This window comes from Condylostylus longicornis, unplaced genomic scaffold (genome assembly GCF_029603195.1).
Source record: "Condylostylus longicornis isolate FDR11 unplaced genomic scaffold, ASM2960319v2 ptg000030l, whole genome shotgun sequence".
Taxonomy (NCBI): Eukaryota; Metazoa; Arthropoda; class Insecta; order Diptera; family Dolichopodidae; genus Condylostylus; species Condylostylus longicornis.
The window spans coordinates 4796949-4904753 of record NW_026577999.1 but is presented as its reverse complement, the minus strand read 5'-3'; the positions used below and the strand labels follow the sequence as shown (position 1 = coordinate 4904753).

Sequence of the window (107805 nt, the reverse complement as noted above, 5' to 3'; positions counted from 1 at the left end):
AAAAAGGTAATTACAATATAATGTTGAGACATGGTGCAAATGAGGACCTAAGATAATCTAGAAATTTAAATATTTATTTCAAGATGAAAAACCGCCATTTCGCTCCACTTCAATTGACGAACTATGATTTTATAGTCTAAAATTTCAATGGTTTGTGAGCAGGAGGCATCATAATATGAAAATTTTCGAAAATTCAGTTGTAATTTAAATTTCAATACAAATATAAATCGAACATGTTCGATAAACCTTTACTACAAAAAAAGCATGTTCGAATATAGTAGCAAGTCTGACAAAGTTTGAAAAGGTAAGTTTCTGTAGATTAGAAATTTAAGTGCAGAGTTAAGAAAGATATTAAATATTAAAGATACGAGTAACATTTTAAGAAATTTCGAAAATTTACGATCTTGAAAATTTTCTCATTTCGAATTTTATTTACCGAACATTTTTATTTTTCAGATATAAAAAATTATCATTTTACAAAAAAATATTCAAGGATAAGAGAAAAATAATAATTAGAATCAGAAAAATAAAAAAAAAAATAAATGTTTATAAACTCTTTTACGTCATATGCCTTGAAAATTTTATGTCACTTTTTCTAAATCGATGGTTCGAATTAATTATTTTTGCGGTATTTTATTAATTAAATAGACAATCGAATATTTTGACCAGTTTTTTTTTTTTTTTGAATTATAATGTAATTATATTAGATATTTTTTAAGATTTAAGTTATGTACAGGTTTTTAATTTTTGAAGTCATGTTATTATAAAATTTTAATAAATATTATCATAAAATAATAATTTGCATGACTGTAAATTTTTATATATGTATACAATATTTCTATAAACAATACATTGTCTTTGATATAAAAATTAGCATAATATGAATAGTAATGTGCGTATGTATGTTCATTTGTAACAGAGGCTCTCAAAGTTTTTTTGTTCCGAACAGCTTTAAAATTATACTGATATTGTATAATTCATTATGTGACTTGTGCAGAAAAGTATGAAATAAAATTTTAATTGCAAATAAATAAAAACGAAGAAGTTTGTAACTATACGAAACAATATTCAAATTAGTTAAATCCTAAGCTTACTTGCTTATAGGATTATTAGATTATGAGCAATTGATTACCATTTTCAATTCAAAATATTCTAGCAAAAAAGATTTATTTCATATTATCTTCGAAATCTCGTGTTATTGGAGTTTTCCATTAACGCGCTATGTTGTGAAATGTTGCTAACCTAATTTGTTTATAAACATTGCTAACTTTTAGGAACATAACAAAATTAGTATGAGTAGCACACATAAATCATATGAATTGTTTTGATTTGAGATAGAATTGTTAAAAATATTGTATTGCATTGTCATAAATTTATGCTTTTGCAGTATTGCGTTTCGTAGTTATTGCTTTACAGTATTGCGTTTATAAATCTCTATTGTAATTCAAGGTTTAGTTTCCATCACATATAGCTCGTCATTGTTAGCATGTTAATTAAATACTTAAATAAATTAAACACAAAATTTCAATAAACAAAATTTTGAAAATCACAGATTTAAAGAAGAAATAAATAGTATTATATGTATAACAAAAATTATTGGAAAATCCGAGAATTTATTTTTAAAATAAAATTATAAATTCTTTTTATTTTTGTTAAATTTTTGTTCAAAGAAAGAAAATATGTATATATAAATAAAAAATACCCGTAATGTAGTTTAATTTATTATAATTTTAAAACTTTAAAATAATTAATTAATGTATGTTAAAATATATATATGTGCATTAATAAATATACAAACACAGGTAGAAATACTTTTTTTTTAATTATAGAATTTTAGGAATAAATTTTTTCAAACCACAGCCAGAATACCTTAATCAGTAAAACTTGTATTGTTTTAAAATGAATTTACATAAACCAGAGAAATACTAGAATATTATACACATATAATTAAATTAAAATATACATATATCTCAATTTATTTGTATTTGTTTAAAATCATATTAGTGAGTGTTTCTAATTACTCGTACATTGCATACATATATGTCATATTTATAGTACAAAAGTTATAGTACTTTTATGGTTGTATATTGACGTCATAAAATTCATTGATGAATACTCGTATGTAAATGATTTGGAATTTTAAAGGTAATTTAAGTGATTTTTTTCAGTTAAATCACTAAAAAATATTTTTTTTATAAAAAATAAATAAAATCAATTTTTATTATTCTTTATAGTACTGATTCGATTATACAGTCTGACATATAACAATTTAATACTTTATAAATTTGACAAGATTTTAATAATGCATATTCGAAATACACTATACTTGTATGTCAAATATAATATATAAATATAATTAGTGCATATACATATACCTATAATTTAAAATATGTACTTATACATATATAAAATATTTTTTTCATCTTACAATAATAAATTAATATTGTCATAATCAATATATACATTGTCTATTTTTATATTTTCTTTTTAATTTGATTTTTAATTAATTTTAATCTGAATTGCGGTTTTTACTGTTATATTATAAAAAATATATATATGTAATTTGTTTTTGTAATAAATTATAATTTATAAATATAGTAATTTAATATGGAATTGGCGGAGGAAATTCGTTTCGTAAATGATTACAGATAACTTTAGGATGTTTATTTTAAAAATAAATAAAAAAAAAATATGTATTTCATTTAGGAAGGAGAATTTAACACTTGGACTTTATAACACTTTAAATTGTACCGCTTTATAGAAAGAATTATTTTAGAAAAATATATAGATATACCAGAGGCCTACCACGTAAAAAAAATAAAAGTATTCTCAACTCTTCAAGAAAGGTACTCTTAAAATTTACAAGAAAAGTACTCTTAACTATTCTGGAATAGTTTGAACTGTTTTATTTCTATATAAAATTAATTTAACAGTTAAATTAATAATAAAAAATATGCTAAATTTATTATTTTAATCTATAATAGTGCAACAGTAAATTTGCTATTAAAAATGGAGAGTCTTTTTTAGCATAATTTTTCGATATTATTTTAAAAGAAAAAAAATCTTATCAGCACGTGTCTGTATCTTAATATGTATATATGTATAAGTGTAAAAATATTATGTGCATCTGACTACCAAATTAAAGCGTTACAATTTTTTTTTGCTTCAGAACATAAAATTCTAAATTTAACAAGAAAAATTTAATTAAACAAAATTTTCCGATTAATGTTATCACACACAGTCACCAATTCCTAAAATTATAGATGGTGCTATAGAGACATACATAATAAAAAGTTATTATTTAATTGTTAATAACAATTTATTTAATTTAAATAAGACATTTTTGGAATATAAAATTTCCAGTCGTGATTTAGAAAAAATTTCATTTAAATTTGAGAATCATACTTAAGGAATGTTTTTTATATTGCACCTTAATTGGTTTTTTTTTTATGTTTTTAATTAAATTACACATTTTCTTTAATTTTCTAACAGCGTCTCATCAGGTGCTAAAATACTATTCGATTCTAATATGCCGAACGTGTAAAATATCAGATTTATAGGAGTTGATATATAATAGTAGAATACCTACAACTAAAAACAAATTAAAGTTCCAATGAAAAATGTTTGCACACCCTCAAAGATTTTACTGGAAAAGATTGACTAATTTAATTGCTGAACCTACTTAATTTAAATCTACATACAATCATATAGAATTCAATTTTTAGGTTGTCCTCAAGTTTTAAAAACATTTTACTTGTATACACGAGAATGATTCATTAATTTTTATGTTTTTCCAAATCGTGAGCCTGTGCTTTATTTTCAAGCATTTTAAGAAAAATAAAATCTTATTTACGTACGAATTAATTATAACTTACGTATACGTGCTTTCATCTTAAAATTGCGTCTTATGTTCAAAATCAAATTTTCCAAAAACTTCTTTTAAGAAAAATGCAAATAAATAGATAGTACCTTTTACCTACATACATATCTATATTCGTTATGTATATGATTAATAAAAATTGACGTAACACAAATTACGTTAAACGAACATCTTATGTACGTCTAGAACTAATACGTCCAAATTTAAAAAACAAAATTTAAAATTTTATTTTTGTGCATTCTTAGAAATATTTAGTATTTGGAAAGTGTCATATACGTAAGAATTTTTAAATTTCATATATTGTGTGTATATAGTTACGCACAAACATACTTATACACATTCTATTGAAAAAAATTGATGATGAAATGAAGCTCATAATTTCCTTTTATTAAAAACATCCCTTTGTAATTGGAATTAAATTAAATTTATACTATATTACTATGTAAATAGCTCGCGTATTTATATTTGCGTATAAATTTTTATACGTGCACGGTGTAAAGACGTCAATTTCCAGCTTGACGAATATTCAAATACATAGTTGAGTTCACTTTTTGTTTAAACGTAGTATGTATGCGTATACCGAAATATCATACGTATAATTTTTGAGAGTAAAAGCCTGAGATTTTGTTTTTTTCTAACGAAAATATTGAGCAAAACCTTTTTTAATTCGAATAATATATGTAAAAAATATAAAATAATCAAAATGTAATTTGATATATACATAAATAAATGATATTTACGCAACAATAATCACGTAAACAATAAATTATTAAAGTATTCCAAACAATCAAAATAATTTAGATTTGTCATCAAGATGTAAATTTTGGCATACTTCAAACACACTTAATTCTCTTTGATTTATACGGATTTAATAATTTCAATTTTCACTCAAATATATTGTTATATTACACATTTTTTATAAGTTGAAATTCAACATTCAAAATTTTTTCTAAACTCTTTTTAAAAAAGAATTTATAACTAGAAAAAAATTAAACAAAAACTCGTATCCTCTACTAGTTTCAACGACATGCCAAAAGATGGATGATCAAGCTAACGAATAAATTGCGCTTTATGCGTGTGATCGTAAAAATTGTTTTATTATCGTATTTTTTTTGAAAAAGTGTGGCAGTATTGTTTTAAAGAAAATTATTTTGAACTGGCAACAAAGCAATTAAACGTCACTTTTTTGCAAGAAAATTAAGATACACAAATTTTTTGCTCCAAAAAATTTTATTTTTAAAATATGGTAAAACATTAAAATAATTTAATAAAAATATCGTAAAATGGCTACACAAAAGCCCGGTGAATGGGCGAATTCCATATTGATACGTTTCGAGGAAACGGTGAGTTGAAAAATGCATTTGAAAATTTTCAATTTTTGTGAAAAATTTTGGGTGTCAAAAATTTTCGGATCAATAAAATTGTGGAAGAGAGAAAGATATAAAATGTGTGAGTGAAAGAGGAAATGTTTATTTTGATATTTTTATTTTTATGAATGAATTTGTAAATTTGTAAAATATTTATACAGCTGATATTTGACAGCTAGAATTTATTTTTGCCGGTGTTATTAATGATTTATAAAAAAAGGAGTACATAACACTTATGAATGAGTTTGGATTATGAATGAAAAGAAAAATGAGAAAAGAAAAGGGAAATACTTATGTAGGTAAAGTTGTAATAAAAAAAATATTTTTTGTTATTGTATTGTTTTTATTCAGCGGATATGAATGGAATTTAGAATTTTAATCAAATACCCATGTTCGTATATGTATGTACAGTGTACACAGTGAAATAAATAGAACAATTGATATTTATATTATAAAAATACACAGGTACATATATATAGTTAACGTGAATTTTACAGTTGTTATTATGTGTGTGAAATTTAGTTAAGAAATAAGTACATATCTAACTTTAAGAAGATTTTATTTTTAAATTACAAAAATATTTTTTTTTCTATTTTAGTTACCAAACAAAATTGGATTAATAGGATCACAAAGGATAAATCAAGAGCAATTAGTAAATTGTTTAATTCAAATATCTAGATATAGGTTTTCCTTAGTAATTTCGGGTTTAACAAAAATGCTACAAAGGGTCAATGAATCTGTAAGTTTTATTATGGAATGGTTTTTATAGATTTTGCTAAAATATTAATATTTTTAGGCACTTATATATCGAGGACATGAACCTGAAAAATATTATTATGATTCCATAATGATTATATTAACTACTCTAGAAAAATGTCTTTCAAACCAATCAAAAGATACTGCAAGGTTCGAAGAAGCAATGAATGTGAAACTATTACTCCGTGAAATATCTCAATTTATTGGTAAATTATGTGATAATAACTTGTGGGATGATTTATTAAAAATATAACTATGTTGGATTTTAGATATACCGACCGATAACAGCACTCATGCAACACAACTGAAAAATCTTGCATCAAAAGTCCTGTTTGCGTTGTCGCAAAATCATTTCTCAGCAGTATTTAATCGAATCTCAGCTAGAATACAAGAATTAGCTTCTTGCTCGGAGGAAAATCCTGATTATAGTGATATTGAACTTATTCAACACATTGATATGGATATGGCTAAATTGACTAAATTACTTCAAGGTAAACCAATTTGAGATGAAAATAATATAAAATAACTAAAATTTAAAATAGAGCTTTTTATATTTTTGATACTACTTTAAAATATTACAGAAACTATTCAGAAATTCAGATCAAAAAAAGCCCCACCGTTAATATTATTGAATTCTCTTGAAAAGGCTATATGGAACTGGATTGAAGTACATCCTCAAGAGTTTCAAGACTTACAAAGGGGTCTTAACCGTGATATAACTACGTATGTAACTTTTTGACCAAAAAATCAATAACCGATAAATAAATATTATTAAATTCTTTACTTCTAGCTGCTGGGAGCCCCTTTTAGATTTTGTAGAGGCCTATAAGACCGAAAATAAGAAAAACAAAACATATGTTTGGCCATTACAAATGCTGCTATTAATTTTAAATCCTGTAAGCAAAGATTGTTTTAACTTTCTTTATGGTTCTAATCTTTAAGTATAATTTTAGCCTGCTTTAGAATCAACTGTCAATGAGCTTCAACATATGGACAAAGAAAAAGATAAGGAGCGTGATAGAGACAAAGATAAAACACAGGGAAAAGATAAAATGACAACAACCAGAGATAAAGATTCGTCAGCAAAACAGTTTATTGAAACAGTGAAAAAAAGTCTAGGTCCGCATGCCCCTTCAAAACAAGTAACTGAATCTGCTGCTATAGCCTGTGTTAAATTATGCAAAGCATCAACTTATATAAATACGGCTGATTCAAATCATGTTATATTTAAATTAGTTCAATACATAATGAATGATTTAAAAGCTTTACTTTTCAATCCTGCTAAACCGTTTTCCAGAGGTTCGCAAGGCTGCAGTCAAGCAGATATTGATTTAATGATTGATTGTTGGGTATCTTGCTTTCGTATTAGTCCGCATAACGTCGATACTTTAAAAGTTTGCCTAAATTTGTCGTCTCCTCCTGTGTATCATTTAGTTATTGTTCATTCATTACTAAGAATTGTACGGCAACAAAGATTACCATGGTGGCCTCAAACAGATGTTGTTCATTATAGATCATCTGAACTGAGAGCGCTTTTTACTGATACTTTAAATAAAGCAACGCAAGGTTATATTGCTCACACCCCTTTAAGAATGATAACATCTTTGACCCTAAAATCAAAAGATACTCAAAATAGATTAGCAAGGCCCGATGAAGGTCCTGGACATAAGCAACTTCTTTTGTTAATGGTGCGACTCATTCATGCTGATCCCACGCTATTATTAAATGTAAATGTCTTATTTAAAATTTAAGTTTAAAATTAAATTCATGAAAATGTTTTTTGTAGACTCAAGGAAAAGTAGCTCACGAAGTTCAAAGTTCAACGCTAGAATTAATAAATGGTTTAGTTAGTTTGGTTCATCAACCAACAATGCATGACGTGGCACAAGAAGCGATGGAGGCATTGTTGGCCTTACATGCACCAGAAAAAATTGAAGTATGGAATCCCGAAGCGCCAATAAACACGTTTTGGGATGTTAGTTCCCAAGTATTGTTTTCAATATCCCAAAAACTGATACAACATCAGATAGCTAATTATACTGATGTTTTGAAATGGCTTAGAGAAATTTTAATATGCAGAAATACATTTTTACAACGACATAAAGATTACGCACATGTTGGAAGTCAAATTGCGATTTGTAAACAAGCACATATCAAACTGGAGGTTGTGTTTTTTATGTATTTGTGGTCTGTGGATTTAGATGCTGTGATAACCGCTTTATCTTGTTTTGGATTGCTTTGCGAAGAAGCTGAGATCCGATGTGGGGCTGATGAAATGACTGTTGGGTTTGTAATGCCCAATTATCATATATATCAAGAATTATCACAAATTTCTACAGGTAATTTGCTAAAATTTAAAAAAGTATTTCAAAAATAGTAACATTTATTATTATTATAGTAAATACTGAATCAAGGTTTGGGTTTTTCGAACATGCTCAAGGAAGAATGGCTTTACAGAAACGAATTATGTGTTTACTACGAAATATTGAACATTGCGTAAATGGAGTGCAGCCAGCATGGGAGGAAACTTTTAGGTAAATATAAATATTTTGTTTAATTTCATATTTCGCTAAGCTTTCAATAATTTTAGAAATTGGGAAGCTTCCAGCAAAATATTGCAATCTTATCCAAAGTGTAAAACAGAAGATGGACAAGCTGAACTTTTTCATCGTGGTATGGGAAAACGGAGGGCTAGTCATCAGAGCTCCGAACATGATCTTGAAGAACAAATTTTGGAATGGTCTAATATGACGTGGTTTCTATTAGCATTAGGTGGTGTTTGTCTTCAAAGGCCGCGGAACACTCGGCAACTACTTCAAAGTCAAAATAACTCATCGTTAGGATCACTTGCACAAAATTCGTTATATTCACTATCTAGTTCAGCTAGTTCTGGTCGCGGATCTCTACATCCAAGCACTATATCACTAGTCAGTTCAATCGGTGCCCCACCTCAAGAAATCCAATACTGTCCAGTTACACAGTAACAACATCTTATATTTGTAAAGTTGCATGAATTTATATTTAATTTTTACAGATTTATTGGACAGCTTTTAAGACTTCTAGTTTGCAGCAATGAAAAGATTGGCCTAAATATACAAAAACATGTTAAAGAATTAATCGGTGATGAAATGTCTTCTCAATTATATCCAATACTATTTGATCAGATACGAGCTATAGTGGAAAAATTTTTCGACCAACAAGGACAAGTTAATGTGACTGATATTAATACTCAATTCATTGAACATACAATTTACATAATGAAATCTATTTTGGACCCAAATAAGTGCAACGGAAAAGATCCACTTCCAACAGCTGAACATCTTGGGATTACAAGTATCGAAGGAATGATGCTTGGAATTGTACGATATGTTCGTCATTTAGACATGACAGTTTATGCCATTCGTATTAAAACAAAATTGTGTCAGTTGGTTGAAGTTATGATGAAAAGAAGAGATGATTTAGCTTTCAGACAAGAAATGAAATTTAGAAACAAACTTGTTGAATACTTAACAGATTGGGTAATGGGAACCTCGCATCAGATAGCTCCGCCAACTGCAGCTGATGCTACTATAATTACCAAGTAAATAGCAAACACCAAATAACAAATAATTTTTTTTTAAATTATAATTTTCAGTACCTCGCTGATTTTTCGTGATTTGGATCAAGCTTGTATGGAAGCTGTTGCAGCTTTATTAAAGGGATTACCACTACAACCTGAAGAATCTGACAGAGGAGATTTAATGGATGCAAAAAGTGCTTTGTTTTTGAAGTATATTTTTGTATGTTCAATTATTCAGTCACACTGTTTAATACTTTTGTTATTTTAGGTATTTCACTTTATTTATGAATCTTTTGAACGATTGCATTGACGACTCATCTGAAGCTGATGGAAGTGTACCTAGTAGTGCCCCATTACTACCCCCACGACCGAGAATGGCTGCAGGGAAGCTATCAGCTCTTCGGGATGCCACGATTCAAGCAATGTCAAATCTTTTAGGTGCCAACATTGATTCGGGCCTAATGCATTCTATAGATTTGGGTTACAATCCCGATTTACAAACACGTGCTGCGTTTATGGAAGTTTTACGAAAAATTTTGCAACAAGGAACTGAATTTGATACATTAGCTGAGACTGTTATGGCAGATCGTTACGAACAACTAGTTCAACTCGTAACAATGATTAGTGATAAAGGGGAGCTGCCGATAGCTATGGCATTAGCCAATGTGGTAACTACATCACAAATGGATGAACTAGCAAGAATTTTGGTTACACTTTTTGATTGCAAGCATTTGTTATCGCCTTTATTGTGGAATATGTTCTACCGTGAAGTTGAGGTATCTGACTGTATGCAAACTTTATTTCGTGGAAACTCTCTTGGAAGCAAGATAATGGCGTTTTGTTTTAAAATATATGGCTCCAATTATCTGCAACAGTTGCTTGAACCATTAATCAGACCATTATTAGATGATACAACTACGTGTTTTGAAGTTGATCCTGCAAGATTAGAACCTAATGATGATATTGAACAAAATCGTAAAAATTTGATTGCTTTGACTCAAAGAACCTTTGATGCGATTGTTAATTCTGCTGATAAATTTCCACCTCAGTTACGTTCCATGTGTCACTGTTTATATCAAGTTTTGAGTAAACGATTTCCCAATTTGTTACAAAATAATATTGGTGCTGTTGGCACTGTGATATTTTTAAGGTACATTAACCCTGCAATCGTCAGTCCACAGGAACTGGGTATAGTTGGAAAGCAAGTACCAAGTACTGTTAAACGCGGATTAATGTTAATGTCTAAAATCCTCCAGAATATTGCTAATCACGTAGAGTTCTCAAAAGAACAACATATGCTTTGTTTCAATGACTTTTTAAAAGCTCATTTTGAAGTCGGGCGAAGATTTTTTGTTACTATAGCTTCCGATTGTGAATCATTAGATCAGCAGATGGCGCAAAACATGAGCTATGTTTCAGAACCAAATGTATTAGCTTTACATAGATTGTTGTGGACACATCAGGAAAAAATTGGCGACTTTTTGTCAAGTAGTCGTGATCATAAAGCAGTTGGTAGAAGGCCTTTTGATAAAATGGTAACGCTATTGGCATATGTTGGCCCCCCAGAGCACAAACCCGTGGATTCCCAGTAATAATTCACCACTTTTTGTAATAACGTTTTTTACAAAATTTTTTATATTTTGAATTTTTTTAGTATAATGTTTTCTTCATATGCTCGGTGGAGCTCTATAGACATGTCGTCCACTAACTTCGAAGAGATAATGGTCAAACATCAAATGCATGAAAAAGAAGAGTTTAAGACTTTAAAATCAATGAATATATTTTACCAAGCTGGCACTAGTAAAGCAGGGTTTCCTGTATTTTACTACATTGCCCGGCGCTATAAGTAAGATCGCTTGACAAAAATTGGTTTTTCAAAATAAAAAAATTATATTTCGTTTCAGGATCGGTGAGACGAACGGAGATTTATTAATATATCATGTTATACTTAGTTTAAAATCATTTTGCCACTCTCAATATGAAATAGTGATAGATTTTACTCATACTTGTTCTGATAACCGTTTCAGAACAGAATTCTTACAAAAGTGGTTTTATGTTTTACCTGGAGTAGCTTATGAAAATGTCCATGCAGTGTATATATATAATTGCAACTCATGGGTCCGTGAATATACCAAATTCCATGATAGAATTTTAGCCCCGTTAAAGGGAAATAGAAAACTTGTGTTTTTAGATTCTCCAAATAAATTAAACGATTTCATCGAACCGGAGCAACAAAAACTACCAGGGGCTACTCTTTCTTTAGACGAAGATCTTAAAGTTTTTAATAATGCTCTTAAATTAAGTCATAAAGATACAAAAGTTGCCATTAAGGTTGGACCTACGGCCTTACAAATTACTTCTGCCGAGAAAACCAAAGTTTTGGCACATTCTGTTCTACTGAATGATATCTACTACGCATCTGAAATTGAAGAAGTTTGCTTAGTTGATGATAATCAATTCACTCTTTCGATTTCTAATGAAAGTGGACAACTTAGCTTCATACACAACGATTGTGATAATATTGTACAAGCTATTATTCACATACGAAATCGATGGGAACTAAGTCAGCCAGATTCAGTTACAGTTCATCAAAAGATTAGACCAAAAGATGTACCTGGAACATTACTCAATATGGCTCTTGTAAATTTAGGTTCCTCTTATCCGGATTTAAGATCAGCAGCTTATAATTTACTTTGCGCTTTAACAGCAACTTTTGATCTGAAAATTGAAGGGCAACTGTTAGAAACGAAAGGTTTATGTATTCCATCGAATAATACTATTTTTATTAAATCGATTAGTGAAAAATTAGCTGTAAACGAACCGCATTTAACGTTGGAATTTTTAGAAGAGTGCATTCAAGGATTTCAAAGGAGTACCATAGAATTAAAACATTTGTGCTTAGAATATATGACACCATGGTTAAAAAATCTCGTTAAATTTTGTAAATCCAATGACGATGCCAAAAAACTGAAAGTGTCGCAAATATTAGAGAAATTAATTAACCTAACTATCGAACAAAAAGAAATGTATCCTTCAATTCAAGCGAAAATTTGGGGTTCGATTGGTCAAATTCCAGATCTTATTGATATGGTATTAGATAATTTCTTGCATAAATCAATTACATTTGGACTCGGTTCTCCGCAAGTTGAAATTATGGCTGACACAGCAGTAGCTCTTGCTTCAGCAAATGTTCAAATGGTTTCGAAAAAAGTTATAACAAGAATGTGTCGTGTTATGGACAAAACTTGCACAAACCCAACACAATATTTAGAACAACATATGATGTGGGACGATATAGCTATACTTGGAAGATATCTGTTGATGTTGTCTTTCAATAATTGTTTGGATGTAGCGAATCATTTACCGTATCTATTTCACATTGTTACATTATTAGTTTGTTCGGGTTCGGCTTCTATGAGAGCTTCAACTCATGGTTTGGTTATTAACATTATTCATTCACTATGTACCTGTACCCAACCATCATTCTCGGAGGAAGCTCAAAGAGTTCTCCGTTTATCATTGGCAGAATTTTCATTTACAAAATTCAGATCTCTTTTTGGTATTAGTAAAGTAAAATCAGCTGCAGTCACAGCTTTTCGTTCTAGTTGTCGTCATCCGAACGACAAATGGTTGGGAAATGAAAGAGTGTCGCAGCCTTTACCTTCAGATCGTGAACGATTGCCATTAGTGTCTTTAGAGGTTTTAACGGATGCATTGCTGGAGGTAATGGAAGTGTGTATGCGTGATTATCCAAATTGTGACTGGCTTCAAGTATGGACTAATTTAGCAAGGAACTTTGCTTTTTGCTATAACCCAGCACTTCAGCCAAGAGCATTAATTGTATTTGGCTGCATCAGCAAAAGCATAATAGACGTTGAAGTGAAACAGTTGCTACGTATTTTAGTTAAAGCTGTAGAATCTTTTAACGATATAATTTTAATAGAAGGAATCGTAATGTGTTTAACAAGAATACAACCGCTATTGCGACCCGAATCACCAATTCATAAAGCTTTGTTTTGGGTTGCAATCTCAGTTTTGCAATTAGATGAAATTACATTGTATGCTGCTGGTTTAGCTTTATTAGAACAGAATCTTCATACATTAAATTCTCAACAAATATTTGAAAAAGCAAATTTATCTGACGTAATGATGGCAACAAGAGAACCATTAGAGTGGCATTTTAAACAGCTTGATCATGCTGTAGGGCTATCATTCAAAAGTAATTTCCATTTTGCTTTAGTTGGTCATTTGCTCAAGGTAAAATTTCTGTTATTTTTATATATTCAATTCATTTTCTAAAAATTTTTTTAGGGTTTCCGCCATCCAACTCCAACTACTGTAACACGTACAACTCGTGTATTATCAATGTTGTTGGGGATTGTTTCAAAACCATATAATCGCGAAAAGTACGAAGTAACACAGGATAGTGTTGCATATTTAACAGCACTTGTTGCAACGTCAGAAGAAGTTAGATCAAGATGTCACGTAAAGCATACTTTACCACGTTGGCCTACCGAAATTTCAAGTAATGAAGTTAGTGATACAACAAATCCTGCAAATCCCAGTGTTTCAGTAAGATAAAAAATTTTATTCACCCAAGAAAAAAATTATTTATATCAAATAATACATTTTAGATCGGATTACCATTATCAAGAAGACAAAAATCATGGGATATTCTTGATCAATCTGCAATTTCATATGCTAGACATAATAAAGTTCAACCACATCAGGTAAAAGTTTTTAGTTTTATTAAAGAAACTGTTGCTTCTTACCACACATTAAACTCTTTATTTTCATATTTGTGTTTTTAAATTTTATTCAAATTTGTTGAAAATGCAGCTATGATATTCTGCTTAGATCTATAATTCTTTTGTTAACTCTATTTTAATTGATTCTGTCAACTTATTTATTTTAAATTTGAAAAGCGGAAAAAGAATTCATGTAGTATTTTTTATAAACAATATAATATGCTTTACAATTAAATATTTTAAAGCAGCGTGTAGATTGTCACTTAAAACTTTTTAGTTTTAGGCAAATTATTTCGGGATTTTATATATCTATAAAATATTCAATAATGTTAAAAAGTTTTTTAATAATTTTTTTTTTTAAATAAAACTTTAAGTATATGATAAGGATTTTTAAAATTTTAACAACGTGGCGCTTTTATTTTAAATTTATTTTAAATTTATATCTGTATATAAATACATAAAAAATAATTCCTCTATTTAAGAAAAGGTAGATTAAAAAATTATATTTCCTAGGAAATAGAAAATTCTATTTAATTAATTTTAAGAAAATTGAAAATCCATAATAAGCATTTAAGTTGATCTTTAAGGTAAAAGTGTGTAAAGGCCCCAGACCTCTACGAAAGCGTTGTATAATGCGATGTACTGAAATTTTTATTAAAACAAATTGTTGTTTAACAGAATTTATGTTATAATTCGACTCAAATGGTTATTTCTTTTGCTTAATTTAAAATCGAATTCAAATTCTTATAGTTTTGTTTACATTCTAATTTAAATTCTTACTTAAATTTTAAATATCTTTTTTTAATTTTTTTCTTTCTTTTTTGTTTAAAATGCCTGCTGGTTGATTGATTGCCTTGTAATTGCTATCTCTGGATATAAACTAATATCTATATAAAAACACTTATAAAACTCATCATACATACTTGCTAAACTAAATATACAACATATTTGCTAAATTAAAAATAACAACAACTATCGATTGTATTTTATTGCTGCAAATTTTATCTTTTTTTTTTAATGAAATCTTAACTTTTATATCATATCCACTGTTTTATTTTATTTTTTTGCTTTTTTACTTCCTTAAATAATTTTGTGTAAAATTTTCCCCTGAAACTCAAAATTTTAACCTTTAATTTTTATTCATAATATCGTACCAAACATTAAAATTAATGTTATTTATTTGAAAACGCATGATTTAATTTTTTATTTTACCTCAAATAATAAAATATTCTATATTCGAAACCTAAATTGATGTCGTAAATTTGTGTATTTATTTTAATGCCAAAATTTATTTATTTTTTTAATTTCTACTATTATTATTTGTTTTTTCAACAATTTTATTTTTACGTTATTTTACCATCTTTATCAAAAAATATGTATTAATTAAAAAATAAACGAAAATTCCACATACAAAAATTTATCACTGCAAAAATAAACAATTGTTACCGGTTCAATATTGCAAATAAAATAAAAATGTTTGCGTTAAAAAAAAAACATTTGTACACAGAATGCTAGAGTTTTATTTAAAACTCAACGTTCATTTTCTGTGCCAACAACAAAAGATCCGAATAATTCATCTGGAGTCGATGAGCATCAGGTATTAATTTACATATTTTGAATTTTTAAAAATTTTAAGTCAATTTTACACAATAACATTTCTCATTTATTAGTTGTCTATTTGTCGTAATTTAAGAATAATATTTTAAACCATTAAAAATAAAATTGACCCACCCTGGTAACATATAATTATAATTACAAAAGATATTTCTAAAGTTTTAATAAAATTTTATTCAAAAATTGTGGGTTTATTAACAACATTGGAAAATTTTGAATATTTATTCTTAATTTATGGTTACGAACCTTCTTTATTGGCTTCTATTAAAAATATTTTGCTTTCTATATTAAATTTTTATAATATATGTACATGCTTATCTATATGTATATATATAATAATTTCTTTGTTTAAAAACGTTCGGGAGTTATAGTTTAACTAAACTCCTTTTCAGGACCTATATTATGATATAGAATTTAAAAAATAATTGGCGAAGTTAACAGAATGCAATAAGAAAATATAAAAAATCAAGTATTAACGCTTTTTTAACCCACCAATATATTTGATTAAAATTTTATTTGTACATAGAGGTAAAATGCTATAAAAATAAAATAAATTAAACGTGTGCATGATGTATCAGAATATAAAAATGTAATGTGTCAGTGTTTAAATATGTAATTGTCAATTTAAATAAAGTCTTCAAATTTAAAATTTATAATTATATTAAGATTTTTGAAAAAATATATATTTATATAACCAATTTTATATTATTATAGGAGCGTGGATCACGTTCATCTGTTTCAAATGAATCAAATGTTTTATTAGATCCAGATGTTTTATCAGATTTATCAATACAAGCTCTGGTATTAACGGTTTTAGCAACTCTTGTAAAATATTCAACAGATGAATCAGAAACTCGAGTCTTATATCAGTATTTAGCTGAAGGGAGTGTTGTTTTCCCTAAAGTTTTCCCTGTGATGTAATATTAAAAATTTGTTTTTTGGCTTTTATTTTGTTTTAATTATTTTAGTGGAAATATTTTAAAAATTTTAATTTTTTGTTTTTTTTTTTTGTTTAATTTTAGACATTCACTTCTTGATCAAAAAATAAATAATATACTGTCAATATCAAATGATCATCTCGTTTTGATGGCTGTGCAAAGTATCGTACAAAATATGTTAGCAAGTGAAGATCCATCACAACAACAATTACATTTCTTACAAAGTTGTGGTTTTGGAGGATTATGGCGTTTTGCTGGACCATTTACAAAGGTATATATGTTTCAATTATTATTATAATAGCATTTGAAACTTAAATTTTTATAATATTATAAAATTTGTTATAAAATATTTTATTTTAGTATAATATGATGGGAGAATCTTCAGAATTATTTGTAAATTGTTTAGAAGCAATGGTGGAAACATGTTTACCAGGTGACGAATCAACTCCTGTACCACCATCACCAAGACCCTATAATTTAAGTTCAAGTTTAAGCAGTTTAACACTTGGATCTCCGACTGACAAAGGTTTTTAAAAGCTTTTTATAACATTTTAATATTAAAAAAACGATATTGTTTTTTTTTTTAATTTATAATTTTAATTGTACAGATATAATTTGTTTTTAATTTTGTAAATACAATATCTATATAAGTATATTATATTTATATTTTATAAATTATATTAAATTTTTGCATTATATTTAAGAAATTTTTAGCATTTAAAAATTCATAGAACTTCATTTTTTATTTAGAAAATATTAAAAAAAAAAAAACTCTTTTAACACTACTTACATGGTTATTAAAATAAAAGAACAACTCATCGTTAAGTAAATGAATCATAATCATCAAACTCATTACTGTGCTTTTTTCAATGGTTTTCAGACTTCATTAATTTTTTATTTAATTCAAAAAAAAAAAAAAGATAAACGATAAAACAACAAAGACAAAAAAAAAAAAAGAAATTAATCCTTTTTATTTGAGTTTTATATGTATGTATATTTTTTTTTTGGTTTTTTTTTTTTCAAAACAAAAAAAAAATCCCTTTTTCAATATTTCTTCCCTATAATATAGCGTTTTCATCGGAATCATTAGATCATGATAATTTTGGCGGAAGCGTTAGCTCCTTACGACGTGCATCATGCAGCAAAGCACGACAAGTTAAACATCGAATTAATGATAGTCCATCCCATTGATTATTAATTAAAAATCGAAAAAAAATTAATTTGAAAAGACAAAACAGTATTTAAAAGAGGCAAACAAAAAACAGAGAAAACAAAATACAAAAAAAATTAGAATTACAATAAATGAGAAAATTGATTGATTGCTTTTTTAAAAAAAAAAAAAAACTAAAATTTTATTATAATTTTTTTTTTTTTTGAATTTAAATTGCGTTCAGTTTCAAGATTTTTTGGGCAGAAAACTTGTTAAAAATTATAACTATTATGCATACCATACCTACTTTTAAACAAATAAAAAAGCTTTACTAAGTTACGACTAATAAATATTTATTATTGAAAAATTAGAAGTTAGAGAAATTATGAAGCTTGCTGTTGTGCATGTAAGATTGATAATATTTTTTTTTTTTTTCAAAATTTAATTAATTTATATTTATTTAACATTTTTAAAACATTTCAAACTTTTATATTTAGCATATTTCCTTTATTAAATTTAAGTGAGTAAAAGATAATTAAAAAAATTTTATTTTGTATGAATCACAATTTTTCACAATTAATTTTTGCCTTTTTAAAAAAACCGGCTGCTTTTATAAAAAAAACAAAAACGATTTCAAAATTTTATTTAAATAAAAATGATAAATTTAAAAATTTTAAGAATTAATATTAATTTAAGTTTTAGACTAAAAATAATTTTTAATTATGGCGTTAATACAAATTTATAATTTTGTATTCTAAAATATTCGAAAACTATTAATATTAATAAATTTTCGAATATTTATTTAAATTTATTTTTATGATTTTAATTGAAGAACTAATTTATTTGCTTTAAATAAATGGAAATATGCTAAATTAATTATTATATGTAATAAAAAAATAACATTTAAAAAAATTACATTTTAAAACATTAATAAATCTAATTACATAAAATAAATAATTAATAAATACATAAATACTATTTAAGAATAAAATATTATATAGTAAATAAATTTTCAATTATTTTTTAAAAAGTATATAAATTTTTATTAGATTTTAGATTAACCATAAAATATACATAATTAAAATATTCTCATTTAATTACAATATTTAAAAAAACAAAGAATTTAAATACAAAGAATTATTTATATATTAATTTTTTTTTTGTTTTAGTTATGTAATATAAATGTAAAAATATATAAATATTATTATTTTATAAAATTTATTGTTGGCTTCTATATGCATAATTTATGTTATTCCATGTTTTTTTTTTTAATTGTTTTTCTTTTTTCAGCTGCATGAGTGTCTTCCCGTACAAATAATAGTCGTAATCGTATTGGTGTGCTCGAAAGAATCATAACGTTTCTTTTTAATTTACAACAACGTTTCTTTCAATGTTTTTAATAATAAAATAAAATAAAACAAAAATAAAACAAAAATATATTTAAACTCACATATTATAAAAAAATATTTTATGTACATGTATTGTAAATTTTGTATTTATATACATATTTCTTCTATAGTATATATGTGTGTTAAAACATTTATTTACAAAAATATTAATATATAAAACATATTTCACATTTATATAAAACTTAATGATATATTTATATTTACAAAATTTTATTTAAAACAAAAAAAAAGCAAAAAAAAAAAAATTGAAAAAAAAAAGAACAAAAGAAATTCTAAAAGGATTGGTTTGTCTTGAAAGTGATCCAAGTTTATTTTGAAATAAAATGAAATATTGCTATGTTTGAGTTTAAAGTAACCAAAAGCTCGATTATTAAACTGGTCATTTACTCTTAAGTATATTTATTTTTCTACTCAAACAACATAAGCTTCAATTTCAACAATTGACATAATCATTGCTTTGATAATTAAAAAAAGTTTTAAAATTGCAAGTGGACTTAGTTCACTTTTAAAATAAACCATATCCAAATATAAGTGGCAGTACAAGATTTTTTTTTTCCAATCTGATTTATAAGATCATTTTTGTTTTTTTAGTACTTACAAAAATATTTATCTATATATTATACACTTATTGTAAATATTGAAGCAAATTTAAATGATTTTAAAAAAAAAATTTTTTTATTATAATTCATAATGTTATTAAAATTTTAAATAAATTAAGAAAAAAGAGTAAATCAATAGTTCTGTATAAAAGTTTTTTTTTTTTTTTAATTTTTTAGATAGCACAACTAAATTATTGTTTTTAAGATCAAAATCTCAAAATTTATATATTTGTAATAACTCTACTTATTCTATATTTTCTATCTTTTATTTAAATTTAAAACAATATAAATTATGTAAAGTTATATAGGAAATAATCGCAAATATCAAATAGATAATTAAATTAGAGCTTTATGAAATGATTTTTTGCATTCTTATTTTTTATGATGAAAATAAGAAAAAAATGATTAAAATCAAATTAATAAGCGAAATAAGTTGCTCATATTTGTATATTCATTTATTAACTTTTATAAAATAAATTTAATTTCTTAATTATGTTCATATCTAATATAAATAATATTATAAAATTATATTGATATAAGTGTAATATAATTTTATAAATTCTTTTATGAAATATGTAAAAATAATTGTATTTTTAAAATATTCTGCAAATATTCTCTTTTTTTGGTTTTTTTTTTTTAAAAATCAATATTTGTACTTTATACACATTAATTTATTTATGGCACTACACAACTATTGAATATTTCATTTTTTAATTCTAATTAATTTTTTTAATTAATAAATTTAATATATTTATAATATATTATTTATATGATTTATTAATTAATTACATTTTAAATTTTAATCTAATATGAAATATCTCTACCTCTTTTACTTAAATAACAGCTATATTATTTTTTATTAGCTAGTTATATAATACATATGTTGTTTATATTTCGAATATATTAAATGTTTCTATTTTTATATTAGTATTTTTAAAATTTTAAATTTATTGCCATATTTACAAACAAAAGAACGAAAATCTTAAATAATTTAAATTTTTATAAAAATAATTATTTTTATAAAAATTAATTAATTATGGGCATCTACCAAAATGCAAATTTAATATTGCCGAATAAGTCAAATTGACGTTAGATTTACACTTTGGTAGACGACCTATTATTAATTTATTTTTCAAAAAAAAATTTTTTTTTCATTGTATCTGAATATTGTTTTTATACTTTCTTTTAACTTAATATTATTTTAATAAATCGAGATATTATAATTTTGTTTCTGAGTAAAACTCACTCATTATTTGTATTATAATTATTTAAAAGCATTTAATAGTAAATTTAAATTTTTCAAAATACTAAAATGAATATAATTTTATAGTTAAAACATATTGAGATTATAATATGAGTCTTAAATTTCATTCTATTTTTAAATTTTCAATAATCTTTTCCTTCAAATGTTTTAAATAATATGTATGCACTAAATGAAGTATGCAAATTATCATATATTTGATTTTTAAATATATATATATTAATAAGTTCATTTATAAATTTCTTTATACATTTATTAAAAAAAAATTAAGTATAATTTAATATTATGAAAAATATTAAGTTAAAAATTTTTTATTACTTGTTAATTTTAATTGAAATAAAATTACAACGAGTCTAAATAAAATATTAAAATTAAAATTTAAAACTAAAAATTGCTATAAAATGTCTATAAAATACTACTTACATAAACAAATTTAATTTATATTGAAATTTATGTGTAAATGTTAAAATAATAAAATATTAAATATGTATAAGGAATTAATGTTGTATGTAAAAAAAAATTTTAAAATCACGAATTAAAAAAAAAAAACTTTTTTAATTCAAATTCTTTTCTGGAAATTTCATATTTCAATAATATGTTTTTTAAATTTGATAATTTAAAAATTATATTATTGCACTTTGAAACTCATGAAATTTTACAAAGAAAATTTTAAATAAAACAACAAAATTTTTTTTTTATTGCTTCTAGTTCCTTAAAATATGCATAATAACATTCAATATAAAAGAAACATAAGAAATAGAAAGTAAAAATATAAAATTTTTCATATGTACACATTGGAAGAATTTCATTGTGCTTAAAAAAATCTTATTTTATTTGTTTGTTGATTATAATTAAAACGAAAATCTTCAATTTTAAATTTTTTTTTATTACTCGTAAAATTAATTTGAATATTAAAATTTAAATTTGAATATTTTATTTTCAAAAAATTTCAAAAAAATACAATTAAATTTTTATTTTATTTTAAAATTTGTAATTGTTTTTTGATCAGGGCCCTGTTGCATCAAAACAAATTTGCAAAAATTTCTGTTGCTAATGAAAAACTTCTGTTTTTCAACAAATAAGAGAAAAATTAAATGTAAATGGTGTTTGGTGTAATAGGGTCCAGTTATATTGTATGAGCCTTTTTTTCTACTATTTATAAATCTAACAATATCAACGCAATAGCAACCTATTACAGATTTAAACATATTTCCATATTCTAAAGTACTTGGCTTTTAAAAAAAAAAGACAATTTTTAATTAATTTTTATTTGAAAAATTATGTAAAATCTTAATTTTTACTTTAATACTTTTAAATTATTTATTTTGATATTCTTTTGAATTGTTTTTCAATTGTTTTGTTTATTTTGTCAAAATCTAACATTATGACTTCATTTTCAATTCATGCATTTTGGAACACAATTATTTTGCCAATACAAATACAATACTATTATTTAAAAAGAAAAAAAAAAACAAACATACTATTTAATTAAACGATTCAAAAGCTTTAATAATTTTTAGTAAAATGCAAAACAAAAAAATTAACAAAAAAAAACAAACACAAGAAAACTAAAACCAAAATGAAAAAAATTTTTAAACACACACACACACATATATATATATAAAATATATGAATTTTTTTTTAAATTAATGAAAACCCTTATGATAAAAATGCTGTTAAAATTATTGAAAATTTTTTATATGAAATTATAAAATATTGTATATTAAAATTTTATGAGAAAGGAAATTTTTTTTTTCTAGAATTAAGTGTACGTAAATCAAAAAATTCTTATTCATAAAAAATAAAAGAAAAAAAAAGTATTTTTGAGAATATACCCACAGTTTTTTATTTTTTGTTTTTTTTTGGAAGTAAGAACTGTAAAGCTTTATCAACTCTATATTTAAATTGTAAAATTTAGTTTTGAAATGTTTGAAATTCTTGCATTGAGAACTACATTTTATTTTTAATAAAATAAAGAACGCCAAAACTCAATTTTTTTTTTCTTTTAAAAAAATCTATGATTTTAAATTACTTTAAATAGCATTAAATGGCATAATTATATTTTATTTTAAAAAATTTTAAATGATTTATTTACAAAAATCACTTATATTCTATTTGATGCGTCATTACTTATAGTAAATAGAATATTTATTCACATTCTGTTAGTTGTTTCATTTGATGTGATGGGTTGTAATTGAAAAATTTTGTAATATTTTGAATAAAATCAATTTCGAAACTTGAATTTCTTCTATAATGAAAATCAAAATATTTTTCAATAAAATCCTATTACTTCAAATGAAACAACGAACAACATATGAGTGATTATTCAAAAAAATATTGAAATTTTCAGTGTAGAATTTCAATATAATAGAGTATTTTCGATAATTTAGTTTTAATTTCGAACTTAATATAAAACACGTTTGATAATTATCGAATATGTTCATAATTTACTATCATTTCAAGTGATGCATCTAAAAGGATATAGGTGTATATATATATATATATATATAATTTTTTGTGTTGTATACATATTAAGTTATATTAAATGTATAGATTAAGATTTGCCAAAAGTTGAGATTATAATTTTCAATTAAAAATAATATATTTAAATAATAGATTAAGATTAATATATAGTATATATTTCTTAAAATAATTCAACAAAAATATTAAATTTTTTTATAAAAAAAAAATATAAACTCAGCACAAAATAGATATTATTTATATTATAATTTTTTTTTTCTTTCATATTTTAAAAACAACCATTTGTTTTTTTTTGTATATTAATTTAAGAAATTTTATGAAAACGTTTAAAATAATAAAAGCAAAAAAAAAAAATAAATAATTATATATGAAAAAGTTATTAATTGCACTTTTAAGAAAATTTATTCATTTATAAATGATTTTAATGTTAAAAAATGTAAAAGAACAAAAAAACCAACAAATTATGAGACGAAAAATATAAAAAAAAAAATTTATCATAATTATATCGTGTTTGTGTATACTATGCACCTTCTCACAAATTGTAGATTGGTGCTAGTGCACAAATTATATATATATATATAAATATATAAAGAGATTTAAATTAAATTTGCATATTAATTGTGAATGTAAATGTGTTAAATAATTAAAAAACAAAAAAAAAAAAAAGAAAATTACGAAAAAAAAAAAAACCAAATAAATAAATAAATGGAAAATTTTATTTTTAAAATATTAAAAAAAAATTTTTTTATTTTTCTTTTAGAACCGCTTCCTTGAAAATCTTAAAGGATGAAAAAATATAACATGTATCTTGAAGGTTATGAATTTTAGCATTATTCTTATTCCTGTGCTTAATAATAAAGTCTTAATAATAATAAAATTTTAGCAATTGTGGATAATATTGCAAAATAGTTTTTCTTAAATTGGAAATAATGACTCGATTGAGACTATTACTAATCCGATATCAAATACAAAATATTTTAATTAAATTTTCTTTAGAGCTGATTTTGTTAACGCAAATATATAATTGGATATGATGCTAATAACGGTGGTCACAAAGTATAAAATAATTTGTTCTTTTTTATAAATTGTAAATATTGTAATTGTTTATTATGTATAAGAAATATGTATGTAAATTTATATATGTAATATGTATGTATGCATGCGTACATAATTAAGAAATTAAGTAAAAATGAGTATTTTTACTTAATTTCGTGCGCAATATACGCATTTTGTCCAAGCCGATTTTCTAATGTGAAGAAATTTAGAAATATTTTTAGAAAATTATCAATTGATTTTGTAAAATTCTTTAGAAATATGTATTAATAAGCCTGTTAGTCAGAAAAGATTTCTTAATTATAAATATTTGCTATATTCCGTTGATTTCAAGAAACAACAAAAGCAAAAATTCTATGAATTCTAAAATTCAAGAAATAGACAGATCTGTGTGGGCATGCATAGTGAAGGAAATTTAATTTTTTGCACTAGTTCATATTGTCGAACTTACAGTAAACATGTAATAGGAATATGCGTCCAATATTTTACTAAATCATTTTATATTGCATATTATTAGGCGTTAAAAGAAAATTTTATTTCCTTCTCCTGGATTTTAATTAAGAAAGAATAAAAAAATTGCCCCCCTTGTACAAATCTAAAATCTACAATGAAAAAATAAAAATAATTGGGCCACGTAATTATTTGTAAAGAGAATTTTGTTTGAAAAAAAAACCACCAACACTATATTCATTGATAATATTCAATTTCTGCACGGTAACCACTGTCGTAATTAATAAATGTAAAAAAAAAAACAATTTTTTTTGCATAAAAACAACAGTAACCAGTAAGCTTAATCCAATCATATTATATCAAATTTCTTATGTAACTCATACGATTGATTCATTCATAATGAATATTTTGGTTATTAATGAATTAAAAAGTATAAACAAGCAAATGTTTTTTTTTTGCGATTTTATGTGTAACTAAGATTCTAAATTTTTTTTTCATAACTTGCCATTTTTATTTTACTTTTTTTCTTCTTTCAAAATAATACCAATCTCTTCCTTATAACCACCTCTATCTATACCTTTTAAACATTTTTCCTTACAATTAGAACTCAATCCTTTAACAACACGTAAAGAAAAGAAGATTGCACAAAAAAATCAAATTAAAGGAGAACAATATGCATATAAGAAAAAACAGAAAGAAAACAATTATTGCCCCTTGAACAATATCTGTACGATATAAATATATCACATTGTCATCTAGAAAGAGGACCCATCATTTTTTCGCACAAAATCGTTCGTTTGTTGTGTTTTTGTTCTTGTAATCAGAAATCTAAAATTCAATTTAAAAAGTAAAAAATTATATGAAAAAAAAAAAATTTCTTTAAAATTTAAAAACAATCAAAAGACGGAACCAAATGAAATTTTTATCGTATCCATTTAGTAAAAGAGCACACTGAAACTGTATAAAACCAAAGCACAACACAAAACAACAAAAAAAAAACAACAACGACAATTCAACCCAAACCATATAAAACCAACTAAAGAGAAATGAGCGTAACAGCTGCAACTTATTTTTCATTTAACAACAAAAAAAAAATTATTTTAATAATAACAGCAGTAAAAAAAACAACAAAAAATGAAAAAAAAAACGCATTTGAGTGCGCAGGTGACTCTTTTCGATGTGGGAATTCCTTCAGAGAAGTTTCTCACGATCTGATCTGATGCCTATAATACTATACCACTTACATACATTACATTACTTTATTATGCTTGCGCACATACATAACTATACACTCCCTTTCTATATAAGGTCCTTTCCTTATATTTATTTATACAATTATAATTCTATATGTCACTAATATTATTGTAAGTATAATAAGAATTATAACAACAATTGCAACAAAAAAAAAAAATAAATAAAATATTAGCAACTTTATATAAGCAGCAGTCAGTCAGTCAGTCAGCCATCCAGTCAATTCAGTTATTGTATATGCATGAGTATTTACCATGAGGAAAATAAGAAACCAATTCATGATGAATTCCGCTATACTATGTAGATATAATAATAATAATTTCGTTTTCGTATTACTATACAACCGTTTTCCATTAAGAACATTCAAGTAAGCGCACACACAGTTCAAGAGCATAACGAACTATATAATATGTATAAAAAATAAAATAAATGTAAATTAAATACGGAAGACGATAATGTTACAATAGCAGTATTTACGATGATCATAAGCCATAATATAAAAAGAAAAAGAAAACAAAAACCAAAAGAAAACAAGAAAACTGAAAACAAACCCAAAGTAATGTTGAACTCTTAAGGTACGTTCTTTTTAAAGTAAAAATGAAGGGAATATATAAAGAGGGACGCGGTGTTGAAATTAAGAAAATTATATTAAGGGTAATATTTGTATAAAAATGTGTGTATGTATGTATGTATATAGGAAGATATGCACGAGCATGGAAACGGATCAAAAATGTTGATCGTCATTTCGGTATTATTTCGTTTTTTCTTATGTTATTCGTTTATTCGACTTGAAATGCATTCACAATGAGAATGAGAGAGGAAAACAAAATACACCAATACATTTAAATATCAAGTTTGAATGAATATGAGAGACTGCATAATTTACGTTCAGTATTGTTGTTATTTTTTTTTCTTCTGAATTAATTTTGTACTGAAATATTATTTTTGATGTCTGTCGTCTTATAAGAAGGAAATTGACTCTAACTCTCAAATCAATTGATCTTAATGCATGAAAGCATGCGTTTTTTTATATGTACATGTGTTGTTTACATCATTTTTTTCTCTTTTTATTTTTAGTATGCATTTTTCTATTCGTATATACATTACGGATAAATGAGGGTGCGCTCATTTAATATATTTATTTATATATTGGTAGCAAGTTTTATTCCCGTGATCGGTACGTGGAAAATTTACGTACATTTGAAAAAAAAAAATAAACATACCTTTTATTGAGAAAGAAATTTTTTTTTGTTTTTGTATTTTATATGTGTTGTTGAATTGTTACTACTCTAAGGTAGCTTAAGTATACAATATATATGAATATAGTGTACAATAATCGTGCCTAGGTCGTGCTCTCATTTCCTAATTTATAATTTTAGTATAGGTGAGCTATATGTAAATGAATATGCGAGCGAATAATATTGAATATGTTAGTAGATATGTGTATTGTTGTAAAAATTATAAAAAGAAAAAAAAATTTTAATTATGTAAAACTATGATTTCTTAAAGGAAATGACAAGAAAATAAAATAAAAATAAAGAATAAGAAAATAAGTTGTTTATTGCAGAACACGCGATTTTTTATTCTTGCTAGTAATTTAAAATGATATATATATGAAAAGGGAGTTAGTATATATATACTGATTTAAGTTAAGGTAAAGTGGGGGCATATTTTAATCAAAATTTTTTTGTTGATTAACAAGTATGATATCACAACCTTGTTCTAAGGGTGCTTCAATTTCAAAATTTATTCAACGTTCTAATGAGGCAAGGAACTATATAACAAATATTGCAACTATATATTGTAGTAATACCATTTATGATTATATAAAATTTATTGCGAATGATGTTAGAAATATTATTTTCTTTTTCAATTTGAAATTAATGATTGAATAAGAATTAAAGTCCCGGCTTCTATGTGATTTTAATTTCAGCCAGATGGAGAGGGGTTGATATCACATATTATGATTTTCTTCTAAATAAAGACACTTTGTTGTACTCTGGAATGAAGAGAAAAAAAATTGAGTGAAAAATAGAACTCTACTGAATTTTAAAAGACATTCATTATCAGAGTTGTTAATAACATGAAATAATTTTAATTTTTGGAATATTTAGATATATTCCAAAATTCATGAATTTTATGAAAATATTCCAAATGCGTAAATTTTTAATTTTGTGAGTCACATATAAGTCTGTTATAGTTCTACTGAAACCCCTACGAAAGTTTCAATAAAACGCTTTTCTTTAAAATAATTTGGCCTAGTAAGCAGTTATTATAATTTTGACAATGCAAAATTTTCTCATATTTACTAATAAATATTTTCATCAAAAAATTCTTCAAAAATATTTATTTTTTTTTTGTACATAATTAAAAAAATTCATCCTAATTTTACCCTATTTACCCTACAAATATTGATAACGTTCAATAACCGTTAATGTTGTAGAGTAAAAAAAAAACCTATAATAAATGTCCTTGTCATTTATATAAAACAAACCATTTTTCATCAAAGATCTCTCTATCCAGTTTATTAATATAAACATGTTTTCAACATAAGGAATGAGCCAACTACACGATCATTTTATACTCTTAAGAAAATTATATTGTAAATGCATAAATAAAGAATAAGAAGAAAAAAATTAATTCTCTTTGATTTTCATTGTGCATAATATCCAAAGTAAAATCATTGATCATAACAGTATATCAAAGCAACAGCAGTAAAAAAAGAGAAGAGCGTAAGTAGCGTAAACTAGAATTGAGAGTAGCACACGAAAGGTTGTTTTCTATGTGTTAGTGATTTTCATTATTACAAGGTATAAAAATAATATAAGTGAGTGCTCGGGCTCACACAATCAAAAATGTACCTGTGCACTGTATATATACCATAGTATTAATAAAGTAAAAATCTTCATTTCATTCCTATACATGAAATACAATTACATATTTATTATTTTAATTTAATATACATACAGGTTTGTATGAATGTATGATGTGAGTGTGTAAATATAGTAAGTACACTTTACACTATTGGGGGATGATTTATACTTTCTTGATCTCTCATCATAATATTGTGCATTAATTTTTTAATACAAAAAGGGTCGTCTTACATTTAAAGAAATCATTTTCATTTTAAAATTACGTGCGTGAACATCATTTAAAAAAATAAGAACACTAAAATTAATACGATAAATTGAAAACCAATTACATTAAATTAATAAAAATAATTATTTTTTTTAATATTTTAATAAATTGAAATAAAAATTTGATTATAAAATGCGTAATACGGTAATTGAAAATCATAATGGGCAATTAATGTCTAAAACTCAACATTATCGTAAAGTAACAAAACCATTATTAGAACGTAAACGTCGTGCTCGCATGAATCACTATTTAGATGAATTAAAAAATTTAATTGTTGAAACAATGGAAGCACAAGGTGAACATATTACTAAATTAGAAAAAGCTGATATATTAGAAATGACAGTCACCTATTTAAAAAGTAAAAGTCAATTTAATTCATCACAAAATAATATTAATTCAATTATAAATCAAAATAATTCAATAAATCCAGAAAAATTTCGTGCCGGTTATACACAAGCTGCATATGAAGTATCAAAAGTATTTGCTTCAGTACCTGGTTTAGATGTTGATTTTGGTACAAAATTAATGAAACATTTAGGTTATAAATTAAAAGATTTACAACCACCACAATCTATATTAAATACATCATCATCTACACCACCATTATCACAACAAGAAAATTTATCATCAACAAATATTACAAATCAAATATCATTAAATCATCATCATCATTCACAACAAATTAATAGATCATCATCTCCAATATTAAATAATAATATAAATCGATTTGAATTAATTGATAAATCAAAAATAAATTTAATGGAACAAGAAAGAAATGAAAATTTTAATAATATTAAAAATAATAATAGTAATAGTAATAACATTGTTATAGCAATAACAACACCACCACAATCACCAAATTCAATTATAAATAATAATTGTCGTCCCACTGTTTTATTTTCTAATATTAAAAATGATAATCAAATGAAAAATATTTCAAAAACTGATAAACAATTTGATGTAGAAGAAAATCAACAAAATTCTGGAGATGTTTGGCGTCCTTGGTAAATTTTCCATAATTTTAATATTTTATATATATTTACTATAGCTTTTCATAATGTAAAAATTAAAAAAAAATAATAAAATTGTCTTCCTTATTGTTTTTATTCTATAAAAGTTCAAATATTTTATAATGACAAAATCATCAATTAAATTTAAAAATATTTTTCGATTTTAGAATAGAAACTTATAAACGATCTCATTAATTTTTTAATTTTAAGAATTTTTTTATAATTTTACCATTTAGATTTTTGTACTTTTCATTTAATAATCACTACTTAGATATTAAGAGATCATTGAAACCAGTGTGAATATTTTTAAAATGTTTTTATTATTAGAAAAAGAGAAAAAAAGAAATTATTAAATTGACTTTTTTTTTTTTGTAAGAAACAAAGCGAAAAGAAGCTTTAATTTTTTTTAGATTTTAATTATTTTTTTTTTTAATTTAAGTAATAATTTTGAATTTTTACGATTAATCATAAGAATTGCATTTATAAGGGTTAAATGGCCAGCTCTTATACAAAAGTATTTAAGGAAATTAAAATTTATTTCAAATACAAAATTTTTGTTATATTAAGCAAAAATTAGTTAAAAATTAAATTTATTCAAACAACATTAATCGAAAATGGGATTTCCAAGTATGTAAAAAAACACAACGAACTAGTTTTTTGAGTGGCGCTAGTGTGTAAATTTTTTAATTTAAAACATTGCCACTCAAAAATATTAGCTCTGCTTTGTGTAATTACAAAATTTGACTACTGTGTTATACAATTTATGAAATTTATGTGTTATACAATTTATAAAACAAAATTCATGAAATTTTCATGTTCATTTCAAAATAATTATTGAATACGAGTGGATTTTTAAGTGTTATACCAGAATTAATACAAATAATTTATTTTTGTTGTAAATCATGCATTAATTTTGAATAAGAAAATAAAATTTTTAAAAATTATTCAATTTCCACTCACATAAATAGTTCAAAACAACCAATACAACCAATATTTTATAGTTCTTATGCTGCTCAATTTTTTGAAATGCAAATTTTTTTTCAAGAACTGAGTAATTTTGAAAAATTAATTGTACCGACGGCAGATTTTATTCAAATTTATTAATTTTTTTTTTGAAAATGAAATTTATGATTTTGAAAAATTTTAAGAAAATACTTGGGAATTTTAATTAATTCCAATTATACTTGGGAATAAATTATTTTCAAATACATTTTTTTTTTTTTTGGAAAAAAAAATAACAATTAATTTTGTGAAAAGTTTTTAAAGCTTTATTAGTTTTTTAAGAAAATACCAATACCAAATTATTTTTGGTACACCATACAAAATCATGATTACAAAAATAATGTCTTTCCATTTTTACATAAGTATTTTATAATTTTTTTATATATTTTAGATGTAAGTTTTAATTTAAACGGAATATGTATGTATGTCAACATTTGAATCCCAATGAAAATTGATGTTGACTAGATTTGTTTTAATTAGGTTTTGTGATAGGTCTGTGATATTAATACCATTTATTTTTTTTATATATGTATGTAAATTTATAAATGTACATCGGATATTTCGTAAAATTATAACAAAATATTAACAAAATTTTTTTGTTTTTGCACAATTTTCTATAATATTTTTTAAATTTTAACAAAGATAAATTTGATAATTTTTTGATTTGATCTCATTAATTGCACTTTTTAATTTTTTTTGATTTTATATTCAACATTAATAAAAAAGTCGAAAATTAATAATAAATAAATAAATAAAAAATGTGTGTTTTTTTTGTATACTATTAAAAATAATATTGAATAAAAAAAAACTATTGTTTTTCATTTAATTAATTTGTAAACAAGAAAAATTTTTAATTTATTTTAGGTTCTGTCATTACAATGTTAAAATAAGAAATGTTAATTGGAAGTTAGAAGTTACGATCATGCATAATTTATTTACCGAGGCGAGCGCTTTTATTGTAAATTATTGCTCATAAACAAGTTGATTCCATATTACGTACTTTACAGTATTTCTAAGCTAGACTTGTCCCAAACAACTCCTGAGGATTACAATCAAATCTTTCGAATTCAACGCTTTGAATTAAATTCAATATTAAATAACTAAATCAAACTACATTTTATACGAAACAATATTTAATTAATTGAATTTGAAAACAATTATTAATTACAAAAAAATCTTACTCAAAAAATATTTTTTTTGGATTTAACAGTGACCTACAGTAAATTTACTCTGGGATTTAAAAATAACCTTACTGGTTGTTGTAAAGGGATGTGTACGAGATCACTTCATATTTCAACTCCTAAATTGCTCCTCAAATTTTAATTTCAAACATTTATCAAATATATGCTCAAATTCTGCTCTTAATTTTAAAAAATACTCGTATGTCTGCCGTCGGATTTTTGAAAAAAAAAAAAATTATATAATTTTTATTTTTATATCTTATTTAATTCTAATAATAAAAATTCTTATGCGGGTCTTAGAACAATAAGTAAATTTACAATTTAAGGTTAACCTGAAATTTGCAAAATATCGATTAAAATGATGTTCTGATCAGAGCTCAAGAGTTAAATTAGAGCGCAAAATTTTGTGTTTTAAATAAAATTTTAATTTTTCTTTGTACTTAAATAAAATTTTATAAATACATGTGTTTTACATATTAGTGTGTTCCTTAAATGCAATATAAATTTATAAAATTTTACAGCACCTGTTTTAATTTAAAAATTTTAATTTGTACTGTAAATTTTTACTATGCGTAACCTAAAAGTATGCAATTAATTTTCTAACAATTTTTAATTCATACGTACTCTGTTCCTTCATATTAAATTTTCTCTATTGACAACGAAACACATAAACACTATAATGTATGTATTAAACAATCTCTTGAATTAGCCAATTACTTTACATATCCTTTGAAAATTTTGGAAGCTTTATATTATATTTTCCAGTTCATTTAAAAATCTCACTGGTATTAAATTACTTTTGTAGATATTTTGGAAATTTTATACCATAATTTCGATGATAAATAATTAGTAAGGTAAAAATATTTACAAACAGTTTTTTAGCAAAAAAAAAAAAAATATAGGAGTTTTAAAATTTAAAGTAAAAGGACGGAATTTAACGAGCGTTGAAGAGGGTTAATAATTAATATGCACCTCTATAATATTTGGGTATATGAAACAGAGAATTTATTTTCACAATATTCACGTAGTCTAGGTTCAAATGGAGATTGAATTAAGATGGAAGGTACCATTTATTTGTCTTAATTTTGATAGCAAATTATATAATTACATAATAATATTAATTAAAACTGGATCTTAATTCCTGAATTAGTAGCAATTGCCCTTCACATCCTCTTGCTAAAAATTGTTCAGCGGCATTTGTTTTATTGAAAAAATTAAATTTCGCGCTCTTTTTCCACAAACCAAAGCAATTAACTTTAAGAAGAAATTCTAATATTTGATTTTTATTTGAGAAATGCCTGATTAAAGCGTTTCTCTAATTGAATCTCATCCTGGAAATAAAATTTTGAAAAATTAAAATTCTACATTTTAAATAATTTTATTTTTATTTTATTTTGAAAATCTTAATATTTATGAAAAATTAATTTATATCACAAAATTCAATGGTACAAAATATTAAAGCTCATATATTTGTGTTTTAATAAAATTATTAAAAATTTATTCCATTACAAGAAAAAAAAAAATATTATTAAACTTAACAATAATTATTGGGAAGACACTCTTGTGATTTTTCGATTTTATTTCTTTAACAATTTAAAAGCTATTTTTCTACTTCAAAAGCAATACAACAACAAATTTGAAAAAACGTGAATGAAATTGTTTTCTTGTTCTTTTCCAACTTCACCATGGCCTCCAGACATTATCCTCTGATTCTTGTTGTATTTTATTACCGTTAATACAATTTATATTTTCTGATTTTGTTGTTATTGAATCACAATGAATATTTGATTTTGGACTTTGTGAATAATTTGAAACTGGTGATAACTGTACTGAATATGATCCATATAAAATATTATTTCGTATAGAAGAATTTGTTGGTGATAATGATGATGGTGTTGTTGTTGTTTGCATATTTTGAATTTGTCCTCCACAATTAATTGTTATCGGATGATGTATTGGAATTGGAATTTTTAAATTTGCTGTATTTAATGGTATTTGTGTTTTTGATATTAAAGCTGTTGTTGATGATTCAATTGGTGATATTGTTGCTGATGTTGTTGTTGTTGCTGTTGTTGTTGATTGTAATTGATTTAAACGTTTACCTAAATGTGTCATTAATTTTGTACCAAATGTTATATTAATACCAGGTAAATTTGCTAAATTTCTTGATATTTCATTAGCAGCATATATAAAACCGGAACGAAAACCTTCAGCTTGACTTAATGTTGTATTTGTTTGTTGAAAATAATTTTCTAATCCTAATTTACGTTTTTGTCTTAATTTTTGTAAATGTTGTACTGTTAATTCTAAAATATCAGCTTTTTCTAAACGTGTAACATGTTCACCTTCTGATTCTAATGTTGCAACCATTAAATCTTTTAATTCATCTAAACATTTATTGATACGAGCACGTCGCTTACGTTCAAGCATCGGTTTCATAACTTTACGATATTGATATGTTTTTGACATTTCATGTATTTGCATTGTAGCCGCCATTATTTAATTATATAGAATTTTTAATTTTATAAAATAATTAAATTTTTTTGAATAGAGCGACGTTAACTCTAGAAAATTTCAACTTAAAATGATATCAAATCTTACCTTGTAATTTATATTTATAGTTTTTCCGAAAAATTGTAAATGATATTCTAAAAAAACAATAAAAACAAAACAAAAATTTCAAACTTATATGAAACGTTACTAATTTACTATCAGTTAGGATATTGTGTACTACATTTACTTAAGAAAGAAAAAAAAAATGAAAACAAATAAAAATAACAATGTAAAAGGAAAAGAATTGAAAGAACCTATTAAATGGTATAAGTATGTTGTATAATGTAAAGGAAAAAATTCCCATAGTTTTCAACCCCAATCTAAGAACTTTATTGGAATCTCTCAACTGTGTCGTCATTTAATTTTCAGTTTTTTATTATAATAAATACAAAATGTATATGAAACAGAAAATAATTAAAAAGAGGGAAAGAAGTCGAAGTATAAAGGGATCAAGTAAAGAGCTAGCTGTACATGAACGCACATTCATTACTAAAAACGTTTTATTCTCTTCCCTATATTTTCGTATAAAAACAAAAAAAAAAAAAATAAAATTTTTCCCGTTTTATTCTCTTCATCAAATGCCATGCCATGCACACATAATTTTCTCTTGTTGTTTTAATATTTTTGTAATTTTATAAGATCCTTTTTTTCTCCTCAATGTACACACATATTAAGTTAATAAATAGTACGGTAAAAAGTAAAACAATGTAAACTGCAAAATAAGAAAAAAAAAACAAGAACAATTTTTATTATTTTTTTTGTTTTTGTATTTTTTTTTCTACTTTCTTATTCTTATACTTGTCCTTTTGTAATACTCAAGGAGGCGACCCTTTTCCCTCTCTATTTCTGATATTATTTTACTTTTTTTATTTTTTATTTTTGTTATTTTTTGTTAAATATAATTTTTATTGTTATAAATTTTTTAATCTATATAGTGTTGCACACGTACAGTATATTATTTTCATTGTTGGCTTTTGTATTTTAAAGAAATTCTGAATAAAACATAAGTTATTTGTTATAATATGAACGAGTTCATTATTTTAGGGTTGCCAATATGTTTTTTATATACTTGTGGAGAGTATATATATATATATATAGTTTCAGTATTCACATAGTATGCAATTATAATAGCAACACAATTTATTTTATTATTTAGTATTTTTAAAATCAAGGACGGGCTTTGGTATATTGTATAGTTTCTAAATTTTATGGATTCAATATAGACTTTCAAAAACGATATTGTACAGTATACGATATCTATGTTCTAGAGTAGTGTTTGGTCTGCTTTTCTGAGCAAATATAAAAGTAGTAAACCTGCATTGTATTAAGTAATTATTAATTTAGTTACAAAATTAAGACAAAATTATATTTAAGCGAATATAAGATTGGAAGAAAAATCATATGTATGTTGTGTAACAGATGACTGTAATTACCCAAAATTGGACAAAAAATATAGGCTACTGCTGTAAATTTATTAAATTATTAATTATTCTGTAAATTTACAGAATGAGCTTTAGCGTCTGGAAGTTCATAAAAAACATCAGTTGTAGAAGAAAAATTGTTGGGTTTACGGTCAAGCGAAATATATATTCATTACTTTGACAAAACTAAAAGCCGAACTGGAGCATGTGTAAGGAAGCAAAATATCCAGAACTAAGTATATCGCTTAATTCTTCAGAACTAAGTATGTCTTATTTTGAGAACATCTCAAATTATTCAAAGTCAAAGAACATCTAAATTATTCTTATGATATATGGTATAATTTTATCTTCTATGAAGATTCCAAATACAAGCTTCATGTTGACAATGACCGCATCCAATGGTATGAAGGAAAACCGACGAATTTCTTAAAACTAAAAACAGAAAGCATTAAAGAATTACCTTATAAAACTATTTTCAATCGCTTCGAATATATTTTCATAACGCATTGTATAATCTGGTAACTCTAAAATATATACATTGAAAATAATCTTTTATTATTTTGATGACGAAATTCTTAAACATTATAAAATGAAGGAAATGTTTGCTTTTATAATATACAAGAAAAAGGAGACTTCATATTGTATGTACACATTTAAATTATTATTATTTTGTATAACATATTTCATATGGTGAATTTTTCTATATACAAGTAATTGTGTGTATATACTCGTAGCTATATGTGTATTGGAATTTTAAGAAATAAGATATAAATATGCGTGTATACTGAAATTTATTCTTATAATATAAAAAAAATACACATACATATATTCATACATATGCCATACATATATATTAACATTTTAGCTACCGTGGGAAACACTTTGGAAGTTGGTTTCTCACACGATTAGGAACTCTTTAACAAAATGAAAAAAAATAGAAAAAAAAAAAATTCAATTCTGTTTCTTTTTTTTTTTTTCATTTTGGGATCAATTTGCCCACCTGCCATAGATGAGGCTTTTAAGATCGTAATACGGTTTGAATATTTATTTTGGTCAAAATTGTATACGCTTATGGCTTTTTGAATTTTTAACTTATATTTTTTTTTTTTTTGATTTTTGCATTTCTTTTGATTATTTTCAATTTGGGTCCTGAAGGATTTTCTGTTATACTTATATTTTGAACTTTAATAACGATTTATGAATGCTAAATGCATAATATTATAACGTAGATCTTGATTTTTTTTTATGTATATCGAGTTTGGGTTAGAAAATGCAAAATTAAAATGCATTGTCAGGCAGCTGCCTTGATGCCAGGCTTAATGTTTCTGATCATATATTGATCGACACGGATATATTGTAATACTTTTTTGTTTGAATGATGATAAGGACGATATTTTTTTTTTGAAAAGATGCGATAAAAATAAAGGAATCAAATCAAAAAAGAGAAATGAAAAAGGAAGAAAGGTATTTTAAAAATAAGGTACAAAAAAGAAGAAGGAAAATAATTACAAAGATTTTTACTTTCTTTCGATGGGAAGAAAATTTTTTTTTTTATATTAATTTTATTTTTTATTTTGTGGGTCAATAAATTTTACAATGTTTTTGTTGTGGATTGTAATTGAAATCCTTTTTTTTTCGTATCTGTTTACTTTTCATTTACCTGGTCATTTTAAAAAGGATATAGATATAATTAAAAAGGAAATTGAAATTTAATGAAAGGAGTTTTGATATTGTGATGATTATTAGCTTACGAAATGGAAAATGTAGAAAAAAAAAATAATATTTTAAATGAAATGAAAAGTAATTTTGTGTGTACTTTTGGCAGGCTTCTTGAATTACCCTTCAATTCGAGTATAGTTTTCTGATTATCTTTAAATAAATCAAATATGTTTAATATTATTGAAATTTTATTTTATGGAAATTAATTTTAATTATAAAAGAAATATTACGGGTGCGATTTGATGAAAACTCTTTGATTTTTTATCAGTAATAGGAACCTAAAACAAGAGAAGGAATTAATAAATGGGCAAGAGGATGACCGCAATATTTCTCATGTGTAAATGTGCACTGTAAGATTTAATCATAAATTTATTGAATAAAATTAGGAAATTTATGAATTTTATTTAAAATTTCAGATGATATTGAAACATTCCCAAAATTTCGTGTACTCGTAAGAATAGAAAATTTGTTTATGATAATTTAGTAGTTGTGCACATATTGTTATTTTTTTCGAAAAACTTTTATCCGGGTCTGTATTTCCAGGATCTAAGATATTTTTAAAGGATATTATATATAGAAAATTATAGTCGAACAATATTCCGTTTTTAAAATAATTGTTATTAGTTGGAGGTGTAAGTATATCAAAAGTATTCCCAATTTCTTAAAGATTTTTTTGTTTCCACACAAATTTTATAATTACATTTTAGGAACTAAATTGATTTGATTTTGTTTAAATGCTTAAATTAAATTTTATCATCTGATAATAAGAAATTTTTGTATGATGGTATTGAAGAGCAAGAGCATTGGAAAAAATGTAACTGATTTCAAATCAAATTTATGAAAGAATTTAAATAATTGGAAGAAGGTTGGAGGACTTAAACAAAATTTATCAATACCATATAGGCACAAAATACTTTTAAAATAATATTTGAGTTCTCAATATGACGAAATCAAGCAATTTCTAAATTAAAAATTTATGTAAGTAATTAAAAAATTGGTAAAAAATTTATGATTGGCCAATATTTAATAATAACAAATTTCTTATTCCAACTTTTCGAAGACATATGACGTATAGTTTCTAGGACGCAATGCCGCAATAGATATTTGCCTGTTAAAATTTAAACATTAAATTAAATTAAATTTGGAGGAATTTTTAATTTCTTTTTCATTTCATTTTTAAAAATATCCAAAATTAAATACAACAAAAATTTTAACGTTACGGTAATTGACCTAATTTCATAAATTTTAATATTCGCATATATTAAGAGTAGATGTAGTCTTTTAAAGCGAAGTCGACTGATGGAGGCGCGAGTAGAGACATAGAACACACAATATCAAAAGCCCGAGTGGATTTGGAAGGCTGCGGCCGGTGTGGAAGTCTACACAAATAGCAAGGAGTACAAAAATCAGAATATTTGATGCGTGTGTCAAGTCTGTGTTGCTCTATGGAAGTGAGACGTGGCTGGTTTCAAAGAACAAAATGAAAAAATTGCAAGTGTTCGTAAATAGGTGCCTTGGGATTATATGCCGCATCCTCTGGCCCAGAAGAATAATGAATGAGGAGTTGTGGATTCTGACAAAGCAGGAACCAATCTGAGTCCAGATATAAGAAGGAAAAAGTGGAAATGGATAGGCCACATTCTGAGGCGGCCAACAACATCACTGGCGCGCCAGGCCTTAGATTGGAATCCCCAAGGGAGGAGAAATGTGGGGAGACCAAGAACAACGTGGAGAAGAACGGTCAGGGCAGAATGTAAGCGAAGCGGCAAGACATGGTCCGAAGTAAATTTGTCCGAAGAATTGGCGAGGATATGTGGAAGCCCTATATTCCCTAGGGGAATAGAAAGGAGAAAAACAAAAAAAAAATCGAAGTCGAAATTCAGTTAAAAATTTTGAGATTAAATTTTGACAAAGTCAAGTTGCCGAAATATTTGGCATTTTGTCTCTATTTTCATTAAAAATCAGTTGAACATTATGTGCGTATGTAAGTGTGTGTAAATTAATGTAATTAAAAGTGTGTGTAAACTATTGCAATCCCGCAGAATTGCAATAGTTTGGAGTTGGCTAGTGCTGTATGCATAGTATAAAATGCTTAGCCAAGACCAATTAATTATAAATATTATTACAAACTACTACATGACCTGTTTATCAGATACAAAACACAAGCAAACAAATCGCGTAACAAAAATAAACACTCGAAATACAAATGTGGAATACCTGCTTCTTTTCGATTTTTGTCTTAATACAAAAAGGGTTTTAAAATAACAACAAACAGACGGACAGCATTTTATGCTGCTGCAATACAAAATTACAAATCGTACACAAGTAAAAGGAAACAGTTAAAATTTTTTTTTTTATATTAAATTTTAAAGGACCCCTAACTGAGATATTGTAGTTTTCTTTTTATTTTAATTAAAAAGATAGGTAACGTCAAATAATTTCGTTAAATTAACGTAATCTTGCACGTTAAACAAAATTTTGTCACGAATATAAAAACATAAGAAAAGGGGAAAGAAAAGAAAAACTTGTTGATGCAAGAGAAATGATTGCCTTTATTTAAAAAAAGGAAAAATTCTTTACAATAAAAAGGATGCGTCCTTTTTTTTTCTTAGGTGAATCAAAAGGAAAACAAAAAAATGTTGTGTTGTAATCAAAAGGTTTTATTTTATTTCTTTCTTTCTTCTGTTTTGCTTTTGGTCAATATTCTTGGACCGTTTACTGATAATAATTACTTCAGTTTTAAAAGAACACGTGCACTTTTATTATGTTTTGAGTTTAGCTGATCCTTTTAAGATTTTCTTCTTTCATTCAATCAATCAGTGTTTTTATACCCTTTGTACGTGATTATCGCTGTAATTGCATATTTAAAATTTGTTTTTAATTTTATAATGTGAAAATATTTAATGTTAATTCTAAATTAGATGACATCTTGCTCTTGGAGAACTAAAGGTGGATATGAATAGCATGGGATCAAAATACTTAAAGGACGGAAAAGTCCCGAGAAATTTAATTTTAGTGCAGTAAAAGTTACAGTCTCTCCATGCTTACATGTAGTTTGACTTTGAGGATGGCATACCGTTCAATTGTTCTCCAATTAACATCTTGGGTTACCTATTTTAGAAAAAAATTTTAATACCGAAATTCCCAAATTTTAAACAATTAAGTTTTAAGTCCTAACAAACCCTAAATACTGTAAGAGTATTACCATACAACGTGAAACAATTATACCTTAAAGTTAACAGGAATAAACTTGAAAAATATGAAAAAAAAAAAACAAAATTTTAAAATTTTTTTTTTTGGACAATGTGAGGGTTGTCTTTTTTGTGTGCGTTTAAAATCTTTTCGGAGCAACGTTTAGAAAAAAAAAAGTCGAAATTCTTGTACACATCCTGGTTTTTGTTAGCGCGGTCAAAAACCGCATCATAAAAAATTAAATTTTATAAAAATGAAAAAAATAAAAAACCAAAAAGCAATGAAATAATAGAAGACCAGGATTTTTTAATATTTTGTAAATTACCTCGTAAAATTATCTTTGTCAGATCAAAAAATATAAAATGCCTATTTTTTTTTTTTTGGTCTCTTTTATATTAGAAAAACAATTCAAATAAAATTTAATAATGCAATGGTTTATTTTTTAATTGTAAAAGGGTACTGGTTAACATTTAAGAAGATACTAAAATTTTTTCAAAAATTGCCTCCAATTCATTTTTATTTTTCTTTCAATTTGCCGCAGTATTTGTTCATGTACGTGGGCTATTGCCTTTACCTATTGAATTACTTAGTATTTCAATTTATAAGCAAAAGTATTGGTGTAAACTTGTCAGCTAAAAGCCGATTAACAGCGCAAGTATTTTCTGTAAAATTAAAAATTCCAAATATTTTCAAGAAATTTCAATGTTAGGTTCTGTTGCAGTACTCTTACAAGTTCTACTTTATGCAAATATCACAGTAATATCATTTCTTTTGAATTTTTAATTTAATCAAATGGTTTGGTTTATCAACTCTATTAAGCCAGAATTTATTGGGATTTAATTACAATTCTAATTCTTACAGATTCTATTGACGAATTTCTTGATTTTCAAAATTAAAATTTAGAAGATGACATTAGTAAATATTTCAAATTTAGCTATTAAAATTCAATTATACTGTGAATCCTCTATGTATATATTAAAAATCAAATATCTCATCGAGTATATCACATTTGTTAAAATTTATTGTATAACAGAATTTTTGAATTGATAAAATTTATTATTAAGTGCTAAGAAAATCATTGATTACATTGATGATTTTTTATGGTCTATATTTTCTTTATACAATATACACGTTTATATATATATATATATATATATAGAAAACAAAAAGGTAAAGCTAATAATTGCTTAATAGTGTAGACAAAAATTAAAACATTATCGGAACATCCCATTTTCTTTTTTTCTTATAAAATATTTTAAAAAGAATATTTGGAAACACAAAAAATAAAATCACCATGGTGTAAAAATTTGTATAAATTTTCTGGAAACAAATAAATATTTCAAAATAATCTTGAGTTACTCGTAAACAACAACTTTTGTCTGTTGTTTTAAATAAATTTACAACAAAAAAAAAATAATTTTTTGTTTTTATACCACCTATGGGTTTTGTATTAGATTAACAGTAGTAAAATTCTCTGATTTAACTTGTGTTATAAGCAACTCATACTCGTATGCGCGCAAGAGGTTTTATTTTACCGAAGGTTTCTATTGAACTTTTCACTGATTCGGTACCATTAGGAAATTTTGGGTGGAAAACGTTTAAAATTCGTTCTAAATAAAATGTAAAAATTTCGGATGTTTTAGTTCATTGAATTGGGTTCAAGGTATGTTTTAAATTTTGTTGAAATTCCAATAATATATCTGCAATTCTACAAGGTTCTGACATCTTTATATAGTTATTAATTTGTCAAATATAAGTGTGCTTTAAGTTATAAACGGATATATAGAAAATACTAAGGAGATACTAAAAATTATAGCCCCTCAAAAATTCTAAAAATGCCACTTTTTGACAATTTTTTGTGTCGAAACCACAAACAATCTTTAAATTCCTCAAACTCATAAAAATAATGAGTTGCATTGTTGCCGTAAAATAATTTTTTTTGTTTTAAATTTCTAACATTGTTTTTCTCTTACCAATTGCAAGTTGTAGGAGTCTGAAATTTTAATAATTTTTAGACACTAATAAATAATTTTTTGCCACCTTCACGCTTAGGCAAGTTATCGCTTTTTCAAAATTTCAATTTTCGACATCTTATAATATTTTCGTAACTTTCGTTAAGCAACGGGAAACCATAAATTCCATTAACTCAATTACTTAACTAACGAGTTCAACCATTACATTTAAATTTTTTTTTTCTCATCCTAAATATATGCAAAAATTTGGTACATCTTTGTATATACATATATTATCAAGTAGGTAAAGAAAATAGCTAGTAGCTAGATTGCTTTTTTTAAAAAAAATATTTTAACTTTTGTAACTTTTGAAATATTTTCGTAAATGAAGTATTTAACTCGAAATTTTCGTTGGAACTCACAATAATTTATGTATTGCAAGATTAACAAGAACAACCCATATAAAGGAATATTTTATTTACATTGGGAAGAAAGAGTAAATTTGAATTGTCACAAAAAGGAAATTAAATAAATTATACGATAATTCCTTTTCCATTGAAAGTGGAACGATGACTCCAAAGATTAATTCGCCATAATTCAAGATTAATTTGATAATAATATTTTAAATTTTGAATTGAGTGATCCAATCAATTTTTTTTTGATATTGATTTGATTATTTTGATACATATCAACAATGTAGATTTCGTCCTCCCAATAAATTATAATAATTTTAAGGCCATAATTTAAAGAAACAATATTATTTTTAGCTTTTACACAGGGTGTCTTTTTTTAATTCTCATTTAAATATAACTAACAGAAGAGTAGACTATGCCAAACAAACAAACAGTGAACTCTATTTAAAATATATTACCAGGATACATTGACAGATTATCACGAATCAACTCGTATACTTGAATACTGTTATAAGCAGAAAACCCAGCTCTGCTTCGAAACAAGATTCAGCTCTTCTTTATCATGATCATGGTACTCAGTGTTTAGAAAAATGGCTCAATGGCTAATTCCTTTGCGAGGAACTTTACACTATTGCCTGGTTGGCATTTGGAAGACTGTGGCCTAACTGAAAACAACGTCACATGGCTGAGAGCACGAAAATAAGAATATTTAACACATGTGTAAAATCAGTGCTTCTATACGGAAGTGAAACCCAGTTTATAAAGAAAAATTACACAAACAAGTTGCAAGTTTTCATAAATGAGTGCCTCAGATCAATCTGCAGAATATTCTGGCCGAGAACAATCAATTCGGACCAGTGGGAAATAACGGAGCAGGAACCCGTAGATATCTAAGTCAAGAGGAAAATATGGAGGTGGATTGCTCATGCACTGAAGAGGCCAGAAAATAATATTTATCGGAGGTCCTTAGATTGGAACCCTCAGGGCAAGTAGAAGGTGGGCAAACTAAAAGAAACTAGGCAAAGGTCAATAAAGAAAGAAATTGAAGACAGTCACAAATCGTCGCCTGAAAAAAGCTACTTACGCACAACAGGGTCAGATGAAGAAGATTTGTCGATGCCCCATTTTCCCTAGGAGACAAAAAAAAAGGTTACATTATGTCCAAATGTGTTTTGAAAAGTCACTCTGTATTACGCATACAAGCACATTTTTTCAACATTAGTTTGAACACTGTATTAAATGTATGTATGGCTGTTATAAGAAGGAAAAAATTATTAGAAAAAAAAAATTTGAAATTTGTTGCGAATGAACACGATTGGATCAGAGCAATGAGGAAAAAGAAAGAGTAAAAAAAAAAAATTTATTTTTATTAAACGTTTATAACAATTTTTCTTTTGCTTCCTCCATTCATCCAACCCAATGTAATCGATCTGTACAATGTATGTACCCACTTATAATTTTTTTTTTATACCATTTAATATGGTGTACTCAAACTCAATATAAATATGAGTACCGATTACAAATATACCAAAGAAATTGACTTTATAACCAAACATTTAATTTTTTCTCTCTTATATTGCTGCTATATATACGATATATATATATATATATATATATATATATATATAATAACCACTGGGTCTATACATATTTTTAAATTAAGTATTTATAATATGTACATACATAATATACCCGTGAATACTTGATGTAAAATCGTGAATATTTTATGGATGTAACATAAACGTGAAGATCGAACAAAAAATAACAAAAAAAAATACAAAATAAATAAACGAGCGCAAGAGTTTTTTTATTTTTTTTTTTCTGTGTAACAAGAAATGACAACAGTAATAATAGCAACAGCGAAATTCAAAAAGAAAAATTAAAACAGAAAAGAGTAAAAAAAAAAAGGGGGCATAAAAACCTCAATAAGATGATCGTGAGAAAATGGTTTGGAACGTGGTTCTCACACGATCGACACACCTGCCCTTTTTTCACCTCTGCATGTGCTACAAGAAAATAATATTCACTGTATTTATAGGCATATATATATAATAATATATTTGTGGATGCTTACATATTTATATGGATGTATGTATGATGATCCTCATCATCATCATTGGAATGATTAACATTGAATATAATGCTGCTGCTGCTGCTATATGAGCTGCTGTTATATTGCTGCTGTTTTTATACTTTAAAATATTATTGGATTTTATTTTGTTGTTGTTGATCGAACATCATATTATAATAATGATTATAATAATCATTATCATTATTATAATATTTTATTATATATATATACACATATATACCAATATGTATGTATGTAACACCACTCATAATAAGTATATATAAAAATATTGATTTTATGATTTTATTGATGATGATTATTCCATTTTTATATTATTATCAATCATTATTATTATTATTTTAAAAATATATAATTATGTTTGTATGATTGCATTTTTATATATGTATGTATATGTATGTATATGAAACGCCGATATGGTTGATTCGTCAATCATTTCACAAATATTATTGTTGGTCACTTATTTGTTAAATTGAACTATCGTCGGGCTTTTAAGAATTGGTGGTATATTGTTATAAAAATCAAAATGTGAATTGGTTTGATTTGGTTGGTCTGTTAAGTTAAATTTAAAATTAATGGTGAATTTCTTTTTTTTTGTTTGTCCGGTGAGATAAGTTGAATATTGATCTTTTCGTTATAGGTTATTAAAATTTGCTTTGGTTAAAACGTATATTGTGAATATAATTTCCTACACACACATATATTCATGGTAATCAACCACATTTTACAAAAAAAAAGGAAATTTTCGTAAAAAAAAAAAAATTGAAAAAAAAATGAGAGAATTAAGAAAATTTTCAAATTTTTTTGTTTTCTTTCTCTAAAATTATTTCTCTATTATCGAATCATTAGCGGAACGCACACATACGTTTAGCCTGCTTGAATATAATTAAAAAAAAGATTTTTCTTTTGCTTATCTCAAATTTTGTAAGAAAAGGCGGATTTAATTCTTTGTGTTTGTTTTTGTTTTCACGCTTTGCTTTTGCTTTTTTTCTTTTCTTGTATGTCATTTTTCGCTTAAAATTTCGTTAAACCCCTTAGCACGTACTGAATAAATTTATATCGGTAAATCCTACCATGCTATATTAAAATTATATATGTGTGTACAAAAAGAAAAAGAAAGCGAATAGAAGAATATTTAAGAAAAATTCACCAAAAAAAAAAAAGTAGTTGAGTACAATTTGAATTTTTAATAATTTCAATTTTAATTTTCAATTACAATTCATATATAGTTAAAATTAAATCGCGAATTATTCACATACAATTTCATATATATAAATATATATACATAAATATTGAAGTATTGAAATGTTGATGAATGGCAAAAGACATATAATTATAACTGATTCGTGTTAGAAATTTTAATTATGATTTAAAAATGAAAGAAAAATAATGATAAAAATATTTTAGAATACTGTGGCGAGAAATCCCGCTTGTGTACTTATCAAGTATATTAATATTTTTAATATTAAAGCTGAAACAAAAATTGTGTTTCTTAAAGTTTTCTTTTTTTCATTTTCTACTCCGAATTTTAATAATTTACTGTAGAAAGTTTGATGAGGTATTTTAATTATAATTATTGAGTATTCACAATTTCTTATACAACATAAATTTTTATTCACCAATGTCTCAATGAAAATCATATAATATTTTAGTTTTCTAAATTTAATTTAATTGAATTGAATTAAATACTTAAATTATTTGACATTTTTACGATCTCTTAAAATTGTAAATAATTGTGAAATCTAAGAAAAGAGGGGAGTAAGCTCTACTAATTGAACTTTTAATTAAATTTGAAAATTCACCACTAATTCCCTTATTTTTATGTGACGGCTACGAAAATTATTTGAAATATTTTAAAAATTTCAAATGAAAATTTTAAAAAAATTAAAAAAGGTTCTGGTCATTAATTTTTAAGTAATCCAAAGAAAAATTAAATGTACCGCATTAAAATTGCAAAAAAATTTAGATTTTTTCATTAACTTGCATAACCTGCATTGTTCATACTGCTGCATAATTATATACGAAAATCAATATTCAAAGAAGGTATACAATCTAATAAAAATTTTAAGGATATGCATAAAAGTAAAAGCTCTTCAATTACTATTTTATGAATTATAAAGAAATGCTTTTTATAAGGAACAATTTTTGATTTTTCAGATAGAATTTATTTTCTTGAACTATTCAGTTAGATTATTAATTAATTCTCTGATAACTCAAAGCTTATAATATTCAACCTCTATTAAGTTCAAGAATTATGGGACAAATAAGTATTTTTATCAATTCATTCATTGTATACTTATAGAAATCAATTGTTATACGAGTTATACGCGATGATATTATTAATACACAACAAATAATTTTCTTTTAAAAACATGTTAGCAGTACTATTAAATTAGACCACAATTTAAAATTTAATTTTAGGTCCAGTGTTCTAATACGGAATCACAAAATAAGTGCAAAACTGGTGATTTAGCAACTATTGCAATTTTATGTGAAAAGTAGATAAATTTGATGAAAATTATGATTATAAATTTTATATGCCCAAGTCTTCGTAACAACTATAAATAAGTTATTATTTTCTTAACTAAAAATAATAAAATTTAACTAAATATATAGCATTCGGCTTCAAATTTGATTCATTATTTACGGTATTAATCGGAGAGAAGACGAGTAGGCCTCGGTCTGTCGGACCTTCCAAATTGCTCGAATTTATTAGGATGGTAGATTGTATAGGTACTTGTTCCTCAATTGGACACAATGGGTCTGTTTTTAAATAAGCGTTGTGCACTATTACCCCTGCAATCTTTGGAATCTACAATATAGGTACAATCTACGGTATTAATCACTCCCTGTGTATAGTATGGATATACTAACCATATTCATTCCTAAGACTCATAAGATGCATATAGGTGTTATTAATAAAATAATGAGTCATTCAAAATTTTTCAAACCACTTTCGAAAAATATTTTTATATTAATTTTTGCAGTTTTAAAATTACGAAATGAAATTATGTACAATTTATTAGAAAATTCATTAATTGATGTTCAATTGAAATTATCTACAATAATTAGATAATTGAAATCTATTGGTTCTACAATACTATGTAGACCTATCAAGGTAGTTATTAAAATTAATAATTTTTCATATTCTGTAGCACAGCCGCCGTATTATAATTATAATTAAATTTTTGGTTTTTAAACGAATTTCATATTCCATACACTTTTATTATAATGAGTATTAAGTGTTACAAAATTTTTTAATTGAGGTCTGGTATTTTATGGCAAATATTTTGTCAATTTGATTTGATGCCCTGCATGCGCTATAAATTTTTTTCTTTGATCTGGAAACTAAATATTGAATTTTGTAGTTAACATTGTTAATTCTTTGGTTCAAATCGAAAGAGTTGAAATTTTTAAATATTCTGAAATTTGCACAAAAATTTACGAAATTAAATAAAAAAATCTCATTGTTTTTAATTTTTTAAAAATGTTTTCATTTTAATTGAAAATTTTTAATATTTTTGTTTTTTCTTTTTTTCTCTCTTTCTTTTTTAAATATAATATATTTTTTTTTCTTTCTTATAAATAAAAATATCCTTAAAAACTACATAAAAATAATAAAAAAAAAAAAATTTACAATTTTAATAATATTTTTTTTTTATTCATAAAATAATTATTTTATTTAAAATTTAATTTTGTCTTTTCTTTTATAATTTATTTTTATATAATAAACAATATTTAAATTTTTAATAATAATATTTCTTAAAAAATAAATTAAAATATAAAAAAAAAATAAAATATTCAAGAAATCCTTGTTTTTTTTCATAATTCTTTTTTTTTCAATTTTAAATTTAACATTAAATTTTTGTATATATGTATAATTATTACTGGTCTTCAAATGAGTTCAATAGGTTACATTTTTTAGTTAATTAATTTGTTTAATTATTTATTTTTTTTTACTTTAAATTTAATTAATGAGTTTTTTTTTTTATATAAATTTTATTTTAATTTTATTTGTATATATATATATATGTATATTTTTTTTCTATATCACAGTATTCAAATATTAATTGCCTTGAAGAAATATTCATTTACATAGTAGTACAATTATTTAATAAGAGATTAATGAATTTTAATGAATTTTGAGTAAAAAATTTGAAAATATTCAATTAATGTTTTGTCTTAGAGAAAAGTCTTATAATGAATGAAGAAGATTTATATGGTTATATATTATAAATTATTGTTTACAGTTCAATATTATTTAGTATTTAGTAAGTATTATTGTTAAATATATTCAACCATATTCTGTTAGAGGCATCACTTTACATTTCTGAATAAAATTAATTTCGAGAATTGCAATTCTATTAACTAAACCGAAATTCGAAATTCTATAAAAATTTATTTAGTATTGTTGTAGGTATTTAATAATTTCTATTCTAAAATTCTTTTCAATAGTATTTCGTCATCTTAAAATAATGCGACTAACAGAGTATTGGTGAATAAACCGAAATTTCCTTTACATTTCTAATTGGAATTTCTATAATTTTTCTGAATAATTTTCTTTTGATTAAATTTTAATTTCTATAATATTAAAAATATGTTTACTATTATTTTACAAAAAATATTAAATTATATTTTAAATAAAATTTTATTTAGAAAAATTATTAAGGCACAGCCATTACAAACATAATATACATATAATAATTATATAAGAATATTTTAATAATTATAATTAAGAAATGAAGAAAAAATTTTCTCTAAGAAAGTTTTAAAGCTTAAAATTTTTGTATATTTTTATATTGAAAAATTCCATTTTGTTATATTTGATATTTATATAAAATTGAAATTATTAAAAATTTTTTTATTGCAATTTTTCTTTTCCATATTGTTTTAAAATATTGTGGGACGACAGTTAAAGGTCGTCTTAGAAAAAAAATTAGAAATTTTAATTTTATAATTTTAAATGTAAATTTATAATTAAGTTTAGCAGTTTTATTATAATGAGTATAACAAAAACAACAAAACAAAATTGCTTCATAAATATTAAATTTACTTCTTTTAATTTTTATTTTTTACAATTTTGATGGGAATTTTTTTCTATTTCTATTGGAATTTAAGGCATTTATTACCTTGTAAATTTAACATTAAAGACTTCCGTGTAATCTACTTTCATTCAATATAACAGTTAATATAAGCAATATAACAGTTAATATAAGCAAGTATTTAAAAAGTATAGGGTATGAAATATTTCTTCACTTTTCCGAAATTTAATTTTTTTTTTGGAATATAGTTTGGGATTTATATTTTAACAATTTACAAAATTAAAATTATATTTTTTATAATACATATTTTCTGATATTCTTACCATGGTCTCCATGGTTGACCATTACCATTTGTTGTTTGTGATTCACTTGGACTTGGACTACAACTTCTATCACTACTACATTCTGATGGTGGTGGTGTTATAACTGGTATTCTAATAACAGATGTTGTTTCTTGTTGTCCATGTTGCATTAATTGAACATTAGTATTATTTTGATGTTGTTGTTGTTGTTGTTGCTGTAAATGTTGTCTTGTATGCTGCTGTTGTAATTGCTGTTGATATTGCTGTTGATGATGATGTGTATGATGATCAAAATATCCACCAAAATTTGTTGTTATATGTGATGATGATGAAGATGTTGTTGATACTGGTGATGATGATGATGAAATAATTGGTATTGATGTTGTTGATGTATTATTTGTAAATGCTGCTAATGCAGATGTTATATTACCACCAATACCAATTGTTGTACCAGTAATTGATGTTGGTCCTGATGATGATGATGATGTTGATGAACCAGAATTTTGTGTTGTTATAACAGCAGTTGGTACAACAACTTGTAAATAATTTAAACGATGTCCCAAATGGCTCATTAATTGTGTACCTAAATCAACACTAACACCAGGTACTGTTGCTAATGTTTTTGATACTTCATTGGCAGCATGTACATAACCGGCACGAAAACTTTCCGCTACAGATAATTTAGCAGCATCTAAGCCATTAACATTACCATTACCATTTTGTATACGTAATTGTTTTTGTGCACGTAATTTTTTCATATGTTCAACAGTTAATTCAAGAATATCAGCTTTTTCTAAACGTGTTATATGCTCGCCTTCTTGTGTTAAACATTCAACCATAATATCCTTTAATTCATCTAAACATTTATTGATACGAGCACGACGTTTACGTTCTAACATTGGTTTCATAACCTTACGATATTGATATGTTTTTGACATTTCCATTTCTAATACCATTATTTTTTTTCTTTTCACTTTTAATTTAAAATTTTTTTTTTTAATTTTATTTTTGGAAGACTTTTTTGAGTGTTAAAAATTAATTTTATTAATTTTTTTTTTTAATTTTTTTTATATCCTTTTCATAATAATTGATAACATTCACTAAGAATTTATTTTTTTCAATTTATTTATTCCTTTAATTGTTCTAAGATCACTTAAATTTGGTTTAATTAAAATATTTTTTTGTTTTTCATTAAAGTCAATTTTTTTCTTGAATTCCTTTATAAAATAAATTTTCGTATTTTTTTTTTTTAATTATTTTTCTTCTCTTTTAATATTAATCCGAACGTTCTTTACTAGTCTGAGACTGCGCGATAAATGATTCGTTCATATTATTTCCCGTTTTGTTTTATACTACACAATAACAGAGCGATCGCAAAATTCAGTTTTAAAACTCTTGTGAAAAACGAACGTTCTTTTTCTTCTCAATTCCACTGTTCGTTTGTTTTCTTGATCCAATCCGAATGATATTTACAGTCCATATCGGGTAAATTTCTATATCTATACATTTTATGTGTATATTATTCATATATTAATATTTACATACATACATAAAATTTTCTCATTGTATTTTCTTGTATATTTTTATATTATAAGCAACCACTTTGTGTTTTTTATTTATTTTGTTGTTGTTAAATGTGCTATGGGATCGAATTGGATGGATGACTGGCTCAGTTTGTTGGCTCATAATGTATAGGAATTTTTTAAGTTTTTTTTTTATGATTTGTTTTTCTTCTTTTTTTTTATCTTTTATTTTTTTTTTTATTTTTATGTCGTTTATTTCATTCGACGGGCTTCTTATTAGTGTATTTGGGTATTACCGATCGTGGGAAACTATTCCGGAGTTGATTTCTCACAGTCGTTTTGGCCACATGCCTTCTTTAATAACAATAAAAAAAGAAAAATAATAATAATAATAAGAATGAAGGAACAGAGTAGAAAAAAAATCGTTATAATAAAAAATGAAAAAAAAAAATATATGAAATTGTGTTATACACTATGAAAATTTTGTTCTAGTAACAGGTTATAAAATTTTTTTTGTGTTTGAATACGACAATTTTTAATATAACAGTTATTTTAATATAACAATTGAATATGACAATTTTTAATATAACAGTTATATTGGAATTTTATTAGTATAACAGTTATCGATTATTTAATTCATAATTGAGGAATTTTGATCATTGTGCTCAATGTTAAACTGAAAATGAGATATAATCGACAATTCATAACATATAAAATTGTAGAGCATATTTATTACGATAGATGGGTTTAATTACAATTAAACAAAGCAACAAAAAATTTATTAAGTTTCATGCACCGTGAGCGCTCCCATGACAAAATTAAAATGAAAAATTTTGAACATGACATTTATTATTTCAGGAGTTTTATCAAAGAGTTCTATAAAAAAATACACAATTGAATGTACTCTATATCGAGTAAAGTGGAAAACTGTAAATTTTTCGTGACAAATTCTAAGCTTAAATTTTATCGCCAAAATAGTGTCTTTCATAAATTAATATTTCAAATTTTCACATAAATGCATTCTTTATGTGAAATGGTCGTAAATATTCTATTATTTTGAAAAAAAGATGAACCAGATATAAATACCAACTACTGTATTTCATAGAGAAGCTGTGCCATTTAGGGAGCACAAAATTGAATTCATAAATATTATTCAACATCTGCCGAACTGATCAAATATCATTGGTCTACATATTGAACGCAAAAATTATTAGAAATTACAATGAAATTCAATTTCACTGACAAATTTTTCTGAGTGAATTAAAAATTAAAAATGTGTAGCCTAACATAACAATTTAAAATACTAAAAAACAGATTGAAAACAAAAAAAAAAAAAAAAACTACATATATAATGTGGCACTGCAGATATAAAATAGTGAAATAAAAATTTAAAACAGGCGCGCAGTCTAAAAAGGAAAAAACACAAAACGAAAAATTTTATATACAGGGTTATTTATATATATACATATATATATATATATACGAACTATGTATATAGGTTATTCGTATTTAAGATTTATAGTGTATCTTGTATGTATAAGTATGCTCATTTATACACATGTAGTTTTTTTTTTATTATGAAAAATAGGTACATCGAATATTAAAAGGCAAGGCAGAAAGCACAATAAAAACAGTAAAAAAAGAAAAAAAAAGAACAACCATTAACAAGATTATCGCGAGTATACAGTTTTGTTGGTTTTATTTTAGTTTAAGATATAAACAAATCGCGGATAATCAAAAGACATCTGAAGCCACACTGATTCATTATTTAAGGTGAAGGAAAGAAGAGGGAGGGTGAGGTTTTTCGTTTCTCGTTTTTTTTTTGGGAATTTTATTTTGGCTTATTTCGTTTTTTTTTTGTTGATTTTGTTATATGCATTATACATGAATCAACGCTCGCTCGTTTTTTTTTTTTTGCAATTCAATTTTAAGTTTTTTTTTTTTGTTTTGGAGAATGACTGATGATGATGATATACGCCACCAAATTACACTGCTTTTTTTTTTGTGTATAATAATGTAAAAGTAGAAAGAAATAAAAAAATAATAGAAGGAGCTACCATCGGTAGAAAATTATAAAAAAAAAAATTTTTTAAATAATTAAGGTTTTTTATCATTTTTGAGAACGCATTCCCCTGAAGTAATTTTGTGAATATTGTTAAAGGTACGAGTAGAATCATTTAATTGTTGCGTTAATCATTGTCGACTCAGTTTGTAATAAAATGGGGTTTAAAATAAGAAATTTATTGCATTAAACTCTGTTCTAATCCTAAAAGTATGCAATATCATGGATTGATATTGATTGGCAGAAACTGATTCAAATGACAAAAACAAGTAACAATGTTATACATTTCCGAAATTTAATAAAATTTTTATAAATAAACTTGTACCTGTAAGGATTCTTTTAAAAAATCACTGATTTTTAAGATCACTTCAACTCTTACTCAATTATTAAATGGTAACGTTAAGCTGGTAACCTTTTTTTTTCGTTAAGAGATGCTAATAAAAAAAAAAATTAAACGATCGAGGCAGAAGTCAAAATGAAAATGAGGAAAAAAATTAGAAAAAATCGAACTAAAAGTTCAATTCATTTATTGGAATTTTTGTGCATATTAATTGAGAGCGGTGGTGTTTTAAAGGTGTATTGATAATATTTAGTTGTATATGAAAATTCAAATGTGTATAAGTCGTTTTTTTTTGTTTTGGTGCAATATTCTCTATAACAATACACTTTTTATAAAGCTTTATATAGCGCAAATAGAATTGAAAAATAATAAGTAAAATAAGATGATTTTTCGATTATTCCCATTAAGTTATTCAATTATTGTAAGATTGTGTATTGCAATTTTAATTTGGGTTACGTCTTACATCGACTTAAACATGAAGCGTTCGAATGCGAATTTAAATGATTTCGAAATTAAATTAGTTGAGGAGTAATTGGCTAAAATTTTCTCAATTTCTTACCGAAGATTGCCTCAGAAAATTTTGAAAATGGAAAACTTTTGATAATTTCATTCTATTAATTATACATTTTTTATGATTTAATAAAAAAAAATTAACCCTTTAATTCAGGTTCAGTATCAAATTTTTGTTTGGTTTCAAAAAAAAAAAAATAAAAAAAAAATACTTTAAAAATTTCAACCCATATTAGTTTTGGCTTATGATATACTTGAATTGAAGGTGCGATATAATGTGTTTCGCACTCCCGCGACAATAATTTATTAAACAAGTGAATGAAAAATGCAAAATTCAAATGAATTTTCATTATAATACATTATACATCCTTGTAATTGTTAAAATATTGTGTTTTCCAATTTGCCCCGAAAAGTATGCAATTTTTTAATATATTAAAATTTGATAATAATTGTTATTTTAATTTCAATTTAAATCAAAGAACTTAAATTTAAACTTATTTGCAACAAATTTTCAGTAAATATTTTAATTTTCATAAATTTTACTATGTAAAAATTTAGGTTTTATACAATACAACATAAAGCAGATTATATCATATTTCTTCCTTTCAAATTCAATTTGAATTTAATATTTATACATATTTATACACATTTGAACACACATATGCATATATGTGAATAATGCTTAAGTAATACTTTTGAATGATTTCTCATGAATTATAATATTTACATTTTCATTTTCATCTAAATTTCTATTATTTTTATTTCAATTTTTAATCGGCTCAGTAAAACAAGACAAATAAAAAATTAAAATGAAATATAAAAAAAATATTGCATCAAATTGCTCATATCGAATTAAAATATATTGGAATAGATTTGCGACCACTTGCTGTTTAAACATCCTTTCTTCACGAATTTAAAATGAAATGAAGAAAAAGAGAAAAACAAAAATCTAAAATTAAAAAGTAAAAATTCCACTTATTATTTCAGTTTTTTGTTTGTTCTGTCTTATATTCAATGTATTCATACAATTTCATATTCAACTACTTATATATAAATTGATCTTTAAATAAAATCTTCCCAGCTTCTTATCCCAAAATCGTGTTTCTTGTCTTTTTTTTTTCTTTTCTCTCTTTTTAAAATTTTCTTTGATTTCTTGTTCAGAAAAGATCCCAATATAATATAGCTATAGACGAAAATAAGAAAATGAGAAATAATTCCCGAGAAAGGAAGAAAAAGAAATACCGAAAATTGAAATTATATTCTTTAAATCATGACTAGATACTTAAAGACTTAAATAGCATCACTTTATTCTTCATCTATAGATGAATATACTTGAAGATCCAATTTTATTTTCTATATACCTATAATATTACTTCATTTTCTTATTAAACCCATATAAAGAGCAAAAACATAGCTATACCAAAAAAAAAAACAATTTCTAATACAACATAAAATAATAATTCAATAAAATGATCCTCGGCTTGATCTTTAAATTCTACTGCTCATCTTTATTTTACTTTCTTATGAATAGTTTATATATACCAAATTTTCTTACGTTTCTTCTCGTTTATTCTATATTTTTTTAATTGACTTCAAAACCATTAGGTACCATTTTTTTTTGTTATTTTTCGTTTTTTTTAATGTATTTTGGCGTGCTGCTTAACGTCGAAATTAAGCGTCAGCTTTTTAAATGCAAATGCATCATCAACAAAAGTATTTCATAAAAACAAAAATAATAAGAACGTAAAATAAGAACGTAAAAATATTGAATCACACAATATAACAAAGGCAATAAGAAGGAAAGAAGACAAAAAAAAACTAAAAAAGAAATAACAAAACCCGGGAAGCAAAATATGCAATAATTTTCTCATCATCTCGTGTAATCTACTTTTGCTATATAAAATTCTTCAGAAAAAAAATTAAATAAAAATAAAATGAAAAAAAATCTTTTTCACAAAATCTTTGCTTGTATTAAGTTTTACCCATAGCTTTACTTTACACAGCATAACTTTTAAGATTACTCAAATACACTGACGAAAAAATATAAAAAAAAATGTTTTTTTTTTTTTTTCATACTTCACTTTACATTTTCTTCAATTTATACAACAGATATAAATATAATGCATAACACATATACATATGTACGTGTGTTCATATATGTAAATGATATAAGCTTTAACAGCGTGCAGCCGATAATAAATTTTGTTTTGGTTTTTTATCTTAATTTTTTAATTTTAAGTCAGGGCCATGCATATAAAATTTTCTCATATTCTAGTCTAGTCAAAAATATTTTGGTAAAAACAGCCTTGCTATCACATCCGTTTGCTTCCTTTTCTAGAAGCTCGTGTATATTTTTGCAGAGATTTTAAATTTATAAAAGTTTGCAAAGAATATGTACCTGGTACAGTTACGTGCTCGAGATTCCAGCGAAATATATATATATTTTTTGTAGTTGATTATTTGAATCTTAATTTTGTTTTTGTTAGCATTCTTGTGAGTGCAATGTTTTATAATCTATATCTTTTTTAATTCAAGGCATTTGCGTATTTATTAAATTGTCTCAGAATATTATTAATGATCTCAGAAATAATTAAGATAAAACTTGCATTTAAGAGTGTTTCAGACACCCACTTGATTTTGAGTTAAATATGCAAAATGACGTTTTAAAACTAAATTCCGTGAATTTACTGTATCGTTTAGCTTTATTTCAAATTTTTAAATTTTTCTTCACTAAACCGTTTTTGGACATTAAGACAAAAATTTGACATTGGGCATTACGACTTTATTTCAATTCTAATGAGAATTTAAGATTTATTAATGTATAAAATTTTTTTAAAAACTCATATAAACAAAATTATAAAAAAAACATGCATTTTGCTCCGAAAAATATGCAATATTAAATTGAATAATTTCATTAATTTCAAATTGACTTATATCTTTTAAATTAACATATATTTTAGCTATCTAACTTCATTTCAAAATTTCATATAGAGGGCTAACAGTTTTATAAATATGTTTTTGTGCTACACCTAAAAGTATGCAAATTTCATAATTTTGTTATAATGATAAAAATTTCAATTAAAATATTTTATTAACGTAATTACATTTAATGTTGAATCCAACCCTGTTTTATACACTCTCTATACAAAATTTACGACTCGTATTTATTTTTCAGCTTACATCATTTTTGAGCCGAGAAAATACATCATTGCATATATAGGCAATACGTTTGAAAACTTAAAATCACAAAATAAAAAATAGCATCAAAAAAAGAAAAAAAGAAAGAGAGTTTTAGAGATTTGTTTTTTCATTTTTATTATTTTTTTTTTGCTCTTATTTTGTTATTTTGCTTTATTGGGATCACCAACAAGTGAAAAATAAATAATGACGATTTGATAACCTGCGCGGCATGCCATTCAATAAACAAAAAACAAAACAAAAATAAAAAAACAAAAAAAAAAAAAACGAAACAAGAGAAAAAATTAAGAGAATATGGTGGTGACGAATGAAGTATTTCCGTTTGCTTACTTCTAAATTCTCTCTCTTTTTCTTCTTATTATTTTCATATTCTTTCGCATTTAGAATATACACACACAACATACATACACATTTTGGTTTTAAGTTTACTGAGTTCTAATAATGCTGCTCTGCAATGTTATATTCGAATTATGCACTTATATACACTTGTATAATATTTAACATACATGTATATATATATATATATATGTAAAATATTCAATCACTTTATGATTCAAATGAGAATTATCAATATCAATATATTGTTGTTGATCATCATATAGGCAAAGAAAGAACTTAATATCAAATAAAAACTAAATCCCTTGATCACCATTTATTCATATACATATGTATAATGATGCTGCCGCAACTGATCTTCATAATGATGTTGATGTTGATGATAATGATCATAATGCTGATGATGATGCATGAGAACCTTTAAATTTTCTAGCTAAATTCATATTATATATGAAAATTTTATTCATATAAGTACAAAATTATTTGATTAAATACTTGTTCATTACATTTATATATAAACAGGTATACATACAAGTATCCATATAATAAAATATATTTTAATGCAAGTAGTATTTCATATTAAGTGTTTCGTAATATATGAAACAATCAGATAATAACAACAACAATGATTTGAACTCCACGCTTACATATTGTATGAGAAAGATTTGTGTACAATTGTTGCCTCCAAAAAAAAAAACCCCTTTTCCGTTCTATTCATGTCATATATATATATATGAATAAATTTGATGTGCCATCATCAGCTACCCTCTTATGATCACCCAGTTTTGGTATTTTCTTTTTAGAACTTTTGTTATTTTGTGATTATGCAGAGGGAATTTGAAATGAATAGCAATTTTTGTCTCTTTCAATTTTTATTTTAATATTTTTGTTTTTTTTTTGTCTTTCTTTTATTACCGTGTGAACCAACTATATAGTTAGACCGCAATTTAAGCTGACGGCTAAGTTTTTATTTAATATATTTTATATATATATATATATTATATGGGTATATGTGATTGTTTTCAATATGAGAATATGCGCCCGATTTTTTTTTGCTTGTTTTCTTATTTTTAAATTGAAATGAATTAAAATGTACATGCAAGAGAAAAAAATTATAAGAAATAAGTAAATACAGTAGAAGAGCCATATTTAAAGAAGATTTTGACGCGAGTTCGTGTGAAAGAACTGAAATTTTTTGTTTTTTTTTTTTTTTTGGGTCTCTTCTGCATTTAATTTTCATATTCCTCTTATAATTTTCTTTTATTGTACTTATGTTTTATTACTTGTTTATTATTTTGGAGCCATTTCATAATAATAACAATAATAACAAGAAGAGCAAAATGACTTACATATATTTTCATTGTAAAGTTTCCATTGCTTTTTAAGCGAAGAATAATAAAGAAAAAAAAAATATAAGAAGAATGAAAAATTGAAAATGAAAATTGTTTTTATTATGTCTATAGAATATTTAATTTTCTAAGCTTCTGAGACTTTTTTTTTTTATTTCAATTATATCCAATATATATCCATGTATTGATATATATACATAATATACATATTTATATACATAAATATTTTCATGTATTCATTATGTGAGTTTTTCGGCATTTTTTTATTACATATCTTATGATATATAGGATGGATGATATTTCAAAAGAATGAAAAATGAAAAAAAAAAACAATAATGATTTAGATAAAATAAACATCTATGTACATATACATATGTACATATATAAATTTTAGATTATACCCATATATGTGTGTGTTCATATGCATTATATTGTTATTCACTTGGAATTTTCAATGAAAACGCTTGAGAATGTCTCTCTTTCTTTTTCGTTTTTATTAAGTGATTTCTGGAAAATTACTTTCTATATATATGAACATACATACATACGCTATAGATCGTACCTTATAATATATATTTTTTTTTTTTGTATAATCAAAATGTAAATGACAAATAAAATTGATGATGATCATGAATTGATGATTATATGATGATGATAATGATGATATAGATAATCACATGAAAATGATAATGATGATGAGAATTACAAAACACAAATATAACTAAAAATATATACGCTTAGATTTTACTACTTTTATAACTATGGGAAAGTTTTCTGGTTGTAAAAATTTTGTAATCACTCTTCTTCAATTAAATATTGATTTGCGCCTCAAGGGTTTTTTTTTTTTCATTTTTGAATGGCTTTATATTCTTTTAAAAATTTTTTTTGATATATACAACTATATAGTAGTTGTATATTACATGATAATGATGATGAAAATGATTGTTATATAAAAATGAAGAGTGTATATATAATGTAAATTTAAATTTTCTACTGTAATTTTATATGAGTACCACCGTGATTTATATATATACATATTTCAAAAATATGCTAATATTAATTTTTATATAGATGCATGTAAATGGAATTTTCATTATGAACAGTAGATGTAGGTAAATATACACATATATAAAAATTATAATTTCTTCATTGAGTTTTTTTTAACACTTTTATGTCGTGACAATTGATGTTACAACAAATTTAAAGAGATTTCATGATTACAATTTGGTATATATAGAATATCTACTTACGATATAATAGTATGATAGTATAAAGATGGTAGTAAAGATGATGTTAATCATAATGATGATAATAATGATAATGGATATCAAGATTATTGGATATAATTTTAATAATCGTGGCTCTTATTATTGAATTTGAGATAATCTATATGTACATATATTTAGGTATTTCCTATTGAACTGATTTAATTATATATATGTATAACTTATATAAAATGATTGAATGAAATTTGGGCTTAAATAAACTTTCTTGTGAGTAAATAAAGAAAACGAGAAGAGAAAATAAAAAATACGTATAACACCAATAAAATATTTTTAACGTGACTCTTGTTATAAGAGGTAGAATGTGTGTTTTTATTTTCTTATTATTTTTTTTCTTCTCAATTTGTAACATTCTCAAATATTTTTCCCATCGTATTAAAATTTTCTGAATGAATGAAAACTAATGATGATGGTGATGATATTGATGATCTCAAGGACATTTTGTGGTTTTAGAAGATTTTTTTTTTTTTTTGTTTTTGGTTACAATTTTATTACTTAAATGGTAATTTATTTTTATTTATAACACGATAACGATTTCTTAGTAAAAAATTTTGATGTTGTGATGAAAGAGAACTAAAGAATTTCTATTAAAATTTTTAATTTATTTTGGTTTTTCTATTGAATTCAATGATATTATGGAAGTGAAGATGAGAAAAAGAAATTTTTTTTTTAAAACGGTTATCGTAATTTGATTTTTATAAGTAATCGGAATTAAAACAAAGTTTTGAAAATGTTTTACGAAATTTGGTGCTTTATGAATTATGAACCATAAAAAATTTTACTGATGAATTCTTAGTATTTATATTTGATTTTAAAAAATATTTAAGAAGGCGGCGATTAATTTTTTAAAAAGATTAATTTTTTTTTTAGTTTTTTAAATAAATTTAATCAATTTGTATGTTTTCCGAGTATATTATTGCAATTCGGAGAATATTTTTTAACAATCTAGTTTATCTTCTTCATTTTCCCATAAAATTATTTAAAATTTATTGGTTTTTATAGTGAAAAAATAAAAAATTATAATTTTAAAATAATTTTCTAAATTGGCATTAAAAATTTTATCAATATAAACAATTATTTTGAATTAAAATAATTTATTACACTGGTTAAAATCATTAATTGAAAATTAATTCGAATGTCAGTAATTGTATTTTTTAAGAATATAGAAACTCCCACAAATATTAATTTTTTAAATAATTCAAAAGTTTTATGTGATGACAAGCTCAGCAATAACCAAACCTATTGTTATCCCATAAATCAAAATTACAAGGGTCGTATTTTAATATTATTATAATATTTGTCTACTATAACGCCGCAAAATATGCAATTTTTGAATTTATTTGGAAAAAGTATAAATAACATTTTCTTGGCTAATTTTTACTAAAATTGAATTTGCCAAATATTTTATTTAAAAATAATATTTAATTTCCATTAAAAATCGTGAACTCAAACGAAAACTATGTAATTCAGCCCGTCATTATCGGTTAATTTTTAATAAGTTTAAATGGAGTATTCAATAAATTGGAAATTGTATAAACAACGCTGTAACTTATACCATTTTTTTGTTGTTAAATCTTCAATAAATACGCAAGGAATACATGCAATATCAACAAGAGTCATAATCTTCTCATAACCAATTTTTGTACACGATTACATAAATTTTAATTATAAAATTTGTGAATTCCCATTGCAAAGAGCACGTAATTAATATTGACCGCGTATTTTTTTTTTTTTGACACAAATTATTTATTGTACATTGGAAATTATATATTTCCATATTTAAAAATATATATATATATATATATATTTGTAATATAATTTTTTCTTCTTAACTTGATTTGAAATCGTGGTATTAAGAAATTCTTCTGATTTAATATAAGAAACATTTTAATGAGTGATATAAAAAAATTTTAAGAGATGAAGTCAAAAAATTCAATAACCTTAAATTTACACAAAAAACATTAACAAAAAAAAATATCGAATTGAAATCTTACCATACTTAACAATTGATGCAATCAAAATTAAAAATAAACGTGACTTTATTTTCGCACTCGAGTACATCGCATCGAAAACAAAACAACTCTTAAAAAATTTTCTTTATAGCTCTATAAAATATTAAAAACATAAATAATTTTTTATTTTTTTTTTTTATTTTAAAAAGTTTGTACATAAATATGCACTTGATGACTGCGTTTGAACATAAAATGAATAATAGGACAATTCAAAGTTAGTCCGAACTACAGTCGGATAAATACGAATACAGTAGACTAAAAATTTGTAAATAATGTTGGCAAGTTCTTCAATATTTTGTATATGTACTGAAAAATTATCAATCTTCCCTAAGAATTTTGATAATTTTAATGAATTTTCAGTATTGACCCAATCGCTATTTATTAATGAAGGATTTGAAAAAAATTGGAGATAAATGGGGGAAAAAAATGCACTTTTTCTCTGAGATTCGATCAGAGTGTCATCAATTATTAAAGCTGTTTGTTAAGCTGGATGGTCAATGTAAACAACATCCAAAAACTTTCACGCATTCCTAAAGGAGGGCATAACAATCAAGACATTGGCTCAATTTTGATAATTTGGAGACTCTGTTGGGGCAATAGTCGCTCTTTACAGAAACAACAAAGTAGCAATCTCTAAAGTGATTATCGTTTCTCTAAAGAGAACCGATTTGTTGTTCAAAACTCACACGGGAATTGTCAAAAAGAAAAACACCCATTATAAACGCACTAAAAACATAATTCTCCAATCAAAAATTCGAAAATAAACTTTAGATTATATTCCTACTCTATATCGTAACATTTATGCAATGTATTTAAAAAAAAAATCGATTTTTTAAATTACAATAGTCGCACGTTTATAATAACAAGCATTCTGGTATTTTCGATTATTATAAGTTTCTTACCCACCAAAAAGGTTTATTCATACGGACTATTGTGTATTTCCAATAAGAAGGCCTCCTTATTATAAACGATCTTCTTATTTTTAACCTTCTTATATGTATGTAAATGTACATATAAACAAGAACACCAATAAATACATTACATGGATGTGTGTCAGTGTTGATGTACACAACAGAGGTTGGGGGTCTACTTATTTTCTGATATTAAATTTTACTGAATCATTGATTTTATATTTTTTTTTAATTTTATAACTTCGTTTTCAGATAAGATAAAGTGTGCGCGTATCATATAGAACAACACTACATCAATTATATCTTACGAAGATAAACGAAACTAAAGCATAGAAAGAGAGAAATATATGTATACGAGTGTGTATATATGGAGTTAAATTTCATTTCTAGAGAACATAAATATTTTTTGTTTAATTGTGTGTACAATATAGAATTATGAAAATTAAGTCAGACAATTGCAATAAATTTAAATATAAAAAATACTAAACCAAAAATCGTAATAATCAAACAGAAATTTCATTTCAACAAATCAAATATTGTACTTTATCGCACTATATTAATTTTTCAATTCAAAAAATTCGAATGAAATCCAAATTCGAATACCAATTGAATTTCATTTATTGCAGTAATATAAAACAAACAATAAAAAAAAATCATAAGTGGAAAATAAAATTAAAAGTAACAAGAGAAAATAAAAAATTATCAGAGAAGAAAAAAAAAAGAGCGCGCACAAGATATTTATGCGCTTTTGATTTTATCATTTAGCAGATCAGCGCACGAATTTATCTTTCGTAGAAAACACAAACAAAACGGAATACAAAAAAACAAACAAAAACAAATAAAAAGAAGGCACAATGAATAAGAAAAAAAATTTTTGCGAATGTATAAGATTTTCCCAAGCTTTAACTTGCCTTTATATTTTTTGCTTAATAAATATTTCATATGCACACACACATTGACACATAAAAATTACAAAAAAAAAAAATAAATAAAAACGAACTTAAACTGAAATCAGTTACTCTGTTTAAGTATCTTACGTTTTATGTTTAAATCTTGCAGTCATACAAGTATTTTTCTGTTTTGTATATCAGTCTGTAAAGAAGCAACAAAAAAAAAACTTGATAATAAAAAGTATAAAATTGTTTTTGTTACCTATTGTTTTGTAAAGGAGACCTTATAAATGTAATCTGTCACTTATAACATTTAATAAAATTTTAAAAGTTTACAAAATTCTATAAAGAAAATTTAATGAAAAGTAATTATGACACTTAAGCTGATAATAATGACATTACACAATGACATTTTGTATTTATAGCTATGTGTATATAAAAAACTGTTATATAAAGAACTTTAAGGAAATATTGGGTAGATATGAGCTTCCTAAATATGTGATAATAGTAGAAGAATGTGTTGCTAGAAAATATTCGAAAATTTTCAACTTGATTCAAGTGTCTCACTTATATAACACTCTTATGAGTGACACAACAAGTGACGATACTAAACAAAATTGTCATTTTCAGTTTTTGTGCCTTATTTAAGACACAAACCTTGAAAAATATTGTGATATATTAAAAAAAAAAAAACTTGTCGAATAAAATTAATTTTTTTATCGAATCTCTCAATTTCATACTAGAAATTTTTTCTTTATGCACCTAGTTTTCACTAAGGGCATCGATGGAATTAAGTTTTTCACTTCGAATACTAATATTTTGAACATAGCTCGTTCACTGACACTAATCCTGTTCAAAATTATTTTAAAAGATAAAATATTTGTGAACCAAATTCTTACCGTTTTAGCAAAATATAGATCGAGCGGTAACTTCACTTTTTTGGCAAGAGTAATTCAATTGCCGCCAAATTTATTCAACAATTTGTTAGGAAATTATTTATCGGATATTTATTAATTTTTAGAAGAAATATTATTTTATATCGTATTGAAAGGCTAAAGCTGTCATTATCGAATGTATTAAATATTTATTAACGCAGAAGAACCGGTCCAAAAATTTTGAGATTCTCATTTCAATTTCGACTTGAAACCTGTAAAATTCTAAAAAGAAATATATTTTTTAAGTTTTCAATCTAAAATCCGAACGAATGTAAAAACCTTTCTGCATGGCTGCATATCGTGTTCATTTTGAAAATTGAGTTTATGAAGAGCAGAATCTTCTACAGTTCCTATGTAAAATTTTGTGCTTCCTTATTTACTTTAAATATATTGTATAACAAATAAAAAACTTCAGATAGGCAAGTGGCTCAAAACTGCTCATGGATTGCGAATATTACTACTGACCCTCATTTAAATAGATACACACAAACAATGATGACTATAGGCAAGTGGCATACTTCATATTATTAAAATTTTCTTTTTAAATAATATACTTAAATAGCAAAGACAAAAATTACAATTTTACATAAAAATAACAAAAAACTGCACACTTTATTTAAAATCAAATTTAAACCGTATAAAAAGTAAATTAAAAATTTATTATCGAAAAAAACGCGCCGTTTATAAAAGGAACACATAAAAACGATATTATAATACATGTGTATATATATATGTATGTATATGAACTTATTGACATTTATGTGTAAATAAATATTTGTATATATATGTACATATAATATTTTTGTTTATATTGTGCACGAAAAATTAATATTATGTTGACACCAAATCTATATGTATAGGTTAAACACGTGCCTCGTGTCTAATTTTCTTTCGGCATTCTTATGTTAAAAAATTTTAAATTAAAATCAAGAAAAACAACAAAAAAGCGTCTCAATATAACAAAAAAATAAATATGAAAAAGAAGCTTTTTCTCTCTCTCTTTCCTACCTCTTCTTATTCGATATAAATATCATATGTATATATTATGTTATACACTGTATATCAGATTGGAATGCTGTTTAATTTAAGAGCTGAAAATCGCCATAATGTCGTTGGCATTTTAGACTTTAATCAATAAAAGTTAAAATATTCTTGTTTTCTCGTCTTTGATTTTGTATAATATGATTTTTTCTTTTCTGTTATATTTTGATTATTAATTATATAAATTATATGTGCCCATATAACATGGTATAAAGATCTTAACTAACTTTTATTATGTATAATATTACAAAGAAAAAAAAATATAATATGAATTTTGGCGGCGGGTCATATAAATTAACAATAAATATTTAATTAAATTATAAAAAAAATACTCATTTATTTTTTTTTTTAAAAGCAAGTGTTAATTTCAAAAATTTACTATTTAAAACCTATAAAATGTAAGTATACAACATACATACACAATAATTATAAATTAATAAGAGTTTTTTGAAATTTCATGCGTCTTATACTAAGCAGATATTTTAATTGATGATGATTTTTTTTAATTATATACGTAGGTACAAAGCTATATGCGCTGCACACGAGCAAAATGAAATATTATTAGTTAATTTGATAGTTGATTATAGTGAAAAGAAGTATGACAACATAAACAAATATTGCATAAGAATTAAAGAGATTTATTTTTAAATTACGAGCCTGAACTTTGTCATTAAGAAAATGATTTTGTTGCCTGTGAAGACTTTGTCTTTCAAACTTCATTTCCACAAAAATATTCGATCCTAAGTTTATTTATTTTGATTAATTTGAATGTACTGGTACGGATGAATGTATATGTGTCATTATCAAAATTAATTCACTTAATTAATACGCAAAATGTCAAATGAATTTCTAATGGCAGCACGTAAATCGAAAAATTTTTAGGAGAAAAAAAAGAACAGAGCTGGCTAATGAAAATTTAGAAAATGAGAAATTTGAAAATTTGCATAATTTTAGGCGCTAACAACATCTTAAAATTTTTGATATTAAAAATGGTATTTCCCAAGTTTATGACCCAAAAAATAAAAATTATAAAGTATACTATGCTCCAAACAAACTATGACTGCAATAATGGAATTCACTTACAAAGTATTAAGTTTTTGAAACTGACATACTCAAATAAGATACGAGTACAATCCGAGCATTAAAATTAAGACTAAATTATTACTAAAACAATAATTATTAAATGCTACTCTTTAAATTCCTACAACAGCATAATCTGTACAACAATTTTTTATTCTAAGCAAATCTAGTCTAAGCAAATGCTAAACTAATTAAAAACTAAGTTGCTAATTTTTTTTATTAAGGACGCGTTTTCTCTGAAATCGCGTCAGAAAAAAAAGCGATTACTTATATTTTATTAGACATGACCAAAAAAAAAAAAACTACATTATCATGAAAAGCAGTTCTTTAAAACCAGATTTTATTCAATTTTAAAAACAAAACTAGATTTTAATTAAAAGGTAAAGATCCGCTTTTAATGACAAGCATTATAAATATACAAACTCATATATTGTATTTTTAATAGTTTAAAATTTTTATGAATTAACTTTGAAATATGAAAATTAAAACAATGTTGCTCTAAAAATATTTTTACGGGAAATAGATGGCAAGATTCCTTTAAATTTTTCGTGTTTCCCAAAAGAAAATCTTTTAAGCGAATTTACAATATTATTAGCGAATTTATTTTATATCGTACTAGAATTGAAGTCTATAAAGGATTGCCTTATATATAAAAAATTTATGAATTCGATGGGAGAATTTTTAACAAAATTGTAGAATTTTTAATTGCTTTAGAATTATAGTGTTTTGCCCAGCGTCAAAATTAAATCTTGAAAAGAGAAAAGATATTGAATTCCAAACAAATTTCGAAAAATTTATTTAAATATCAAAATTTTGTGTTACCGAACGCTGAAATCCTTTATGTATTTAAAAATAATTTCATTGGTCTTGATGATCGTTCAATATTCAGCTACAAGAAATGCATAACAATCACTTGAGATTTATTAATAATTTATTCTTAAATTCCAGTGTTTGATAACTCTTCAATATGGTGCTGACAGTCATCTAATAATAATAATAATTTAATAAATTACTTCTGAAAAAAAGATTATAAAACAAAATTAATTGTATGTATATCTGACTGATTATAATTTTATTTCTTATTATCCCAAAAATTATTCTCACTTGAAAGCTGCACTCACCAAGAAGTCAAATTTTCATATTTATTATTTTTTGTCATTGTTTTTTTTTTTGTTGTTGTTTACAATCCAATCCAGTCATTTAAAAATTTTGAGTTGTTTACATTCCTCTCTTTCCTACACCCTTCTTGCATATTTTGATTTTATTGCAAAAAAAAAAAAAATCCAAATACAAATTTTGTATGAGTTTAAACACAATTCAGATATTTTAAAGATACGGAGGTATTTTAAGGAAACACAAGATATTTTATCTGCATATACTTACATACATACATATATGGTATATAATATACAAATTTGAATGATGTATTGTACAATTTTTGTCAGCTCGTTTCTTACGTCAAGTCTATGGCTGGCGGTGATTTGTTATTTATTATTTTGTATTTTTAACTTCACAAAAATTATGCAAATTTTTTAAATATTTTTTTAATTTTCTTGTATTTTTTTTAACACAAAAATTTTTTATTTAATTTTCTGTATTTTTTGGTACAACACAAGAGTTTCTTTTTTGTTTTCATCTTATTTTGTGCCATTCTTGTCATTTTTTTCTTACTATTATTTGCATAAAATAAATTGAATAGATTTTAAATTATTGAAAGCTTTAAGCAATTTTAATAGTTAGCACGCGCCTTTCAAAAAAAAACAAAACTTAAACCTCGAAAATAATAAAAGTCATCAAAATATTAACGCTATTATAAATAGCTTTTAAAATTGTATGTATATAATGTAGGTATGTAAAAATAAATAAATTAATATTTAAGCATACACGTTTCACAAAATTCAATAAAAACAGTGAAAAAGAGCAAAAGAACAAAAGTTGAATAGTAAAACTCAAAAAGCAAAAAAAAAAAATTCAAGAAGCCGAAATTTGTTGGTAATAAAAATAAAAATAATTATTTAAATTATATTGCGAAAAAAAAACAATAATAACAATAATAATAAAACAAAATAAATAAAATTAAAATTTGACATTATTAAAATTTTCAAGACGTGTGCGCCACATAGTGTGTAAATAATTTATTAATAATTCACAATAACAATGTAGGAAGGTATTTTTAGAAAAAAAATATTTTTTAATGTATGATTGATTGTATATTGTTTAAATTTTAAAATCTCCATAGAGTATATTGTTGGAATGGAGAGAAATATTGTAGTCAGAGATTGTTGTTGCTTTCTGGTTATTTCTACAACTTTTGTATGTCAACAACTACAGAAAACTATTTACTAAAACACGTTTTCTTGTTTATTTTTGTTTTTTGATGTTGAAAAATTGTCATTTTAGGTGATTGTGTTTTATTATAATGTACACGAGCTACATATTTATTTTGGTTAATTAATTAATTGTGAAATGCAAATTATAAAAATAAGAAATGTTTTAGTAGTCGTAGTATACACGAGCATTTTATATTTTAATAGAAAGGATGAATAAAGGGTGTATTACGGCAGGTCAATTCAAGTTTTCATTGAATATATTAAAATAATTAATTTTTATTAATATTCTATTAAAGTATAATAAATCAAATATTAATTATAATTTCGAATGAATTGGAAAATATAAATAAGAATTTTAGAAGGCTATTTTTCAAGTATGTGTTTACAGATCAATTCACGTGTAAATATTTATGAAAATTTTTTTGGATTCATTGAACTCTTCCAATCTAATTGGAATGAATTGATAATTTAATATGAATATTTTTTTTTTGTTCATTTTATAGTGTTCTAATTCACTTGCACAAAGAATTAGGATAATAAAATTGTAAATTCATTTTGATTTCTTGTACCTATCTCATAAAGTTTTAAAGTTTTTTTTAGTGATAACACAATATTAATATTGACAAATATAGGTGGGAGAATATTAACCTCTTCTTAATAAATATAAAAATTATTTATATTAGCTAACATATTTTATCCCGATGTAATTTTACAAAATATCTAGGTTCTTTCACATTTTTATAATGTGTTTTTGATTTTCTTACTAAGTGAGGGTGAAAGTGCCTTTAGTGAGGGTGAAAACTTTAATGCTAATCTAAAATAAATTTACCCTATTCACCAATCAAAATTGTATTTCCAAGAGAGTGAATCATATTAAAATTACATGGACCCTTAGTTGAACGTCCTGTATAAGAATGAATATCAAACGATTAATTGTTTAAATGACTATGTAGCATATACTAATAAGAATTAATAAATTGTTCCATTGAAAAAGGCCAACATGGAGAAAATTTTTTTAAAAATAATCTTATTTATACTTATTGGACTGTTGCCGTATTACTTGGGTTAGTTAGATTGCTCATTTAAGTGATTTTCAAATTCAAATTTCAATTGAGTACTGTATAAATTTTCATCCTATATAGTATGATAGCCAAGGTACCACTTGTAGGTTGCTAAATTTTTTGAATATGCTCTAAAACCATAACAAAATGTTAAATTATTCAAGAATTTTTTGAAGTTCTTTGTAATTACACGCAAATATATTATAAATTTGGATTAAAAATGATCTGTCGTTTATTGTCATGAGTGTCTGAAAGGTCTTACATGCTATTGCAATAATTGTTGTCTCTGAAATTCAGTTCCTGAAAATATTAAAATTTATTTATGTTAAAAACAGGTAATGAAATCGTATAAATATTTTTCTTTTTTCAAATTATTTATTTCTGTATTATTCAATTTTTAAATTTTATCACAAGTAAAAAACATTTAATTAAATTGAATAAATTTTTACGTTATTAATAAAATCATTATCACAATTTTATAAAATTAAAGCTCTATACAAATACAAAAAATTTTTCCATATTTTTTTTTTTTTTAAAAACAAAATTAAAATATAAAAAAAAAAATTAAAATTAAAACAAAATTATAAATGAAAATTTGATAAACTTAAATTTTCTTCTCTTAAAAACTAAAATTGGAAGACAGTCGTGATTTTGTTTTCATATTGAAAATTTTGATAATTTAATTCTTAAAAATTCTGGAACATTTTCTTATCTTGTTTCAAATGAGATCTGCATTTATATGTATATATATATATGTTAATAGGAAATATGTTTAATGCGAATTAATTAAGCTTGTGCCCAACGATCTTGAAATTGTAATTGAGGATATTGACAATTTGTATAACATAATGCCGGTTGTATTAAATCCATATTATCACCAAGTGGTGTTGTTACTGTTGTTATAATTGCAGCAGGTTGTAAATTTGTTGTCCAAAAATATGTACCGACTTCAGTTCTTGCAAAACGTACTGGTACAAAAATATCTTCTTCTTCTTCTTCTTCATTTTGATTTTGTTCCCCTATTATTTTTTGTTCATTCAATAACATCGATGATGATGATGATGATGATGATGTTGCTTTAATTGTTGTTGAAATACAATTGTCATCATTAATTTTATTATGATATTGATTATATGAATTGTTGACTTCATTATAAATATATGAAAGTAATTTTTCATTAGCTGCATTATCACCAATCTCTTCATAATGCTCTTCAAATTGTGAATTACGATAATTATCCAATGATTCTAATGATTCCATTGATCTTGTATTTCTTATGGTATTTTTATTATTAAGATGTCTTTGAAATAAAGTTTTCAAAACTTTTTTAATACTATAACTTGTTGATGTTTTCTTTTTATAGTCCATGTTATGAAATTTTTCTGTTTATTTTGGTATAATAAAAAATGTTCCCTTTAAGTTAAAGGTCTCTTTTCAAGTGATTCAGTATGATCGAGTAATCTTCTTTATATAGAAATCGTGAATCCATCCCTTCCACTTTTTCTTTTACTTTTATTGTGCGCTGCCCTATTAAAAATTCTACATATATTAAAGAATAATTATTTTCCTGTTTATTTTTTTTTCTGTCTTTTTGTATGTGTGAGAGTGAAATTACCGGAGGAGATAGGATAGAATAATACTGGGAAAAATATCATGTCACGGAAACGGATCAGAAAATAATCAACAAAACACAATAACAAAAACGTATGTAGGATATCAGGTTTTTTTCTTTGTTTTTGTATTGCAAGTTGAAATGAGAGAATTCTCAATTGTTTGAGTGTGGTAGTGTGAATGTTTACGATAATAATATTGTATTACGAAACAAAATAAAAAAAAGGACTTCTCGGATTATTGAACAAAAGATAAGAGTAATGTATAGAAATTTTAGGGTGATTCATTCCATTTAATTTTATATTGTGTGTATAACAATTTTTAATGTATACGGCACCGATCGTGTTGCAAGTGTTTTGGTTTCTTTTTTTTTTTTATTAAAATGAGTGAAGAGAAAAATAATTTTGTATAAATTGTTTAAGGGTTTTTTTAATAAATTTTTTTTTTCACTTTCAAATATTGTAAAATTATGAGATTATGAATTTAATGTTTTAGAATGGAGTGAATTTTTGTTTATCATTTTTCTTGAGTTTCTTTCATTCTTTCCGGATAGTTAGTAGAAGTATTACTAATTTTACTGCCAAAAATATAATGCTAAATTTTGATGTCATAAGTAAAGGTAACGTGAAGAACAACTCATCTAGAACTCTTACATTACCATATAGATCAGTTGGTAGAGCTGTAATTTATAGAAGGTCACCGATTTGAATTCGCTTGAAGCACAATTTTTCTTTAATTTTTCTGTCATAAATATAAATATTATTTATAAAAATAAATATTAAAAAATTGCCTACTTTTAGGGGTATGATAATTATTTACTTACATCAACGCGTAACTTACACAAATGTTCTTTAATTATTAAATATTTTATTGAAGAATTTCAAATAGTGAACTATATACTTAAATATGTGTATAAATTGTTGAAAAAATAAGTTGTAACATTATTTTTGCTTTATTATTTTCACAACTCCTACACTTAGACAGGTACAAACAGCTATATTTAAGAAATAATCAATATCGGAAAAGTTTAAACCTAAAATTCTATAAATTTAATTTTTAATCCACCCGAAATCAAAATAAATCAAGTCTTAACATGTTTTTGTATGTTCTATATTGCCTATTAAGGAGTTTTTATTAACATTTCAGTTTATATGATTTTTTGCTTTTATCTTATCATATCGTAAAAATACTTCTCCCCTACTCTCCCCGTTCCTTGAACTCCTAATAACGTCAAAAGAAAAAATAAAATATAAACGAACCCTTGAAAATTAATGAATCAAATTTTCTTTATCGAACATAAATTTGATGGGATTGAAACCTTTTTAATGATTGGTTTGAATATTTTTCTTTTTTTATTTTATTATATGGTATTTAATTTAAAGTGCTTTGTACGATGAGCCGAGAAATTTAATGAAATGATAATAATGCGTAACAAAATTACAAATAAAGATGGTTACACATTTTAAGACTAACTCTAACTTATTTTGCTTATAAATTAGAGGATTTATAGTGAAACATTCGATATGTTTTAAGATTCTTGATTAAACTTAGTGATAAGATGCAAAAAAAATTTTGTTAATACATAGCGTCAGTAGTTGCACTCATTATGCTATATGGGCGTAATTAAAATAATGAGTTTCACACTGAGAGCATCAAACAAATGTTGAAAAAATTATACAAAATAGTTTGATTACATTTAATTAAATTTTAATTTTGATGACATCACGCCGACCCGATTATAGAGCTCAACATGTCTTAGAATAAACCAACTTTATCCTTTCTACCGAATTCCCACCAATGCCTTTTAAAAATTTCATATAAATTTCAAATGGACTTAATGTAAATTATGCCTAAAATTACCCCTAACTATCAGATATAATTTTATAGTTTTAATTGACTTTGACGCAACAGTATAATTAATTATATGTGATAGCACTTACATATCGTAAAAACATTTTCGTCGGAAAAAAAATCGTGACTTCATGTGCTGCCAGTTTGGCAATAAAGACAATATTATTTGATAAAAAAAAAACTAAAATAACAATTTGACAATTCCAATTATAAATTTAGATTACAAACTGTCAATCATATTTTTATAAGGACCATAGAAGAATGTAAGAACGTATATTTTAGTAAGTGAAGTTTTTCCATATTAAATAATTAATTTCAATTTTTAATATTTTTCAATATTTTCCACTTAAAATTAATTGTCATTTCAAAATTCATTGTCAAATTGAAAATGTGCAACCACTTTAATATTTTCTCCATGTTATCAAATTTAAAATTGACTTAACAGTGCTCTAAGTCCTCTACATAACTTTACATACTCTACAATAATATATACAAAGTGGCTACATAAAAAATTTCTTATAAGAAACAAATATTTTACTTGTCATTTTTTTAATAATATCTCCTTTCATTTTATCTCTCTGATTCTCTGTTTTGAATTTACAAATGCGGAGAGAGGGAGAGGGTGTAAACTGTGTAAAATAAAAAGTAAAATATTCTTCATGTAGAAAATTTTAAACTGACATTCATATTCTCTCATTTTTTTTTCCTGATTTTGTTTTGTTATTTTTGTTTTGCTACTTAAATGTAGGATATACAATATTATTATTTTGGGATCGTATTTAAAAATTATTGAAAAAAAATGGCAGGTGTTTTTTTCGAAAATTTTTTTTTTTTTAAATTTTTTTTTTTTAAATATGTGCGTATTTTATGCGCTTATCTGAAATATTAATGCTCTTGTTTGTATTCGTTTTATATGTTTACATTTGTGTGTGTGTTTCTGTGTGTTGTGTTGTATTACAAAAAAAAAAATAAATATTTTATAGTCGATATATGAGTTTTGAAATTGAACTGAATTGAATTGAATTGTAAAATTGTTATGCATACACACTTAGGGCAAGAAGAAATTTATTGAAGAAAGAGGTTTCTTTTTTTAAAATTAAAACTCATGAGTTGAATGTGAACTTATCAGGAGTTTTTTTCTTTCTTTCTTTGTTGATAAGGAAATCAAATAAATTTGTTGTTGTGTTTTTTTTTTGGTTTTCTCCGTTTGTCAAAGTATTGGTGGTTAATTTTTAGGGGTTTAAAAATAAAATTTTTTTTTAATTTTGAAGTGAAGAAAAAAAAAATTATTTATAACAATCTGCTTTTATATAAAAAAAAAAATTTTTTTTTGATGTCGTTTAAAATTTCGTGGGAATGTAATGTTTTGGTGAATTCCCACGCATTAAAAACATCAGTCAGTACAATTTTTTTTTTTTATTTTATTTTTTATTCTCTTGCTTTTTTTTGTGATCTTATATGAATTGTTTTGCAATATAATATGAAAAAGAGCATATCCTTTAAAATAATATTGTTGCATTTATATAAGGAGGCATTCATTATTGTTATTTATGTAAAAGCCAGCACATATACGAGATATACGAGATGTTCTTTTTTTGATATTATTTTATTTTTGTTTATTGTATGTCCTGTAGGGGTATTTTTATGTTGCCTTTGTTTTTTATACATTTTGTATGAAATCATTTAAATTTTTAGATATTGATAAACTTGAAACCTGTAATGTCAAAAGATTAAGGTATGTAAGTGCATTTCATGTGTATGGAAATGTGTACGTTTTTAGAGTATAAATGTTTGTATATGCAGAGTAAAAAAATTTGTATGATGATTAGTGAAAGGATTTTTTTTTCGTGATTTTGTAAAATTTATAAATGCATTCAGTTGTTTGTTGGTAAATAAGAAAATGAGGAGGAGAAGAAAACAGAAGAATAAAAACAGGATAATTTAGTATACGCATATATACATACACACATTTGTGCATACATTAATTGTAAAACTGTTGTAAAAATCAAATTAGAGATGAAAAATAAAGGAAAATAATAAAAATATATATATTCTATTATTTTTTAAAAGGACTTATATGTGAGACAAAACGGTATTGGGTTGGGACCGAAAAGTTTTACTGTACTTTTTTTTTTTAATTTAAAAGTGCTAATACAAGAAATCTTAAATTACACACAGTTACTTAACATTTTATGGTACAAATACTTGCACTTATATATGAGCATTTTTTGAGTCTAATGAGAATGTGTGATTAAGTAAATGGATAGTTTGAAGGTATTTAAGACGACTTACCAATTACGTTACGTTACGGGCAAATTAAAATTTGTTTTTTGTTCGTTCATCCTTTTTAATAAGCTCATTTAATATTGATGTAAATATTCGTATTTTGTTTTTTTTTTTTTTCAGGTCATATACAAATGATATATATGTGATATATATATATTTTAAATGATATATATGTGGTATATAATGAAAAAAAAGGCTCTTGAATGATGATATAAGGATTTTTGTATAGTTATTTATGCTAACATAAATTAATAATATAGAAGGATATAATGAAAAGAGGCATCACAAAATAAGATAAAAAGTATGAAAATAATGAATAAGCGTTGAATATATTGATATATATACATATATGTATATAAATATATGTTGTGCACATGTATGTATATGAAATTATGTAATATTGTTTACATTTTGATATTATGTATTAATTTTATTTTCATTTAAGATATTGAAATTATTATGATTTGTATTAAAGAAGAAAAAGATTTCTTTTTTTTTTAAATTACTTTTAAGGGGCACAGTAATAAAGGTTCATTAAATTATAATTTTTTAAATAAGAGTACAAAATATAATGTACTACATAGAGTAAGAGAAAAGTAAACACTATATTAAGTTGAATTTTTATTGGATTTGTGCTTACTAACTATTGTGTTGTTAATATGTTAATTTATTAACAATATATTTTGCTATGAAATTTATCAGAAAGAGCATTAGAAGGAGTAGGCTTTTTATTATGTCGGACAGTAGGTCCGTTCTTGAGGCCTTTTCGTCTGATGTAGTGTGATTCAGACTGCTGAAGGAATGCGTTAAAACCCTTGATGTTAAGTCAACCTTGATGTGAATGCCGGGACACTACGGTATAGGCGAGAATGAGAGAGTTGATGAACTCGCCAGAGGGAGGTGGAGCGACATCTCTTTTCATTGGGCCGGAGTAATTCTACGGGATGCCAAGGACAACGGTGCAGCGTCACTTTTTAACGTCACTTTACTCTAAATTTAACGTAAAAGGATGAATTTTAGTATGTGATAGCATTCGATATGTTAAATTCGTCAATTATTTTTAATAATTCGTTATGTGACTGTAAAATTTCAAACATATTTCCATTTAAAAATTTTTATGAGTTCTTCCTAAATTTAAAACTAATAAATAAATTTAATCTCTAAAGTGTTGCAATAATTCAAATTTGACTTTATATTTCTCGGTATAAGATGGAAACTGAGTAAAATACGAAAAAAATTTAGTTTGTATATACAAAATGCACTCGAAGTTTTCGATTTTTTTTTTCTCTTTAACTATGAGAAGAGACTTCTGAAGTTTATCTCCTAATTTTTGTTTCAAAAGTCCTGCAAATGAATTTAATTTTATTTGCTCGAACATACTAGAATTTCGAGGAAATGAAAAATTAAATTATGTTATTTTCCACAATTTTATTTGTTTTCTGAAAGAGCCGTGTTCAAGATCTAGTGATCAAGAGAGATCTGCTGTTAAAACCCGATATTTTTTCACTTGAACTTTAATTAACAATACTTACATACATAAGAATTTCTTTTCGAATATTTTAGCATCTTCAGTAGTAAACTAAAATGCTGAATTAAAAATGGAATAAACACAAAAATAAAACTCTAGAAATTAACATCACTAATTGGAGATAAAAAACGAATGAGAGAAAGGACCAAAGAGCAAATTATGAAGAAAAAATAAAAAAAAAAACTGGGATAATGATAGCGTCAACGGAAGCAATAATCTTTTTTTTTTTTTTACTTTGCTTTAGTTTCTTATTCTGCCCCTTTTCTCTCTTATTCATTATATTTGAATTTAAGAAAAGGATTTAAGTGAGAGATAAAAAAAAATTAAATTACATGTTTCTTATGGATGGGAATCGAATTTTCATTTTTTAATCTTCACTGTACATCTTGATGAATCATTAAGCGAGATACGAACGAAAAAAATTCAAATAAAACAAAAAGCAAAACAAAAGCGACCACACTCTTGTCGTCTTCTATACTTCTGTTTCATTCTTTCTTCATCTTTATAACTTGCACTTAATCTTACAAAAATAATGAACGACACAATAAAATTTGACCCATTGAATCTTTATCAAGGAATAAAACTTTTCTTATTTTTGTTTTTTTCAATTTATGGGGATGCAAGGCAAATACATAGATTTTAATTTTTTTTTTATACATAATCAACCATGACTTTGTTCTCGTATATATTAAGCGCGAGATTGTTATATTCGGCTTTTAAAGACGAAGAAGAAGAAGTAGGAAAAAAAAGGTTAAATTAAGAGTAAACCCAACTCGTGCTGTGATTGCAGCTAGACACTAATTTTTTTTGCTTCTTCTTCTTCTTCGTTTTTTTAGGTAGGTTATTTTTTTACTCATATTTGTTATTTCATTATTAAAACTAAGATTTTTATAAATCTAGAATTATTTTATCTGTAGGTTTATGTAGGTATAAGGTGATGGAAAAAGTTTAGTGGCGTATGGTAAACTTGCGGTTTATCTCTTGTACTTGCTTATAATTTAATTTTAGGTTTGATATTGGGTCGAATTTTTTATTCCATTTTTTGTTTTTCTGTAGAAAAAAAATAAGAGGAAAGTAGGTATAGGTACCAGAAATCTGAAAGAATTTTGTAATAAAATTTGATTGAAGGTTATGAAAAATGTTGAAGGTTGAGGAGTTGTACATGATATGGGAAATGTAGTTATTTTTAAAATATTTATAGTTGATCTTTATATGAATAAATTTTTGTAGAAAAAAGATTTCCTTGTTAAGAATTTCTTTAATAAAATAGTAGAAATTTAGTGTAAGTCCAAGTTAAACAATTTGTTAATTTAAAAAGAAAAAACAAAGGTTGTGTTATTTTTAGTAAATTCTTAAAAATTTTAAAAATTTTATGGTCACGATCTAAATTTTTTGTAATTTTTTTTTGTTCTTGTAATATATTACATGCAAACATATTTATTTTTAAAATTCATGTTAAAGAATGCAAAGAGATTAAAAAAAAATATGGAGTTTATTTGTATTTTACTTAAAAAAAATTAAATTTTAAACACGATACTAATTTAATGGAAATTGTTTCTTACCATTTTTGATTTAAAGTACAAATTACAAGATTTTTAAGAAAAAATTTTAAAAATGTTGAGAATCTACAGTCGAATTTCAATAATAAAATATGGTCCAACGTGGTCGAGGAACTTGACAATGTGTCCAGCGTGGTCCAGCTTAAAAAGTTATCCAGCGTGGAGGAGCCTGAAAGGAATCGGGTGACTTTGACAGGTAACCTATAATGGAACGTTCGATGATTACCTGGGGTTCACGAATGGTTGTAGCAAAAAACACATATGTACTAAATGAGGTGCGGTTAACCTGTTGCAACGGCCACATCAACCAACCAATCAACTTACTTTGGTACTGTTTTGTAGAACAATATAACAGGTATTATGAAGGTTTCGATTTAAAACTTTGACTTTATTCCTAAATATTGGAGAAGTTGGTAAAACAAAATTAAAGTAAAATTAAATTTTGAATTTTTTTTTATAAAAAAAAAAGTTACGAATTTAAGGCATTAAATACAAGCTTTCTATATTTTATACCTGTGAATGCCACTATATAAGCCTTATTTTGACATTTTTTCTGTTTCTAAATTAAATCACTTCTTATTCGATATTTCTAATATTAAAACAAATGGAATCCACTTGTATAGTAGAGGGTGAATTGAGTCCAGTTGTAGTTTAAATATCACGTCTTAGATCTTAAAAATCCAATTAGAATTTTAACCGTTATTGAATTAAGAGGCTGATTTTCAACATCTGAAATTTGAAAAATAAAAATTTTATTGATAAATTTATCTTCCACAACTAAATTCCATGTTCGACTTATCTAGATTCGATAAATTTGGTATTTTAATTTAAGTTTAATTTTATATCTCTTATTCTTAAACTTTTAATCAAATTACAAAATAAATAGCAATTTTACTATTTTTCTTATATTTTGTAATTGTATACAATTTTGTATTCCTTGCATATTTTAACAAAAATGCATAAGAGTGAAATTTTCTAATTATATTTATTCATGTACCCAGTCCTGAAAATATATCGAGCACTTGTTAAAAAATGGGTAATTTTTGAATTAAATTAAAATTCCATTCAAATGATTTCTTCGAATTAAAAACATTAAAATTTCTATAGCATAATAAATTTTCTCTGTATATTTTATGATTAATAATCAATGGAACGAAAGTGATTATTAACATTTTTCTTAATCATTTTTTTTTTTGAAAAAAAAAAGTAGATAAGTAATGAATGGTTTTATTGCAGGAACAAGAATATTTTTCAGAAATTAAAAAATAAAAATTTATTATTCCTGATTTTTATCATTTTTAATGAAAATTTTAATTCTAATAATTAAGTACTTCGTATTCAAAGAATAAGGAAAAAGGGTAATTTACTAATTATTATTCAAAATATAGAATTAGGAGACCAAACGCATATTATGTATATGGTTACTTTCATTATTAAAATAATTTTATATTAATTAATTTTATTTTTATTTAAAAACTATGATTTGAATTGTTGATTAAGAGCCCAAATATGTGTATGATACGGGTACGTATAAAAATTTATTTAACACGTTTCACACATAAAGGATTAATTATATGACTATAAAATTGTTAAGACAATAGATTTTGAAGAGACCTAATGAGGATTAAGTATTTTCTTTTTTTATTATAAAGGACAAAATTTTATTATTTGAATACAAAATTTAGTTGTTTGACCTTTATTCGTATAGTAAAAATGTTAATGAATTAAAGGGAAATTTTGAGATCGTATAATTGAAAGCCTATTAAAAACTAAATTTTAAGAGAAAATATTGGACAAAAAATAATGAAATTTACTTTTATATGAAAAATAAAAAAAGATTTAACTAAAAATTTATAATTATAGCTCTAATTCAACAATATCATTGTGAAAAACAGAATCAAAATGGTGAACAGTAACGCAGAACAACAGCGGTACGGTGCAATCAGTTTGTGTTGAGTATTTTTCATATAAATGTTACAAACACATGGAAATAAATGATGTCTGAAAAAATCACCAGCGGCAAAATAACAATTTAGGCCATTTTTCCACCGAGCTGCTAAATTCACGGCTGTAATTTCGCTTGATTCTATAGGAAATAAAGAATGCTTAATCCTGAATTAAATGCTCAACTTCTTTGAGACGAAATACCTGAAAACCGAATAAACAATGATCTTTACTATGTTATAAGTTGAACCTTGTAGTAACACAAAATTTCTTCTAATTTTAATGTTAGTAAAAAAATTTTAGCTCTACCTATACTGGTCTCTTATTCAGAGGGTCAAATTTGGAGATTGCTCAATAACTTAAATTATAAATCAGTTTGTATTTAGTTAATTATTACAATTTTTAATTTTTAATTGATTGTAATCAAAATGTAGTAACATTTTGAATAAAGTAAAAACTTTTGAATTAGAGTTAGAATTTTTTTAAATTTCCGGGTTCGAAAAAAACTACCAACGTAGATTTATTTCATTATACCCGTACGAACGTTTGTTCGAAGGGTATACTAAATTTGTCTTACTGTTTGTAACGCTAAGAAATAATGCTCTGAGATATAGACTTAAGTGTATGTTTTTGATCAGCGTCGAATTCTGAGCTGATTTAAATTTGTCTGTCCGTCCGTTCATCCCAGCGATAACTTAAAAACTTATTGACCTAAGCTCACCAAATTTTCACATATAATTTACTGTAGTAAGTGCCAGAACCCTATTTAAAGTGGACATGATCGGAATACCGGTTCGGGTGGCTGCCATACAACTTCAAAATTTATTTGGCTATATCTCAGAAACTATAAAAGATATAGTATTGAAATTTCACACAAACAAATATATTAGTTTGATAAAATTCCTTATAATTGCTTGGCTCTTTCTGGTAGCAGCCACACAACTTCAATAGTAGTCTGGCACACACAGTATTTTGAGAAAAACAGTACTGAAAATATGGTAAATTAATAATATGGTAATACGGCAACTTAAAGTCATAGTCTGTCCCATAGTGAATTATGGTATATTTATTTGCACATAGGATAACAAATTCGTAGGGGTATCACCGAGTTGACAAGGTAAACTCTATTTCTTCTCGTTTTAAAATGGATTCAAAAATTGTTTATATATAGTTAAACGCCATTAATGTAAATAATTTCCTTAAAATATTTTACAAACATAAAATTTCAATTTAGGTACGTATACTGCCTTTTGAATAATGGCCTTGAATATAGATGATAGACCTTGAAGTAATAAATTTATTTTTCTATTTTCCCATCATCATTTCCATTTATATAATATGTAAATATATATATATGTAAAATACAATAATGTTAATTCCACATGTTAAAATCACTCATGTCACATGGATCATGAAGAACGCTCATATCAGTGTATGCATTTTTATTAGAAAAATTTCTTTAGATTTTATAAAAAAAATTTCTCATGTCTATTATTGCATTCATTAACATATATGAGTTCGTATAGGATACATGTGTTCTTATGAGGTACCAAAATATTTTTTTTTTTTGATTTAAATGTTAAAAACAAAAAAAAAATTCATTTATAATTCCGAAATAATCATTTTTTAAATGACACCTCTTGAATTTTGAATAGGTTGTGTTTAAAATGGTTAATGATGATTTCTCACTATCACAATGTAATTAAATAACCAACAAAATATAAATACATGTATGTATGTGAATATATTTGTACTTAAGTGTATTGTTAATAATATTTAAGACACGGATTTCTATATCAAAACATCATACGAGTATCTTTTATATTATAATATAAAAATTTCTTGGTAAAAATAAAGAAAAAATTTAATAAAATTTCTTTACGTACATTTTTTTTTTGTCTTATCCATTTTAGATAATTTGAAGCACGTTCTAACTTTCCCACGTTCTTGGCAATGGCACTAACCCATGACAAAATAAAAATTCAAAAAAAAAAAAAAATTCTACAAGAAACCAACCACGTCATATATAAAACTTAAATGGACAAAACAAAAAATTTATTTCATTCCTCAGGTTGTTGAAATTGAAGATAATTATCTTAATATTTGTGTGCTTATACATTTTTATAGAACCAACAAACAAACAACAACACTTTTAATAATAAAAGAACATAAAATATAAGACATAAAACTATTTAATTTTATTTTTTTTTTTGTTGTTTCTTAAAGATCAACTATTAAATTCGGTTCTATTCAGTCCGCGCACATTCCATTTTAATGCTAAACATAATGTCTTTTGCGCCTCGTAATTTTATATATGCATATTACAATAAAAAAAGTAAGTATATACAGTAGAGTCCTAATTGAATGACAACAGTTTCATTAGGTGATTTGAGACAGCCATTCACCAGTTATAAGTATATTTTTTAAGTACAAGCTGGCCTTTATTAAAGATAAATAGCTACAATTACGTATTATAGTTTGAAGATCACTGGGGAGGGATATGAAGAAAGGAATTCCCCCCATTCCGTTTGCCGCAGTCAACCATGCTTATTGTATACCAAGTAAATACCCTGATATAACCCTTAGCAACTTAGACGTGGACTCCTCAGAGCTGAGAAATCAAAACCATCCCCACCTCCGAAGCAAGACAGTTATACAGTACCAGGCCGTTTCCTTATCGTACCATATCTACAAAAAATGGAGTCCGATCTGGCCATTTTCTACAGATGATATTTCCCGAGATAATGCCCTGTGAAAAAAACCTGTAATAGCACGAAGCCTATTTTGATCCATCCTCAGCTGGATGTGGCTTGAGCCGACTGGAGCTTCGACATTTAGTATAGCTGTCTGAAAGCAAATAGATGATACAATTTTTATATTCCCTTTTCCATTTTTTAGAAGTAATGTCTATTGTATATGTTTCGGCTTGCGCATATATACGCGTGTGCGATTGCATTTCATATAAGTGCGAGCCCGAACTCGAGTCCGTTATACAGCAGAACCAATTTTAAAAACTGAACCACCCCGAATTGTAACTAGTGATAAAGAATGGAATCCATTTTTTTTATTTAATAACACCATCTTGCGTTTGCAGCATGATCTAAGTACAATAAAACTTCTTAAATTTTTGTTCAACTTATATAGAGATCACTGTGTTTACACATAAATAATATTAAATATTTTGTAAATGAAAAAAAAAATTATTTATATGTGCATACCTTATTATTTCACACGAATAAAAGCGAAAGAGTAGAAAAGAAAATGTAGACAATAAAGACACACTTGTAAACGCTAGTCAGAATTCACCTTTTTATATTAAAACTTACCTTGCTTCTCCACTATATTTTCGATTTATGTTATTCTCTTTCTTTTTTTTTTGTTATTTTGGAAAGTATGCGCTTAGAATATTCATTGAATGTCCAAATTCAAACATGAAGCAATTATAATCACCGACCAACCGATTAAAAGCAAAAACATGAACAATGTATATATATCTGTATACGATTATTAGTTGTTAAAATATTACCCATATTTACATACATATATATAATATATATATACATACGTGCATAATGACGAAGAAGAAGCTAATAAAAATGTTATTAATAGTAGACAAAGTAAAGTTTTTTTGATAAATGGTGAAAGTGTGGTATACTTGTAAAATTCGAAGATGAAATAAGTAAGAAGAACAAATAAAAATTTTAATTTAAAATTTTGAAAATAATAGAATGTGCTTATAAAACAAGTTACAGCCATAATCTTTAAGTGGTTTTAAAAATTATTGAATTAAAAATTTATTCGATAAACCAAGTTAACACACTAAGGGTGACAATTAAAAATTCGATTAACTAAAACTCGCCACTGTAGGTCATTTCTGTTAATATCCAAGGGACTTTAAATACATTTGACTGGAAAGTATCATAGATTTTCTCAAAAAATAATTAAAGATGATGAAAGCAAAAGCCAAGTACGTCCATTGTAAATGCATGTGCGTCAACCAATAGAACTGGGAACAATAGTTAAAAAATATGATTTGCTCAGCATTTAACGGACCGCTATATTTGTTGTGTCTAATTTAGCAAAAATGTTACATAAGAAAAATCAAAATCAAAATTGTATCAGGTGAACTTTAATAACACAAACCAAAAACACTGTTAATTTAATAACGCTTCTCTACTACGGGAAAGTGCGTTACCACCAAAAATTCGATATGCAAAATTTTCGTACCGTCAAATAACCTTTCTTATTGTATGCAATGCGTTCAATAAAAATATCAAAAATTTTTGACTGTTTAAATTATAAATATTGCACGCCCAGGCCAGTTAACAATTACAAATGAAATTCTCAATTGCAATAATTTATATGTACGCATAAACTAGCATAAATTCATAATAAAATTTAAAATATGCCATTTTCATAAATATTTAAATTTTACGCTTAAAATAAACAAAAAACCGGCAATATATGAGAAAAAATTATATTTGCTTTGCTTTCCTTAATTCTATTGAATTTTATTTATTTTCGTTTTCTAAATATTTTAAAAATATAAAACATTTAAACGTGTCATTTCCTCAAAATTTTAATGCTCCTTTTACTAAAACCTTTATAAAAATATAAACACTAAAATTCCAAAAAAAAAAAAATGTGTCCACTTGTTTCACACGTGTTTAACAATAAGTTAACCATTTTTATTCCACTGATTTTATTTATTTTTATAAAAAAAAAAAAAATTATTAATATCTCACGTTTCACCAAGTCATACTCGTAAATTTTATAATTTAGAAAAAGTGTACACACTGACACATTCATATTCACATAAATAAACCAAAATTTAACAATATATAGGAGTCCTTTTTTACAGGTACCTTTTTTTTTCAAGGTTTTTTTTTCTAAAATTTTTGGTTTCAAATTTCAAAAATTTTCTCACAATTTAAAAATAAGGAATTGGGATATAAAAGGTACCTGGTTGAATATAAAATTTAAATTAATAATATACGTTTTACAGGTAAACTCTGTGATACCTGTAAAATTTTGGGTTTTTCTTTTTTGTGTCTCCGTTGTTCACTATCTCGTGTAATAACTACCTGTCACTTATAATGTACTGTAATTTCAAAAAATTAAGAGAGTTTCAAGGGTATTTCCTTTATAAAAGAATATTTGATATCACCAAATAAACAAATTTTTTATCCTTAAAGAAATAAAAATTGAAATTTCGGGGCAGATTTAAGGAATCAACCAAAAAAAAAACAAAAAGAATTTTTATTTGCAAAGGATATTTTCATTATCCTGTTAGTTTTTCTCATAAAACTGTACACGGATATATTTGGTATTTTTGTTTTTGTTACACTACATTCGATTTGATTGTAAATGAACTGTAAAGGATCATTTTATGATCAGGAACTTAAATACGTTTATAAATATTGTTATAGTCTTTTGATTTAAGTTGAAAAAAATTTTAGGGGAAGTTTTTTTTTATAATTTTAATTTTTTGTTAAAAATATTTGAATATTTTGTAATATATAGGAACAAGAAAGTGTTTGTTTTGATTTTATATTGTACTTGTTTAACATTATCGTATATCCTTTATGAAATTTCCTCGTTTTTCTATGTTAAATAATAACATTTTACTTAATTTGTTTATTATTTAGTGAAGATAATAAAGAAAGCTATAATGACCTGCATTTATTCAAAATTCAAGATTAAAATTTAAAATATTTTTGTCTTATATTATAATTATCCAATGATTACTTAGAAGACGAACTAGTTAACAGTGTGCGGTATCTTTCGCTTATAATACACACATAAATAAATTACAATGCCAAAAAATTAGACAGCGTCGGAAAAATTCAAAATTTTTTAATCATAATTGATATGATGGCCACAATTTGCAGTTTTAATTGATGATGCCCATAATACAATTGAAGAGGTAAGTGGACAAAAGGGGTTAATTTGCATTTGCATTGTGAAACATTTTTTTATTAACAAATTGTAAAATTATTAATTGCTTTGTGTATTATCAATCTCGTCTTCTATTAAGTTTCTAGCTATAAGAGTAATTACAGTTGAAAATATATGAAATTAAATGACGATCTATTCGAAAATTTTGATTTTCGCCAAAATGTTAGTTAACCCCTTTGTTACCTCTTCAATTGTATATTATGTTTGTAATATAATACTTTAAACCCATGTTTAATATTAAAGTTATTTTCCATATAAAATTAATAATTATGTAAGTTTTTTTTATTCAAAATCAACACCATTTCATTTAATAGTCAAAAAATCTGAAACCGGTCTACTCTAAAATCAAAAATTCTTTATATATCCTGAAGCTAAAATGAATCACAAACAATAATTATACATACATGTTTTATAATCTTAATTATAAGGTTATTATTTAAAGGTTATTACCTTAATTTTCAAAAATTATTTTATATTATAATTATAATGAATTATAATTTAAATATCTGCATAATAAATGTATGATGTATGAGACTTCCTTCCTTCTCTTCCTCTCCTTTAATAAAATTAAAAACTTAATTATTATTGCATGATATTAAATAACCTTCAACCGTATGTGTCATTTAGTAATATGGGCATCATCAAATGTAATGACTATTTAATTTTAATAAAAAAAAATATAAATTTAATAATAGGAATAAAATTTTAAATTGGGTCCGTCATATAAGTATGAATTAATTAACATCTTGTTTATAAGGAATTCACTTGAAATTATAAAGTTCCAATGGGTAAGATAGTAAAGGAATATCAACCTTATTTATTAACCTACATGAAATCTGTGTTTATGATGAAAAAAAATTTTCCGATCCTGATAATTTTTCCTTTTTTTCTTGATTTTACTAAAACAGCAGACAATGATGCAATGCAATCCAAGAAATTTTCATATTTTATACTTTTAAGAGTCTTATATAAAATAATAATAATTGAAAAGTAATTTATAAATTTCATTTTATAATTTATTTTTTCGAATTTACATTAAAAAAAAATTTTATACTTAAAAACGCTAATTTTGCTCCATTTAAAAAAAAAATGAAGAAGAAAAAAAAATAATTTTTTAGTCACGACATTATTTTAAACTTCCAAATTACGTGCAGGTTCTTTAAGTTTCTCTACATAAACCAAAAAACGAAATGTGCCCAGTTAATCAAAATCAATTGTGAATTTTAAATAGCACATTTCATTTTAATAATTTTTCGCGAAAAATTAAAACGTTTAGAGCAAAACAAGAATATTTGTTTAAAATTTATTTTTATTGCATATTTTCAGGGGAGATATTAGAAATAAAAGGAATTTCAAAATAATCGATTTTTATTTTTCTTCTTGCTACCGTGCTTCTGCTCTGATAAGCGAACTACAAGGCAATTAGTTAATTTGCTTTTATTAAGATGGTTTATCATTCTTTTAAAACTCTGAGTTTGGATTGTAATAACAAAATACCCATAATATACTCAAATTGCCAAAGACCACATATCATATATGATTCTAAATTTGTGCAAAGAAGTCTTGTAGAATTATAGGATACGTAGAATTAAAAGCTTGTCCCTAAAATAATCTGATAACTTTTTAACAATGCAATAGTATAGTTTTGGCAACACTTTATATGAAAACGTTCTTGTTGGGGTTAGAATTCAAATATTAAGCGATATTCAAAAATTACTTACGACTTCAGTACAATTGTTTATCGGAAAATATCTTTTTTAGGATTTGTCTGGTTATGGTCGGAACGGGAGATAGCTTAAAATTTAATCACAGTAAAATAATTTTCAATCCACATTGAGCTCGTACTTTTTTTTTCTTAATAGACAAAATGAAATTAAAAGGTACATCTCTTAAAACAATTTTTTGGATACATGCTAAAAACAAAATTAATAAAAGTGAAATGCAAAATTACGAGTAAGCAAAAAATAAAAAATAAAAGTGAAAAAATATTTTTCTTATGCTTTATGCAATTATTCTTATGGTAACATCACGAAAAAACAATTATCAGATTCATTTTTAGTCTTCTTAAATCAAGAAAAAAAAATATTAAAATAATAATTATTGTACAGGACGATTTCCTAAAATTTGGTTATAGAAAGAGCAACCTATTGCGTCATATAAAAGTGGATTTATAATATTGTAAGTTAGGGCAAATGGTCCACGCAATCTTTTCAAAATAGTCGTGAATTTTAATCAAAAATTTTTCAATTTTATTGAGCCTTTTTGATATTTTAAATTTAAGAATGGGTCTAGAATTAACTTTAGAATATTAATAATTTTCAATGAAAATTAAAATTTGGCATTCATCTCTAAAAGCGTTAATATTTGTATTTTTCTGTACTTTTACTAACTGCGGTGACCCCACAAGAAATGGTGCTTATTAAAAAATTAATTGAGCAAACAGCATATTTTACAATCTAAAATCAATTTTTGAATTACATTTGAGTTGAATAAACATAAACTCTAATTAAATTTTAAAGTTGCCATTATTAAGCAAGTGATCGACACAAATATTTCCCATAACCTCATTGCTCAGAAATTAATTTATAAACCCACGAAATCCAATCATGACTTTAAAAACTAATAAAATTTGGGAAATAAAATTAATTTAATTTTATTGCAATTTGTAAATTATTGATTACCCTAATTACGCATATGACGAATATATTTGTAAATCGCGCAGAAAACTTCCCAGGCCAAAACACAAAATAAAAGTGGATTGAGTGAAAACGGCAAAGGGAAACAGTGATTTTTTAAATAATTGCGGATAAGCCGTAAAATATTCAGATTATAAAAGTTGATTAATTTAAACACAATTTCTTGGATCAATCAAGATGGTTTAATTAATTCGTTTATAACAATATACATATGTATATGTGTATATGCAAATTCCCTCACTTAATTCCCTTTCAAAGTACATAAAAGTAAAAGGCATAATCATTTAATTTATTGTACCTACATTGTAATTTAATTAAAATGAACAATAAATGAGTAAACACAACAACATTTCAAAATATTTATTATAATTGTGTTAAACCATAAATTGCACCACATAATATGTATACCTAAATATCTTCATACAAATGTATGTACATACATGAATAATACATTTGCCAATATTTTTGTACATAATGGTGTGTAGCATACTACTTCATTATAAGGCAATTATTACATAGTAAAATTAACGTATTGTACTTAATTAATTTAATTATTATTAAAGGAAGCCATAAATGCAAAATAGACAGATGAGAAAAAAAAAATATCGTAATAATATCGTAAATGAAAAGAAATTAAATAAAGTCAACGTTTAAGTAATTTTTTATTTTTCTCTTTTCATTTTCTATAAATCAAAACGAACCCAACCGGTCTTTAAAAGCAACTTGTATTTTTTATTGCTAGTTTTTTTTCTACTTTCATTCATTTAAATTGGTTTTTATTATTTTAAACAATTTACATATTAAAGCTGAACAAAAAACTAATTATACAGTAGAACAGGGGTATATAAAAAATGTAATTTTCTTCGTAAATTAATCGAATTTAACCGGATTTTGCATTTATGTGTGTAAATTTACGAGGAAAGCTATAAAGATGTATGCATAAATTGGGCTACACGTACTTTTAGTCGTTTGAAGAGTGTTATTTATATTCGTGTTCGACTGTAGTCATAGCTATTGTTAAAGATGATTTTTTGTTTTTCTTAAAATTTTTACCTGGCCGGCCAACTGGTTCACATCATCCGGCATAATAAACAATTAAAATTTAAGTAATCTAAAATGAAAAGAGAAAACTACTCCTTCCACACCCGTCTTCTAGATTCGGGAGTAACTCCGAATATATTTCCTGAAGAAAGCGGTAGGTCACTGGTTCGAGTCCAGTTCGAGGAGAAAAATTTTTTTAATGAATTTTTCTGCCTTTAACTCGTTCCTTTGATTACGTCATCCATCTGTTCTGCAGTTGCATGAAGAAATTTCCATTAAGATAAAATACTTTGATAGTCTTGGCTCATGTCTGCTTTCAGGGTCAGATGGCATCCTAATAATATAATTTTAGGAAATTGTTTTGCAGCACTGCCTTACATTTTTAAGTGGCTTACATTTTTTAGAAATCACATTCGTCAGAAGTTTTCCATCCGTTTGGAAGGAAGCTTTTATAAGGTCAATACATAAAAATGAATCAAGGGCTGAGGTAGCTAAGATGCCAACCATTTCAAAATTTTTGAATTGATGTTATGTGATTATGTATATGACCATTGTATGCAATTTATTGTCAAGCACGATTCAAGCACGAAAAAGAAATGTAAGGCTCCCAATCTGGACATTATTTATACTTATCCCATAGTGTGGTTTTCGATGTTTTTCCTTACAAAATAATTATTTTGAAGTTAAGACTACTAGGTTTTCCTGACAATTTTATAAATTGAATAAAAACATACTTAGTGGGGAGGTCTTATAGGGTAACTTTCCATTAATCTTTCTCGTCTCCATTTGTGACAAGTTCAGGAGTGCCAGTAAGTACTTTTATTAATAATTTAATAACTATTAAAAATTAATTTTTGTATTTTAATCGAAAAATATGTATATGTATGTACGTATGTATGTACATACATATGCTATGTATGTCCTTACATATTTGTTTGATTTTGTAATATTTCTATATTATAAATTTGCCATTTTATTAATCTATATTTCACAAAACAAAAAAATATTATTAGGCAGATCAGTTTCACTCACAATTTATTATTGATGAAATGCCAAAACCAATTACATATTAGTTATTTAAATATACATACATACATATGTACATCTATCATGTCTGTTCACAGGCATTAGTAGTACACATGAATTGCTTTTATAATCTTTATACATGCTTACATGGTCTCACAATGCTCATCCAATTTTGAAATATTAAAAAAAATTGCTGAATCCACACTGGAAAAAAAAAAGATCTAAATTTAAGCGAACGTTTTTTTTTTTTTCATGAGACAAACATGTACGTTCATGTATCATAACAACGCGATTATTGCATGCTACTGGATATTTTTTTTTTCTTTTTTAATTTTGCTTAGGTACTTATGATGAAAAATTGGCGTTTCGACTTAGTTTTTTTTTTATACATGTGTTTTTTATTCGCTGTTTATCATTTCATTTTAACAGTTTTGCTAAAATAAAAAATAAAACAGCAAAATAATAAAAGTTGGATGCTTTATTGCTGAGACTTTAAAGTAAGCGAGTTTCCCACGAGTCAAAAATCTTCGGAATAAATCATTTTTTGCTTCTTTTCTTTTTTTTTTGATTTCTTTATGCTTCTGCTTTATTTTCTGCTATTACTGTGCTACTGAAATTGGTCGTGTTTGTTAATAAGTATTTGCGATTGCATAATTTCGCGATATTTTTTCTTATACAAGAAACAAAATTTCTACTACTTTGTACACACATGCATACATACATATATAGCAGCATATGCTTCTATTTATATTTTAGTATGTGAAAACATTAATAGTCATGAAAATCTCTACTACTGACTACATACATACATACATACGTTTTTCTCCTCTGGTTTTGATGATTTACGTATAATGTGATGCAAGTATTTGATGATGATTTAAGAGAACAGTTGTAGATACAGCATAATAGTGAAGATATTACATGAGTAAGTAAGTTCATATAATGTTCATTATGTATGTAAGAATATAAATGGGAATTGTGATTGGCAACCGCTATTATTAAGATCAATTCATACAGCTTACCATTATTGTTTTGTTGTAGCAAAAAAATTTTTTTTATAAAATTATTCATTTTTTATAATGCGAAATTTTTTTTTTCATTGTGTTCTCCATATTTATCGTTTTATGCTTGTGGCTACTGTTTGGACATTTTTAATATATTGCTCCATATTATACTAAAAATGTATAAGCTTCGTGAATATAGTTATGTGATGTTTATATGCAAGGGCATGTACAACGTACGTTCATATATAATCATGTGCACATGTCATGTAATAATATTGGAATCGAATCGTAAATAAAGTGCTGCTAACTTTAATATTGTAAAAATTGCGTTAACTTAGAATATTATGCCTTTCATATTGTTTATGCAGAATTTTTAACGAAACAATCAGCTCTATATGATTTGGAAGAAGCAGAGAGCATCTCGAAAAAAATTTCTTTATCCTATATCAGATGTATTAGAATTGCATCGCTTTGTTACGAAGGGTCAGCTTTCTCGGTACTTGGTGTAGCTTTCAATATGAAAAATATTTTGTTAAGAGTGACATAACCAGACTATTTTATTCAAATCTGAAATTTGATTTTTTATACCATGCATCAATAAGTTAATTGCAACTTAAAACAATTCCCGCAAAATTCCGCCCTCTGTTATTCGATTTATTGGTTTCCTTTTCTGACTATCTTTCATATTTCTTGTAAATCTAATATAGTTCAGAAAAGTTGTCAACGCCTCCTCTATGGGGGAGGCTTACCGGGTAAGTAAAATATTTTCTATAATTAAAGCAATAATTATAGTTTCAAAAATTATTCAGGGTAAATTAAATTGCCTACTTTGATTACAGGTATCTACTTGTTACATAAAATTCAATAGAGCTCATTTGATAGGCACATAGTTTATAAGTCAACTTAACTAAAGGAATGTTAAGAACCCTATACATATATAATTTCTATATAATATAGTTTACAATAATTACAATTGAAATTTTTATGTAATTACCAACATTATCAATATTAACTCTCATATTTTCTTTTTCTGTTTATCTTAGAGTTATAAACATTTACATATCAATTACCATTATTTTTATAATGTTTATAAACAATTTATATATGTACATGTATATATCTACATGTATAGTCAGCCGCCACATATACTTGTAAAATTAATATTAACACTTCAAAAATTTCTTGTTTATAAAATTATTTTTTTTTAAATCTTTAAGAATTAGTGATCACAATGTGTCTGCAACGTACTCTTGAAAGAATGTATAAAATGCTCAATAAATTTAAATACACTTGTAATATATTCTATTTATATAAGTACTTGTAATACACATACACCTCCTCATATAGAACCTAAGTAGGTATATAATATGTATAAGAATATTGTAGAAATCAAAAACCTTCCGTATGATAAAGATGACCTCTTATAATTTTTCTTATTTATATGGTAATTGAATATTTATTTGAAGAAGAAAATGAGAAGAACTATAAAATTCAATTTAACTTTTTTTAAACAAGTGTTAAATATAATTTTTATGAATAAATTTATTAAGATTAAAAAAAAAACAAAAATTTGAAATCCTTTGAAGTGCCACTCATGCTATGAAACCAAATGCCTTATGATCGTATCAAATTTTTATTTTCTTTTATTTTTTTTTTTTTGTTTTTCCTAAATTAAATTATGAACAATTTACGAATGATTTGTTCAATCTTAAAATATAATTTTACTTTAAAAGGTTTAAGTAATAGTTTCAGTAGTTGTGTAAATTCAATGGAAATATGTGATCGAACGCCACATATAGATACCGTTTTTTGGAGAATTCCCTAAACAAAAGGTGCGGAGCTCTGTCAGAACATTAATAATGATGATATTAAGGCTATATTTAACACTATTTAATTTTGGTTGGATAATTTTATTGAAATACTTAAAATACGGCAATAAAAAATAAAATCTTTGCGTTAAATTTTATAGAAGCTATAACGAAGCCGTTTTAATGATACGTAATTTTCTCTGACATATTTCTAAATCCCGTTTTTAAGCACGTAATTCTTATACCTGCTATAAAGTTAACATTCGAATTCCAAAGAACTGTTCAACTTTCAATTCAAAATTAAATAAAATTGCATTAATAAAGTTTTACGTCCAGTTTTAGATTGGCTCTAATATGAATGCAATTCTTAAAAAAATTAACGACAATGCTATGAATCAAATTACATATTCGACTTCTTGCTATCATCACACATACGTATACTCTAAAACTTCAAAATCACCTATACGTGGAAATAATTTCGATTCTAATGGAAGCAATAAACTTAAAAATTTCAACAAGTTACCTAATATTCAATAATAACAAAAAATCAATTGGAATCTAAACCGAACAATCTTTTGGAACAAAAATAATAATAATAATTTAAAAACAACTTTGGACCTGTTTACCCATTTTTCTTAAATCTCGGCTTGTTGTAATTTAATATCATCAAAGTGGTAAATTGTTTACATGCAAACTATATATAAAAGATCCTTTAAAAATTTTTTTTTTTTTATTTCTCTTTTAAAATGTTTGTGTATTGTTTTACGATCGAAGCAATATTATGGTGCCTTTCTTAAATATTCTTCTTTCTTAGACCTTATACCCCATTCAATATTCAACAATGACATATACGAGTATATTATGTAAATAAGCCCAAAAAAAATTATAATTTAATGCAATGAAATTCAACGCTGGCGTTCCTCTTTTAAAAAACTAAAATTTCCTCTTTTAAAATTTTTAATCCTTGATAGTTCACAGTAAAACACCATCGTTCATCATATTATCAACAAATATTTTACATAGTATGCCTTTCATATCAATTCAAATTGTATATATATACATAAATATGTATAATATGTTGAGTATACACAAAAATGAAAAAGGAAAAAGGAACAACATTCTTTGAACTCATTAAAAAAATTATGAAAAATTCTTGGAAATTTTAATAGGTTTTTCATAATTTTAATATTCCATATTTTGGGTTTCGATTACATTTCTGTATATATATAAAATGTATATATGTGTGTATGTATGTTCATGATAAAATTTGAATTGAAAAATCTCTGCTGGAGATTTTTATGATTTTTTTTTTTGAAATTTATTCAATTTAAGTAAGTGTTTAATTTCGGAATGATAACATGTGCTATATTTAATATATTTTTTTATTGCTATTTATAATGTAGTGAGGTTATGTTTTTTTGAAATAAAAATTTTGTTTTTGTTATTCCCTGTTAAGGGCGGTGGACTTCTATTAATAGATTTCAAGAAGTAATAATTAATAGAAGAAAAATCAACTCCTTTTTTTCAAAAAAAAAAAAAAGAAGTGGAAAATCACTCAATTGATTAATGATTTTCATACATAAAATATGAAAATTTTTATTAACCATGTTGGGGTACACAAGTGGAATTCTTCCAATAAATATTGTTAATGTTTCTTTAAAATTTTAAGGACAATTTTCAATTATATTTTTATGACACAAATTTATTTTCCCAAAAATTATACTTGCTTATATTATGACACTCATTTATTTCATTATTTTAATGGCGTATCTGTTATATTGAGTATTTTACATATAGTCGAGATTTTAAATACACTGTCAAGTGCCAAAATATAAAATTTCAATTCGTCTCCGTTTTTCCTAAAACAAAAAAAAAATTATTTCTTGAAAACTATAATCAATTTTTAAGTAATTTTAAATAGGGTGAAAATGAGTCTCCATTAAATATATACAAAATATTGAAGGATATTTTTCATTAATTTCATATTAATGGCACTTGTACAGAAATTTGTTTTATATCTGTATATTATAGGGTTTTTTTTTTAATGAATTTAATATGGTTTTGATGCATGAATGCTTCTGAATATAGTTACAATTAATAAATTACTCGATATGTGTGCAAGTGTACAAAATTTGGAATTTTGAAATCTTTAATGAATGCGCATTTAATTTCTTCTTTTTTTTTGGAAATATGATCCAAATATTTAGATTACTAAAAAGTAAAAATAATAAATTGCCGGTTCGATCTAAATCTTTTAAGTACAAATTACTAAAAATTTCTTCTGAAAAGAAAAGAAAAAAACCCATTCACTTAGTCATTTCTTACAATTTCATATGCTTGTCTCGAGCAAAATCATACTCGCAAGCTCCCGCTTCGGTACAAATTAAAAAGTTTCAACATGATTTTTAGACAGACTGGTTAATATTAAGTTTTCTATTCAGTCAACTATTTATGAAAAAATACTTTTTCAGAAAAAAAGAATTGTTATGTCAAAAAATATTTGAAGAACCTCATTTCAAAAATTCCTACAAATTCTAATAGTAGAATAGCGATTGAGTAGAAATGAAACTTCATAGATGGCAAGACAACACTGTCACAACGAATGGCTTGATTTGTAAACGCTGTCTAGTTAGTTGTTATTTGTCAATTGTTATTATTTTGACAATTAGCTGCAAATAATAATTGTCAAAAATACTTGGATAATTGTCAAAAATATTTGAAATCTCAAAGGTTACCTGCAAGGAATATGAAGAAAAAATTTAGAATCTGGAAAATTATTAAAGGAAAACAATTTCAATTTTTCTTTTTTTTTTCAATTTATTTTGTTAAATTTTATGAATTTTTTTACAAATATCTTAAAAATAAATTTTTATTTTAAATTTATTAAAAAATATCACAAATATTTTTTAAAATTTTTAAAGCTAAACTTTTAAAAATTAATGGAAGACTTTTATTTAATTTTTTTTTTCTTACAAATTTCTTTTAAAATTTAAAAAAATGAAGAATTTTTTCTTTTTTAAAAACAAAATTTTCTGATCAATCATAATAACGTTTCACTTCGAAGAGAAACGATGTGATCATGTTTCTATTGTCATTATTATTTTGTTTGACACCAGTCAGTGCAAGCAATCATCATCAATCAACCAAGGAATCAAATCAATCAGCATCAATGCTATTGTGTTTCATTTTCCATATTGAAAATTAAAGCCATTATAATATCACGTCATTACGTTTGATATCACAATATTGTCAAATGTCACAAGTTGATATCTTCTATAAGATTCATGCTTGTGCCCAACGATCTCCTAACATATTTGTTGTTATTAATTGATTTGATGTTGAATACCATAATGGTTGATTTACAATAAAATCTGTATAATATTGTTGATTATAATTGGGTACCATTGTTGCTGTTGTTGGTGATTGTGGTGGTGTTGATGTCCAAAAATATGTTCCATATTCAGTTTTTGCAAAATGTACTGGTATTGTTGTTATATAATCAGAATTTGTATAATAATCCAATTCACTTAAATTTTCATATGTTGATGTTGTTAATGATGTTGATGATATTGATGATCTTCTATTTAATGCCAATAATTTTTCATTTGCTTCATTCTGATCAATTTCATTTGATGATTGAATATAATTATTAATTTCATATTTTGTATTTTTATAATTATCTAATGATTCAATTGCTGATTCAATTGAATTTTTTAATTTAGTTTTTAATTTTAATGAAGTTTTTTTGAAAATTTTTATTAAAATTTTCTTTAATGTTATTTTTTTCTCTTTGCTGTTATTATTGGTATTGTTTTTCATTGGTAAAATACCAATTTGAGTTGAAGATCCAATAACTTTATGCATTCTTGAGCACATTTTTTTTTACAAATTTATTAAATAAAATTCTGCTTTTAGTTCCTTACACAAGGATAATTGAAATACGAATGATACCGAATACTTGTATACTACCTGCTTATATACAAGTGAATCGAAAATTTATCCCCTCCCTCAAAATTTAAAATAATTTTAATATACGAGTACATATATATAAAAATAAGGTTATAAATTTTAACAAGATCTTATTCCAATAAACTGTTTTATGTACAAGGCTTTGAATACGAAAAAACACGTACTCGTATGGAAATAAAAAAAAAAGGAATTTTGAACCTTTTTTTTTTTTGCTCTTCATTTCTTTTTTGGGCCTCTCGGATACAATAAGAATTTTTATAATAAAAATTTTTTTTTTGAACAAGGCACAATTTATTTTACTAAAATAATAACAAAAATAATAAAAAAAAACAAAAATCACATAATAAAATCTTTTTAGACATTTTAAACACGTTCAGAACGATCGTTAATTTTCGTCCAGATCAAGAAGACCAACGGAGAAACAAAAACAACAACAAACAAATTAAATTTTCTCATTAAAATAGAATGAAGAAGAGCAAAAGACTTTACAGTGCAGAGAATTAAGAGAAGAAAAATAACAACAAGAAAAAAAATTTTCTATACATAAAAAATGGCAGGTGTTTGCTGTCATCATTTTACGGATTTTATTTTTCTTCTTATTTTGTTATTTTTGGGATCCTATAATCAAAAAATCTAAAAAATTCAAAAATAAAAAAAAAACCAAAGCAATAATAATGAAAAAGAGATTTTTAACATTAAATAAATCTTTAAGGATAATAACAAAAAAAAAAAAAAATAAATAAAAAATTTCTGTTATTCTCATTTTTTTTTTTTTTTGTAAATAACCAATTAACTACCTCATTATATATATGTATATACCTATAACGTATCAAAATATAGGAACCTTATTTTAACCTTTAAAACACACAACAAAACCGTTGAACACTTGTGTGAAATGAAGGAGTAAAAAAAAATATAAAAATAAATTCGTTTCGGTGATTGTTTCCACATGATCGTTTTTCTCTTCTTGTTAAATATTTTTGCTCCTTACACTACCTTATTATATGTACGGGAGAAAAAATAAAGGATCAAATTATATTATTATATTTGTTAGCCAATATTTTTTCTGTTTTTTTTTTTTTAAATATTTGTAATGATGTTTGTATATTTGAATTAATAGCTTTTTTTTTTATATACCGATAAATTATTATTGGATTTTTGTATTTAATTTTTTTTCGTTTTTGTTACCGAAATTCTAAATGATTTAAGAATTAAGTCTTTTGATCCTTATAGAAATAAATAAAAATAGAATAAGGAAAGGAAAATAAATTTTTTATTTAAGATCAAAATCTTAGATATCAAAAAAAAAAAAATTTATTATAAATGCAGTGAAATTTTTATTTTAAAAAATAAAAATGAAAATAAATAAAAAGAAAAAAAAAATTTAAGGATCATTATATAAAAATCGTGGGAACGTACACTTAAGACTCATTCCCACACAAATGATTTCTATTACTAATTTTTTACAGATTTGTTAAGGTTGATTTTAATTTAGTTTTTTTTTCCATTTTGGCCTTAATCTTAATAATAAATATACAATAATTTTTTTTTTTTTTTGTTATTCTTTTCAAGGATATTTTGAAGTAGAATTTAAAAAGATCTCATCAAATCAGATGAAATTTCTTAACAAAATAACAGAAGAGTAAAATTTTTTTTTTTCATTTTACCATGATCATTATTTGAAATTTTTGTTACTGTTTTCTTGTATATATTCTACATTTTATTATCACAATAAATATAAGGATAATAAGGATTTTTATAATATTCTGTATATAATAAAATGCCACTATATATTGAAAGTAGTGAGCATATCATAAAGAAGTCATATGTAAAAAAAAAAAAAAATAATGAGTTTTCATATATTCGTTTTGTGTTTTGTAATGGTCTATTTAAAATTTTATTTTTTAAAGGATCTTTAATAATAATGCGGGTATTAAAAAATAAAGAAAGAATAAAAATTCAAAAATATATGAAATGATCAAATTAAAATGCCTTTTGATTGTATATATAAGAACCAGAGCATTGATCAAACCTCGTATATATCGTAATTTGAACACGTGTTCTGTTTTTTGCAAAGAAAAGGACCTTCCATTCGAAAAAAGAAAAAAAAACAAAACAAATCATATCGTGGGAAGTAAAAATATTTTTTAATTTTTCAATTTCATTTTACAATTAATTATTTGTTAAAGAATAGAAAAGGAAAAAACACAAAAAATTGGTCAATTTTTAAAATTTAACAAAAAAAAAAAAAGGAAAAGATTTCGTTATTTTTTTTTTTTTAAGGATTTATTTTGTAATCGGAGACTTTTTTCTTGTTTCTTAATCGATTTTAATATTTTTTGTTTTCTTGAAATCTAAAAAATTTTTTTTTGGGTTTTTTGGATTTTTAATACATTTGAGAAATGTGAAAAATCATTTCAATCATCAAAATTAAATGATAAAAAGGATATTTTAAAAGAAAAAGGAAAAATATTGTTAAATTAAACAAAAAGGAGAGAAGAAAACTTGATTTTTTTTTGAATATTATTGCTAAGGCTAAAATAAAGGAAAAAGGATCTTTTTAACAATATTGATCCTTAATGTATTTATATTTAACTTTAATTTATAATTGTAAAGAATAAAAATAGAAAATTTAAGGATATTTAAAAATTTTTACAGAAAAATTTCATTTTCATTTTCATTTTTTAACACTAACAATTTTTATGTTACATTGTTATTTGCTCCTGAAATTAATGGTTATTGTTGCTTCATTTTTTACATCTACTTGTTTCTTAATTTATTACAATGCATACAATGATATGAAGAGGACGAAAATGAATGATATGTGAAAAGGATGATTATTAAATTATATTAAAAATTACTACCCAATTAAAGTAGTCTTGTTTTTTTTTTTTATATTTTTTGTTGTTCTTGTGAGTAATAATATTAAAGAGACATAGAATTTGTATATGTGAAGGAATGTGTGCTTGTTTTTTGTACTTTACAATGATTTTTTTTTATTGTATACCTTTAATATATTTTTGAAATTTTTCGAAGAAATCGTGTTGGACACGATTTAGTTTTCATAATTTTTTTATTTGTCAATTATAATTTTTTTTTTAGGTTGGTTGGCTTTTTTTTTTTTTAGTGCACAATGCTAGCTACTCAGTTACACAAAATATTATTGAATATACAAAGAAAAATAATTGTTAAAGAAAAAATAAATTTGAGAAAGAATGTGCGGGAGAGAAACAGAGAGAGAGAGGAAGAGAGGAAATTGACATACATAAATAAAGTGACTTGTAATAATTACTTGTATAACAATATTTAATTTAAAAATAGAAAAATTCTATTAAAAAATTTCTATTTTTTAAAAAGGATGGTTATTGTTAGTAAATATAAGAATTTTTTTGAGAATTACAAAATAATTTGAAGATAAAAAAAAAAATTGAAAAAAAAAAAATTTTTTTTTTTGTTATACAATTTTTTTGTATAATAGAAAATTGATTTTATTAGTTTGGTCTATACTTGGATATCCTTTATATTTAAAATATAACAATAGTGCAATAATGAGAATTTTAAGAAGTCATTTTGAATTGTGTCTTCATCATAATTTTCAAAATTTTTTGCGTAAATATTTGTCTTTCAATAAATAAGATGTCTTTTTACTTTAAACGCATTTAAATGGGACTCCAGTCCGTTTTAAGATGAAATTGTAAAAAGTAAAATAGCTATTCGTAACAAAAATATAAATCTAAACGCCTCATTTCGCATTACTTATTAAACCACTACAAAGATGTTACGAATAATAAATCGAAAAATTTTAACTACCAAGGCGTCAAGTGGGACTATTTTATTAGTATGTAATTTGGTTAGGCGAATCAATGGTAGAATTTTCAAAATAAATTTGAATTATTTTATTATGGCGTTTTTGAAATGCAAGTTTCATTGAAAATTTTAAGCGAATGCATACCAAACAACATCTCGTAACTATAGTGCGGAAAATTCCATTTAAATGGCACATTAATTTGGCATTAATATATTTTATTACTTAAATTTTATATTTTTATTTTACCTTAAATTATTTTTACACCAAATGGTAATTAAAAATTTTTATTATTTTTTGTAATTTAATTTTAATCATAAAATTTTTATTTCAGTAAAATTCCAATTTTAAGTGACCATATTACTTAAATTTTAAATAACCTGAATGTCAATAATTGGTTGACCTGCATAATAATATTTTAAGGTACGGGTATAATAATTTCATTCAACAGCAAAATCTGTTTGCAGCAATAAGGATTTGTTACCTTATTACCATAATTCATAAATAATATTTGTGATTGGAAATTTTCTTAAGCCAACATGTGTTATCTTTGTATTGCCGAACCTTTATGATTCAAAAGTATAACACTTAGTCTGAAAATTTTTCGTTTAATTTTATGGAAATATCGTAAGGTATTTTAATTATTTGCAGGCAAAATATTAATAGCATTTTCAGAACAATTTGAAGAAATATTGGAAATAAAGAATTCTATTTAAATTAATCGATTAATAATTTATAGTGTAAGGTATTAAATTATTAAGAACAATATAGATTTCAATTCAAATATTAAAATCTTAGAAATTTTAAAAATTATCTATTAGGCGAATAATTTATTAGAACCGTATACCAAAACCAAGAAATTTGATAAAAAATCAACCTACGCAAATACCTTAAGAAATTCTTCCTTTTTTCAGATAAATTTAAAAAGTGAAAAAGTGTTTCTTTAGAATTGATTTTTTTGACAAAAAAAAAAACATTGATATTTTATGTTTGTAAGGACCCTGAAAGAAAAATGACAATATACTAAAAATTAACAAAAAAAAAACTTACTCTTATAAGATTTTCAAGTCCCAACTACACCAACGCTAATTTCACATTGAGTTTTTGTTTTGTTCCTTTCTCTGTTATTGTTTAAAACCATTTTTTTTTATTTATAGCACGTGTTTAATTTTACACTTTTCATTATTTGTACTTCTATATATCCATACATGCCCAAATCATACATTAAAATTTCCAATGAACTAGAATCCAAAATCAGTGTAAAAATTATGAAAAAAAAACTCCTATTGTTTTCGATCCTTAAAAAAATTTCTAAAAACCTGTAATGAAAAAAAAACTAAATAATAAAAAAAAAAGGATATAAAATTACTTTATAACAGGTTTTGTGTACAGTGTAAGACGCTTAAAATTAACAATGATAAGTAGGGAAAAAAACGTATAACAGAATTAAGGTATTTTTAACTCTTTCCTTTTTTTTATAAATTCTTTAAGAAGATCATTAATACTTTAATTTTTTTTTATTTTTTCTTATTTCGCCTACAAACACTTTACCCATTCATAATGTACAAAAGTAAAGCGTTAAAGAATGTTTTTTGTTACCACAACTAGAAATTATTTTTCTGCTACAATTGATTTAACTTGCCGCTTACCTTTTACCAAAATATTGGTAATGGTACATTGAGGTTTTTTCTAATTTTTTTTACTTTTTTTGGGTGATAAATTTCAATCCTTTTACAACAGATATTCGTATTACATTAAAAATCATATTTTCCCGTCTTTCATGTTAGAGTAATGAAAGAATTCAAATACTTTTCTCGCAAGTAATATATTCCGAAATTTTTTTCATTTGGTAAAATAAGTTATTTGCAACTTCCATCGATATTATTTGATTGGAAAAATATAATGCCATTTGATGACCAAGTTCTGATATAAATAAATAAGAAGAAAAAACTTAATAACTGTTATACAAACTGTTATACACACTCCGAAACTGTTATACACATTCAATAATTATCATACACGTTGTATAGCACTTATTTATTTTTACAATTGAAAAAATAATTGTAATACTCATTTACTTTAATTATTTAAAATGGAACCACCATAAACCATGTAACATGAAACACAAAAAACTAACACACCAAAAAATCGATATTCATATTTTGACTCATCCCGAATTATAGGCGTAAGTACCAGACATTAACTACACTGAAATAAATTTTTGAATTACATATTCGAATTTCGAAAATATAACCTCAATCTATTAAATAATGAAAATTAATTATTACGCCTTATCGTAAAAATTATTAAATACAGTCGAGAACATTCTTTAATAAAAACTTAAGATATGAACAATAAAAAAAATTTGATAATTTTCTTTTTACTTTACATTTTCTAATTAAAGGGTTAAATATACAATGATTTGGTTTTTTTTTTCCGTTTGATTGATCAAATCACGTATACGATATATGGGGAAAGTTAAATAGACTTAAAAATATATTAATTATGAACCGGTTTTAACGCCACCTTAAATGTTATTTTTATAGAGATAAATTTTTTTTTTCGGTATTTAATAGTTTCCTGATTTAAAATGAAAAAAAGGTAATGATAAGAAATTTCATTATCGTTAAGGAATTTAAAAAAATATATAGAAGGGTTAATATAACATTTTAAAATGGCTATAACAGACAAGACGGTTCCTTTTTCAAAATTGCTTTATATGCATGACATCAATTATTGTCAAAGTAATTAAGATTTAAATCAAATCCTATAGAATATTAGAAAGATTGTTAGATTATATAAAAGATATAGTACATGAAATACGATATTCTACGATAAAGTATTCAAATATATGAAAAGGATTATAATTTATACTTGGATAATATTCAGACTATTCACTTCTAAGTGCTTTTCATTAATGAAATTTCATTACGTTACGGAGTACCTTTTAAATATTCAAATTTGACTATAAAAGCAAATGTTTTTAAATTTACTTTAAATGCCATTCTACCAAACAATTATTTCAGTAAATATTATACATAAAATTTTCTATACTTCTCAAACATTTTTCTATAGCAAATAAATAAATTCTAATATTAAAACTAATTTTTAAACTTAACCTTATTTAATTGGTATTAAAATCAGCTATTTAAAATTTAGTGTTATTTTTATGTACAAACTATGGGGGATATTTAGTTAGTGGCATCACTTGAGCTGATAGGATATTATTAAATTTCAAATTTTTATAATGATTACATTCTGGAAAATTCAAAATTTTTGAATAACAACCCATCAGAATAAAGGTGTATAACAATAATTTGATTTTGAA

At 24.5% G+C, this 107805-nt stretch overlaps 6 protein-coding genes across 6 annotated transcripts; 2 read left to right on the top strand and 4 right to left on the bottom strand.

Annotated features, from left to right (window-relative positions):
- Nucleotides 1-5163: 5163 nt before the first annotated feature.
- On the top strand, nucleotides 5164-18160 carry LOC129608180 (neurofibromin). Its single transcript, XM_055519535.1, has 21 exons — nucleotides 5164-5223; nucleotides 5846-5986; nucleotides 6044-6209; nucleotides 6273-6494; nucleotides 6585-6726; nucleotides 6794-6899; nucleotides 6957-7730; nucleotides 7790-8342; nucleotides 8402-8537; nucleotides 8594-8983; nucleotides 9038-9583; nucleotides 9638-9772; nucleotides 9831-11150; nucleotides 11217-11408; nucleotides 11467-13819; nucleotides 13874-14134; nucleotides 14197-14292; nucleotides 16639-16841; nucleotides 16947-17133; nucleotides 17223-17388; nucleotides 17932-18160. The coding sequence occupies exons 1-21, from the start codon at nucleotides 5164-5166 to the stop codon at nucleotides 18051-18053; spliced, it is 8271 nt and encodes a 2756-aa protein (XP_055375510.1). The 3' UTR covers nucleotides 18054-18160.
- Nucleotides 18161-29786: 11626 nt separating this feature from the next.
- Nucleotides 29787-30284, top strand: LOC129608121 (enhancer of split mdelta protein-like; the record flags this gene model as incomplete). The annotated part of the gene is made up of 1 exon (XM_055519447.1): nucleotides 29787-30284. A coding segment is annotated over exon 1 (498 nt), but the record flags the coding sequence as incomplete, so codon positions are not given.
- A 4572-nt stretch (nucleotides 30285-34856) lies between these two features.
- LOC129608120 (enhancer of split mgamma protein-like) lies at nucleotides 34857-35343 on the bottom strand. The gene is given in 2 exon segments (XM_055519446.1): nucleotides 34857-34923; nucleotides 34925-35343. Coding segments are annotated over 2 exon segments (486 nt in total).
- A 16109-nt stretch (nucleotides 35344-51452) lies between these two features.
- On the bottom strand, nucleotides 51453-52964 carry LOC129607937 (enhancer of split mbeta protein-like). The gene has a single exon (XM_055519204.1). The coding sequence runs from the start codon at nucleotides 52484-52486 to the stop codon at nucleotides 51548-51550; it is 939 nt and encodes a 312-aa protein (XP_055375179.1). The 5' UTR covers nucleotides 52487-52964; the 3' UTR covers nucleotides 51453-51547.
- A 20087-nt stretch (nucleotides 52965-73051) lies between these two features.
- On the bottom strand, nucleotides 73052-73740 carry LOC129608076 (enhancer of split malpha protein). The gene has a single exon (XM_055519395.1). The coding sequence runs from the start codon at nucleotides 73649-73651 to the stop codon at nucleotides 73178-73180; it is 474 nt and encodes a 157-aa protein (XP_055375370.1). The 5' UTR covers nucleotides 73652-73740; the 3' UTR covers nucleotides 73052-73177.
- A 26245-nt stretch (nucleotides 73741-99985) lies between these two features.
- LOC129608119 (enhancer of split m4 protein) lies at nucleotides 99986-105618 on the bottom strand. Its single transcript, XM_055519445.1, has 2 exons — nucleotides 105562-105618; nucleotides 99986-100318 (listed from the first exon to the last, which is right to left on the bottom strand). The coding sequence occupies exons 1-2, from the start codon at nucleotides 105616-105618 to the stop codon at nucleotides 99986-99988; spliced, it is 390 nt and encodes a 129-aa protein (XP_055375420.1).
- Nucleotides 105619-107805: the final 2187 nt, after the last annotated feature.

Excerpts from the sequence above, each read along its gene's own strand:
- LOC129608180 (XM_055519535.1), top strand. The coding sequence starts at position 5,164 with ATGGCTACACAAAAGCCCGGTGAATGGGCGAATTCCATATTGATACGT. Across the intron at positions 6,495-6,584 it reads ATTGACTAAATTACTTCAAG|AAACTATTCAGAAATTCAGA; the intron begins GTAAACCAATTT and ends AAAATATTACAG. Across the intron at positions 11,409-11,466 it reads TACATTGCCCGGCGCTATAA|GATCGGTGAGACGAACGGAG; the intron begins GTAAGATCGCTT and ends ATTTCGTTTCAG.
- LOC129607937 (XM_055519204.1), bottom strand. The coding sequence starts at position 52,486 with ATGGTATTAGAAATGGAAATGTCAAAAACATATCAATATCGTAAGGTT.
- LOC129608076 (XM_055519395.1), bottom strand. The coding sequence starts at position 73,651 with ATGGAATCATTAGAATCATTGGATAATTATCGTAATTCACAATTTGAA.
- LOC129608119 (XM_055519445.1), bottom strand. The coding sequence starts at position 105,618 with ATGGTTTTAAACAATAACAGAGAAAGGAACAAAACAAAAACTCAATGT. Across the intron at positions 100,319-105,561 it reads AAACTCAATGTGAAATTAGC|AATGAAGCAAATGAAAAATT; the intron begins GTTGGTGTAGTT and ends GAAATTGATCAG.